General features: G+C 35.4%; 3 protein-coding genes, 1 long non-coding RNA gene and 1 pseudogene across 8 annotated transcripts; 2 read left to right on the top strand and 3 right to left on the bottom strand.

The window, feature by feature from the left end:
* Positions 1-23,814: 23,814 nt before the first annotated feature.
* Positions 23,815-35,724, bottom strand: LOC121250429 (ankyrin repeat and protein kinase domain-containing protein 1-like). Of its 3 annotated transcripts, XR_005937788.1 has the most exons (5): positions 35,571-35,698; positions 30,080-30,115; positions 25,731-26,467; positions 24,903-25,422; positions 23,815-24,474 (listed from the first exon to the last, which is right to left on the bottom strand). XR_005937788.1 is itself a non-coding variant. In XM_041149564.1 (2 exons), exons 1-2 carry the CDS (start codon positions 26,014-26,016, stop codon positions 25,316-25,318), a joined length of 393 nt encoding a protein of 130 aa, XP_041005498.1. In that variant the 5' UTR covers positions 26,017-26,909; the 3' UTR covers positions 24,959-25,315. The 3 variants fall into 3 exon arrangements, 1 of the variants encoding a protein (XP_041005498.1); XR_005937786.1 differs by lacking the exon at positions 30,080-30,115 and having other exon boundaries at positions 35,571-35,724; XM_041149564.1 differs by lacking the exons at positions 23,815-24,474; positions 30,080-30,115; positions 35,571-35,698 and having other exon boundaries at positions 24,959-25,422; positions 25,731-26,909.
* Positions 35,725-70,624: 34,900 nt separating this feature from the next.
* On the bottom strand, positions 70,625-74,887 carry LOC121250413 (annotated as a pseudogene).
* Positions 74,888-111,039: 36,152 nt separating this feature from the next.
* Positions 111,040-113,086, bottom strand: LOC121250408. Its single transcript, XR_005937779.1, has 3 exons — positions 113,029-113,086; positions 111,980-112,026; positions 111,040-111,229 (listed from the first exon to the last, which is right to left on the bottom strand). It is a non-coding gene; the product is annotated as an uncharacterized LOC121250408 (long non-coding RNA).
* Positions 113,087-114,286: 1,200 nt separating this feature from the next.
* Positions 114,287-118,390, top strand: LOC121250392 (caffeic acid 3-O-methyltransferase-like). 2 transcript variants are annotated; one of them, XM_041149529.1, is made up of 4 exons: positions 114,287-114,822; positions 116,568-116,785; positions 117,419-117,483; positions 117,928-118,390. In XM_041149529.1, exons 1-4 carry the CDS (start codon positions 114,395-114,397, stop codon positions 118,222-118,224), a joined length of 1,008 nt encoding a protein of 335 aa, XP_041005463.1. In that variant the 5' UTR covers positions 114,287-114,394; the 3' UTR covers positions 118,225-118,390. The 2 variants fall into 2 exon arrangements, with proteins under 2 accessions (XP_041005463.1, XP_041005458.1); XM_041149524.1 differs by having other exon boundaries at positions 116,475-116,785.
* Positions 118,391-120,607: 2,217 nt separating this feature from the next.
* Positions 120,608-129,396, top strand: LOC121250379 (ankyrin-2-like). 2 transcript variants are annotated; one of them, XM_041149513.1, is made up of 6 exons: positions 120,608-120,674; positions 121,511-121,649; positions 122,331-122,859; positions 123,081-123,604; positions 125,268-125,888; positions 128,877-129,396. In XM_041149513.1, exons 2-5 carry the CDS (start codon positions 121,533-121,535, stop codon positions 125,850-125,852), a joined length of 1,755 nt encoding a protein of 584 aa, XP_041005447.1. In that variant the 5' UTR covers positions 120,608-120,674; positions 121,511-121,532; the 3' UTR covers positions 125,853-125,888; positions 128,877-129,396. The 2 variants fall into 2 exon arrangements, with proteins under 2 accessions (XP_041005447.1, XP_041005439.1); XM_041149505.1 differs by lacking the exon at positions 120,608-120,674 and having other exon boundaries at positions 121,460-121,649.
* Positions 129,397-144,179: the final 14,783 nt, after the last annotated feature.

Here is a 144,179-nt window from a genome sequence, read left to right as displayed (position 1 = left end):
CATCGTATTATCTAGCAGTATCATCAACTCATGTCAACAAGGAATATTATGCATTGTACATCTGAGGTTGAAATATATTTTATGGAAGTTGTCGAGGCACCTAGTGATGTGTTTCAGCTATTAACTTGGTGGAAAGTTAATTCCACCGAGTATCCAATCTTTTCTTGTGTAGCCCGAGAAGTGCTAGTCATTCCTGTCACTACGGTTGCCTCAGAGTCGACATTTAGTACTGGAGGTCACGTGTTGGATGCTTATCGAAGTTTATTGTCACCGTCAACCGTGGAGGCCCTCGTTTGCACACAGAATTGGATAAGTGAAACACACATTGGACTAAATACCGTTGGCGTTGATGCCGAGAGCTATAGGTTTGAGTCGGGTAAGTTTATATGCTTTTAAATGATTATTTAATTATTTTTAATATTTCTAACTTGTACTTTTTATGATTTTATAGATCTCATTATGAACCATAACATAATTACCGATGATTGAGAGTCTGAGACGGACACCCCTTGAGAGTTGGGATGGAGTTGAGAGAACCCCATTTCTTGGTAAGAATGAAATTCTACTTTTACCGTGTTCAGTTTTTTTTTTATTTATTCATTGCTACTTTCTATCTTCATTTCAGGCATGATCAATGAACCATTGAGATTTTATTGAAATGAGCATTTAATATTTATGTAGTTAACTTCCAAGGATAAGTCAATGTTGTTATTACATTATAAATGGGACTGTTATAACTTATGGCTACATCGTATTATTTAGTTTTTAAACTATTGTATTTAAGCTTTTTTTTTTTTTTTTTTTTTTTATCTTTTTAGTATTTTTTTTTTTTTTACAGGTTTGGACTTGGGCTTTGATGCTCATATTTAATAATTTATGTAGTTACATTACATTATGCTCGATCCGAGCAAAAACTGAAACAAGGACCCACCACATGGTACATGATACTCTTATTAGTCTTAATGTCTTATATTTATTTTTAGATTAAGTCGTAGACACACCTACCTCTGTTAATAGTGCTATGTCATGTAATGGATCAAATTTATTTTTGCATATAATTTATTTAACAAAATAAATTGACCACATTATTTATTTAAGTACTATTATTATTTTTATTTTTTTAGCCCAATAGACGGTCGGAGCTCCGATCGAGTTCGGAGCTTCGACCTCTGATCGAAGTCGGACTCTGATTCCATTCGGAGTCTGAGCAAAAATTTCGCTTCGACTCCTATCGGAGTCGGAGCTCAACGGCTACTTCGACTCCGTCAGAGTAGGAGCTTAGACCTAGTTTGGGATATGATATTAGTATGGTGCCATGTGTCTTTGCAATTGCTTATCGCGTTGCTTAGATTATCCGACCTTTACTATTTTTCCGCTGCTACATTATTGCATACTACTAGTGTACTTAGGTGCATAGCATATTATTTGTTATGTACGAGAGGTGTGTAGCCTTGTGTTACTTGTCTCGATGCCTTAATTACCGTCCAATCCCAAGCAGGGGTTGGAGGCATCACATTTGGTCATATGTATTTTACATTGATATTACATAATTCAATGAAAGCCTTATTTTGACATATTCCTAGTTATTTTACATAAAATTGCAAAATAGAGAAGGCATTGAGAGTGCCCCAAGTTTAAGAATAAGTTATTTTATGTAACACAAGGACCAGAATGAAACTCGACTGTAAAACAATTTTCTTAATGAAGCATTAGGTATACAAGATCCCATTTCATTAGATAAAATGCACTTTATGAAAAACAAAAAGAGAGTTTGTGGAAGCTCTTATTAAAAGTTTCCTCAAATCTTATTCTATTAAAATTATAAACGAAACATATGTACATGATCTAGGCATCTGTCTCTTCTCTCTAAGCTAAGTCCCTTCTGTGGCTTCAAACCTTGATTTAAGCATTTCTTTGGATAACCACTCATTGAAATAAAAATAAGTCGAATACTCAACAAATACTACTTCATACAGTAAACATATAAAAACATAGGTTTTCGCAAGAACTTTCAAAGTCACATTCAATCACATTAATTGATATGCATACATCCCCTAGATTTTTCAAGGCCTCAATCATATAATTCAATTGTGTAGTCACATCAATCTCATTTATGCTGTAACATTCTTTCCTCTTTTAACCTCATGGTCAATACATAATATTAAGTCCCATGTTTTAGGTTAGCGATCCTTGCGGTCATGTTCTTCCATAGCTAGGGGATAAGAACCTAGTTTCGAGAATAGGCATAACTAGGTGCATCGCTAGTCTTTCTTTTCGACGTTGCAATCGACCCCTTAGCATCATGGTACCATCTATACTATCATGACACTTTATATGCATTTTCTTCGAACAGACAAATATGTAGTTCAATCCATTTCCTGTCATTTTTCATTTAGTCTTTCATTTCCTTATCTTATCATTAATTTATTCATTTAATATATGGAGGTACTACATATAACAATTAGAAATATGCAATCCATTTCATTTCACACATCACATATAATAATAAAAGGGTATATAAAAAGAGGCTATCAATGAATAGTCTATACACATACATGTCACACTACGACAGCCTTAGCCCCCCCTTAGGATTTGACGGTGACTGAATGCGTCGAGACATGTAACACAAGGCTACAAACTCCTCGTAAATGACAATTAAGATGCAATGCACCTAACATCTAGCAGCATGCAATAAAAATTGCAGTGGAAAAATTCTTTTCTATCTTACTTAAGCATGGTGGCAAAATAAATAAGACATATGGTAGCAATAAGTGCAAATATCCCAAGCTTTCATATAGCATAAGCACTTTAAAATGAGAGTTGTGTTTTCCAAAAGACTTCCAAAATAAGATAGTGTATTTTAAACCATTCCCAAAACTCGGGATCCATAAAAATTATCATTCCTCAAGAAGCAATTTCCATGTTAAGGGAAATGGGTCCCAACTTCATCTTCTCTTCTTTTTTCTTTTTTTTCCAAAAGGGTTCGGGCTTCACTCTTTTATCTAAGTTTCGATCAGTATCCCGGTTATGGCGTCATTTAAACTCTTCAATATGTTGAAGTATCTTAGTGATCACTTGGTCAATCGTCTCCAGGCACTCCAAGCTGGAGGGCTAGGGTGAGCTCATAACCATCTTAGGCACAATCCTCTTCAGAGGAGGTGTTGTTCTTTTCTGCTTCGTCATTGAGATTTTCTATACTTGTTACAACTTCTACCATTTGGGATGGGGAATGGTAGTGGAAACTACTAGAGTGAGATTTCGAGAAATCTCAGCAAATAAACAAACAACATACCACACATATCATAAGCATATAAAAGCAAACACAAACAAATGCATGGACATGTACGTATTACATAGAACTTTGACGTATGCATCATAGACCTTTCTTTTAAAAATGACATTTTTCCTTCTTGTATCATATCAATTTGTATCATGTCATAACATATCATACTGAGAACGAGTCTCATCATTCCCTATCATTTCTTTCATATCTTAGCATATCATGACATAACATATCATGTCATATCATATCATGGCATATCATGTCATATCATATCATAGAACTCAAATGCCTTGTTTATATCATATCATTCACATATATGGATATCTCACGGCCCCTAAGCATTCTCAACCGTCATAAAAAATGGAACGTTTGAACGTCTTACCAAACGGAACACCTCCAACTGTACTAAAAATTTTTTTGTGACGGTTGAACAGTAAACTGTCACCAATTGTTTTCTGTGATGCACTTTAGGTGATGGTCGTGGTGACGGTTTCAAACCGTCACCAAATATCTTTAGTGACGGTTTGCCATTTTTTTGTGACAGTTTTTTTTGTCACAAAAGACACATTCTGTTGTAGTGAATTGACAATAAAGTATATAAACTTTTTATTTTGAACTTTACAATTTTTCTTTGAGATACCAAACATGACCCTCTTATATATATATATAATATCTTGTATATATCATGTCTCTGTGAGAGATGCATGGAAAATGATATTTTACCGTTTATCTTCTTCTGAATTGAGTAATGTTTCTTTCGCCTTGCTAAATGCGATCGAGGAGCCATGCAAGAAAGCCAAGATTAATAACAATTTCTATTAACATTTTACACACTTTAATAATACATGAAATAAATAAAAAGGATTAGTAAAAATCACGTGGTCATAAGATACTTCGGCATAACGAAGTTGATCTCTTTTCAGAATGCAATGCACTCCTCTCCAACCTATATATGTTCATATATATATAAATATATAAACAATATATTTTATATGATTTTATTTTTTAAAAAATATTTATATATAATCGAGTCATACAAATTAAGTAGCTGTCAATCCGTCAAGAAATTAAACTGTCCATGGGTCAATTTGGATTTATATGACCTGATTATATATAATATTATTGTATCAGGCTTGATTTGATCCGAATTAATCCGATTGTGAAGAAATCAAATGGATAATATTTTCAAAAGACAAAAGGATGTATAATAAAAACTTGAATTCTTCCAAAATAAAAATTATAGTAAAAATTAGGAACTTTGGGATAAATTAATCCCATCAAGACCAAAAGTACTAAAACATAAATGACTGTTCCGAAATGATCAAAATCTCTTATTACACAAATATTAATAAAGCATACCCATATAGTCAATCAGTAATAAGACGATCATCTCAGATACAAAACTAAAACATAAAAAATCATTTGTATTAAGACAAATTCATCACCACAACTACCGCGTATACGTACAAGACGTTCATCAGTACTGATGAACTTTTTAGAGAGCACAAGTACTTATAAAGAACCTTACTTCCAAGTATAAGTAAGGGAACCAGCTCCATTAAATATTTCGCTGAAATAAGCTTTCGGTCTCAACAGTAAACTCTACAATATCAATGACGAAATGGGAGAGAGAAAGAAAAGGAGGGTTAAAGGGGGTGGGTGGTGGAGCTACAAGCTTGGAGTTGGCATATATACCATGTGGAGGAAGAAGACCTTATATATCCTTGAAACTGGAGGGATTGAGGTGAGATATTTATGCAGAGGTCTTGGAATATTGATCATTAGGCTTCATTGTAAACGTAGTCATTAGGCGTCATGGCGGTAAAAGATGAAGACCTCGGTCTCCGTACCAATGTTTTCCGGTTATGATTCCGGTTGAAGCACTCGACAGAATATTTCATTATTGTTGCGCATGCGTTTCGATATATCATTTTGGGATTAAATTTAACTACATATATAAGCTCATGATAACTAATAGAATAATATATATAGGTAAGTGTGCATGATCATATACACACATATATATATATATATATATATATAGAAGAATTGACGATTTATAAAATGAATATACAACAAAAATATTAAAAAATGATAGATATTAGTGTCAAAAAATAATATTAAAAAAATAACAAACTGGAGTTGAGACAAAAAAACAATAAAAGAGCAGAGAATTATTGAAATAAAGGTATTAAAAAAAAAAAAAAGAATGAGAAGACATTTAAAGTTATAAAAATTAAAATTGTGTAAAGACCTTTTAGATTTTAGAATTAATTAAATACCATCTGCATTTAAAATTTACAAAAGTACCATCCAAATTCAAGAAAATTACAAAACTACCACTAAAACTGTCCAAAACAAAATAGGGGCCAGAACAGACCAAAATTTAGAATGAAACTAAACGAAGAGCCGGTGTAGTATACTGGATACTATATGGGAAAAAATAACCGAACAACCATTTTCTGAGAAAGACAATAAAATCCCCATACAGATTTATGAAAAAGAAGGTGGAAATCTTCCGAGATAGGGCACTATGAGGAAAGTTTCGAATTCGGATCTAGTGATCATTTTGGTTTAAATATTTAGAAATAAACTATTTTAGATATGTACTAGTATATTATTTTGAGATATTCACTGCAAATGTGCTGAAATTACCAAAGGCATAGAGAGTTTCGACGCGTGAATATAGTGACTTTTAAAATGAAAACAAAGTATGATAAATATTGTGAGATTTTCAAAAGATAAAGATGTTATTTATTGTTGTCATCCTTAATCATCAGTAAAGTTGTTACTCAAGCATATTGGTTCAATAAAAAATAGGCAATAAGTGGAGTGAGGAATTTCTTGAAATCTTCAAGAGGGATATTGACAGTATTTTATGTTTGGTGGTGGGTGTGCAAGTAGGTCTAAATCAACTATGTATCACAGTAGTAATGAGAGTAGTACATCAATGGAGAGTAGCTATACTATTGATCCCTTGGCCTTTTTGAGAAAATTCTGTAAAGAGCGAAAATCAACAACCTTGATGGATTGCATGTTGGAACTTGAACAGTTTCGACATTTTAATTTGGTGGAGAGTTAACTCCACCAAATGTCCGGTTCTTACTCTAATGGCAAGATATATCTTGGCCATTTCGATCATCACTGTAGCATCTGAGTCAGCATTTAGCATAAGAGGCAGTATCTTGGATACGTTCCGGAGTTCTTTGGTTCCTAGTCTATAGAGGCTCTTGTGTGTGTGCCAAACTGGTTGAAGTTCATTCCTATATACCTGAGTCAAAATTATATAGATACAATTGATGATGTAGATAACTAAAAGTAAGACTAAGGTACTATATTTAGAGATTTGTTTTTAGTTTTTGTTATATATCTATTTTTTCATTTTGTGATATTATTTCCTATATTTTAACATCTTAACATATAATTAACCACCAATATGACGAGTATACTATATGAAGATGGTTGAAGTTTAAGGTGCATTTGTGACATTGTGCAAGTGTTATTTGTTCAATTTTGTTTCATTATTTCTATAAATTTATATGGAGCTATCATATTTCCTTACTAAGTTTGTCCTCTTTTCTTCTTACACAACTTGGAATGGCACCCAATATTTGGTTCTCTTTTGTTGTTGGAAATAGAAATGGGAACATTTAAGTCGTGTTAGTTAGAAAATGTTGGTTGTTGTTGTACTTTGGAACAAATAATAATATTTGGTGGTGGTTGTGTTTCAGCAGTTTGTTATTGGATGATCGATGATGAATTGATTGTGATTCAGCAGTGAAGTATTGAGTGGCTGGCTTGTATTTGGTAATTGTAAATTATTTGGAGGCTAGCTGTGTTTCAACACAACTTGGAAGGAGAACAAACACCCGAAATTTGGTTTTGTTTTGTTGTTTGAATAGGAACAAATAATTAATTTTAATTTATGTTTTTGGTTATTGTAGTTGGAAACAAATGACAACATTTGGTGGCCGGTTGTTTTTCAGCAATTTTGATTTTTTTTTTTTTTTTAATAGTGGTTATGGTTTTTCAATGCTAGTAATGGTATTTTCAACTTTGTGCCCTAGCTTGATGACATATGGCTAACAACTGATATGGCATACAAAGCAGTAACTGAATTTTAAATCTGTGATTTTTTACTTTGTTGTTGGGCTCCTATTATATTTACTGTTAATCTTTTTGTAGTTAAATATATACTATAAATATTGACACATTGCTTACTATTTTATTCCTTAGAAAGAGATAATATCATTGCATCATGCCAAATGACTTGGGAAACAAATTCTAGAAAAGAGTCCGACCAAATCACTAGATCATCTATATGCCATGAATGTCTTGCCAAACAATGGGCAACTGCATTAGCCATATGGCTTATATGCTAAATTGTAACTTTTGGAAATCTTAGGGACATTCTCCTTATCTCATGGATCAAGTTCCCCCGAATAGACATAGACTCCTGCTCTTTAGTAAGCTCTTGGACCACCAAAAGTGAATCACACTCCACTTGAAGCTCACTGATTCCCAATGGCAAGCAAAACTGGAGACCCCTCAACATAGCCAAGAGTTCAATTTCTATAGGGTCAACAATCTCATGTTCTGGTTTACTGGCTGTGAAGATCACTCTTCCACTCTCATCTTGAAGAACCATGCTAGCACTTGATCTGCAATGGTCTTGAAATATAGCCCCATCAGTATTCAATTTTAGTACACCCGAAGGTGGAGGCTTCCAACCACAGTGAGGCTTATAACCCTTTTTTTTGCTCCTCTGCTGCATAATTGAACTCATTGTAACTTGGTAATGCATGATCTAAGGCTTGTTATGGAGATAACCACTTATTCTCATATAGCAGCAGATTTCTTCTATACCACAATCCCCAAGCACATAAAAATAGCTTCTCAAATTCACCTATTTTATTTCTTCTCGACAATTGAGCGAAAACCCGTAGAAAGTCTATTTGAACTTGATTCTCTTATAGGAAACAAAGTTGTGCCTGAAGTACATCTTTGAAGCTTGAACAATATAGAAGAGCATGGTTAATGTCCTCGTCCTCCACCTTGCACCATCTGCATTTTGCTTCAACCACCACCTTTTTTGCTTGTAGATTTTTCAAAGTTGGTAAGCCATTCTTGCACACCCTCCAAGCAAATATCTTCACTCTGTTAGGGACTTGCATCTTCCATATTTTCCTCCACAATTTCTTCTGCTCCTCCCCATATGAAACCTCACCAACCTGCCTTTCCTCGCCAAAGGACATAAACAATCTGTAGGCATTCTTAACACTAAACTGTCCACTATACTCATGCTCCCAAACCATGCTATAAGGTCTACTCTTAGAGGGTATCATCTATTCAGTACCTCGTAAGCTTCACTTTGAGGTAATAGTCTTCTTACCTTCTCCATGTCCCACCATCTTGTATGTCCCCCAATCAGATCAATAACTGTCCAGTTCAATTGGGTTTGAGTATTAGAATCTAAAAATGGAACTAATTTATGATTAGGCAACCAATAATCTGACCATATGTTAATGGCCTTTCCATCTCTTACCCTCCATCTACACCCTTTTAACAGCAAACTCTTAGCCTCCTAAATACCCCTCCAAACATAAGAAGGTGTTGCTCCTAGTTTGGAATCTTTGAAATTAGAAGAAGGAAAATACTTAGCTTTGAAGATCCTGTATAACAACGATTCCTCCTCTTTAAGAATTTTTCATCTCTGCTTTGCTAGAAGTGCCATATTAAAATTTTTTAAATCTTGAAAGCCCATTCCTCTATTGGCCTTCGATTCACATAATTTCTTCCATCTAAACCACCTTATCTTGTTTTCCTCATTATTTTGTCCCCACCAAAATTTTGCAATCAAGCTTTCCAACTCAGTCCACAGAGAAATAGGAAGTTTGAAGGAACGAAGACTTAGAGCGTCGGGACATGCAACACAAGGTTACATACTCCCATTCGTGACAATTAATATGCAATGCATCCTAGTATGCAACTAGCAGTATGCAATAATAGTAGCAGATAGAAGGGTGAAAACATAACTTATGCCAAAATAACTAAAACATCCAAATTTCATTAGAAATATCAAGTTCAAAATACCAAAATAGCATAGACATAGGTACAAAGCTAAATCATTCTCTTCATGCGATCTAAGGCATGAAGGGCTAGGGCTACAAACATGATAATCAAATCTAGTCTCTTCTTAAGGTCAGGCTCCTCCTCAATCAGTTGGATCAAGTGCTCCATCTAGCCTGTCCTCCTCATATTCTAACACAACTTCTATCATTCCGATAATGGGTCCACAAGGGGTGAGATTTTCATGAAATCTCAGTAAGTTAACAACCAACTTGCACAAAGATAAATTATGCATGAAGGATGATAAATATGAAGTGTATGAAATGTAGAAAAATGTGCATGTGTCTCCCATCCAGATTTCTCAACATCTTTAGAGAAACTTGATGCACTTTCACTTTTAGAGAAGATTTTCACTTTCTCATTCCAAGAACATGACATTTTGAAAGAGAACATTTCATAATTCATTGCTTTCAAAAATCATAACATTTCATCGTTTCTTAAAGCCATCATTAACATACGTTTGGTAGCAACATGGTTCCCCATATGCAAGATGAGCACCTGCCGGTGACCGTAACACAACTCATGTTCGCACTATGTCATTGTCTCCAGACATCGTTCTTAATGTATTCGTAATATAACATAATATCATAATGTATACAACCACCAGCATTAGGTGTCATAACATATGACTTCACTCCGACGTTTGTCATCCTAGGGGTCATCACTCCATTTTTACTCACTCCATAGTGGACAGAGTCGTTCCACTATAATAATTCCCCATCCTAGCCTTTGGGATAATGACAAAAATTATTTTCATGCTAAGTTAGAAAAATGTGTTCCATGACATGTGCATATATAGTAAGCTTTTTTATGTGAAATGAAATTTGTAGATACAACATGATAAAATGGTAGAAATATCACATGTCATGTAAATATACACTCAATATATCGTATAACATGATATTTTATACTCAAAGTAATAATTGAAACATGAATGAGGCATTTGTCAATAAATCATAAATAATCTGTCAATGTGTAAGTTAGAGGCCAACTTACAAACTTCCGGAGTAATTGAAAATAATGTTGTAGCTGCGTAAATCAAGTGTATACTAAGTTAGGATTAATACTTCTATGGGTGAGGTCCAAAATCAAAAATACGAAAATACCCCCTAGACCCTTGAATATTGTCATTAAGGCTCTAAATTCTCACTAATTGCAAACGAACTCCAAATTTGATAAAAATTCATTGACTTCATATTTTTGGCGTTATTTTTGGCATTATAAAACCATCTATGTCCTTGGATTTTCAAAAATCAAAGTGAAACTTGCCTAAAGAGTCCCAACTCGTGGCATGTACTTTAGTTGATGCCTAAGTGTATTCTCAACTATTGGTCCTTATGGTTACATGCATATGAGTTTTTATTTAACCACAAATGATCACTACCATCTTTGATGACGTAGTAAAGACTAATTCTTGGATAGTAGAGTTCATCCCAGCACTTAGTCATGGCTAAGATATCCTTAATCTCTACTACATTCAAAATCCATTCATACTAGATGATCAAAACAAGATAGATTCAAGACTTACCATGGCATGCTCTAACCAAATTTAAACCTTCATAATTCTGCTAGACAATAATAAATCATATCAAATCATGCTTACAACATGCCAGAGCTAAATTTTTACTTAAAATTATTTAATTATCCAAACCATCCCTTAATAGACTCGGTTTTGATTTAAGCATGATAACCTTCTCAAAACTCACCCAAATTTCATACCAACACATGGAAACAAAGCTTGACATGCTAACTGAGATCAAAAGAAATAAAACTTATAAATTCATTGGCCTTCTAAGCAATCTAGACAGCCTTACACATGAACACTCACGAACTCACAAAGAACTCACTCGGTTTCACTCTTTTGATCTTTAAGGCTCAAGAGAAAGCTTGGAGCTGAGGTGTGGAGGAAATGAGAGAGTGAGGGGGCCTTTTATAGGTGGCCAAGGGGAAGGGGACGTTGGCTTTGGTCAAGGGAAATGATGGAAGATGGTGTATGAATCTGAAATTTCTAGATTTGCACTCCATCACCTATGTCATCTTGTGTAGGTCAAAACAATGCCCTAAACCACCATGATCTCACTCCTATCATTGCTACATTACTCCTATGGGGGCTGGCCAAGTCTTGGGGTAGAGGAGAGAGGGAGGAAAAATCATCAAAACCACCTGAGGGGGATAACATGTTCAACTGGTTTTTTTGTCTTGGCAGATTTTGATTATTGCCTTGTCTAATCCCTTTGAACCATCATGAAGGTGCAACCAGAAATAAGGTAATGGGATGGAGGTGTCCTGCTAAAATCCCAGACTGCCTTCTATAGTTTACGTCCTTTTGAGCAGGAAAATAATGGCCCAAAACCACCATGATTTATTCCCTACTATGGCTACAATGGTCTTCCAGTGGTGGCCAGGTCGTGGGGTGATAAGTGTATTTTATGTGATTTTCGTCCTGATCAATGAGAGGTAGCAAGAACTGAAGAGAGTCGACGAGATTTAGGGTGAGAAGCCTTGTCTTGTGGCAACAAGGAGATTTCTCTCCCTCAAAGGTTAAAAGGCTTACCTCTCGGTAGGCAAGGAGACTTGCGACTAGAGGGTGAAGACCTGGGCATGAAGTCTTGGTGACAAGGTTTTGGGCGAGAAGACTTGGGCAACTAGTCCAACCGACAAACTTAAAAGAAACCAATCTAAACGACATTGTGGGCAACAACTAGAAAATGAGAGAGGAGTCTTTCATCTTGGTCGAGAGTCTCTCCAATTGGTTGGCGAGAGGAGGCTCTCATCTTGGTCGGGAGTCTCTCCACTCGGTAGGCGAAAGGAGCTTTCATCTCGATCGGGAGCCTCTCCATTCGGTAGGTGAGGAGAGGACCGTGTGGTCTTCACGACTTCCACGCCCGTTCAAGGCATCTACCAGGTGCGATAATTCATCCCGACTAGGATCAATCTGCTGGGGACCAAAACCTCCGAGCTTCACAAATCGAGCTGCTTATCACTTCCATTTAGATAATCCCGTTTAATTAAGCGGGGTGTTACAATAGACATGGCTATAACCTTGATGAGAACCTATTTGCCCCCTTGTGATAGAAGTTTCTCCTTCCACCCTTGTAGTTTTTGCTATACTTTATTTTTAAGCTGAAAAAAAGCCTAGTATTTCCCTCTACCCACCATAGGAGGGAGTCCCAAATACTTATCATAATTTTGGCATTGCAAAACTCCTCACAACTGCATGATCTCTGCTTGTTGACTAGGTATAAATTTTTGCTGAATACCATGGAAGCTTTTTCCTTATTCACCTTGTGTCCTGAGGCCTTTTCATAGACATCCAGTAGGTGCATTATATTCAAGTAGGTCTGTAAAGTAGCAAAACAAGACACTATCATCTGCAAATATAAGGTGATTAACTTTTGGAGCACCTCTACACACACGAGTCCTCTCCACTACCCCATTCATTTCAACTTGTTGAAGAAGAGAAATGAGTCCTTCCGTGCATAAAAGGAATAAGTAAGGGGAAATGGGATCTCCTTGCCTTAAACCTATAGTAGGATAGCGTGGACATTTAGGCTCCACCATTTACAAGTATTGAAAGAGAAACAGATTGCACACAATGTATAATCAATCTGACCCAGTTAGCTCCAAACTCCATTTTCTGCATAACTGTTTCAAGGAACTTCCACTCTTTACGATCATAATCCTTACTCATGTCCAGCTTGATGGACATAAAACCCTTTTCTCCTTGCCTCTTCCTTTGAATAAAATTGACTAGCTCATAAGCAATAAGCACATTATCAGAAATTAGCCTTCCTGGTACAAAAGCACACTGTGACTTTAAAATCAGACTAGGTAATACACTCTTTAGCCTGTTTGCAAGCACCTTTGACACCAACTTATACATGACATTACAAAGGCTAATAGGCCTAAAGTCAGACACTAACTCAACCTTTTGCTTTTTAGGAATCAAGGTAACAAAAGTATGGTTCAACTTGGAAGGGAAGCTACTAGTATTCAAGGCATGTAGAACAGCATGAGTAACATCTCTTCCAACAATAGACTAGTATTTTTGGTAAAATAAAGGGGCATACCATTAGGTCGAGGAGCGTTTGAAGGGTTCATTTCATTTAGAGCCACGTCCACTTCTACTGCATCAATGTTCACCTCTAGCTGCTGCTTCATATCTTCAGTCACTCTTCCAGGCAAATTGTCCAAGAAGTCCACATTGCCCCTCACTATAGAGGTTGTAAAGAGGTTTTGAAAGTAATTGAGGATCACTACATCTCTTACTTCATCCACTTGCCAATGCTCATTTGAATCCCTTATGCCCTTAATGATGTTTTTAGCTTTTCTCTGTGAGGCCTTATGATGGAAGAATTTGGTGTTTTTATCCCCTTCAGTTAGCCATAGAGCCCTCAACCATTGTCTCCACATGATCTCACCCTTTTCCAGGCATTTATGAACCTCAGATCTAGCATTATTAACTTCCTCTCGATTATGCCCTTTAGGATTTGTATCTTGTAACAGTTTGAGCTTCAGTTTTGCCTGTTTTAAATTTCTCACACATGACCAAAGTTGTTTTTATTCCACCTTTCTAGCTTTTCACCACTACTACTAATCTGTCTCATCACCCCCTCCATTGTTCTATCTCTCGAATAGCCCACCCACGCATTCTCAATAACCCATTGACAACTCTTATCCTCCACCCACATTGCTTCAAAACGAAATAGCCTATTCCCTCTACTCTGGTACCTGTCATTCTGAAGCTATAACTTGAGTGGCACATAATCAGAATATGCCACATTTCCATGGATTACATTAGCCATGGGATACGAAGCTTTCCATTCTAGATTAGCCAAACATCTGTCTAATCTCTCGCCGATGCATTGGTCAGCTTCTCTTTTGTTACACCAAGTAAATAGAACACCCTGAAAGCCCAAGTCCAATAACTCATAATCATTAACTACTGCTCAAAAGTCTTGCATCTACTTGTCTGTTCTATCTCTCCGTCCACTTTTCTCATGCCTGCTCAACACCTCATTAAAATAATCCATCAAAAGCCAACCTTGATTTCTTGGCATCTTTAAGGATCTGATAAGATTTCAAATTTCACGTCTCCTATGAGCTTCAGGTTGCCCATATACCCCAGTAATAAACCAAGGTTCACTTGTGTCATTAGTATCATGGATAAAGGCATGAATATGACTCTTTGAGTAATTCTTAATAACCACATTAATTTCCTTTTTCCAGTAGAGGGCAATTCCACCATTCCTCCCCACACTACTTACTGCTAAACAATTCTCAAAACCCAACCTATATTTTAGTTTCTCTGCAATTTGCTCATGTAGCCTTGTCTCTTGTAAAAATATGACCTGGGGACCTTCCCCTCTGACTAAATCAGAGAGAACTTGAACACCTCATGGGCTCCCAAGCCCACAGGAGTTCCAACTAAGAGGGTTTGGTAGGGCTGTTCAACAGCCTCTACCATCATTAGTCTAACATTATCAATGCCTTGACACATGCTCACTGGATTATTCCCTAAATCCCCTTAATCCGGTCCCTACCCCCCTCCCCCCAAACATCAACTTACTCCTCTTACTCCCTTCATATATTTGAGAAGCACTACTTTCTCCTTCTGGTGGACGTTTCTTGCATAAACTCATATCTTGATTAACAGGACTCTTACCTGGGTTTCGAGTAGCATGTTTTTTTCCAATTAGTTCGAGAGGATCTCCTTTGTGGCTGCATAGAAACTTAATAAACTCACATTCAGGAAAGTTTCGTTAGGCTAAAGAAGAACACACATTCACCAAGCCCACTAAAATAGTCTCTGCCTCTACTTTCTGAAAAGTTTCGTTTGAGCCACCATCCTCTATGTGCACAGCAGGACCACCATGTGCACAACTTTCCCTTGATACCGGGTTCTTGTCTTTAAGACCTGACTCTTGAATATCCCCTTTTGACTTTAGATGAATATCCTCCTACTCCCCTCCCTTAACATTGCCTAAAATCTGGCTTTCTTTTCCTACAAAGTCAGAAGTCTTGCCCGTAACATTTCAGTTTTGTGCCACCTGATCTCCACTCTCCACCACCGTATGCTTTCCCGTCCCCACTGAGTTACTCTTTCTCGTCAAGTTGTTGTTCGTCTGAGAAGAAACAAGAAACTTGCGTCCACCTGAGTCCGCACGAAGCCAACTTCCAAACTGCTTGTTGTCAGTCTCCATAGCATATGTTATTAGGCAGCCTACTCCCTCATGGATAATTCTTCCACAGTGCATAAAAAAATGCGGCAACTTCTCATACTTGATTGGTACCCAGGTTTTTACCCCTTGCAACGTGACTGTGTGACCCCTAGCCAGAGGATTTTTCAAGTCCAATGAGATTTTTACTCAAAGGGACATCCCTTACCCCACATCATCCGTATCTACCTCCACCTCCGCCACCACACTTAATGAACTCCCCAGTTTTGACCCACACTCCTTAGACATCCCTACCAAAGGCAGAATATAGAATTGGACCCACAATGTTGCTGTATCGAAGGTCATCTTACTAAGAGGAATGAAACCATCAAATGCATTCATCACAAACATGTGACCATCGAAGAGCCATGGCCTGCAAAGCTGTTCATCTGGGCCGATTTTTTTTCCGGGCCAGTCTGGAACTCGGATAACTGGATTCTGGGTATAGGTTCAGGCCCGGGACATACCCAAGTCGGTGCCTGCATGATTAAAACCGGTTAATCTGGCCCGGGTACTGGATTTTAAATCTGGAACTCGGATCTAAACCTGGTACCCGGTTTTGTTTTTAAAACCTACGTACCAAAACAAATATCACTCTTTCAGATCGATCTCTCTCTATCTCTACAACTTGCGCTGATGTCCTCTCTCACTCTCATGCTGAAACCCTAGCCTCCTCTGCCTTCATCCGTTGCTTCGTCGCCTCTCTCTCTCTCTCTCTCATCGTTGTCTTCATCGCCTCCGTCGCTTCGTCGTCTCCATCTCTCTCTCTCTCTCTCTCTCTCTCTTTCGCATCGTCATCAAGGTGCCATTCTGTGACCAGGTGAAGGAATTTTCAGTATTTTCTGTGATGGGTTTGAGTTTTGGACTGTTAAGTGCCGAAACCCTAGCCTTCCTCTGCCGAGTGCTGAAACCCTAATACTCTTAGATCTAAGACATGGCTTTGAGTTGTGTTTTGCTTTTTTGTTCTAGATCTACTATTAGATCTGATCCTATAATTTGCATTCTATTTTCTATTTATTTGTAGATCTTAGAATCCTTGATGTGCTCTGATACATGGGTTGTTTTTTTATTTTGGGTTGTTTTTTGACTCGTGGAGATCTGGTATATGAATTTGATATTCTTGGAAAATCAGTTTCTTGCATTATTTCGTGGAGATCTGCTTTTCAAACAAAAAACATAGTTTAAGAACATAATAATATGGGTTTTTTTAGGGTTTTCAGTGCTAGCATTTTTCTGGTTGAATAAAGTATCTCCTTCACATGGGTGCTTGTTCTATTTTTTGACTTTACAAGTGTTGGATAGATATTTAGATCTTATGCTGGATTTGCCACACTTCTGGTTGTGGATTGCACATCATATGTTTGATAAAATGGTAGTCTTTATGTAACTAAAATAAATCATTTGAGATTAAGTAGACAATAATGCTTGTAAATAGATATATAAGGATATTATCAGACAATGTATATCTAATGTGTTCCCTTTACCAACTAAGTATAGCAAGAAAGAAGGGTGAGGAGTGCCATGTGTTGGGGCTTCTCATACTTGACTTTCTTGCATTGTTATTTGGGTTAATTTGTTATGATGTTTATGGAGTGCTACTATCAAACTCTATAATGACCAGTGCTTAACATACTTCTTCTAATATGATCTTATTCTATCCTCAAGTTAGCTTATACTGGAAATCTTAGATTACTTATCCCAAAAAAAAAAAAAAAAAGTGATAGTGTAATTCTGGTGCTGTTGCTAATATAAAAATAACTGGTAACATGCCTAGAATCAATATCACTTCTACTAACTGAAAACCAATTGGTTGTCATGAAGCTCCCAATTAAATGTCACCATGCATTGAGCAGGTGATTTTTGAGGTATGCATGCATGTCTACGTCTAGGTTGATTGATTTGCTACAAATAGGGGTCTATTTGGTTCTATCCCTCCACGAGTCATTAATTAGTTGATTGCTAGCTGCATTCTAGAAGGATTAATTATACATCATCCCTAATTTCTCGCATACACAGTAATATTGTGGAATATTATGAGTAATTTTGGACTATATATTTTTTCTCTAACATAAATTTATGAACAAGTCAACAACAAAGCTGACTATGAGATAGCATATTTTTGTTTGTGCTTTTTATTTTTTTGCTCAAAGGTAAACACATGAAGGCAGAAGATTTCATATTGCTTATGCCTTTTGCTTTGTTTTTCTCTTTGGGAGCCTTTTCAGGGTGGATTGAGATGGAGTTTGTGGGATGTTGTGGGGTTACAAGCTATTTATCTAACTGATTTCCATGTCTTTTGCTTTAGATATATATATATTAATGTGCAAGGGGATGCCGTGGTATGCCTCTGGTTTCTAGAAGCTCGACATGTTTTGGAATTGTAATAGAAGCTCTACTAGCAAGGGGAGCAGTGAAGTAGATCTGGCACCAAGTATTCCAGAAGGTCTTCCTGATTAAACTGATGATGATCAATCATGGCTTGTAATTTTACGTTTTGTAATATAATGTATAAAATATCAAATAATGTAATATGTAGTAGTGAGTTGCATTATATGTTGCATGCATTTTATATAATAAATATTGAATTTCTTTTTTTTTGGATGCAGTTAGTTAAAAAGATAATTAGTTTTACATGTAAAAAATATGTTTTTCAAAATTTTTTCCTGAAAAAATTGTAATAGAATATAGACTTCTAGATTAAAAAAAAAAAAAAAAAAAACTTTTCAGCATTATCCTTTTCATTAAAAAAATAAATAAAACTACTCGGGTACAACTCGGAAATTCGAACCTGAATTTCCGAGTTGTAAAAACCAGGATGCATCCGGGTTCCAGCCCGGGTCATAACACTGTTATACCTGGTCCAGAACCCGGCCTGGGTTTGAAGTCTAGGTTTCGGGCCAGGCAGACCCAAATACCCAGTCTGAAACCCAGATGAACAGTCCTAGCCGCCTTGTGGCATACCCTTCCTCCCTTGGCCGAAACTTCCCTCTTTCCCTCTTCATCATTGCCTTCCTTTGGGAAAACCAAAAGACCCTCTAGCATGCATGACAAATGGCATGACCTTGCTCTAATCTGAAACCCTAAATGCCCCTTGGTGTGTTCCTCAAGTGGTCTAGGTTCAATGAACCTTCAAGGGTGTGTAGGTCTTTATGGCCGAAACTCTAACGTGTCTCCTCAATGCTAGAGCCACTCTTGCTCCTAGGAGTGTGCATGGTTGCCATTTGGCATAGGCATGTGTGTGTGTGTTTGCCCTAGCTTCCCTTTCTCTTATCCTCCTCCCACAAAGATTCCTCTAGAAACCTTGAGAAATGTGTGTGCCTCTTCCATAAACCTCTCTTCATCTTCGTCATGATTGCCTTCTTTTAGAAACTTCCATACCATGTGCATGAAAGACAAGTGATGGAAATGAGGATTTGATCTTCATGGTAGGCGTGTAAGCCCTTAAACGAAACCCTAGAGGCTTGTGTCTTCAGATTTTCTATTCCCCCATGCGCCTCTTTCAATTCCCTATGTAATAATGCTTAGTAGGTGGCATGTGGCCCTTAGGAAACTGAAACCCTATTCTCTCTCTCTTCCCTTCTTCCATCTTCAAGTCTAGGTTCATTGAACCTTAAAGGCATGCTTGCATGTTGGCCATGTGGCGTGTTGGTGAGGGAGATGGGCATGTACCCTAACTGTGTTGAGCCCTTATCTTCCTTTCATTATCCCTTGCTTCCTATCGAAGCTTCCTTGCATGACATGCCAAACCAAGATGTCCCATCCCAGGTCACAATGATTGAGCTTAGGTGTGATACCCCGTATTTGTGTGTTTTTTGACTTGGCAAATTATTGCATTTATTAAGATTATGGGCTTTCTTGTTTTAAATTTTAGATGATTTATGTTATATTATTTTAAGATTTTTAACTGTTAATTTAATATGCTTTCTTGTTATTAATTATTGTTCATTATTTAAATTTCTCTTTATTTTAAATTAGTTTATTGTTGGATTTAATTATTTTATTTTTATTTAGTCACTACGTTTAAATTATTTTATTTAACTCGTTGTTTTGAAATTATTTTCGTTGGATCATTTGTGTGACCCGAGATGTGAGGATTGTATCTCATTTCTTTTCCTCACTTTTTCCTTTTCCTTTTTCTTTTCCTCTTTTTCTTTTCTTCTTCTTTTCTTTTCCTCCTCATTTTCTTTTTCTCCTCTCTCTCTGTTCTCCCCCGCACTCGAAGTCCCTCTCTCCCCCGTCTGTTGCGTCGTCCTCCACCCAGTGCCTTCTTGGTCTTCACCGACCCTCCCAACCTCTTCGCCTCTAGCCGGCGACCAACCCCCTTCGTTCCCAGCCCCTCTCGCGCCACCAATCTCCTCCACGAAAGGCTTCAAGCCACGGCCACCTTTCGTTCCAGTGCCGTCGTCGAACCACCATTGGCACCCATCTTTTCACCACACCATCATCAACCTCCCAGCTACCTAACCCACCCATCCTCGGCTCCGATCCGCCACCGATGAAGTCCATCCAACTCCATTTCATTTTTAGCTTTTCGGACTTCAACCGCCTCTACGCTGCCACCCACGGCCAACAATCACCACCATTAGCTTCACCAACATCCCTAAGCCCTTCCCTAATAATCTCAAGTTTTCGTTTGTCCCTATTCAAAATCTTCCATTTTGAGACCCACGGCCATAGTGCATTTTGCACTGTTACGTTACTGTGCCGCCACTTCTAGCACCTCCGTGATCCTTCAAAAATTATATTATTGCACTGTAAGTATTTTTTCAAAGAACTTTTAAGATTTAAATGTATTTTTGCACTAACCCTTATTTACTATGAATTGGTTGGTTATGTCGGAATGAGTCCAAGGAGTAAGGAGGTCGGTTAGATTGGAGGATGAAGTTGTTCTGTGATTTGATTATGTTGTGATTTGCTAGTTGTTGAATATTTGTGTTGTGTCATATACAATGCATTTATACGCATGTTCATGTTTGTAACTAAAAACTGAGTTTTCCCATAATTGCATACATGTTCATGTGTATACTTGAAATACTGGGTTTTCATGTGACAAATGATTTTGAGTATGTTTGAAATGATTGGATTGTCTAGTTTGAGAGAAAGGAAAAGAGACTATAGGGCTAATAGTAAGTAGGGATGGTGGTATAGTTCCACCTATGATTCCCGCCTATTGTGCATGTAGTAAGGATGGTGGTAAGCAGGGATGGTGGTAGAGTCCCACCTGTGATTCCCACCTACAGTGCTCTGATAAGTACCTCTTGTGTGAAAAGGAACTATAGGGATGGTGGTATAGTCCCGCCTGTGATTCCCACCTACGGGGCACGCAATAGGGATGGTGGTATAGTCCCGCTTGTGATTCCCGCCTACGGTGCATGCGATAGGGATGGTGGTAAAGTCCTGCCTGTGATTCCCACCTACAGTGTCCGATAAATGATCATGTTGTCGGTTTATGATTTAATGGTTACGAGCATATTTTCTGGAAAAATGATGGATATTATTCATGGCATGTTTTTGGTCAAATGGGGTTTTTGGCGTGCGTTGGATAATAATTATTTTCAGGGAAAATGAGGTTTTGAGTCACATTTGTGTTCCGTCATGTACTCATGTTTGTTGGTTGCATTAATGTATTTTTATCTCTTGGGTTGCTTGGTTGATTATTTGCTGAGATTCATAATCTCACGATATTCGATACCCTGCGGTACCGTTTTATAGTAATCTGCAGATGAGGACGAAAAGCCTGAGGATTCGGCTCCCCCGTCGAAGTGATTTGGGCTCACTTGCTCGTGTATTGGGAATTGTCTCCCACTTTTTGGCTATGTATTTGGTTTGTATCATATTTATATTAGATAACTGTATAACTTTTTAAAGGCAATTTTTTTTGGATATCTGTATTTAAATTTCTGGTACTTAGTTGGCTAACTTTTATTTAACCATTGTGACGTTTGTTGTGCACTTGTTGCATATTGCACACTCTTGAGCACTTTTTGTTGGGATGCGTGACCCGTGTTGTCATCATCCCGACGTCACGATTCTCGAGTTTCCATACGTGAGAGTCAGGGCATCACATTAGGGAATGTCAATGGTACTACCTCCTTCTAGGCACCTCCCTCCATCCTCAAAACCCTAATTAGTGTTTCTAAACCCTAGGTCTTCTAGTGGCCGAATATCACTTGGTCCTTTGGGCCTCTCATGTGGGATTGGGCGCCTCATGTACAAAGGATGAGATGAGCCCCATGTCCCTCTCTAAATCCTTATTTCATTAATCCTATTGGGCCAAGTTTCTAATCGGGCTAAGGCTAAAGGCATTGAAAATAATAGGCAAGGACTTGGCTAAGTCCGGGTCGTCACAACATATAAGGTAAAGTGCTTCTGTACATTTAACATATTCATCTTTGTATCATTCTTTACTATTTTTTTACTTTTCCCAATCTTTTTTTATATATATTTCTTTCATTTACACTTTTATTTGTAAAAACATGCAAATGTCACAATTTAAATTGAATATTTTATCTTAATAAAAAGAAAAATACTCGTATTACCATTTGTGCAAGACATGATAAAAAGGATAAAAAGATCAGAAAAATAGAATGAATGGGGGTTTTTTCATTTATTTTTATTTTAATTTTTTATTGAGCGATTGATATCATTTTATCAACAGAAAGATATTGTGTTCATATTAATATATGAAAAACATTGAAAAGATATGAAAATATTACAAATTTAATTGTAGGTATAAAATTATTTAAAAAGAATAAAAAAAGAAAAAATTAAGAATATTTAAATGATATATAAAAAAAAAATAGATAAACTGATGCATAGTATATTGTTAAAGTCGTTAGATAAAATAGAAAAAGTGAGTTTTAATTGGTAATTTCATATGAAAATTTAGATAAGCCATTAGGAATGCTCAAAGTGGGACAGAGTGTTGCATGCCATGCGGCAAAAAAATTGTCCCAATGGAAGTTGCAAATTGTAAAAGCTTGCAATTGCATATATAAATTTTACAATTTGAGTAACCGAGGTGGCATTTTGGAAATCGGCAAAAACTAAGTTACAAAATTTTGCAGCCTTAGTATCCTCCTTTCCTAAACTGGCAGAATCCCTGTCACCACCTTTTGGATTTGCCTACTGCCACCTCTGTTGGTGGTTGTGACCAGGTGCACCACCATATTTTCGAGCATAAAAATGTTGGTGTTCACTGGTTGTGCTCGAATCCAAGAGCCAAACTGCTGAGACTTCAAACATTCCCTTGGTGCTCAAACCTCTGCCCAAAACAACCCCTCCCTTTATGAAATAAAGTACCACGTTGAAAGCAAGAATTCTACAGCCTCTCATATTTAAAAGAAATTCAATACTGTTGCTCCTCAAACTTCAGCCACCTTCCTCTCAGTAAAAGCTTATGAAGGTCCAGTGCAACCCTCACTCGAAGACATCTCCCCCATGTCAAATCATTAGACTCAACATCAACTCTAATGACATGACCAATTGAGAATCCAAACGGTTCCCCCACCTCTTATGTCATAACTGCCTTATGAAGTTAAACCCAAAAGGGTTCAAAGTTAAACTGCAACACATTGATGGACACAATCTTATCCACTTCTAGCAGGGTTAAGAGGTTCCTATCAAAAAACCATAGACAACCACTAAGCACCTTTTATTTATCAGTCAACTTCTGAAACTCAATCAAGAAACTCTGATCACCCAATTCCTTAAACCCATCCCTCCAACCTCCAAATTTGGGACAGGGTCACCCAATTACTATTTTTTTACTTTTCCCAATCTTTTATATATATATATATATATATTTCTCACATTTACACTTTTATTTGTAAAAACATGCAAATGTCACAATATTACTAGAATATTTTATCTATAATAAAAAGAAAAATATTCATATTACCAGTTGTGCAAGGCATGATAAAAAGGATAAAAAGATGAGAAAAAATAGAATGAATGAGGTCCATTTATTTTCTTTTTAATTTTTTTATTGAGCGATTGATATTATTTTATCAACAGTGAGATATTTCGTTCATATTAATATATGAAAAATATAAAAAATATCTACAAATTTAATCATAGGCATAAAATATTTAAAATAAATAAAAAAATAGAAAATCAAGAATATTTAAATAATATTAAAATATATATATAAACCGATGTAGTGTATTGTAAAAGTCATTAGCTAAAAAAAAAGTTCCGTACTCCTAATATTTTTATTGATCAAATCAGCAATATCCTTGCATTGCGCTTACATCCATAGGTACAACCGTAGTTTTAGAAATATAAAAACAAGGATGGTAAGGAAGCAAATAATACAAGTGGGAATTGCAATATTTGAATGCTCCAACACAGCGTATGTTCCTGTGACAAATGCCAAAACCATTGGTGCCATGGAGGAAATAAGGAACCAAAAGGCCGTTTGAAGAAAACTTAAGCGATATCTGAAGAAGGATTTAGAAAGGATAAGCGGAATAAAGAGGTGGATAAAGACAGCAGAACTAGTAGCATCAATGCTAGGGCGTTTGTAATGATGAATGCTTTAAAAGCAGTACTTTTTTCCAAAACTGCAGAGCCTGGATGGTAATCATCTCCACCAATGAAGCCCCCTGGCATGGTAATGCCTGCTGCAAAGGTCACGGTTGTAATGAGTGCAGCAACTACCACATGGGCTTGAGCCGCTTTATCCATCTCTTCATTCTTTTTCTCCTCTTCCCCATCTGGCTGTTTCTCCTTCTCAATTTCATCATACCCAGTTTCTAATACTCTTCCATTAAAAAGGAACCAATGATTGTTTTGGCCTTTACAAAATTCGTCCCGCTTCCTCTGTAAAGCGGAATATTGTACCTAGCTTGCATAATATTTGTTTGATAAACAAGGCGGCTCAGTATAAAATAATAACTAAAATCAGAATATGTAAAGACAGTTAACTTCATTATAAAGAAGATATATAAAATCAAATATGTTTTGAAACGAAACAGGTTTTGTATAAATCAAATATGTTTTGTAAAAAGTTATTTTGATAAAAAAATGAAACGTAGTCTCTTTTTTTCCTTCAATGCCTTGTAGAAATATCTGATTTATCTATTATGTGATGTGATACATGCATAAATCAGTTTAATTTTAAAATAAAATAAAATCCAATTTGATTAATTATGATTCTAAGAATTCCTTTGGTTTCGGTAGTCCTTAGCATATATTATTGAAAAGAACTAAATATTCAAATATTAAGAATATAATTTTATTTTTTGAAGAAAGATAAAAGATTATGTTACCTCATCACCATCGGTTGGAAAGCGTTTACTTCTTAAGATTTGAAAAGCAATCTGGAGTTGAAGACCATTTCGTCAACTCTTGGAGAATTCATGACACCCTTCGTGTAACCAACTGAATTGTAATAGTGATGGAGAGGTGCATTCCCGTCGTTGTCCTCCTGATTCAAAAGATTCCGTAAAGACGGATTATTTTGGATGATTAGCGCTGCAGTTGGCCAGCGGCTGTGCATGGCGAGATGGAGTGCATTGCGGCCTTCATTGTCAACCACTTCGCAACAATCCGGACACATTGATACAATCTCTTTTGTTACTCCTTCTTGGTTGCGATGAGCTGTAATGTGAAGAGCTGTCCTACCCTCTGCGTCTTTCATATATGCTACCTCTCTACCATATTGCAGCAATAGTTTTGTTGGCTAAATGCAATCCAAGTATGCAGCCAAGTGAAACGGAGTCCAACCTTTTTGGTCTGATTGTTTACATAGATCGCAACCATATCTTTCCAAAATGTTTTCGGTCATTCCTAAAAGAATTTAAACATGCTAATTAATGTAATAATTTTCTGATGGACAAAAAGGAAGACGTAGGTTAGGAGACAGAAAAAAGACTATTCAGGTGGTCATTTAATGTGGTAAAATGCAGGACAAGGCAGACATGATCAAATATTTCAAGCTTTAAGCTAAGCACGAAATTAATCTAAAACCAGCTCTGTGCATATCAAACATCTTTATATTTCATGAATTTGATGTCCTGTCATATTTGATACCACCACATAAACATTTTTTTTAAGCAAATCATATTCTACAATGCGGAAAAGATAACATACAATACCTGCATCATTTGAAAATGTTGCAGCATGCAAAGCCGTTCTACCCAAGGGGCCATCATAAGCTGGTGATTGGAATGTGTTCAAAATTTCAGATACCAAATCTGGAAAGTGTCTCTCGGCAGCCAAGTAAAGTGGGGTCTCACCAGCACCATTAGCACCAAACGAAAATTCTCGATCTACCTCCCTTAGTAACTGTTTTACCACTTCAATGTGATTGTGACGTACAGCATCATGTATGGTCGTGTCTCCCTTTTTGTTCAGCATTCCAATCATCTCCCTAGTAATCATCTCCTTAATAGCAACGACACTTTCGAGATCTTGATGTTGGGATTTTTTACAATCAATCAGAACTTTAACGATCGAAGCATGCCCATACCTTGCCGCAACATGTAACGGAGTATCGTCTTCAGCGTTGGCTTTCAATAAAAGTGACGGACACTTGGACAGTACATCTTCCACAAATTTTACCGCTGAGGTAGGGTCAGTTCCTCCAGTGGCGGGAAACTTTTCTTTGACCCTCAGTGAAATGCAAATATGTAGGATTGTATTTTTATTAACGGTTAAAAACTCATCAAGTAGATGGGAGATATCATATTTTTTTCTAAGGCCCTCAGGTTGCCTTGTTCCGCCGCTTTATAGATAATAGGATCCATTCCAATGATGGCCTCTGTATGCTGCACAGTCATCATTACTAGCTGCGGAGGCCTCAATGCAAAGCAAGAGAGTACTCAAGAAAATCCTATATATGTTAGCCACAATTGTTGATGTCACATTCAACTTTTTTCTAGTAGCGCGTAAATCCAATGTATATAGATTACAGAGTATATAGATCATTGGTCTTGAAACACGACTAAATGATCAACGTTGTCAACAAAACAGAAGTTTTCTTATTAAAAGAGGCCGAAAACGTTCAAAACAAAAGTTCCATTAATTATTCCAAAAAATAAATTGAATAAACTCGGGAAAAAACATTGAAGCGCCACAAGAAAACACTCTAAAATGAAATTACTTCCTATCAAAGTAATCTTTAATAGACATATATACATTAATAAGACTGTTCACCCGGATACAGGAACTACCAGGTCAATGAACCAGAACATAGCAATGGGAATGGACCACAAGAGGAAGGCTACAACTTCTAAAGTATGAAACTGGATTGGACCTGACTTAACTCTATAAAATCTTTGCTTTTTCTAAAAATATTTTGGAACCCAAAAGTCCCAATTTTTTTTTCCAAACTCCACCCAAAAACACAACTACTTTTTTTAAAAAAGAAATCTAGAAAAATCAAAGATACAACATCCTAAAAACCATTTCTTCCAAATAATAACAAATCTTCATTTTACACACACACACATATATATATATATGTTTTCGGATATAACAGATCTAAACAAATCTTCCAAATAATAATAACCCACGGCTCTAGCATTTTGCAGCTAAACAGATCTAAATAGATAGTACTCCTCAAACATTCAAACATTCAAACATTTAAACAGATCTAACCCATAAAAATACTCCTCAAACATTCAAACATTTAAACAGATCTAACCCATAAATATACTCCTCAAACATTCAAACATTCTCATAAAAAAAAAAAATCCAAAATCAACAAAGAGAACAAAACAGAGGGAAGAAAGAAAACATATCCAAACAGAAATACGTTCTAATCTCTTGGATCCCAAGCTCAAGCCCTTCCACAAAAATGGACATGCTTTTGCGGCAAACTTCATGGACATGTACGTACATTTTTACATTCTGAAAAGGAAACTATGAACTCATTCATGGTTTGCCACAAAAGCATGTCCATTTTTGTTTATGCTTATGGGAATAGGAGCAATTACCTCAAGAGTTATTGGTAGGTATTAGTATTACCCAGTAGAACATTTCGTGGAAAAAACTTCTTCCGGCAAAAAAAATAGTATTTGCCGCGAGATGCTAAAAGAATTCAGGAAAAAAAAAATTAAAAGCAAAAAAAGATGAGACTAAGCCAAAAATAACCACACAAAATTGTCTAATATAACCTAAAAATAATCATACAAAATAATCATCAAGACAACAGGGTTAATATCCAATAGTTATTTATGCTATAAAAATATAAATGAAAACAACTCCAATTCCCAAAAGGGGTTGTGTTTATATAAATTAAAATGCAGCTGGACTAAATATCAGGGTGTTCATAAAGAGTCAATGACCACTTTCCAAAACCATGTAACTCAAAAGTTAGTTACATCAAGAGAATACTGAATAAGCAAATGACACGAAAAAGTTAGCCAAAAATTGTTGGTTTGTAAATATCAACGCTAACAACACATCAACATAGTGAACTTCAGTTATTGGCACCAAATTAGCTTTTGTAGGAAGCCATATATATAGCAGTGAATAAAAACGACTCCAGTTAATAACAGCATTTTATCGCTCTTGATCAAGAGCGATAAAATGATTTTATTACATCATATTGACTACTTGACTACTTAGCACCAAAGTCACAAATTCCTCTACACATTTCTATATACATAATTCAATTAATAAAAAATAACACATGCTTGCTGTCCATGTAATTTAATTTAGCAAAATTACACATACTCCATCCATCTAGCACTTGAGTTCAACACAAACCCATTACACAACAATATAACCATATAACTAATTATACAAACCCAAACCAAAATAACATTGATACACCAATCACAATTGATACACACCAATCACAATTGAAATCATAAAGCTTTATAGCTTCTTACACACCCAATCACTAATTATACAAACCCAAACCAAAATAAAACTCCACACAGTACGCCAAAACTACATGGCTCATCCCGACACTTCACATGACATCCAACCACATTACAAGTACACAATGATCCACACTTACACATCCACACTTACTCCTCAATCACAGCCACACCTCACTTCTTCTAAGTCTACCACAATCAAACACAGTCAATACATATAGAAAATCTATCCAATTCAACACAACACCATTTCAGCTTCACAACATAACATTTTCTAAATGTAAAGGGATAAAAATATACCATAAATCGAAGGCATTCACAAACTAAAAAATCCCCAAAGGCATTCATAAACTAAAAAATCCGCCAAGGCATTCCCAAACTGAAAAATCCATGTAAGCACACAAGAATCCTCAACAACATTTTCCCAAGAAAAGAATAACAATACAAGAATGTTTGCAACACTAGAAGATATTAACTTTCACAAAGTGTTTGGGCAGCATATTGCAAACCATATAAACAAGATAGCTAGTTTAGTTAAGATAACTAGTCTAGCTGTGACTAAAAGCACAGAAAGCTTCATTGACATTAAGAGATTTACAGTTTTAAGCGGGAATTACGCACAACACATTGGGTTTGAAACACTCACAATAATATTTATAGCCTCAAGCATAATTTTAGATATATCAAGAATGAGAGAGAAAACACATGTTAGATATAGTAAATCCATCAAATCATATGAAGCAACAAAACTACATGTATAAGAAAATACTTTTCTTTTAGAAGTAAGAAAAGGAAAACTACTTGTATCACTGACAGAGTAAAAAAGAAAAACAATTGTACATAGAGACTGTAGAATAATATTTAATTCGAGTTGGCCTTCAACCGTGAATAATTTTCAGCTGGAATCAAAATATATGGCCATAATTACGCCTCCCTTTGGTAGTGCTGCTTCATGAAAGTGGGTTAAATTAATTCTCAAAACTGATGTGGTGATTAGAATGTGTTTTAATAAGATGGTTAACCGTGGAAAAGTCAACAAGGTGTATGATCTAGAACTTTTTTTTTTTTTTTTTTTTGTTATCGTGAGAATAAGTATGGCCAAGTAATTCTTGTACTTGTTTTGACAAAAAAAGCAAGAAAGGAATATAATGAGAAAAGGCCATGCATGAGAGCTGCCCTAAGTACAATCTGCATAGCTGATAGCTCTGCCATTTACTTCATAGATCCGTTATTTTTTCCAAAAAAAAAGCTCACGAGAAGCACATAAAGATACGGATAATTGCATGCCTCCAAGAATATACACCGTTGCTACAGTCCCCTCAACACAGCAAATCCATTCCAAGAACCAAGAAACTAATATATTTGCATTGCAGTTCACAAGTCTTGAAATTGCACATCCATTCTACCAAGCAAGAACGTTTTTAGTTCCTATTTCAAATTCCTCATTTTAGGTTAATTTTTCGTTTCCACATAATTCCAAGATAAACTTCACACGAGAGAGAGAGAGAGAGAGAGAGAGAGTAATATATGACGAAATCAAGTCCTCAAAAACATCTTCTACAAGATCTTTACAAATATAAAGCACTATATTTTTATTGGCATAATCATCCAGATACCTTCTCTCCAACGTTCTCTTGTTGTTCCTTCACTTTCTATGTTATGTGCCTAGGGTTTACCCGTGTGATGTCTGGTTGCCGTGTGTTTCGAAGTAAAGTTTTTGTTGTTGTCTTAATTGTTTTTTGTTAAAGCTGTGTCGTTTAAGTGTTTGTGGACCTGGTCTTCGTCTTGGGCCATTTATTGTACGAGGTTAATTAGTGGGTCAGTTATTTTACGTGGTGCATGGGTCAGTTGGCACTTAAGGCCATTATTTGTTTCCTGTATTTATTCAGCAGTTATGAAAGGAAAATAAGCAATTTCTATTTCAAATACAGAGAGTATTCAAAGGCCTTGGCAACCTCGAATTTGCTAGAAAGAATTCTTCTAAATTTTCATTACAAATTTGTAGATTCCTAATAGTGGTATCAGAGACAGGTTCCTGCAACATGGCGGAGGGCACTCGACCGGCTCAACTAGTAGAGGCAGTGGCAGCTTTGAAGGGAGAAAGCATATGTCTGCAAGAGGAACAAGAGAAGCAAAAAACAACATTAGATGCGGTCTTGCAACAAATTAACAATTTGGCTACTAGTTATGAGCAGTTGGCAATCATGGCGGCAAAACAAAATTCTGGAGAAGGTTCTTCCAACCAGAATAGCAAGGTTAGTAACAATCCACTTTTTTAAGGGAATGAGGGAATTCGGGCCAAAACACTTAGGCTAGACTTTCCTAAGTTTGATGGCACAGATCCTAATGAATGGGTTCAAAAAGCACAACAATTCTTGAGTATTATAATACTCCTAATGAGCAAAGGCTACTATTAGCTTTCTTTCACATGGAGGGCAAGGCTCTATCATGGTATAGTTGGTTAAAAGAATCCAGTCCGGTGCATTCTTGGGATGATTTTGTATTAGCCTTAGAAGTAAGGTTCGGGCCCTCTGCATTTGAGGATCCAGTTGGGGAATTCACTAAACTAAGACAAAATGGGACAATAGAAGAATATCAAACCCAATTTAAAATTTTGTCAAATAAGATAAGTGGTCTCACAGAAGAGTTTAGAATCAGCACCTTTTTCAGTGGCCTAAAAGATGATTTGAGAATCATGGTAATAATGTTTAAGCCCTCTACTCTTTCAGCTGCCTTTGGCATGGCAAGATTGCAAGAAGAAGAAGTAATAAGACGTGTAAGAGGGGGTCCAAACAAATTCTCCACCTACCAAAACACCTATCCAAATAACCAGCCTAAATTACCTGCCCCAGCCCCTATATTAAGACTTCCAGCCCCACCAAATAGACCAAACCCGAGACCTGCACCCTTCAATCCACCCAGAAAAAATAGTTTCCCCATTAAAAGAATATCTCCAACACAAATGCAAGAAAGGAAAGAAAAATGACCGTGCTATTTCTGTGATGAAAAATTCCACCCAGGCCATAAATGTAACAAGCCAAGAATTTATTTGTTAGAAGGAATGGAGTGGGAAGAAGATGAAGAATAAGAGAATAAGGAAACAGATCTTGAGGAAGGTTCCCTAGCCGTAATAATGAATAATGAAGAAGAAGTGGGAAAATTGTTGGGAATATCTTTACATGCCATAGCTGGATCTTTAGCCCCTAAAACTATGAGGCTATTAGCTGAAATTAATCATCAAAAGGTGTTGATTTTAATTGATACATGGAGTACTCATAGTTTCATTGATCCATATGTAGCAGCCAATGGGGCCACTCTCCCTTGCCATGGTTACTGTAAGGCAGTTTCATTATTGTTACAAAATTTTACTTTTAAGGCCAATTTATATGTGTTAACTCTCGGAGGTTGTGATGTTGTGTTGGAAGTTGATTGGCTAAGTGGGTTGGGTTCAGTTTTGTGGAATTTTGCTGAGCTAACTATGAAGTTTCAGTTGGGACAACAGTCTATAACTTTGCAGGGGATTCAAAGACCAGTTCACAGTGTTTCTGAAGAAGACCACATTGAAGATCTCAAGCAAGGAGCTGCAAAAGGGATATGGTTGCAGGTTATGGATGGCAACAGTAGGGCATGCAGTACCAAAAGTCCAGCAGAAATACAGCAAGTGGTGGACAGTTTTAAGAATGTATTTGAGGAACCAAAGGGGTTGCCTCCTCCCAGAAAATTCGACCATCAGATAAAGTTGCAGGATGGGGTCAAGCCGACTTGTGTTAGGCCTTACCAATATCCTTATTATCAAAAGGAGGAAATAGAAAAGCTGGTTGGGGAATTACTTAAAATGGAAGCATAAGAAGTAGTCAAAGCCCATATTCTTCTCCTGTTTTGCTAGTGAGGAAAGCTGATGGAAGTTGGAGGATGTGTGTGGACTACCGTGCTCTTAACAAAGACACCATTAAAGATAAGTACCCTATACCAAACATAGATGAATTAGGGGGGGCTGAAATCTTTTCTAAATTGGATTTAAGGTCGGGATATCATCAAATAAGGATGAATCCTGATGACATCCCTAAAACTGCCTTTAGAACACACGAAGGCCATTACGAGTTCCTAGTTATGCCTTTTGGGCTTACTAATGCACCATCAACTTTTCAAGGGGTGATGAATGAAATGTTTAGGCCTTATTTGAGGAAGTTTGTTTTGGTCTTTTTTTATGAAATTTTGGTATACAGTAAGTGTATGCAGGATCATGTTAAGCATATCACTCGGGTACTGGAAATACTACAAGCTGAACAGTTTTATGCCAAGTTGTCAAAATGTGTGTTTGGTTGTGAAGAGGTGGAATATTTGGGGCATATCATCTCTAAAGAGGGAGTCAAGGTTGATCCACAAAAGCTGAATGCTATGCAAGAATGGCCAACCCCTAAGAACCTTAAAGCATTAAAAGGTTTTTTGGGACTTACTGGGTACTACAGAAAATTTGTAAAGGGATATGGAGCCATAACAGCTCCTCTCACAGCACTTTTAAGAAAAAACTCTTTCATTTGGAGTGAGAAGGCACAAGAAGCATTTGAGATGCTCAAGGAAGCCATGGTAAGACCTCCTGTTCTTCGATTACCTAATTTTACTAAACTTTTTGTGGTGGAGTGTGATGCTTCAGGAGAAGCTTTGGGAGTCGTGCTTATGCAAGAAGGACAGCCTATATCCTATATTAGTCAAGCTTTAAAAGGAAGAAATCTCAGCCTCTCAACCTATGAAAAGGAGTTGCTGGCTCTAGTGTTGGCAGTGAGGAAATGGAGGCACTACCTATTGGGACAGTCCTTCATAGTACGTACTAATTAACAGGCACTTAAATACCTGCTGGAACAAAGAATAGGCACTCCTTCGTAGCAAAAATGGGTGGCCAAACTGTTGGGATATGACTTCACTGTGGAGTACAGAAGTGGGAAGAGTAATGTTCTGGCAGATGCACTATCTCGGGTTAGATATCCAGAAAACTCAAGCCTAAACTGTGACCAAACCCAAGCCCCAAACACAAAACCAACAGATCCAATCACCAAACTTCCATCCATCTCAGAACCAGCCACCATAAAACCCGAAACTAACAGCCAGATCCTTCAAACCCAAGCAATCAGTGTCATACAAGCTTAGTGGAGCTAGAGTTTAAGAAAGCTTACCAACAAGACCCCTTGTTGCAGCAGCTACTAAGCCACTACCATCAAGGAGCCCTGGACCTTTCTCATTACCAATTATGAAATGAACTCCTCTTTTACAAAGGGAGACTCCATCTTGGATCATTGGTGGCCTTCCAGCGGCAGATTCTGTATCATTATCACAGTAGCCCATTAGGTGGTCACATGGGGTTGCATAAAACTCAGTAAAGAATAAAAAAGGAATTTTACCGGCCTGGTTTAAAAAAAGATGTAAGGGAATATGTCAGAGAGTGTGATGTATGCAAGAGGAGCAAGGTCGAAACCCTCCACCTAGCAGGGTTGCTTCAACCGTTGCCCATACTTGTTAAGAATTAGGAAGATGTTAGCATGGATTTCATTGAAAGGTTACCTCCCTCAGGAGGAAAAACTATGATTCTAGTGGTAGTGGATAGGCTGAGCAAATATTCACATTTTATGGCCATCACTCATCCATACACAGCATTAACAGTTGCTAGAGTGTTCATGGATAATATCTTTAAATTACATGGTATGCCACAAACCATTGTAAGTGATCGAGACCTAGTTTTTACTAGCAATTTCTGGAAAGAACTATTTAGAATCTGTGGAACCGAGTTGTTACTTAGCATAGCATATCACCCACAAACAGATGGCCAAATAGAGGCCATGAAAAAGATTCTCGAATGTTACCTCCGATGCTTTTCAAGTGATCGACCCAGAGACTGGGTAAAGTGGTTACCTTTGGCTGAGTATTCCTACAATACCTCGGTGCACACATCCACGAAAGTGTCACCCTTCGAAGCAGTATATGGCCAAGCCCCTCCTCGGATGTTGCCTTTTGAGTATGGGTCTACAAAGGTCCAAGCTGTAGAAGATTCGAGATTTCATTTCCCAACTCATCCAAGAAAACCTGCAAGAAGCCCAAAACAAGATGAAGTATTTTGCTGATTTAAAGAGAATGGACAAAGAGCTGAAGGAAGGGGATTATGTTTACCTAAGACTTCGCCCCTATCGACAGATGACAGTAGCTATGCGTCAAAATTTGAAAATCGCACCCCGTTACTATGGACCTTTTAGGGTTCTTCGTCAGATTGGGAAGGTGGCATATGAACTTGATTTACCTCCAGAGGCACGAATTTATCCAATATTCCACATATCATGCCCCAAAAAGAAGCTGGGAGAAGGGATTAGGCCATTCACGAATTTACCCATCTTGACCCCGGAAGGAGCTCTCGCACCCGAGCCAGAAAAAATCTTACAGAGAAGACTTAAGAAGAGAGGACATACCACAGGAGTCGAGCTACTGGTACAGTGGACAGGCATGGAGGAGGATGATGCGACATGGGAGGACCTCTACTCACTCAGGCGGCGCTATCCCAACCTTGAGGGCAAGGTTTTCTAAAGAAGGGGAATTTGTTATGTGCCTAGGGTTTACCCGTGTGATGTCTGATTGCCGTGTGTTTTGAAGTCGAGTTTTTGTTGTTGTCTTAATTGTTATTTGTTAAAGCTGTGTCGTTTAAGTATTTGTGGACCTGGTTTTCATCTTGGGCCATTTATTGTACGTGGGTTAATTAGTGGGTCAGTTATTTTACGTGGTGTATGGGTTAGTTGGCACTTAAGGCCATTCTTTGTTTCCTGTATTTATTCAGCAGTTATGGAAGGAAAAGCAAGCAATTTGTATTTCAAATATAGAGAGTATTCGGAGGCCTTGGCAACCTCGAATTTGCCAGAAAGAATTCTTCTAAATTTTCATTACAAATTTGTAGATTCCTAACATTCTAACGATTAATCAAAACATTAGTCATATAAAAAATAAATCAGAGCATAGAAAGAGTAATAGGATTAAAAACTACAGCGACGAAACCGAGAGAGATGATTAGGGCAAAATTGAGAGTGGGAGAAACGGACGAACGAATAGGAAATAGAGAGGAAAAGAGCTTACTTCAATGGAGACCGAGCGGAGAAGATGGAGGCTGATCTTGGGCTTCAGCAGCGCTGGGAAGTTTGGGAAGGGGTAGCAGAGACGCAAGAGAATGAGGGTGTATCGATCGAGCTAGGAAGAAAGAAAGGGGGAAAAACTTAAAAGCGTGTTTTAGTGATTTAAAATTTAAATGGCGGACGGCACAAAAAGATGGTTTATTGACGCGTGAAGTTTAGAAGAACATCTTGTCGGCAAAAAAGCTAACCTAAAAGTTGATATGTTTATTTGCAGCGATATAAACTCGCCACAAAGATCCGAACACCCTGTCGCAAAAACTATAACTCACGAGAACACCATTATTTTTGGCAATACTATTTGTGATGTTACAAAGTTGCTGTAAAAAGATCTTTTTTCCGACGCAAAAACATTTTTCTTCCACAAAGTTGTACTTGTGGATGATATCTCTCAGTAAAAGGCCATTTTTTTTTCCCACGAACAGTTTTCGTGACAACATTAGCCAATTATTAATTTGCCACGAGTGTATATCTTAAAAAAAAAAAATTGGTGATAAAAGGCCATATTTCTTATCCAAGATTGCATCCCTCTCCATGTCCAAGATTGCATCCCTCGTGTCCATGAGTGTAATCAGTAATAAAGCAATATCTCAGATCCAAAACTAAAAAATAAAAAATAAACACTCAACAAGTAAATTACTTATAATTAAGACAAATTCATCAGTACCACAACTACCAACGAGGCATTTCACCATTCATGAACTATTTATAGAGAGGACAAATGTAAACGAACCAGCTTACTAATTCCAAGTCAGTAAGTAATGACAGGAATGTATACTCATATTTGTTATTATATAGTTTGTAATATTGGTTTTATTATATGTTAAAATTTAAAAAATATTAATATATATTTTTTAAGATATTGTGGTTATTAATAAATATAGATTTTAACTTTTATGTAAAAGTATATTTATCAAGTTAAAGGAGTTATGCATTTTAATTCAACCCATAAAATGAAACAAATTGGTTTAAATTAGTCGTGTCGTATTAACATATTTATAATTAATTATTAAATAGATCAAAATAAATGACACGACATAATCCTTTATTTAAATAGATTAGATTAAGATTTAAAAATTTGACAAGTTTAATTTAACGAATGGGATTCAAATTAATCTATTTAATCTAATATTTATAACTTAACAGGAGACGAACACCAACAGGATTTGCCATTCCAGTAGAGTGGGGGTTCGAACTGGTTTTCTGGTGTGAGACCAGGCACCAAATTATTGAAGTAGGTAAACTGTGCCCATAAAAAGTAACAGTACATGCATGTCCACCCAAAAAAAAAAAAAAAAAGACTATTGATAAGGATTGGTTTGGAAAGTGACATGAAATGAAAATTTTTTGAATAATAATAAAATAATTTGTAATTAATAGTGAGACGTTTAAAAAATGAGAGAGAAAATTTTAAATAAAAAATATTATAAAATTAAATTATTATTATAATATAATTTTATAATATAATTTTTATTTAAAAATTTGAAAAAATTTAATTGTTTCTTATTTTATGTTTGAAAATTTGGAAAAATTATAATGATTAATTTAAAAATATTGTAATGATTAATTTGAAAATATTTATATTTAAATTATATTTAAAAATGAGATAAGATAAGATAAGATAAGATAAGAGAAAATTTTTGAAATCGATATATTTCCAAAATAAAGGCTATTGTACGGTTTGGTGAACCCTTTTCTTTACACGGTAGTATTTGGTAGTCAATCAGCAATCTCTATGACTTGTTTAATATAAATAAATGGTTTAAAATAGAAAAGATAATATATATATATATATATATATATAATTCGATAACGTGGACCCAATATAAATGTAGAGGGTTACATGACCTGTGATGGAACCCAACTGACCTTATTAACCATTTGTTTGGTTACGCAGTTTAGATAAGATAATATGATAAATTTAAATAAAATGTTATTATAATATTAATTTTATTCTATAATTTAAAAAAATTGAATTGTTTATTATATTTTATATAAAAATTTAAAAAAATTATAATGATTATATGAGATGAAATAAAATAAAATAATTTAGTTTTGCGTAACCAAACCATCTCTAAGATTATTGTGCTACGATAACATTGATTCTAATCAAACATAATGGAAGATTGATATTTTTTTACCCCACTTTGGTTAGTTTTGACCAAACATAGTTCTATTTCTATAATATGTTTATTAAGGTCTAGTTTAGGTATTGAGAATATCTAATAAAATATCTCATTATTAGTCATTATTTTATTACTATTTTCACTTACTTTTCATTACTATTTACTATTTTATCATTATTTTTTTTTATTATTTACAAAATACCTAAAAATACCTCATTACCTAAACCCACCTAATTCACCATTTATGTAATCGGTATTAATTGCATGCATCTCTTTGATTTTAAAAAATGCGTTTATTTTTCTTTGCATTATGTTGAGCAGTTTGTCTGAAGAAGTTGGAGCTTTTTTGGATCATCATAGTACAATAAGCAGTGGACATAGGAAGGTAAAAGTGGAGTACCCGTTACGTCCACCGAGCGAAAGTGCATTTTGCACTCTCTTTTCTTTAAAGTATTTTTTAAATCTTTTTTAAATATTTTTTAAAAAGAATTACAAACTCATTCAAAATACTTATTTAAACATTAAATAAAAGAATAAGCCAAAAAATTGGACCAAACTGAAACTGAAAAAAGAGAAAGTTTCGATTTCAATAACAAATCGATTTGTATTAGTTCTTAAATTTTTAAAACTAATATATATCGGTTCGGTTTTAAAACTTACCCAAAACCGAATCGAACCAGACCAATTATACCACTAAAAAGCACATGCTAATTAAGGTGCTCTTAAAAGGGTCAAAACAGATGACACGACACGATTCATTATTTAAATATGTTAGGTTAGGGTTTAAAAGTTTGATACGTTTAACTTAACGAGCCGAGTTCAGGTTGACCTATATAGTTAAATGTTCATACTTGGCACGATTCAAAAACATGATTTGCCACCTCTAATTTTCGCTAAAGTTGGGAGGACAAGAAGCTCTCTTATCTAATCTCGTTTTGCAAAATGAAATTATTTTAACTTAGCTCATTTCATCTTATTTAATCATTATAATTTTTTAAACTTTCAAATAAAATATAAAAAATAAATTCAACTTTTTTAAATTTTAAAATAAAAATAATATTTTATTTAACTTTTATTTTATTTCATTCAACTCAACTATTTCAGGATAAAAATCGAGTTCTTCTACGGATCAGCAACTGTTCACGGCTAATCAGTAGCACACCTTAGAGCATCCAGATTGGCTTAGCCAAATGGGAAAATTAACTAAAATTTACATAATTGATGTAAAAAACACCCCACATTGGATTGGTCAAATCTAAAATAAGATGGACTTCTGCTACAGTGGTTAGTCAAAGATGGAGTACTACAAGTGATTAACCGAACATTAAAATACTAATTTCTCACTTCAAGCAAATATTAAAATATTAATTTCTCACTCCAAACAAAAATACTATTTGGTTTTTAATTAAAAAATTTAGATAGAATTTTATATGAATTTAATCAAATATTTTTTGTTATTAGCATTAAATGACTTTTGAAAATATAACTTTTTAATATTAATTTAATTAGAATATAATTATTATTAATATTAAATTGTTATAATTATAAAATAGGATACAAATAAATTAAAAAAAATTATTAATTTAATAATATTTTATTATTATATATAGAGAGAATGGCTAATCCAATATGAAGATTAAATTTAAATAGAATAGGAAAATATAAAAAAATATAATATTTACTAAATTTTGAAGACGCATTTGGCCAAACCAATAAATATGCTCTTACTGTCATTTTTTTTTTAGATGCAAAATATGTGTTTTGCACGGTAGTGTTTTTACTTCCCAATTCGAATTTAGCCCCCACGTCGAATCGAGCCCGAGTCAAATCTCCTCCCCGCCCGCATCGAACCTCCTCTGCCCACCGCCACCGAAAAATGTGCATTTTCCTTCCTAATAGAAAGACTCGTTTTACCCAAACCCAAATAGTCAGTGCATTTCGAATTCTTGGTTCATCCCTCGTCTGCAGCACCCACGTCGCCTACCCGCAACGGCCATTCTCTATCTGCCCAGCGCCGCCACTCCCCAAGAGCTTATTGAATGAGGCAAACCAAGTTGCATCCCGTGAAGACCCCCTCCTCTCTCGCCCAGCAACTCACGTCGCCATCCCTCTACCCAGTGCCACCCCACGACGCCGTCCATCTGTTCAACACCACCTCGCGACTCACATCCAACTGCCTAGCACCGCCCTTCCCCACGAACTGATTTAACGAACAACAACACATCTCTAGTCGAGCTTTGTTTTGCCGCCGCCCCTGCCCAGCTTCGTAGGTAATTGATTAACCATTTTTCCTTCCATATTGTGAACCTCAGTTCAGATGCTGAATCAAATGGTACTGATTTTAGTTTCGGTTGGTGGTATGTGCATAAGCATTTCCCTTGGAATACTAATTTTAGTTTTGAATAGGACATTTTTCCTTTTGTTTGCTGGATAAAGTGAAGATGCTTGATAACTTTTTTTGGATGTAGGGATACTGATTTTGACAATTCAAAACTTTGTGGATATAAAGAAGTATTAAACAAATAACTATAGGCCGTAAAGATAAGCATTTTTCAACCAATTCCGCCTAATAGTTTTTTTTTTTTTTTTTTCCAAGTGGTGGGTCTTTGCAGATTTTAATAAAATTATGTTGTTTAATCAGCAATAGTATTGAAAATAGTTAGGCCTAGTTATGAAAAGTTTCCCCTTTTTTTTTTATTGTTTTCTTTGTATCTGTCCCTTTGGCATATGTATTTCTCTGGTTGTCCCTCCACATTCTGTTATGATCATCAACTTTGTTGGTGCATATAACCTTTCTTTGATTTGCTTGCTTGATTGGGATTAACTTGGATAAATTCGACTCTTTGCTAGCACTATATCATGCAGAGGGTTACTCTATGGACAACAAATTTGAATATTCAATCATTCATTTAGGTCTTGTTGAAGATATGTCAAGCTTTTAAGTTTGTATTTCATTAATGGCATTTTTTGTAAATAGATTAATGGCAAACTTGTAATATTTGAGTGATGGCAAACTTGTAATATTAAGTGATGGCAAAGTTGTAATTTTTATAGTTTACATATAAAAGACTATTGCCTACGGGACGTGGGACGAAGCAGAAGAAAGAAACAACTTTACCTTTTTCATTTCAATGCCGCACGCAATTGGAGAGAAACGAAGGGGTTTTTCAAACCCTATATTTATCGAGATCAAATTGGAACTTGAGGAGATGGTCAAGTGTATCTTATGGTATGGTTTCGTTAGAGGTTAATATGATGAAGCCAATCCATATTTTGTGAGGTGATCAATGGTTATAAGTGATTGAAAATTCAAGTTCTTTAATGCATTCTTCAATAATAAAGACTCCTAGACTGTTCCTGCCGTGGATGTAGACCATTAGGGTCGAACCACGTAATTTCTTGTGTTGATTTCGCATTTCTTTTATTATTCTTGTTTTTATTTTGATCTTGCATGAGTATATATTGTGATTTCGGGTTTTCTATTTAATTTAAATAGAAAACTAAACTGATCACATTAATCATATATTTTCTTGGATTTGGTTGTCTCATATTCAATATTAAATTGCATATTACAACCACTCGTTAATCTTGTTTTTGTTTGAGTATTTGTTTGTGAGAGGCTGAAAATATAACAGGTCTTTTTCTAAATCAATAGTTGTTGAGAGAGTGATATCGATCAGTCCTTGAACATGAAGATTGGGACTTTGTAGGCTAAACGAAGTTGATGAGGCCAAGTTGTAAACTATAATGCGGGTTTATGTAGAAACAAAGGAAATAGCATTTGGGTTTGTAACACCCGGATCCAATCAAGCTCAATTTTTTTTTATATATTTTGTTTTATTCTATTCTATTTTATTTTAATCTATTTTATTTCTTTTTCACACGTTAACTTTCGCACGTTTTATTCTTTCCGTCTATTTTCTTTTTCCCCCCCTAGGTCTTCCTCTTGTCCACAACATGCATGCACACACACGACTCAGCCTTTCATCTGCACACACGTCTCTCTTATCTCTAGGGTTTTCGCATCATATTTATTCGCACACAACAGCCATGCGTACAGAACTCCTTTGTTACGTTCACTGCCACTGCTAACCCACTTCCACCGTAAACGACCATCACCCAGGGCCCAAAGCCTCACCATAGCCACTTCTTTTCCTCATTGTGAGACCTTCTCCTCAGCGCAGCCGTGCAACACCCAATCACTGGCCAAGCCCGTAGCGCAACACGGGTTGATTCTCTGTGACGCCGCTGCCCTGCCACACGAACTCACAGACAGCAATTCCTTTGTGCAACAACGCACCACCCCCCCAGCCGTCCTCACCACCACGGAAAGCCGACCACCGTCGCCCAGCTGTTGAAGGAGGAACACACGGCATACTCTGTTTTAGCTCTCGAAAACAGAGCATCAATAGCTTAGTGTGATTTCTTGTCTGGAGCCACCACGCGTCGCCACCATACAGCCCTCTCTTCTTCTCGGTATTATCTTCATCCTCATGTTGTGATCACTCTCTCTCCGCTCCCCCATCACTTTCTCTTTTGCTTATCACTCTCTCATTCTCTCTCAGCACTCTCCCACTCCCTTTCGGTTGCTCTCTCTCTTTCTTTCTCTCGTGCTCAGCCCAACTCGACGGCATCTCCGCCTCACTCTTGCTCCTCAGCCGCGCCACCACTATCCCTCCAGCCAGCCAGCCCCGTCACGCCTCACTCCTCGACGCGTGCCTCGGTTTTCCTTGGGTAAGTTCCTGCTGCCGCATATGTGTTAATCCCGTGTGTTTATTTGTCTAGTTTATGCTTATAAGTTATATATATGTACTTTATATATATATATATTATATATGGAAAGTTTTAACCTAGGTTGGGTACTTGCTAGTTTTAACCTAATATATGTATATATATATATATATTTATTTATATGGAAGGTTTAACCTAATGTTTTCGGGTGAGAAGTTTTTTTTTTTTTTTTGGGTTTATGTTTAAATGAGTTTTGCTTTAAGTTTCAATAAATATTATATTTGTATTTTAATAATATTGTTAATTAAAGGAAGTAAACCTATTTTTTAAGAGAGGAGTTTTTCGTGAGTTATTTTATGGAAATTTTAGTAACCAATGTATTCTTTTTATTTATAAAATGTTGCTGGTATTTTAGATATTTTGAATATTAATTTTTATTGAGTTTTATATTTATTTTAATACTTGCTCGATTAAATTCTTATTCGGTACGAATTCGATTAAGTGGATATTGATAGTTTTGGGGAAATGAGGATATTTTAGGAATTATGAAAATTTTAGGTTTTGAGGAATAATAAAATAGGTCATTTTAGCATCTTAGGCTTAAATATTGAAAATGTATTCGATTGGAAATTTATGAAAATTGCGTTATTATGTAATAGGTGGCGATTAATTATTGTTCGATATTTTTTAGGAAACTTCTGAAAAGGCTAAGAAGTCCAGGTAAGCGGGGTTCCTATGCTAGATTTTGCATTAAAATAAAATGAGCTGAGGTTATTTTTAGAAAATATACATATTTGATTTTGAAAAGAAATTTGAACTACCTCAATTATTTGTTCTGCATTACTCTTGAGATTCTGTTTAAGAAGAAATTATTTTCTATCATGACTGGTGTAAATATGAGTTTATTTTTGATATTCTGTTTCTGAACTTTAAAAAGAGAGCGAATATGAAATTTTGTGCATAAATTATGTTGTGATATGATTTTGTTCTGTTCTGAAGATTTACTGTACTCTTATATGATCTGATGTGATTTCTGAAAACCTCTGGCATAACATTCTATTTCTATTTCTGTTCTGTTCTGACCCTATCATGGATGTAAAACTGTAGCCTCTATTCGGGTTGGTACCAACTTTTCTGTTTCTAGTGCACCCACTTTGGAAACAAAATGGTTTTTCTGCGTGGTCTTTTCTATGTGCACACTCGGGGCTCCGAGAATGAATAAGGGGAAAATTCACATTCTGTTTCTGCTCGGTTAGCTACCGGGCTTTGCACAACCCTACCACGGGGGTTAAATATGGTATTTGTTCTGATATGATAAAATAAGATGTGATGTTTCAGTTTATGCTATGCCAAAGTGATTTTGATTATGAATATTTTCGAACTTTCGCTCTGATATTTTTTATAACATGTTTTGATGCTACTTTATGAAAATATTATTTTGATTCTGCATTCTGAAGGATAATATTTTGTTTCTGCATGCTGAATTCTGTAAATGATCATGTTTACACACTGGTATATGTTCTCTGCTTACTGAGTTGTTGATAACTCATCCCTTATCTCTAAACATTTTTCAGATAATCTTGATAGTTTTGCTGGAGAGTAAGAGTAGGCAGTATTAGAGAGATTTGATATTCGCAGAGGAATAAGTACCTGAGGGTACAAGTATTTATTTGAGAGTCTTAGTTAGTAATTTGGTTATTTTCAGTTATTTTGATTTGATGAGTTAAGAATATTATCGAGTCTTTTGGAGAGTTTCAATTTATTTTATTATGAATTTATGTATTGTCCTTATGAAGTAACATAGATATTTGGTTTCAGTAAATGGATTAACATTTTATGGAGTTTTTTAGATTTTATAGTTGTGTTATTAAAGTTGATATTAATATTAAGAGCGAACTCTTCGGACCTTCGGGATCAGGGCGTTACAGGGTTTGTGGTAGAATAGAAGAGAAGGGAGGGAGAGAGAGAGAGAGAGAGAGAGAGAGAGAGAGATCGGTGAGTCCTTGAACTTGAAGATGGGAAGCACTATAGGTTCCCAATATAGGAGGGGACTGAAAATAGTTACTCGGATCAGAGGCTGTATTGATTGAAATAATGATGGAAGCAAGATTCTAAGGTGTTATCCATGGTTGTGAGTACTATTTGTTGAACTGTAATTTTGTGTTCTTTAGGCTGCTACCCAAATTTTGGCTCCTACCTCAATGTTGCGTCACATATCTTCAAGAATGCCTTCTCTGAGGTGTTGTCCAGGTTTGTGAGTACTATCAGTAAAAAAATGACATAATCATAAGCCTTACTGTCATGCAAAATATTCGGATTAGGTCCATTAAATTGAGAACTTGTTTTTGTTTTAGGATGCAGATTTTGGGATTGTAGATTTTTGTATTACACTGTGTTGGGGGAGAGAGGTTTTGTGAATTGTACTTTAGAAAAGGGTGTTTTTGTAAACAATTATATATATATATTTGATGTAATGATGTATTTTACAATATTAGTTAATGCATTCTATTAATTAAGAGATAAACTGCCAATATATGTGGTGTGCAAGCCTATTTAACAACTTTCATTTATCTTTAGCTTCTCAATTTACATTGCCCATTTGTCTTTAGCTTCTGACACCCAGGAGCTTCCACCAGATTTTCTAAAGCTTGCAAAAGAATCATATACTTAACTCACAGGTAAAGTTTATGTTTACTCTGTAGAGACTGGCTCTGTATGTAATCAGAACCCTCAATAATTTCTGTCTAGGTTCTTAATGATGTTATATCTGGTCATGTTGAGCTGGCCATGCATATTATTTGCATTCACTTTACATCTGAAAACGATGCCTTCAGTACTAAACCAATGTTGGAATGCAGGTCTGGGCTTAAAATGGTAACAAACACTAATAAATCATATGCTATGGTGCTTATTAACTAAGAACTTGTATATTCAACAATGGCTTCCAGTTTATTCAACAAGAACTCGGATGACCTGTTCGTTTACTGTGAATTTGTAAAATGGTTATATCCTTATCAATCCTTGTAACGATTTGTTAATGGTGATGAAAAGACAAATGACACAGGCAATGATTTATTAGAACATATATATATATATATATATAATGATCGTATCACCAAAACGGATGACATTGTATTAATTATGTTCACTTTCAAGTACCAGAAAATATTAACCATCGATCATCTCTACTTGGGATGATGATCATTATCATGATCTATTTCACAATATTGAGGATGTTATATATGTTTCAGTTGTGTGATTAATGCTTGTAAATGCACATATAGTTTGTACATAAAAATGGCAATGCATGCCACTAGTATCTTGCATATTTGTACATAATTATGAATTATTATCTGAATGATAATAAAGCACGCATTTATCACCATTCTCCTGTCATGGCTTAACTGCATAATCTTGAGTTTCACAAATTCAATGAGAAGGAAAACAAAATTTTCATGTGAGAGTGCTGGGGGCACGTATATCCACCTGAATATATAGATTTATATATATATATAATAACATGAAGTTTTCTGTTGTATTTAGTCTAAATATTGCCGGAATTAGTAGAAATGCTCAACATATTAACTAAGGAGTACATATCTCTATGAATTTCTAATGTTAAGGGTGCAGTTTTCCTTATCTTACAAAATGGAAGCTTCAAACCCATTTGAAGGGAGCTTGAGTTCTTAGGCCAGTCTTTTGCTCTAGTGTTGCTTTGACTTGGAAATCCTTCCAGTTATCAGCCATCTCGAGTGTTAAGGCAGCACTGTAGGGATTGTAATGTAATTGTTAAGGCAGCACTCCAAAATGTGGTTGTGGAGTAGTTTGTAGAATGTGTTATTTGTAATTTGAAGCTTGAAGAATGTTGAAATTTGTAGTTTTTATCAAATTGTGGTTGTAAATTCGTACTTTGTAGTTTGAAGAATGTTGTATCTAAGAGTCAAGATCTCCAAATTATACTCGGAACATTTCATCTTGAAACTATGAATACAGCTAGCTAGCTGAATTGTGACAATTTTAGCATGAAAATATTGCCCATCGATAGCCATGATATTGTTTTACTTTTACAAGCTCTTTTCTTCTTTCTCTTGTTGGATTTTGTTTTTTAAACTGTTGATTGTGGCATCCATTTCCATTTTGGCTTGATGACTTGGATGAAGTTGGTGAATATTATTCCTACATTTCACAAATCTTTAGTTCTCTTTATGTGAGGATGGCCTGATGAACAAGAGGAAGGCACACAGTTATGCTGGCTGATTTTTCAGCTAAATAGGAACCATTTATTTCGATGGAAAAGTATTAATATCTTGTGCAAGCTAAATTTAGGCAGAAACTCACATCAAGACCAAAGGCTTTCTCAATACAAATGTTAAAGTGATTTTGACACAATGCATCCGTCTGTTGATCCGAACTAACTAGAAAAATTACATATTTGATTTTGACACTATGCTTCCAGCTATTTACATATTTTATCCAAACCAACTAGAAAAATTACAATAGATACAACCCAATACAAAAACAACCATATTCGTGTACACAACCCTCCGCTTTTCAAATTCGACCTCAACCTTGTGAACATTTGTCTCTTACTTTATCTTCTTTTTCCGAGTTTCATACTCGTTCAACAATACATTATCCTTCCTCTTCCAATCTTGGTTCTCTCTTGTCCGAAAGTTCTCGTCTATTACTTTGTACAAAACAAAATTTCATTAAAACATGCTTAACTCACTATCTACAACACATTGAATCATGAAAGTCCAAGGCTTGCCTTATCATACACATACAAATTTACATCATTATGATCTATAACAAAAGCACCATCACCTCCAAGTACCCATGCAAGACTAGTGCAAAAACGGTTGAAAAGAGACAAGTTTAATCAAACCAAAAATTTAGACTACTTGAATAAAAATAGTAACAATAAAAATACTTGAAAACAGATTCTACTATGACGGAGTAGCAGCAAACAATTGGAAGTGGAAGTCAAAAGCAATACAAACGAGAGCAAAGATGGAAAAAACATACCCCAGTACCTTATAGCTTGCATACCAGAAATAATTTAACAAAAGTAAAGACAGAAATAATTTTTTTTGTTTTTTGTTTTTTTTGGCTATGAGAAAGGATAAAAATAGTTACTCTAGGCTTGAGAAGAAACTCTCTAAGAAACCGTAGGTGGCGAGATTGGCAATGAAGAATGTGAATAAGGAAATTATTCTGGTCATCAACCAAGAACGCATGAACCAATATTGAAAGTGGTGAGATATGCATCACCCATAACTAAATTCCATTAATTTATAGAACCAAATCCAGAACCAAATTCCATCACCCCAAACCAAAACCCTAGTTAATTTACAGCTAATATACCTAAACCCTAGACGTAAAAACAGAGGAGCAAACACACTGGTAAAAAACAAATGTATTCCAAAACCCTAGCAGTGCAGAGAAACAAAGAGTAAGAAGGGGTCGGTTTGAACAAGATTACCTCTCTCACAGACTTCTGGACGCGGTTTTGTAGTGTCTGGACTCGCACCGTCGCGAGACTGTGATGAAAGGTCGCGAGATTGAGATGGGGCAAATCACAACGGGGGGGAAATCACAATTTAAGTGAATGAAGGTAGGAGAATGTTAGGGACAATGATATTCAGAAATGGATTTGTAAATGTAACAAGTAAATGGCTTTCAAGGAGCCACTGCCTCCACCAGAATACTGATTGAAATTGATCTGATACCTTTCATTGAATTGTAAATGAACTTAAATAAGGACTGGAAATAGCCCACGACACTACAATAATTAACTGCCCACTACGCGGCCTATTTGACCCATGATTACAATTCCTAAAGACTCGGTCCACAAGACCAGACTCAACTAAAATAAAGCCTAATTGCAAACATAACCTTGCTAAATTTAATAAAGACACAATTGACTTTTGAACCCTAATATAAAAGCATCATAATCTGTTAGCTGCCCGATTCTCTCTTCTGCCGTCTTCTATGCATCCCTGTCTACCAACCCTAGTAATAGCAAACGCTAACAATATCCACTGCATCAAAGGATCTTGTCCACATGATCTGGAAATCATCTCTTCAAAGTCTCGAGGTCTTCCCATGTCGCATATTCTACCATCGTTCCCTTCCAGTGAGTAAGAACCTTAACACCGGCACGGCTCCCTTTTCTCTTTAGTCGTCTCTCTAAAATGGTTTCTGGTTCTGGTGTTAGAGCACCTTGTGACGTTACTTGAGGCAGCTATGTGTTGGCTTGTACGTGTGCCCCTAGTTTCAATTTTAAAGTGGGATGAATCTGGGCTCCTTGAGGTAGATCTAGGTGATATGCAACCCTGCCGATATGGTGGAGGATGCGATATGGCCCAAAACACCTTGGTGAGAGCTTGAGGTTCCTTCGCATGGCCATTATCATTTTTCTGTATGGCCTCAATCGTAAGTATACCCAGTCGCCTTCTTGGAATTCCTGGTCTGTTCTCTTTTTGCTTTTTCATTCGATTCTTAGCTTTATGAAGATTTTCTTTTACCAATTTACTGATCAAATCACGATCTTTAATTTTTTTCTTCCAATGCATGTACTTTAGTAGCCCCTAGTTCATATGGGAGAAGTTTGGGCGTGGGAGATCCGTATACTGTTTCAAAAGGGGATATTTGGGAAGAGCTGTGAGTTGAGGTGTTATAGACGTACTCAGTGAGGGCTAGCCATTTATTCCAATCCTTGGGTTTGTCACTACTAAAGCATCTGAGATAACACTCTAAGCTTTTGTTGACCACTTCGGTTTGACCATCCGTTTGTGGATGGTATGCTGAACTTAGCAATAGGTTAGTCCCACATATTTTGAACAACTCAGTCTAGAATTGAGTGGTAAACACTGGATACTTGTCACTTACTATCGTCTGCGGGAACCCATGCAATTTTAACACATTCTCCATAAAAGCCCTAGCCACTTTCAGAGCAGTGTAAGGGTGATGCAATGGTATAAAATGAGCATATTTGCTCAGTGTATCCACTACCACCATTACTATTGTGTGCCCCTCTGAGGGTGGCAAACCTTCCACAAAATCCAAACTAATGTCCACCCAGTTCCTCTCGGGTATTGGTAGGGGCTGAAGCAATCCTGCTAGATGAAGGGTTTCCACTTTGTTCATTTGGCAAGTATCACATTCCCTGACGAAGACTCTGACATCTTTTCTCAATCTAGGCTAGTAAAACTCCTTTTTTTTTTTTTTTTTTTTTTTTTTTTTTTTTTTTTTTTTTTATCCTTGAGTATGTTTTATATACCCCTATGTGGCCCCCTAATGGATTACTATGATACTGTTGCAGGATCTGCTGCTGGAAGGGTACCAGTGTTCCTAGATGAAGTCTCATCTTGTAAAAGAGGAGGTCATTTCGGAGCTGGTAATGAGAAGGGTCCAAGCTCCCCTAATGGTAGTTGCTCAATAGCTCTTGCAACTAGGGATCTTGGGGGTAGGTTTTCTTTAACTCCTCTATCCATTTGGCTTGTATCATGCTGATTGCTTGTATGGCTAGTTCAGGGGATTGGTGGGTTGGGTTGGAATTATTTGGTTGTAGTTTGCTGTTTGGTGGGTTGAAGTGTTGGGTTCATTTGTGGGTGGTAGTCTAGATAGGGCATCTGCAACAGTATTGGTTTTACAACTCTTATACTCCACCATGAAATCAAAGCCCAGTAACTTAGAAACCCACTTCTACTGAGCAGGGGTTTCAATCCTTTGTTCCAACAAATGTTTTAAGGCCTGCTGATCAATGCAAACCTTAAATGACTGCCCCAATAAATAATGCCTCCACTTTCTTACAACCATCACCGCAGCAAGTAATTCCTTCTCATAAGTAGATAAAGCTAAGCTTTTACCTTTTAAAGCTTGACTCAGATATGCTATGGGTTGTCCCTCCTGCATAAGTATAGCACCTAGCCCTTCCCTCGATGCATCACACTCCACTACAAATTGTTTTGAAAAATCTAGAACTCGAAGAACTGGTGGGTTGATCATTGCCTGCTTCAGTTGAGTGAATGCCTGTAATGCCTTCTCTGTCCACAAGAATGAGTTCTTCCTTAGAAGTGCCATAAGTGGTGCTGCAATCATGCCATAACCCTGCACAAATTTACGATAATACCCTGTGAGGCCCAGAAAACCTCTTAGGGCTTTTAGATTAGTAGGTATAGGCAATCCTTGCATGGCAGCTATCTTTTGTGGATATGCCTTGACTCCTTCTTTAGAAATGAGATGCCCCAAGTACTCCACGTCCTTGCTTCCAAATATGCATTTAGAAGCCTTGGTATAAAATTGGTGGAACTTCAGAATCTCCAAAACAATGCTTAGATGCTGCAAATGATCCTGCAGTGTCTTACTATAAATTAGAATGTCATCTAAAAACACCAAAACAAATTTCCTTAGGTAGGGCCTGAATACTTCATTCATTAACCCACGGAAGGTTGAGAGAGCATTGGTGAGGCCGAAAGGCATCACCAAAAACTCATAGTGACCTTCATGGGTCCGGAAAGCAGTTTTGTGAATGTCTCCTGGATGCATTCTGATTTGATGATACCCCAAACGCAAATCCAACTCAGAGAAAATTTCTACCCCACAGAGTTCATCCAATAGTTCATCTATATTTAGAATAGGGTATTTTTCTTTGATAGTATCCTTGCTCAGTGCTCTGTAATCTACACACATCCTCCAACTACCATCTGCCTTCCTTACTAACAACACTAGAGAGGAATACGGACTTTGGCTACTCCTTATCACTTCACTTTTGAGCATTTCAGAAATTAGTTTCTCAATTTCTGCTTCTTTATAGTGAGGACACCTGTAGGGATGCAGACATTCTGGTTTGGCTTCATCTTGTAACTAAATCTTGTGGTCATGACTCTGAAGAAGAGGCAAGCCATTGGGTTCAGAAAAAACTTACTCATAATCTTGTAGCACTTGCTGTAACTCTGGTTCCACATCCTTTACTACCATGTTCGAGTCTATACCAAGCATTTGGACCCATAGTCCCTTGACTGTGCCCTTCTTCAACTTAAGGGTGTGATCCTCCTCTTCCAACACTTCTTGAGAAAGCTGAATCTCCTGCAACTTGGAGGTCTCTCCATTAAGAGTAAACTGCATAATGAGATCAGAAAAATTCCACAAAATTGGACCCAATTTCCTTAACCAATCTACTCCCAACACTACATCACACCCTCCCAAGGTTAACAGATAAAGTTGAGTCATAAAATGTAAATGTTGTACTAGGAGGGGCATGGCCCTACAGTAAACTTGGCAAGGAAGGCTATCACCATTAGCCACCCTTACTGCCAGCTAGCCTTCTCCCACTGGTAGTTTTGACTTCCTTTCTACATATGGATCCACAAAACTATGTGTACTTCCCATATCAATTAAGATTAGCACTTTTGTTAATTAAAACTTCCTTCCACCCACATAGATTTAGGAGAAAGTGACCCTACTAATGCATGTAAAGAGATTTCCAACAGCTCCCCCGTGATACCCCATATTTAAATGTATTTTGACTAAGTAATTATTGCATTTATTAAGATTATGGACATTCTCGTTTTAAATTTTAGATGATTTACGTGATATTATTTTAAGATTTTTAATTGTTAATTCAATATGTTTTCTTGTTATTAATTATTGTTCATTATATAAATTGCTCTTTATTTTAAATTAGTTCATTGTTGGATTTAATTATTTTATTTTTATTTAATCACTACGTTTATTTTATTTTATTTAACTTGCTGTTTTGAAATCCTTTTCGTTTGATTATTTTTGTAGCCCAAGATGTGAGGATTGGACTTCATTTATTTCTCTCACTTTTCTTTTTTCCTCTTTTTCTTTTATTCTTCTCTTCTTTTTCTTTTTTCCTTCATTTTCTTTTTCTCCTCTCTCTCTCTTCCCGTGCAACACCCTCCCTCTCTCCCCCCCCCTTGCGGTCAGTGCGTCATCCTCCATAGCGCCGCCATACTCCACCAATTTCCGTCACCGCTCCTCCCAACCGTTTCCCTACCGGTCGGCAACCACACCCCTCCGTTTCCAGCCCCTCTTGCGCCGCCATTAGCCCCCAGGCACGGCTTCAAGCCGCGACACCAATTGATCTCACATGCCGTCGTCGAGCAAACATTGGCCACCTCCTCCTCACTACATCACCGGTGACCCCCCAGCTACCTAACCCACTCATCCTCTGCCCCGATCTGACACCAGTGAAACCCATCCATTTCTATTTCCGATTTGAGCCTTTTGGACTTCAACCGCCACCCACGGCCAACCACCACCACCATTAGCTTCACCAACATCCCTAAATCCTTTCCAAGTAATCTCAAGTCTTCGTTTGTCCCCGTTCAAAAGTTGAGATTTTGAGACCCACGGCCTTTGTCCATTTTTCACTGTTACATTGTTGTGTCGCCACTTCTCGCACCTCCGTGATTTTTTGAAAATTATATTATAGCACTGTAAGTATTTTTCTCAAAGAACTTTTGAGATTTAAATGTATTTTTACACTAACTCATATTTACTGTGAACTGATTGATTGTGCCGGACTAAGTCTAAAGAGTAAGGGGTCTGTTGGATTAGAGGATAGAGTTGTTATGTGATTGGATTATGCAGGGTTTTGTTGGCTGTTGAATATTTGTATCGTGTCATGTACATTACATATTTGCACACATGTTCATGTTTGTAAATGAAAATTTGGTTTTCACATAATTGCATACATGTTCATGTGTATATTTGAAAAACTGGGTTTTCATGCGAGAGATGATTTTGAGTATGTTTGAAATGATTGGATTGATCGGTTTGAGAGAAAGGAAAAGAGACTCTAGGGATGGTGGTATAGTCACGCCTGTGATTCTCGCCTACGGTGCACGCGGTAGGGATGGTGGTAAGTAGGGATGATAGTATAGTCTCGCCTGTGATTCTCACCTATGCTGCATGTGGTAGGGATGGTGGTAAGCAGGGATGGTGGTAGAGTCCTGCCTGTGATTCCCACCTATAGTGCTCTGATAGGTACCTCTTGTGTGAAAAAGAACTGTAGGGATGGTGGTAAACAGAGTTGGTGGTATAGTCCTACCTGTGATTCCCGCCTACGGTGCACATGGTAGGGATGGTGGTATAGTCCCGCCTGTGATTCCCGCCTACGATGCATGTAATAGGGATGGTGGTAGAGTCCTGCCTGTGATTCCCACCTATAGTGCTCTGATAGGTACCTCTTGTGTGAAAAAGAACTGTAGGGATGGTGGTAAACAGAGTTGGTGGTATAGTCCTACCTGTGATTCCCGCCTACGGTGCACATGGTAGGGATGGTGGTATAATCCTGCCTGTGATTCCCGCCTACGATGTATGTAATAGGGATGGTGGTAGAGTCCCGCCTGTGATTCCTGCCTACAGTGTCCAATAAATGATTATGTTGGGTCATTTTCTGGGAAAATGTCAGATTTTATTCATTGCATGTTTTGGGTCAAATGGGTTTTTTGGCCTGCGTTGGAAAATAATCATTTTTCAGGGAAAATGATGTTTTTGAGTCTAATGCATATTTCATCATATGCATGCATAATTGTTGGTTACATTAATGCATTTTTATCTCGTGGGTTGTTTGGATTATTACTTACCTGCGGTACTGTTTTATAGTATCGCAGATTTTGATGCAGATGATGCTTATGTTGAGCTTGAGGATTCGACTCTGCCGAGGGAGTGATTTGGGATCACTTGTTTATGTGTTCGGTCTCTGTATTATATTTTTCAGGATAATTGTATAACTCTTTTTAAACGTTTTATTTAAGTGATTTGTATTAAACAATTCTGATACTTAGTCGATGTATTTAAATTATTTGTTGCATTTTTGTTGTACACTTTCTGTATGTACACACACTTGGCACTTATCGTTGGGATGCGTGACCCATGTTGTCATCATCCTGACGTCACGATTCCCGTGTTTCCGTACGTGGGAGTCGGGGGCGTCACAGGTGGTATGATAGCAGTTTGATTCTGGGTAAAATCACATGTCCTGTAGTTGCAGTACCAGAAAATTTAAAAGTTGTGATTTGAAATTATTTTGTTGGAAGTATGTTATTTTAATTGTTTTATTTATTTTATTGTACGTTACTTTGTTTTTTTATTTATTTTATTGTATGTTATTTATTTTATGTAGTTATTTTATTTTATGATAGGTTATTTTATTTGTTTTAATTATTTTATTGTGTACTGCTTCATTTGTTTTATTCATTTTGTCATATGATATTTTATTTTGTTGATTTTATTCTATTTTATTTTATGTTATATTGTTGTATTTTAATTTATTTTCTATAATTATATTTTAATTTGTTTTGAGTTGAAAGTGGGGTTAAGGGTTACGCTATGGTAGGAAGATGGTACGACTGAGAATGTCATTGGTAGGTATAAATATTTAGTGTAGGAGGCTTGAACTTTTATCGACTTAGTTTGCTTTTATAATCTCGAAGTTTGAAAGGAATGGCACGGTCTAAGTGATCTCTTTGGGGAGTAGGATAATTGAGGTATTAGAATTTGTGGGGATATGACATAAGGCTTTAGAATAGGAGGTTGTAAGTTCAACAAACTTTAAGGATAGATTTACGAGAATTTCATCAAAGGTTTAAGGTTTTGCAGACTTTATGAAATGATTTTTTATCATTTAATGTTTTAGATTTTGAAAGTTTCGGGAGTTGATTGTTTTATTATTGGATATAAGTTCATCGATCTTACAGATTCCGAAAAAATGATTCTTATATAATTTAAGGTTTTAGAATTGTAGATTTGAAGGATTGATTTGTAATAAGATTCGAGTTTTTAATTCTGCAGGCTTTGTGCTAGCTTGATTTATTTTGGAGATTGGTACTACTATGATCAATAGGATTGATCAGAGTTGAGTTATTGATATAGGGATTTTCAAGGGGATTATTTCTTTGGGGAATGATCGTATTGATCCAGTTTGGATAATGCTTGTTATTAGTTCGAGGTTTTAGTGGTAGGTTTTGAGATTTGATCCATATCAAATTTAAGGATAATAGTTGGTGCAAATTTAGGAAGGAATTCTTGATGATATTGAGGAAAGTGTGTAATAATTCATGGTTTTGGGAGATCAAGAATTTTCTACCAAAATGTGGTAAGAGTTTTCTGGTTAGTAGGTGTTGGGCTACCTTGTACTCAATGGTGTTATTTTGTGATATAATTAAGGATTCAAACCTTGTGTTGATCTTAAGGAATTAGTGGTGACTTGAAAGTTTGAGATGATACTTGCAACTAGAGATTAACCATTTGGTGGTGCAAATTATGCTTCCTGATGGATAACTTTGGAAGTGGCTAATAGGTAACCAACTTGTAGAATACAATGAAGGTTTGTAAGTTTTAACATAGGAGTCGATTAAGGTTAGCATAGTTCATGTTACGAAAATAATAATCATTGGAATTTGCTGAGTGATGTATTAATGTTTTTGTGGAAATGGAGATTTTGGATTACATGGCTGCCTTAGGAGTACTAGACGTGAGGTGTCAATGGGAGACTAATGCCAGCATGTTGGAATCACCTTTGGGAGTAGACTTGAGAGAACTGTACCCATAGTTGTTTGGGAGTTAGTGGTGGTATGTTTGTCTCAAGCATGTTCTGGGATGTATCTTGTAACTGCCTTAGCGTTAATGTTTGACCTTACAAATCTCGAGTACGAAATTTTATTTTGAGGGGGGAGGATGTGATACCTCATATTTACGTGTATTTTGACTAAATAATTATTGCATTTATAAAGATTACGAGCTTTCTTGTTTTAAATTTTAGATGATTTACTTGATATTATTTTAAGATTTTTTAATTGTTAATTTAATATGTTTTCTTGTTATTAATTATTGTTCATTATATAAATTGCTCTTTATTTTAAATTAGTTTATTATTGGATTTAATTATTTTATTTTTATTTAATCACTACGTTTATTTTATTTTATTTAACTTTCTGTTTTGAAATCATTTTCGTTGGATCATTTTTGTGACCCAAGATGTGAGGATTGAACCTCATTTCTTTCATTCACTTTTTCTTTTTTCTCTTTTTCTTTTCTTCTTCTCTTTTTTTTTTCCCTTCATTTTCTTTTTCTCCTCTCTCTCTCTCCCCCCTGTCCGCGTGTCATCCTCCACAGCACCGCCGTGCGCCACCCATTTCCATCACTACCCCTCCCAACTGTTTCCCCACTGGCTGGCGACCTCACCTCTCCGTTTCCAGCCCCTCTTACGCCGCCGTCAGCCCCCACGCACAACTTCAAGCCGCGGCACCCATTGATCTCGCGCTCTGCCATTGGCCACCACCTATTCACCATATCACCGGTGACCCCCCAGCTACCTAACCCATCCATCCTCAGCCCTGATCCACCACCGGTGAAGCCCATTCATCTCCATTTCCGATTTGAGCATTTTGGACTCCAACCGCTGCCCACGCGGCCACCTATGACCAACCACTACCACCATTAGCTTCACCAACATCCCTAAGCCCTTCCTTAATAATCTCAAATCTTTGTTTGTCCTCGTTCAAAAGTTGAGTTTTTGAGACCCGCGACCTTTGTCCATTTTTCATTGTTACATTGCTGTGTCGCCACTTCTAGCACCTCCGTGATCCTTCGAAACTTATATTATAGCATTGTAAGTATTTTTCCAAAGAACTTTTGAGATTTAAATTTATTTTTTCACTAACTCAAATTTAATGTGAACTGGTTGATTGTGCCGAACTGAGTCTGAGGAGTAAGGGGGTCGGTTGGATTGGATGATGGAGTTGTTGTGTGATTGGATTATGCGGGGTTTTGTTGGCTGTTGAATATTTGTGTCGTGTCATGTACATTGCATATTTGCACGCATGTTCATGTTTGTAAATGAAAACTGGCTTTTCACATAATTGGATACATGTTCATATGTATATTTGAAAAACAGGGTTTTCATGCGAGAGATGATTTTGAGTACGTTTGAAATGATTGGATTGATCAGTTTGAGAGAAAGGAAAAGAGACTGTAAGGATGGTGGTATAGTCCCGCCTGTGATTCTCGCCTAAAGTGCATGTGGTAGGGATGGTGGTAGAGTTCCGCCTGTGATTCCCGCTTACAATGCTCTGATAGGTACCTCTTGTGTGAAAGGGAACTGTAGGGATGGTGGTAAGCAGGGTTAGTGGTATAGTCCCACCTGTGATTCCCACCTACGGTGCATGTAGTAGTGATGGTGGTAAGCAGGGATGGTGGTAGAGTCCCGTCTGTGATTCCCGCCTACATTGTCAGATAAATGATTATGTTGGGTCGTTTTCTGTGAAAATGGCGAATTTTATTCATGGCGTGTTTTGGGTCAAATGAGATTTTTGGCTTGCATTGGAAAATAATCATTTTTAGGGAAAATGATATTTTTGGGTCTATTTCATCATATGCATGCATAATTGTTGGTTGTATTAATGCATTTTTATCTCGTGGGTTGTTTGGATTATTACTTGTTTGCGGTATTATTTTATGGTATCACAGATTTTGATGCAGATGATGCTGATGTCGAGCCTGAGGATTCGACTCTGTCGGGGGAGTGATTTGGGATCACTCGTTTATGTGTTCGGTCTCTTTATTATATTTTTCGGGATAATTGTATAACTCTTTTTAAACGTTTTATTTAAGTAATTTGTATTAAACAATTCTGGTACTTAGTCGACGTATTTAAATTATCCGTTGCATTTTTGTTGTACACTTTCTGTATGTACACACACTTGACACTTATCGTTCGGATGCTTGACTCTTGTTGTCATTATTCTGACGTCACGATTCTCGTGTTTCCGTGCCTGGGAGTCGGGGGTATCACATCCCCTACCTTCGTTTCTTCCATTATTGTGGCCTTAGTTTGTATAACTGCTTGACTACCCTCATCATTCCCCTTTTCTTCATCCTCATTTTCTAACCCTTCCAAAAAAAACAGCTTTGGCCTACTGCATCTGTGTCCCACATGAAACTTCTCATCACAATAATAACATAGTCCCTTACTCCTCCTATCCTCCATTTGGGCTGGGCTAATTCTTTTAAAGGGAAAAGTGTTTCAGCGTGGTGGATAATTGGGGTTAGGTGGAGGCCTTGGTTCTGGTCTGGGAAGTGGTGCAGGTAATCTGTGTATAGGGGATGAGCTAATAGGTTTAGGGTTGTATATGAGGTTAGGCAGAATACTTCTAGTGGTAGTACCCTGACTTCTTCTATTCACTTCTTCTTCTTGCAATTTAGCTAACCCGAAAGTAGCTGAGAGAGATGAAGGTTTAAATATTGTCATCATAATTCTCAAGTCATCTCTAAGACCACTAATGAAAGTGTTGATTCTAAATTCTTTAGTAGGACCCTTTATTCTATTAGATAAAGCTTTGAATTGGGTTTGGTATTCTTCCACTGTCCCTGTTTGTCTTAACTTGGTAAATGCCCCAATAGGATCATCATAACTAGTGGGCCCAAACCTGACTTTTAAAACAGTCACAAAATCCTCCCAATTATTGACTGTCCCCGACTCCATCAACCAATAATACCATGCCAAAGCTTTTCCCTTCACGTGGAAAAAAGTAATCTGTAATTTTTGGTCTTATAGGGTACTAAAATAGGCAAAACATTGTTGGGCTTTAAAGACTCATTCCATAGGTTCAGTGCCATCAAACTTAGGAAATTCAAGCCTAATAGATCTAGCATGAATACCCCCTCCACCTTCAAATAAAGGATTGTTACTGACCTTATTATTAGAGAATACTTCTCCAGAGTTGTGATTTCCAGCCAATATAGCCAACTGATCATAACTGGCTGCAAGGTTGTTGAGCTGTTGTAAAACTGCTTCTAGCATGTGTTTCTGTTTGTCTTGCTGTTCTCACAAGTACACTGTTTCTCCCTTCAAACTGGACACGACTTCTGCAAGCTGGGCATGATTGGTACCATTGGCCATTGCGCATGAACACGGCTATGAGACCATTGTTAGGGACAGTGATACTCAGAAATGGATTTGTAAATGTAACAAGTAAATGGCTTTCAAGGAGCCACTGCCTCCACAAGAATACTGATTGAAATTGATATGATACCTTTCATTGAATTGTAAATGAACTTAAATAAGGACTGGACATAGCCCATGACACTACAATAATAAACTGCCCACTACGCGACCCACATGACAGTTCCTAAAGACTCGGTCCACAAGACCAGACTCAATTGAAATAAAGCCTAATTACAAACATAACCTTGCTAAATTTAATAATGACACAAATGACCTTTGAACCCTAATATAAAAGCATCATAATCAGTTAGCTCCCCGATTCTCTCTTCCGTCGTCTTCTACGCTCCCTGTCTGCCAACCCTAGCAATAGCAAACTCTAATAGAGAAATCACAAAGATGGTGAGGGGATTGGGTGAATCAAAGAGAAGAATAAGAACTGCATCTCGAAATCGAGAAGAGCTGCATCTATAGAAATCGAGGGTTTTTGCTCTAGCGACACTTACAAAGGGGAAGAAGAAGGGTTGGGTTTTGTGAGGGGACTGAGGCCTTCATAGTGAAGAAGAAGAAATGTCACGACGTGAGGGGAATTGAGGCATTCATGGGATTTTCGTTGAAGAGGATTTCAAATTCGAGAGGGAGGCTTCAGGACAAGGGGCTGAGGTCAAAACTGGTTCGTTGTTAATAAATCCAGTATGATACGTAAGGAGTGTAACGACTGATGTGTGAACAGGGTCTGCTGTCCAGGTTTTTCCAAAACAAAGTCATCTCTCTCAAAAGTGAAATCCCTTCACCAAACCTTAAAATAATAATAATAATAATAATAAAAAAACCATTTATTATTGCTCTCTTTTAAATTTCGTGTAGAAGTCAAGTGACTTGTTTTAGGTCACATCTCGTGAGCTGTATCCTTTACCATCACTGCAATATTCTGTCCCTCTTTCTCGAGACGTTTTGTCACTTTCTCTTTTTGTTCTTTTCAATTTTTCCTTCCATCCTACAGGTGGGCTTTTAATTCAAGTGTACCTCTACGGGAATTGAAGGGTGCATGGATAATGTGTGCTTGTTATTTATTTTTTTATTTTTAATATTTAAAAAAACACACACAAAATGCATAGTAGTGCACATTATCTGTGGACCCTTTGGATGCACTTGGCATTTCCCTTGATACAAAATGGATCCTTAAATGTCCTTGCATAGTTTATATCCAACACGACCCAACTAAAAAAATAACTCTCATGATTGATGCAAGAAATATTTATAGTGGATGCAATTATAGAAAAATTCTCAAAATAAATCACATATACATTTAAATGATTTTCCAAAAAACTACGGGATGCAATTGCACTCACTCACATACATGTGGGCTCGGCCACTTCACGTATTAATGATTATATTCAATAAAGATTCAAGTAACATGTTTAGTATTAGGATATGATTCATACTCTCTCTTAAAATGTGTAGAATATTCTCTTTCTAAATGTAGAATAATACTATAATAAATGGTAAGAAAGATTCTACAAATCGCACTCTCATTTCATTTGCATCTCATTTTCATCCCATTGTGATAAGGTGACACTGCCCATCAATCTTTGAATTTTTTCTTTAAAAAAATAAAAGGATCATTCAAAAGTAGTAAAAGTGCCACATTTTACCTGTGAGATAAAAGTGAGATAAGTATTTATAGCATTTCTCAAATAATAAATATGAATTTAATTTGGTTTAGACGAGTTTATAAGAGTCTAGTAGAGTTTATGCAAATTGTATCATTTAATAATCAATCATAATTTTAGGTACTATTAGCTCGTTAAATTAACGAGTCGAGTGAAACTCAAATTTGATTGAGTCTATCAAGATTATTTGATGAAATGTGAAAGGGGTATCTAGTTGGATACCAAGATACAACTGTTAATAATGGAATTGGGAAGCTTGACAGCTCTAACCTGGGAGAGATTTAAGCAGAACTTAGAAAATAGGTTTTTTCTCGAATTGGTTATGTAGCAACCCTACCGCAATATTCGTAGAGTCAAAATATGGATAATTTTATTATGCCTAAATTATGTTTAATGGGCTATTTTGGATAGAGTCGTGCTAGTCTACCACCCAGTTTTGACCGTTTGGCGTGCTGTGTTGCCTAGCACAAATTTGCCATTTTCTTTTTTTCTTTTTTTTTTCTTTTCATATTTTTTTTAACATATTGAAATATTTTAAAAAATACATCAATACACTAAAAGTTACTTCCTTAATCATTATATAAAAAAATAAAAATAAAATACATAATCTGTCAAAATGAGGGAGTAAACTCAAACGGTATACTAGCATTTTCATTTTGGATAAGCTTATGAGAAATAGTTTATTGAGTTTGGCTATGATTTTTTAATTAGGCCTTAGACTCAAAAGTTTATTTTTAAGGCCCATTGAGGTTTAGACAAGGATTTTGGATGGAATTAATGGGCAGTATTTTTTGGAAAATTCAATTAATATTTTTTAGAGAATTTTAAATAAGCTACAAACTCAACATTTATATAATAGATTAATGATTTTTATTGAGCAAATGGACTCATATTTAATTGATATTAGGCCCAATGAATTATTTTAAAAGATCAAAAATATTTATTGGACGAATTGGTTCATTTTGAAATTTAATTTCAGTACATTGGACTTGTTAAGTGACTTGGCCCATAAAATTATAGACAACCCTCGTAATATTGTAACGACAGTGAGAAAACAAAAACAAAATTGGGTAATAGTGACAAAAAATTTGAAAAAACTTTTAAAGGCTTTAAGAAATCAAATTAGACAAAAAGAAAAGTGAATGAGATTTAATTAGAATATCTAGAATTTAATAAAAACAATAATTGTAATAATAATAATAATGAGTTAACAAAACTTAAAAAAATTATAAAGGCACCAAACATTAAAAAATTAATGATTTAAACAAAATAATTTTTATTGAGCACATGGGTCCATATTTAATTGATATTAGGCCTGATGAATTATTTTAAAAATTTAAAAATATTTATCAGACAAGTTCGACTCATTTTGAAATTTAAAATCAGCCTATTAGACTTGTTAAGTGACTTGGCCCACGAAATTATAGGCAAGACTCATATTATTCTGACGGCCAAGAGAAAACGGAAACAAAATGGAATAAGCCTATTTCAAATCATAATTAAAACTTTTAAAGGCTTTAAGAAATCAAATTAGACAAAAAGAAAAGTGAATGAATTTAATTAGAATATCTAGAATTTAATAATAATAATATGTTGTAAATACATAAATGTAGTAAAATATATTCCATATATTAGATAGATGACCATTAGAATTCTTATACATCCATGTATTCTTATTTCTCATGTTCATATATCACTTTGATTCATTTATTTTCATTGTCTAAGTTCATATATTTATTTAATATCATGTATCATCTCATGCCTATAAAAGGGAGTATTGATCAGCATTTGTTGTAAACACACAACAAGGAAGTTGAGAAAACAACAATATTGAGTTCCTGAAAAACTAGTTTCATATATTGTAATCTTTAAATTCTCTTATTACTTCTCTTTAGCTTTACAATATGTTTTCAATATGAGACTCTAGCCAATTGTAGTGTTCTTTGATCTTTGATATTGAAAGCTATATGTTAGATTTTCTCTGACCAATGTGGGATACTTGAGAAATGAGATGAGATGAGAATTTTGAGAATAATGGTAAGATGGTTTGTGAATAGTAGTGAAATAGTTTGAGTTAAGTATTTATTAGGTTTTGGAAAAATGAGAGAGAAAAAGTTGAATAAAAAATATTATAAAGTTAAAATATTATTAGAATATACTTTTTAATATTATTTTTATTTTGAAATTTGAAAATATTGAAATATTTTTTTATTTTTTATTCGAAAGTTTAAGAAATAATGATTAGTTTGAAAGTATTTGTATTTAAATGATGTTTAGAAATGAAATAAAATAGGATGAGATGTGATAAGATAAGATACGATGAGATGGAAATATTTTACAAACATCCCCTAAGTCTCTCTACAATTTTATAATGTCCCGTTCTAGTCATTATGTCAGCATCATGTGTTTATAAATATTGACATCTATTGTGAATTATGTTATAACGTTTGTTCTATGCTCTTTGAAGCAAAATATTATAGAATTCAAATGACTTCATAGAGTTTATGAGTTTTGTAAATTATTTTCTTAATTTCATAATATCTATTTATTTTATTTTTAATATATTTGTTATAGATAATGTCAAATCTTACAAAATTAGAATTTGTTGCTCTTGATGTTTCTAGCAACAATTACTTATCTTAGATCTTGGATGATGAGATCTATCTTGATGCAATGAATCTTAAAAATGCTATCCAATAAGAGAATGAAACGTTCCTGTAAAATCGCACCAAAGTAATGATTTTTCTCCATCATCATTTATATGAAAAATTGAAAACTGAGTAGCTCAATATAAAAAAATCCCTTGATTCTATGGAATAGTCTGTGAGAGAGATATGAGCACCATAAGACCGTAATCTTGCCAAAAGCTCACTATAATCGGATGCACTTGAGGTTGCAAGATTTTAAAACAAAGAAATAAGCTCACAGTTTGTGGCGCCCCCATTCTCCCTTATAAAAAAAACACGGGGATCGAGATGCCGGGATGATGACAACACGATCACGCATCCCAACGAAGTGCCAAGTGTTTGTACATGCAATAGTGTACAATAAAAACGCAGCGGATAATTAAGTCTACTAAGTACCAGAATTTAAAATACAATCTAAATATCAGAAGAGGTTTAAAAGCATTTATACAGTCATCCCAAAATAAAGTTTAACACATGTCCCAAATACAAATGAGTAAAATAAAATAACAAAGCCAGTGATCCCATATCACTCCTCGGGCGGAGCCGTCTCCTCAGGCTCGCCCTCCTCCTCCTCATCTGCATCAAAATCTGCGTTACCACATAATGGTACTGCAGGTAAGTATAACCCAAATAATCCTCAGGAAATAAAATGCATTTAATGCAACCAACATGCATGCATATGATGAAATATACATTTTCCTCAAAACATCATTTTCCCCGAAAATGATAATTTCTCCAACACACGCCAAAATCCCATTTGGCCCAAAAATAATCCGTAAAACATTTTCCCAGAAAATGATTTACACAAAATCCAACACACACTATTTTCCCAGAAAATAGCCAATTAATCCGTTATTACCCTATGCACCATGGCCTCCCCTATGGACCATCCGCACGTCCTAGCTTCGTAGCGGTGCTCAGTTCCACGTCCGGCGTGTACATGGCCAAGCACCCACACTACGCAACGAGCGATGCCCAGTTCCGCGCCCAGCGCGTACGTAGCCAGACATCCTCTAGTCCCCGCTAGCAGAAGGACCACGGAGTCGGCACGAATCTCTCGTCCGATCCCATTGTCGCCCGGCGACAATCCAGGGGACGTTACTCAGTATATTCCGCTCCCGAGTAACCAGAGGAGCTCCACCGAGATAATGCCACATCTCGGCTTGGGGTCGTGATACGCACGCACTCAAATTCCATACTCACATGAAAACCCAATTTTCATAAACACATGAACATGAATGCAATACACGAAAACCCAGTTTTCCTTTACAAACATGATCATGCGTGCCAAATGCAATGTACATGAACCAACACAATATCCAAACCAACAATTACCAATCCAATCAAATCCAACTAAACAACTCCAATCACCAATCCATCCGACCCCCGTACTCATCGGACTCAGTCCGGCAAAACCAATCAACAGTTCAAATACAGTGAAATGTGTTAGTGCAAAAAATACATTAAATTCACAAGAATTCTTTGAAGAAATACTTACAGCACTATAAAACAATTTCCGAAGGATCACGAAGCTGCAAGAAGTGGAAAAAACAGCTACAGAACAGTGTAAAATACACTGTGGCCGTGGGTCACAGATACCCACTTTTCAACGGAGACAAACGAAGACCCAAAAATGATAGGGTAGGGCCTAGGGAGGTCAGTGAAGCTAGTGGTGGTGAAGGTTGGCCGTGGGTGGCGGCGCAATGGGCGGTAGAAGACCAAAATACCCAAATCGGAAAAGTGGATGGTGGAGCTTCACCGATGACGGATCATAGGTAGGGTTGGGTTCAATGGGTTGCCAAGAGGTCGAGGATGAAGCGGTGTGAAGATGGTGGCCAATGGTGGTGCGACGGCGGTGCAGCGGAGGAAAGAATGCCGCGGCTTCAGTGGGCTCATGGTGGCTAACAGCAGCGCGAATAGAGTTGAGATCGGAGGGGTAGCGTCGCCGGTGGTTGGGGAAGCTAGGGAGCCGGGCGGTGTCGACCACTGCCGGCGCACGGCGGCGGGCTGGGGAGGAGAAGAACGGACGGAGAGAGAGGGAGGGAGCTGGATGCGCGCGGGAAGGGAAGAACCAGGAAAAGAAAAAGAAAAGAGAGAAGAAAAAGAAAAAGGAAGAAAAAGAAAAGAGGTAAGAGAAAATGCAGAGAAAGAAATGAGGTCTAATCCTCACATCTTGAGTTACAAAAATGATTCAACGGAAAAGATTTTAAAACAGCAAGTTAAATAAAATAATTTAAACGTAATGGTAAAGTCAAATTGAAATAATTAAATCCCACAGTAATTAATTAAATATGAAAAACAATTTAAATGCACAACAATAAATATTAAGAAAGCACATAAAAATTAATTTTCACCAATTAAAATCATAAAAATAAACTCACTAAAAATCCAACCGATTTTAAAATACGAGAATAAATTTTTAAATAAACAAAAATAATCCTTTAGTAAAAATACACTAAAATGCGGGGTATTACACAGTTGAAATTATGTAAAGAGCAAATTACTTATGAGAATACGTTAGAAAATACATATACCACATTTCATGCCTCAAATGTACTCCTGCAGCAGCAATATCGAGAGTGCAAATTCATAAAATATTATGAACTAATATCCTGTTTGTTAGTTGCTGAATTGAATAATGAGCTTTTAATGAAAATTCATCAGTCTCATCTAACCAGTTCTACTTCATTCCTTGAAGTGAATGAAACCTCATTTTATAATCATAAAGGAAATCATGGACGTGGACATGGTAAGAAAAACTATAAAAATTAAGGATATCGTACTAAACATTATTCAAAGAGGAACTTAGTATACCATCGGAAGAGGAACCCACAGAGACAAAAAATTATGAAAATAAAAGCTTATAGAATAAGCCTGCTAAAAACTATGAGGATAAATGTTATAGATATGGTATGAACGTACATTGGTCATGTATCTACTGTACATCAAAATATTTGGTAGACCTATATCAGGCTTATGTCAAAGAAAAGGAAAAAGGGAGTCGAAATGAATTTTGCTGATCACAAAAATCCAATAGATCCCACTTATGCCCCAAATGGAATGGATCTCACCCACCTGGATGTTTCTTATTTCTTTGTGAACCCCAACAAAAATATTTTTTTTTTTATTGGTGATGATTATGGTTATAACAAATAATTTTCCTTCTTTTTGTTGTAATCACATTATATTTCAGTTATTATCTTTAAATATATTTTGTAATTTTCCTTTAAATTAATGAAGTTTTATATATGTTTTTCTTCTACAAGGAAGCATGAATTTTATTGATGAATTAATCAATTTGAAGAAAATTGGTGGAAACGTATATCTCGCAGACAATTGTACCACACATATAATTCTTAAAGATAAAAAATATTTTCAATGTTTAAGATTGAATAAAACTAATGTCAATACTATATCTAGTTCTTCGAACCTAATTAAAGGCTCTAGAAGAGCAAATATAGTGTTACCAAATTGAACAAAATTTTGTATTGACGATACTTTGTATTCTTCAAAATCTAGAAGAAATTTACTTAGTTTTAAATATATACATCGTAATGGTTATCATGTTGAAACAGCAATGAAGGCAATAATGAACATCTTTATATTATTTCTATGATTTTGGGTTAGAAACTCATGTTAGAAAAATTGTCAGCTTTCTTTTCGGTGTTATATTAAACAATTTTGAATACAGTTGAATCAAATATTGTAATGCATCGGAAGTGCTCTGATCCAAAGATCTTTATGCTTTGGCATGATTGCCTTAGACAATCGAGATCAATTATGATGCATCGAATAATTAAGAATTCACATGGATATCAAAAAAGGGGAAAGTTCTTTTACCATGTGATTATTCATGTGCATCATGTTATCAAGGTAAACTAATTATCAGACCAACCCCTTCTAAGATAGTAATTGAATCCCTGTTATTTCTAAAAGGAATTCATTAGGACATATGTTGGCCAATACATCTACCATGTGAACCATTTACCATTTAGATATTTTACGATCTTAATAGATGCATCAACTAGGTGGTCACATATTTGTCTATCTTTATTTGTAATGTTGCATTTGCTAGACTTCTTGCACAAATAATTAGATTATGAGCACAATTTATTGATTATTCAATCAAGTCTATCAGATTAAATAATGCAGAAGAATTTACATCCTAAGTCTTTGATGATTATTGCATGTTAATAGGAATTCATGTTGAACATTTAGTTGTCCATGTACATACTCAGAATGGTTTGACGGAATCGTATATTAAATGACTACAATTAATTGCTAGACCTTTACTTATGAGAACAAAACTACCCATTTTTGCTTGGGGACATGCAATTCTATATGCTATATCATTAGTTCGGATTAGACCAACTTTCCATATAAAATACTCCTTGTTATAACTTGCTTTTGGTCAATTATCACATATTTCATCTTCGTATTTTTTGTTGTGCTTTCTATTTTCTGATTGCAGCTCCCAAACGTACTAAGATGGGCCCTCAATGAAGACTTGAAATTTATATTGGTTTTGATTCTCCTTCTATTGTTATATACCTTGAACGCTTAACTAATGATATTTTTAAAGTACGTTTCAAAGATTTTCATTTTATTGAAATAATTTTCCCACCATTACGAAAAGAAAATGTGCCTGAAGCGCAAAGAGAAATAACATGGAATGATTCGATATTATCTCATCTTGATCCTCATACAAATTAATGTGATTTGGAAGTTCAGATGATTATTCAATTGCAAGGTATTATGAATCATTTACCAAATGCATTTACTGATAGTAAGAAAATAATAAAATTTTATATTTCAGCTATTAATATCTCTGCGATGATTGAAGTCCCTATATGACAATTAAGAAATCTAGCAGCAAACGAATCAAAGATATGCCAAAAGAAAAAGAAATTGGTGTTCATGAAGAAGCCATACCCACAAAACATGCAATAAAATCAATTGATCCATCCAAACTTTCAATACCAAATTTTTCTAAAAAAGAATCCCCTAAAGAGGAATAAGAGGAACAACTACTTGAAAATAATGAGATCTAGATATATTATGCAAGTACAGGAAAATTATGGGATAGAAATAAAATTGATGTCGACAACCTATTTTCCTTTAAAGTTTCCCTAGACATTACAAGAAGCAACGATGAAATTGAACTACAAATAGCCACAAAATGCAGACATAGAAATGATTGGTCAAAATGAAAAAATATAATTCATGCAAAATTGAATTCACTTGCAAAACGTGAAGTATTTGTACCTGCGAAACACCTAAAGGTGTAACGCATATTGAATATAAGTGAGCATTTGTACCTAAATATAATGAGAAAAATGAAGTCGTGAGATATAAAGCATGACTTGTTGCTCAAGGTTTCTCGCATAAACCTGATATTGATTATCAAGAAACATATTCTCCATTTATATTCATATTTTTTACTAATTTGGTAGTCATAGAAAGTTTAGATATGCATTAATGGATATGGTTACTGCATATTCATATGGATCACTAGATAATAATATATACATGAAAATCTTTGAATGATATAAATGCTCGAAGCAGATAATTTATAAGTTAAAATCCGATAATATTTATTCTATCAAGTTACAAAAATCATTATATGGTCTAAAGCAATTCGGATGCATGCGATACAATCGTCTTAGTCAATATCTATAAAAAAATGATTTGAGAATAATCCAATTTTATATGTGTTTTCATTAAGAAGTCAGAATCTAGATTCGCAATTATTGCAGTATATTTAGTATCTACTATTATCCAAACAACATGTGGTACAATCCGATAGAATTGGTGGGATGCCTATGATGAGCAAACTTCAGGCCAAGGACTTACCCTTTTGGCCGGGGAAGGGCCATGGTTTGTTCTCAAATAGGGAGAGAGTACCATGATCGAGAATCAGGTTAAATAATGAGTTATCGTCCTTGGATGATAGAGACTCTAGAATACTAGGGCAATATGTGTGGTCATGGCTTGTATAAAGTAAAGTATAAAAGAAAAAGAAAATGAATGAAAGTATTTATTGTTTATGAAATGAATGTTTATTGATAAAGTTATGATGAGCAATCAATAGAATTGAGTGTGATGAGCGAACCACGGGCCAAGGACTTAGCCTTTTGAATGGGGAAGGGCTTCTTAAACGGGGAGAGTACCCACGATCGAGAACCAGGTTAAATAATGAGTTATCGTCCTTAGATGGTAGAGATGCCAGAACACTGGGACAGTATAAGGGATCATGGCTTTTGTATGAAGTAAAGTATAAAAGAACAAAAAATTGAATGAAAGTATTTATTGTTTACAAAATGAATGTCTATTGTTAAGGCTTATGGAATTAATGTTTTATTGACAAGTTATATAATAAAGTAAAGAGTTGGAATTAATTCCGAATTAAAGATTGGTTATGTTTATTGCTTTTATGATTAATTATGTAATGAATCGTGCTTCTTAATATAATGTTTATTCATTCTTTATATATATATATATATACACATATATATATGCATTAAAATCAATTGGAAATTAATACAAAAAATCCATAGCAATCACAAGTCTAATTTATAGTCTAATCCATAGCAAAAACTTTTGGGAGCAAGTGCGAATTTTAACAAGGTACTGGGGAGGGGTCAAGGTCGGTAATATACTCAAAAAAAAAAAAAACTGATTCTAAATGGATTCAAAATGTACTCATCAGGTCAACGCCACATGCAAACATACAGCTGCTGCATGCCATCCCATTGACGCTATAAAAACACATATATGTATAGCAATTTGGTGCAGGAAGAATAGCAATAGATCATATGCGAGTTTCAAGCACCATCCAAGGGAAGTGTAGTTTGTATGTTAGAAGGCATCAGGATGTTAAAACCATCTGCTGCGGTAGATACGACCATTCCTGGAATCTGAGAATGCCAATGTATTTCTTTCAAGTCTTTCTGACCCTGTTTAAAGTCAAAGCATTGCTGAGTTAACACATTGAATCAATAGAGAAATTTCTAAATCCATCATTTCACTAAGAGGCAAGTTCGGATAAAAGAGGAGGGGAGTGGGTTACCTGATGAACAAACAGAAGTTGAGGAGGTAGATCTTCAGGGGCATTTACTTGCTCTTTTGTTTTAGCTCTAAACTCTGCCTCCTCTTCGTCATCCTTTTCTAAGGAAAGGTCCCATATTCTACGCAATGAAGCCAAGCGATCAAAAAAAAAAAAAAAACAAAACTCAGAAAATTTAACATAAGAACTTCTATCCAAAGAAGAATAATAAAACTACAAACATATATCGTGCGTATTACTTACGTTAGCTGATTGTCTGATGATGAAACAGCCAATGTAGAGGCTTCATGTGGACTCCACTCAATGGACGTGATAGGGTGTTTATGGTATTCAAAATGTGCCACTACAGAATCTCCTTCCTGCCCACAGAAAAGTCGCATTTAACATCAACATTATCAACATCAAGAAACCAATTTCATAACCTACAATCCTTCTTTGCTAGCATAAGAAAAAGAAAGAGAGGGAGAGAGAGAGGGAGATCAACCATTTCTCTAACTCCAAAAAATATATACCAGTATTTGTAGGAACATAATGCACATACATACATGCACATATAAAACAAGGCCTTCACCCCTCCTAAAAGAAATGGGGGAAAAACACAGAGTGCCTTATCCCCCATTTTTAGCAGTCTCAAGTATCATACAGCATACTAAAGAGGCAAAGCACTTTCTTTTTTCTTTTTTGGATGTTGGGGAACCTCTCCAAGGCAGGGCCCTTTGTACTCACCCCTGCAAAATAAACCTCAGTCCCGTGCACAGCACCCTAAAAAGTTTCTCTACACGAAATTGGTTAAATTGCTAACTTTGCACCTGGGGGTGTGCTTCCAAAGGATTGTTTGTACCCATGAGATATTGAACCTTGGACCTTGAAGAGAGTGATACCCCAAGACCAAGGCCTTCACACTTGGGGCAACCCCTTGGGGTTAAAGAGGCAAAGCACTTTCTTTAAAGAATGCAGCTGGTTCCACCTTTCTTTTGTTAGTTAACCAACTTTTTTTAAACAGGGATTGTAGTAATTGTGTGACCAATCTGAATACATGCAAGTCACAATATAAGTTATACAATCAATGCAGAAGAATGAAAGCAATAAGATTGAAGACATACTATTACAACAATGGCCCTTAACCTGATAATTTATTATAGATCATATATTTTTTTAGAAAATATGTTGGAATATCCATACTGGACCATACCTTAAGCAATCTGAGGTCACGAATAGAAAATGTCCCGTCATCACTGCCAGATGCCAACATACAGCTAGCCAGCCTAATCAGAATCAAGGAAGTGCCAAGAGTGATCACCACATAAATATGTATATGGACCTAAGGATTTTCTAACAGAGCAACAACCAGAACTATTAGCAACCTGTTCCACGATATGACATTCACATCTGCATTATGAGCCTTGAAAGATGCTGCTGCTGACTTCCCTAAACGGGCATCCCATATTGCAATAGTCCCATCCACAGAACAAGAGGCAAACACATGAGGTTCTGTAGGGCTCCACTACAGGAGAAGAGATGGAACAAGAATGGTTACAAGTTTGGAAAAATAAAGGAAAACAGTTCTGCTCAAAGAATAAGATTCAACTGCATATAGGGAAAATCCAAACAACTATAGATTCATGGGTTAACTATATACTTGTAGATCCTCGACACTCGCAGCATGACCAATAAATGGTTGGGTATCCACATTCCATGTCGCATCAGGTGTAGGCTCCCACAGATAAATACAATTGTTGCAGTCCCCTTCACGCATGAAGAACATTATCAAAGCGTTAGACCATGTTAAATGCGTTAAACAACTAGTAATTAAGGTTCCAGTCTAACAGTACCAGATACAAGCCTTCCCGGAACAATCGGATTCCAGTCTATAGCATAGCCTTCATCTTTGTGTTTAAACTTAACTAATGGGGCCTGATTGAAATCTGACGAAGCCCCCTGGGCACCTTGTGTTTCTGATTCTGCTAAAGCATTCAGATGAGAGCTGAAGTCCCATACCTACAGAGCATTATCATTTTTATTGTAATCGTGCCATAATTGTTTTTGATAAGTAAAATGCCATAATAATTTCTAAGACAAGTGTTAAATCTCAATTATCTATTTTACCTTATCCTAAATACTCTGTCGTAAAATGGATGTTTTGGTTTGAAATGGAACAATTATTGAAGAAATGTAAAAATAGGAAAGTAATCTTCATAAAATGTTCTTCATTTTATGTTACAAATGGCAAGATTTGTAATGAGAACCTTTAGTTTATTAGAAAACTGTGAGGACAATACAGTAAGTGAAGCAAAAATTTCGAGTACTAGATAGAAGATCTTTTCCGGTTTCTGCCACCGAAAAACTACCCCCAAAACCACCGAAAAATTCCTGAAACTGAAGACATATTATCACATTCCATAACGTCATATGCTTACATGAAAATCATGAAAAACCACCCCACAATATAACGACATGAATTCTAACCTGCACATGACCATTATCTGCCCAAGATGCGCATATATGGGGATTTTGTGCCATGGCACGTATACGGTTTATACATCCTTCATGAGCTACCTTGCGCAACTGGAAAAGCAAACAAGATAAATGAAAAGTTTAAATAGATAATGGGAGGAACAAGCAATGTGGATCTCTGTTTTTGTGAAATTAGCAAAATGTGAAAAGAAACAAGATGTTGCCTGCAAATTCGGACTCCCAGAACCACCAAGCTCCATATCCTCATCATCCTTGTCACTATCACTACTGTCACTCTCCATATGAGAGTTTCCAGCTGCAGGTTTGGAAGGCACTAGCTCACGTCTTTTCCCTGTGATGTTGGATATTTTAAATATTCCAATAGAGTTCGAAGAAGCTTTCTTTTCTTCACAAGTAGAGTTCCAAGAAGCTTTCTCTGCCTGCAGAAGAACCATGATGTAGAGATACAATGTACAAAATGTGATGAGAAAAGGACAAAGGACTATAAAAAAAGAGGAAAAAAAAACCTAAGCATTCCTCTTCCTAATATTCAGATAGATCTGTATTATAATTTTTCTTTCTCTGTAAACAAAAGGTTGTGCCTAAGTTGATACTATGGTAATCCTTGGGAAATCTGTATTGCACACTGGAGTAACATAATCCTTACGTCTATTAGGGAAACTTATTTGAATCCTGATCCCGATGCAACTGCACTTTGTAGAGATCAATAACGACTTTACACATTAAGAAGGTTATACTGAATATATGGTTCCATAGCCATACATAAAAAGCAATATGAAACAAACCTCACCTGTGTACCGGCGACGAAATACATAGTTTGTGGGAACTCCGTCCGGACCAACCCCAGTGTATCGCATACAATATCGAAGCTGTAAAAGTGAACCACCTAGTTACAAATTAGGAACTAAAAAGGCATACAAGGAAATCATGGCATATGGCTAATACGAATTAGTTCACCAATGAATTGAAGAAAAAGCATACAGAATTAGCGGTACCTAAGACAGGGCCAGCCAATATGGAAGGCGTGAAGGGAATTATAGGCCGAGGGGTCACACTGAAAATCCTCGCCTTCCTCCAATTTGTCCACACCTGGTTGCCACACCTTTGCCGGCATCGAGGGTATCGAAGATGACGAAGACGAAGACCCATCTCCTTTGTCCGAGCCCTGCACGAGATAGAATGGTTGTGTGAAAAGGTCGCCCAAAAGGCAATTAAAACTAAACGATTGATTTAAGGCATCGAGAAAGAAAGATAGTTGAACCTTGCTCTTTCTCTTGATTTTCTTCGCGCTTTTGATGCCGCGAACCATTTTTGTACAGGTTGATGCAAAGCGGCACAATGGGAAGAGGCTTTCTGTTGAGTCGAGTCGAGTTTAGCTAGGATTTTACTCCCTTTTCCGACACGGTTCTTTGCGCCAGTTTAGCAAACGGAACGAGAAGGTCCGGCATACAGCACCTTCTGGGACTAACCGAGAGAGAGTGAGAGCTATGCAGGGAGAGAATTACCTAGAGAGAGCGACTAACCGAGAGAGAACTAGCGGCGGCGGCGCCGGGGGGGGGGGGCAGAGCCAGGCAGTGTGCAATTGGTTGGTGGTCAGTGGAGGGAAACGGTGCAAGGTGGCTGGGCAAGTTGGGGCACGGCGGTGAGCGCAATAAAACCGACGGTATGGCTTGGTGATAGGCAGCGTTCAGTTGCTGGATCCTTCTTGGTTTCGGGTGTGGTTTCAGGCCCCTCCTTGCGGTGTAAGAGAGGCTCACAGTTGCGGTGGAGGAACCCAGTGGCGGGACAACCGTGCGGTGCAGTGTGGGAGGATCACGGTGGCAGTGGACACCTATTGACTGCACTGGTTTCAACGTTGCAAAACAGGGGCTGTTGGGTTCACAGCTTCGTGGCTTACAATGGAGGTCACGGGGAGGCGTTGGGCGGTGGTAGGGCAGTTTCCAATCGGTGGAGGATGACCTTGTAGCGCCCTCTGTGGTGGCTTCGGGTCGCAACAGAGAAAGTGGAAATGAGAGAGTTTCTAGCACGGCGGAGAGGAAACCAAGGCGGCAGTGATGTTCCCTGCGGCTGTCCAATGCAGCGGAAAGAGACAGTGATGGAGGGGCTACGGTTGAACGTGGGGCAGAGATTGTTGCGGCTAGGAGGGAGATACCATGACGGCTGAGGCTACCGTGGGTTATACACGCTGGGACTTGGTGTTTCGCGGGTGTGATCTTACTGGGTTGGTGATATGGTTCAGCTGGTACACGGCAGAGCAGAACGCAGGAGGCTCACGGTGAAGGTGATGGTGATGGTGTAGCTAGTGCAGGGGGAGGCTGCATGCGGCAACAAAACCCTAGATGAAGATGGGTGTTCCACGCAACGCATTGGCCGGTCTAAATTATTTATAATATTTTATTTATAAATTTATCGTTTAATATATAAAATAATAATAAGAAAATCAGTTCTTCTGGGTAGAGTCTCCAAATGGTAACCGCGAAGGAGTCGGCTCAACGGTTATATTAAAAAAAAAAAAAACAACAACTGATGGCGTTGGTGCTCTCTCTTCAATGGTCTTCTTCTCTTTGGCTTCATGGTCTTCTTCTCGAGCTTATCTTCGGCTTTGTGGTCTTCAAGTAGATCTGTGCTCTCTCTTCAAGTGGATAAGTCCGTAAGGACTAAGGAGCCACTGAATTGGATCTTCAAGTGGTCTTCTTCTTCGTGGATGGGTCGTCGTCTTGGTCATATCTACTGGGTCATCAAGTGGTCTTCTTCGTGGTCTACTGGGTCATCTTCGTGTGGGTCATTGCTACTGGGTGATTTCTATGACATTCATGGTAAAGCAGTTTTCTTTTTACTTGCTTCTGTTTCATGATGTCTTGATTAAGTGATTTTATACTTCACTGTTTATTGTCTGCGGTGGGGGAAGATGATGCCCATGGCCAATTGCACCGAGTGGTGGAGTAGTGATTCTTGCTGATTTTTTTGCAATTTTCTGGTCCTTTTAATACACTGAAGCTGCATGAACTTGTTTAAGAACCAACGGAAATGACTCGATCAACTATAGCGCCAACGACAGTAATAATAAGATTCATTATACAGGGTTTCAAACTAGAAAGAAACTACCTTTTAGAAATTGTACAAGTTCTCCATTCATTTTTTTGCCAAGCCTAATATTCTGAAAAACCAAAAGATTATTTGAAAGAATATGAGTTTTTAGGTTTTTCATATTCAATTACAACAAATTTCCAACGTAACAATAGTCATAACAGGCATTTCAATACAATTACAATAATATTCAACAAAATTTTGATTTAGCAAGGTAGAGGCAGATCCGTGAACTTGGTGGTCAACAAAAGGAGGGGTAGAGTTCAAAGGAAGGGAGGGAGAGAGTTCAAAGCAATGTTTTGAATACCGTACCGGACACCGTACCGGTCAAGGCACTGGAACGAAATATTTCGGTACCGGTACCGTTTCGGGATAGCGTTTCGGGATAACGTTTCGGGATAGTCGATCTATAAATAAATTATATATATAAATATATATAAAAATTATATTCTAAAATAATAGTCTATATATAAATAAATTATATACAAATACATATATATATAAATTATAAATAGTCTAGTCTGAATTGAGGGTTAAAAAATAAGCTTGTAGTTTGAAAAAACGAAAAAAAAAAAAAAAAAAAAAAACACAGGCCGAAATATAGGCCCGTACAGGCCGAAATTTAGGCCGGTATGACCGGTACCGGCCGGTACGACCGGTATTTTGGCCGGTACGGAACAGGTATAGTACCTGTACCGGCCGGTACGGTACGAAATTTAAAACTTTGGTTCAAAGACCAAAACAGCAGCGTTTTCTTTTGGCACCGGTTTTGCTGCGATTACGCATGCCGACTGCCTTTAACTTTTTTCTAAGAAAATAATGATAAATAAAGAAAAAAAAAATTTACAATCGTGAATTATGCCATCACCGCGTAATCGTTTTAAAAAAGTAAATAAAATATATGACTCACATAAAAAAAATTAATTTTTTAATAGTATATCACACTCTTTTTCAAAACGATTATGCGGCGTTTACATACTTCGCAGTTGTATATAAAATTATTCATAAATAAATGTTAGTATAGTGGTAGTCGGGTCTAGGGCTTGGATCTCGCGGGTCATGGAGTTTAAAAACAAACCGGTTATTGGGTCATACAAATGGGTCAGACTCATTTTCATGGCCTAAACCCGTGGGTGTTAAGCTTTTTCTTTGGGTCCTAGTAACTAGTAAGAGCATTTATCTTTGGGTCTTAGTAAGAGCATTTAAAGATGTTCTTGGGCTTTGAAGGGGTCGAAATTATTCTGCTTGCCCATTCATTCATGGGCTACGTATTTAATAAATTCCAATAGGTTGGATCTTGAATAAAAAATAAGTGCAATTTGTCCAATAAATATTTTTTGAACTTGTAATTATTTCTCGAGCCCATTATCTAATAAAATGGGTAAACTTGCCCAATAAAATTAAGTGTATGTTTGGGATTACGGTGAGAAATATATTTTTAATTTTAGAGTTTATAACTTTAGGACTTAAATAATAAGTTCTATTATTAAAAAATTATTTACTGTTTAGTAACTATATGTTTAAGACAAAACAAATTAAAAAAAATACTTTTTGATGTAGAAAAGAGAATCATTTGATTTTTTAAAGATTATGACCATATCTTTGAAAGTTTTAAAGTTTTACAATCCCGTTGAATAACTTTTATGAATTTTGTTGTATAGGTATTTTCGCATATTGATAATCTTTTTAAAATTAGAATTATGTTCTACATTATTTGAAGAACCATGTTTGAGGAATATGTTTTTCTTCAAACTTACATTTTAGCTTATTTGAGATTAAAAAGTAGTACTTTAACATATAACACTCAAACAATCTAATTGTGTCGTTAAAGACTTTTTAATGCTATTTAAACACTTTTTAGAATTCCTAATGTAACTCCATACATGCCTTAAATGGAATTTAACCAGCTTATTGGACTCCATAAAATCCATTGTCAACGGCAAATGACTTTTCAGCCCCACGGCTTAGCCAATATTGTCCAAAAATCTCAACTGGGCATCAAACAAAATTCATGGGTCCAAAGTACCATTCAGTTTAAAATGTAAACTTTAAATAATGGGTCTTGATTAAAATCGGTTTCTCCCAAGTTTTTACCTTAAAAATCCACCTAAAATAATAATAAGTATAACAGTCCATATAAAATAATAATCTCAAATAATTAGTAAAATATAACTTTCCAAAGTTCGAGGTGTTACACTAGTGTACAAGATGAGAATCCTGAGGTACTCGGTGTTGCTGCTACACGTTTCTTTAAGATAATAGCCAATGGTCAGATGGTGGAAGATAGAGTCCCATAAGTTAGATGCACATTAAAATAGTTCACTCGTCAGCATACACCCATGTTTGATGGTAGATTTAGAGCAGCGGATGCACTGATGAACAAAAGGTGGAGTATGGCACCTACAATCTGATGGACATGGCTGAACAACGGTTGTAGAGAGACTAGGAGACTACTCTAGCAATAATAGGGAGAAGGGGTTCCCATTCCTTTGGAGTGTTTTAAGAAGGTATTCTTGGGGCACTTCTTCCCTCAAACCCTCATAGAGACAAGAGCAAGACAGTTTGTAGACCTTACTCAAGGCACTATGACTATTGATGAGTACACCATGAAACTCTCGGATCTACCCGTTTTTCCAAATATTTGATCCCTAATGAGGGTAGAAAGCAAAAATGTTTGAGCGATTGCTCAACCATAATTTTTATGACCTAGTCAAGAGAGCCATTGGTCTAGAGGAAGACATTCAGAAGATTATGAAATAGAGTGAACAAATGAAACGTTCCCAGTAGCATGCTGAGCAAGGACAAGCTAATAGGTCCTTTCGAGCTAATGAAAAGAGGCCCCAATATGGTGAGTCAGGATGACATTCTATATGTGAGAAGTGTGGTAAAAGGCATGCAAGGAAAAGTTGGGACTGGCGCATGCTTCAAGTGTCGAAAAGGACGTCATATTCGAGACTACAATACCTATTTTGATAAATGATGAGCTTTCATGAGATAAGCTTACCAAATACCAACTATTGGAAAATAGTATAATTTTCCATTTTCTTACATTCCTCTAACTAGGGGGGACTGGAAAGTGGGGGTCAGATGAAGACGCCCGCATGCACCTAGACATTGGGGGACGGGGTTTTGTTTTAAAATGTCACTTCCCCTCTTGCATCTCTCTCTCTCTCTCTCTCTCTCTCTCTCTCTCTCTCTCTCTCCATATATATATATATTTAAAATCCTCGTCATCGTCGTCCCAGACAGTTGCTGTCATAGTCTCTCTCTTCCCCTCCCCATCGCCCCTAGCCGGTATTTCTCTCTCTCTCTCTCTCTTTATGTTGGTTTTGGTTTTTCGTAGTAGGTGGAAGGTGGGCGGGGCTAAGCGGACCATCGTGAGGGCCAATCTGGATGGGCTTGGGGCCCAAACTACCCCCTCCCCTCCCTGCCCATGCAGGCGTGGTGGATGGGGCAGGGGCAACCCCCATTTGGGGGGTGCATGTAATAGCCCTACCTTTGACTTTTTAACATATTATCCATCAACTAGAGTTGATTGAATTTTTGACTGGGCTATGATGTGCAGATCTCAATCTAGAGACAATATAGGGAGTTTGGATCAAATTCTCCAAAAAAAATATATAATATTTGTATTTCTCATTTTCATTTTTTATGTCTGTATGTCTTTGTCTCATATGTTGTAACAACCTGACCCAAATATTATTAGGGATAGAATGTGAATAATTTTATGTTTTATTATCTTTATAAACATTCTATTATTGTTATTATTACTATTATATTTTTATCAAATTTTATATCATTAATAAGTTGTTCAGATTGTTGTTTATTATTATTATTATTATTATTATTATTATTATCATTATTATTATTATTATTATTAAAAATTAAGTTAAATGGTTTATACTTTTGTCACTCTTCCACTTCTCTTAGATGATTCTTCGGTGAGTGAGCCGTTACAACTTATATTAGCCGTAATTGAAGGAATTGGAACGTGTTAAGCACTTTTAAAACTCTCCCTCTCCTGCAGAAATCTTCCCAAAAAATCGCAGCAGTTTATTGTTATCTTCCCAACAAGTACTCCTCGGCACCTTAAGACAATTCTCTGTTAATACCCACTACTAGTAGAGAACCCAACGCAACCATGGCCCCTATACCTCCACAAACTACTGTAAACAAATCAAAGCACCAAGAGATCATTATGCATGGCAGTGCAGTTGCCTTTTAGCCCGTGCACGGCAACCCAGCCCGTACCTGTCACTCTTTGTTTGGCGACACCAAGAACAGAGCATGTTGCCATCGCTCAACCACCAAGAGAGGAAGCTAGCTCTAACCGACACCGTCTTACACCATCATGACTCCTTCCCTTCCCATGACAAGCCACTGCCAAAGCCTCCACAACCTACTGTTGCAACAAGACAAACCATTAAATCATGATAGCCACCATGAGCCATCAAACACAGAAAGAACCCATGCGTGTGAACCCAAGGTAGCCACCCTCGTATCATCATAAACCACCCAAATAGCCCTCAGATCCGCCGCACACAACTTTCCCCAGGGGAGTCTCCTTTGCAAACCATTATCTCATTTTCCCATCGCTTTTCTTCCCTAATGGCACATAAACTATCTTTGTCTAAGAAGTTCCGCCACAGTCAACCCAGCCACACTACCGTCGATCTTCATCCAGACCTGCCACTGCAAGTTGCTCTCAGTGAGTCCGTGGCATGACCCTTCTCTACCCCAGTGGTTTTGTTTTAAAAATGACTTATTTTTTACAGTTTTGCTATGTACAAGCAAGTTTGCGTACCAATCTGCGTACTAATATTGTTGCCTTTATATTTTAAATTCAAATTAGCACTATTTTTAATAAAATCTACTTTCTGACCAATCATATTGAATTGGTGCGCGTATTAGTGCGCAGAATCACTTACAATTAGATTTTTTCTATTTCTTAAGTCTCCCTTAAAGCATGTTAGGATGAGCTTTGAATAGATATTACATTTATGCCTTAATACTCCAGGTGGGCTTGGACTCACAAGTCACATGGGTTTTGTTTACGTAATGAGCTTGGTTTTAATTGGAGTTAGGTTATGTTAAATGATTATTAAGTGAACATGTATGTTATTGAGTTGGGGGTTATATTTATTTACACAAAACCACTTTATAATGTTTTATATAGGCTCGATTTTAATCGAATAAATATGTTAGTACAAAAACTTAACCAAAATTCAAAGACACATCATCATGGAGAAAACTGACGTAATGAATGGGATCAACTCCAGCTCAACATATGTACTCCACCAAAGGACTCATAAGGAATCAAATCTTCTTCGGAAAAAAGTGGAGGTTGTCATGAAAGTAGTTATAAATCTAGCAGTTCGTCGAAATAGTTCTAAGATTATAGATAGTACTAGCGTCATCGAAATGACTTCATCCAGTCGAACAAGAAGGTAGACTCTCCAAAAGATAAGTAAATAAAGCAAGTAGATGAAACAGAGTGTATATTTATCTATCTATCTATCTACTTATTACTTAGGTTTCGTCAGATGTACCTATCTAACCAGAAGCTCACACATCTTATCTAAAACAGGTACTGCTCTCTAGCAGTTCCAAAACCATCTTGATTAGCCTACAATGAGCGTCTATAATCTTCCATCCCATAAAATTTTGCTAAAACTCTTTGCCTTAATTCCAACTAGCATAAAAGCTTGTAGTAACCCATGTCAATTTCAGAGATGATCGAAACTTACCAAGACCATAACTGAATCCAACTCGTAATTTGGGCAAGCTAGTCAATTGTACTCCCAAGTAAGCTTGATTGTATCCCACATCATCAAATAAAGATATCATCTCCAAAGGCTTGTTGTCTCTATATCCTTAAGTAATGCCCTTCAGCTTGCACAATGTATAACCTCAAGTTCTGATATAAATTGTTCTCCAAATCGAACACATACTATAACCTTATATGCAATCATTATTGAGGGTTAAGTCAAGTTGATACCTTTAAATCTTATAAAGATAACCCACCTCTTAAAGTCTCAAAATTCATAACTTAGATTCAGCCAAGCTTATGTCCTCATGGTGGTAGATTTCCTTAGCTTCAGATGTAGTGGGACTTCCCAACTAGGACTGTCAAACCTAAAACCACAAATCTTACTAGAAATCATAGCTTAAAGTTGAGAGTCTAAAACCCTCAACCGGTGATCTAAGAATATTACCTTCCTCAATTTGCAACTTCTGCATATGTTCCATGATTCTGGATGACTAAACCATGTCGTCCCCATTCTATGATGGACATTCTCATACTTTCTAGCTTGTGTACATCAATTTCCATCAAGCTTTAATACCTCATGTATAAGCCTACAACTTAATAATTCAAGCCTAAACCTTCCAATAATTCAAACCTATATTATGGTATAGTTTCCTAGTGACATGTGGGTTTATCCAGAGATGTAATTGCTCTGATATCACTTCTACGACTCCCCCAGCCCCCACTTGGGATTTGATGGTGACTGAAGCGTTGGGACATGCAACACAAGGCTAGGCTACATACCCCTCGTACATGACAATTAAGATGCAATGAACCTATTATATTCTAGCAGTATGCAATAAATTGCAGCGGAATATGTCATCTCATAAAACTTTGTACCAAAATAAAACTAATATCCCAACTTCATCATAGCTTTAAAACGCACTTCATAGTAATGGAGTATCAAACTCATTTTTACACTTTAGCATAAGCAGTTTTGTCAAAAAAGGCCTTAGCAAAGAAAACATTAATACATCTTTCTAATCTTTGCTATCTCCGAGTAGGTCATGACTAAATCGGCTCTTTCTTCGATTTGAGCACATCCTTAGCTTTCATCATCATCTTGAATCACTATTCCTGGTCCTGTCACAGCTTCTACCATTTTGGGTGGGAAATGATAGTGAAAAAAACCACAATGAGATTTCGAGAAATCCTAGCAAGTAGACATTCAATATACAGTAGTTAACATAAGCATACAATGGCAAATCATGAAATGAATGCATGAACATGTACTTGACATAAAACTTGACTTATGCAACTCGACCTTTCCATAAAACAACTTTTCATCTTTTAAACTTTTAGCACGTGTTCATATCATTTGAGCTCGGGTTCTTGTTCTTGTCATATCACACCATGCCATATCATATCATATCATCTCTTCATATCATGTCATATCATATCATTTCATATCATGACATGTCGTATCGTATTGTATCATATCATGTCATATAATGACATGTCATATGTTATCATTGGCATGTCATATCATATCATATCATGGACCACAAATGCCTTATTCATATTATATAATTCACATGTTTGGATACCTCACAGCTCCCCGCTAGTTACTGCATCAACCATCGATCCACTTGATCGAGGTGACTACGTCATACACATAAACATATTCTTTACGGTAGTTCACTTATTTCGCCTTCATCGTATTGCATCCACTAGTTTTATGTGCAACCTCACTCCGATATCCTTCCATAGGAACCATTCAAGACCCATCGACTGTACTTTGTCGATCTAAGGGTTTCCACTCGACTTAAAACACTCCAGAGTGGATAGAGAGTTCCACTAGGATATTCCCTCGTCCTAGCATTTGGGGTCGGAATAAAACATGTACTGACTGTTCTTTTGAAAACATCATTTATCCAAATGCATATGACATGGGACTTGTGACATATGAGACACCATGTATGCATTAGAACTAGCATAGCACATTTTGGTACATGACTTGATAACATTAGAACTTTCATATGCATAACATATTACGTAGGTAAATACTCAAAACATATCATGAATAGAACAACAATGATCAATCGGAGCATATTCACATATACATATTACAAGGTTCACAAAGCATGTAAAAATCATCTTTTGACATGAGCAAATCTGAATCATTCATAGACCATAGATCATAGCAAGACATCATATAAAACCGAAACGCTTTACACACTTGATCATGACAAATCATCATTATATAAACTGAAACATCAAATATATTTAAACATGGAATGACAAATATATACAATAGTAACCAAGATGCAAAGTTTACACAATCATAAACAAATATTAACCGAGGTAGGTTGAGGGTCTACTTACAGACTTTTCCTTACTTACAAAGAGTATAATCTTCATGGGATGAAATAGAAGTGTACTAACATTAGAGAGATCCTTAATTGAAACATAAACTTGTAAAACTCTAAACTTATATAGGAAAAGTTTCATTTTAACCCCCCTTGACTCTAAAACATTGAACATTAAGTTCTAAACCATCAACATCGCCTTCAAATACTGAATTTCTCCAAGCTTAACAACTTCATTTAGTATCCATCCTAGACCTATTTTCAACCTCAAAATATGTTTCCTCAATCATTTTACCATTGAAAATACGTCATTAGAAAAAACCTAAAATCATTCATTGCACTAGGCCTAATTTCATAGTTGAAATCACCTTATCCAAAATTAAGTACTCGATTTAGCTCTAGGACAAAACTCCAAAGTGTGCTCATTCTTTTGATTCACTTGACATCGGACAAAATCTAAGAGAGATCACCATCCAAAACATGTTTGGTCATCAAACCTTAAGAACTGAGACTTTATTTAAGTTATCTTGCTTCCTTTGCACTTTTGACCCTTAGAACATCAAAGCATCAAATATTTCTAAACATGGTTATGATCAAGATCACATCCTAGCATATAGACTTCACATAAACCAACATGCATTTTGATAGTTTTGAACTTGTAAAATTCTTACACCCATTTCCTCATAGATCAAAACCAAGAAAATCATTTCCAAGCTTATTTCAAGTCCTCAAGTATCATGTTATCTATAAAAATCTAATCATTAATAGGTCGATCTTAAATCCATATTTAATCATCAAGATACTTGCCATGACATATATTATTGACTATAAATGCCATTATAAACCCTAATATCTCAAATTTCATACAAGAACCTCATCCAACCAACAACATTATTTCAAGCTTATACAAGATCTATATACACCATGGAAATGATAAAAAATCCAACCTTTTGTCAAGCTTAAACTCGTCTAACAACACCAAATGCCTTTTTGTCATTTGAAACCCATGGCCATGAAAGATACCATAAGTCGACTTCTTTCTTTTTAGAGAAAGTTTCTACTAGAACACTAACACAACCTTCCAACATGTATTAAGAAAATATACGGAGGAAGATTACTTACCAAGTTGAAAATCTTGAAGAGGAGGCACGATTTGAACTGTTCTAACTAGCAGCTCTCAGTTTTCACCATTGTAGTGTGTTAAGCTCTTTATTCGAATGTGGTGTAGCTAGAGCTTTGGGTGTGTACGTGAATAGAGAGGAAAGAAGATAAGAGTGAGTGATTTTCATGTAAACCCTTAAATCAAAAGATAAAGGGGGTGTTTTTATACTAAAAATAACCCAAACTTTTTTTTCTTCTTGCTTCAGCTTTATTGCCAAGTGGATGGCCTTATATTTTGACTATTTCATGTTGTACAAGTGGCATATGGCAGGTCTGCATGTTGGACAAGTGGTGTAGCTCCTCAAAAACTGAAACCCTATCTCTCACTTTTACCCCAACGAAACACAGAAACATAATCCGCCTAAATAAAAAAATTTAAGTACATTCTAAAACTTTTATTTGAAATTCCAAAAGCGCTTTTCATACAGAAAAACACAAGAAAATTTTAGAAAGCGGGTTGGGTTCTGGACCTAGGTGTTATAAAACTAGAGACCCACAAGACGAAAATAGAAGAAAAAGGCCCATGGAATTCGGTCTTTGTTGCAACAAAAATCAAGAGAAATAGCCTATGGATGTTTCGGCCATTGTGAATTTTTCATAGTTGTGTTTTGTTTAAATTTTTCTAAGTTGATATTTGAGTTTAGGACAATATATACATAATGAATTAAAATTTTTGGTATTTTTAGAGTTAGGATGTAAAAGCCTCAAGTTTGGGGTAAAATGGTCATTTTTCAATATGTAAAGGGTAAAATAGTAATTTTACTTTTAAGTTTTTTTTTTTTGCCAGATTTTTAATTGTTAGTGATTAAATTTCTAACTTTTAGAATAATTATTCTCAGTTCCTCATAATCACGATTAAATTCTCATTGAACGCAACGATCGAGGTAAGTTAGCTTTTAACTTACTATTATTTTACTGTGTATGTGTGATGGGTAAGAGTACAACAATTATGTATGTATGTTATCATATATTTCATGTCATACCACGTCATTACATGTTTGTCTATTACAAATGATTTATTCTATCATAAAAACTTATCTGTTACAAAATCTATTCTGTTGTATATTGCTATATGTTGCAAGTGTGTCTTGTTACACAATGCCATATGTTACATGTATGCCATGTCACGTAATATTCATTGTTACATGTATGCCATGTCACTAAATATTCACTGTTACCTGTTATGTCACGTTATAAAATCTTGTCTGTTACATGTTATGTCATGCTATAAAATATATTTTGTCAAGTACGTCATGTTTTTTTACTTACGTTAATGTATGTCCTCATACAATTAAGTTATTGTTCAGTTCATGGTTATTGTAAAATCATGGTGATCCCATGAGATAAGATTACTCAATTATGGTAACTCCATGAGATTAGAATACGCTATCATGGTAACCACATGGGATATAAATACTCAATCATGGTAATCCCATGAGATAAGACTGTGCAATCATGGTAACCTAATAAGATAAAATTATGTAATCATGATAATCTCATGAGATAAGACTACTCTATCATGGTGACCCCTGAGACAAGAATACGTTTTAAGTTCATGTCAAATTAAGTTTCAGTTCAAGTTCAAGTTCATGTAAAGTTAAGTTTCAGTTCAAATTCTAGTTCATGTCAAGTTAAGTTTCAGTTCAAGTTCAATTTCATGTAAAGTTAAATTTCAGTTCATGTAAAGTTAAGTTTCAGTTCAAGTTGAAGTTCATGTCAAGTTAAGTTTCAGTTCAAGTCCAAGTTAATCTTAAGTAAAGTTTTAGACCAAGTTTATGTCAAGTCAAATCTCAATTTAAGTACAGTTCAGCTTAAGCAAGTCAAGTTCAGTTCACATTTCAGTTTAAGTTATGTCAGTTATGCTATGTTGTAGGTCAAGTTATGCTTTGATTACTTATGACTTTGATTATACATTCATATTTTTACAGTCATGCATGCATTTTTAACCTGTGTGGAGGTTTTCTGTTAACTTACTGAGATTTGTAATCAAATCTCATTGTGGTAGTCCTAACTACCATTCCCCTACCCCGAATGGTAGATCTTGTTACAGGATCTGAAGGAGAGCCGGGAATCGACCAACTGGAAACGGTCGACTAAGTGACGGTGCAACGTCAATGTTAATATAGTAGTTAACTTAAATTACTACTTGTACTATGGAGCTGCATCTGCAGTACTCTTCTGATCATGGTCATTTTGGACTAGCGTTATGATCTTAGTTGTTTAGTATGTCCTTTTGTATGAAGTATGTTTTAAGTATTTGGGGTATTTTCAGTTTGGTGCATTGTATTGCTAAAGAAAAAAAAATTTATCCACTGCGAATATTGCATAATGCTAGTTGCATGTTAGGAACATTGCATCATATATGTCATGAACAAAGGCAGGTAACCTTGTGTTGCATGTTCCGATGCTTTTGATGTCCGTCCAATCCTAAGCGAAAATCTGGGGGCATCACACCCTATCTACTTTGGAGTGTCTAAAGTCGAGTGGAAATCCCTGGGTTGACGAAGTACAGTTGATGGACCTCGAATGGATTTTATGAAAGGACACTGGAGTGAGGTTGCACCTAAAGTTAGTAGGTGCATATTACGGTGAAGGTGAAATATGTGAATTGTCATAAAGAATGTGTTTATGATATGAAGTAGTCACCTTGACTAAATGGATCGTTGGTTGATGCAGTAACTTGTGGCACTGTCACAGAAAGTCACGTTCGGACGTCAAATTAAATGTTCGAACAGTAACCCGACCGATTGGCGTTCGAATGAGAGAAGTTGACGTTCGTTGAATATAGTTCGAATGTATCATATTTACGTTCAAACATTTATGTGTCCGAACGTTAATTAGAATAAACGTTCAAAATTTCATTCGGACGTAAACGGACTAATGTTTAAACGTAAGCGTTTAACGTTCGGACGTTATTTCAAATGTAAACGAAGGAGCGTTCGAATGCAAGTGGTACGTTCAGAGGTTTGTTGGAACGTTAATCGCTTACTCATTCGAACGTTTTGTTCGTTTGAGGGTCAGCACGTTCGAACATAGAGGCCTACGTTCGAATGTTACGATACACAATATGTATTCACGTTCGAATGTTGGTTCAAATGTGAACAACGTTCGAACGTTTTTACTTTACATTCAAACGTATAGATCAGAAATACCAATTTCATAAAATTTAAAAACATATTACTTGTTTCATCATATTACATACCATCAATTGAAAACTAACAATGTCTTATAAAATTTTAAAATTAGATATTAAAACTAGCCACCATTAGAAAAGACAAATTTATTTCTTTTTTTTTCCTTGCCCACTGCAATTCTGTTGCAACCACATAACACGCTCCATTTGCACCATCATCTCCCGTTGCACTTGCTCTTGCACTTCACTGCGTCTTCTTTCCTCCTGGTCTCTCTGTTGGTCTTGCAAACGCGTCTCTAAATGAGACTGTCGTTCTAAGAGAGACTCTAACTCTTGCTGTCTCGACCTCATATACTCATTCTCACGCCGTGCAGCTTCTAAACCTGCCGTAAATAATTAATTTGTGAAGTCGATGAGGTTGAGGAGGATGAACATCTATGCTTGATAGATCGTCCCAAACCTCTTGCCATACTAGACTGCGGCCCGAGCACTTGCTTGACTATGTCTATGTCACGAGAGGATTCCCCTGAAATCGACTGCATCTCCATCATTTTTTCCTGTAATTTGAAAGGTAATGATCGTAAATAATTAGTAACGTATTAAAAGAAATAGAAATAAAAAATAATTTATTTAAATATTACATAAATAATTTATTTAACAAAATTAACACTGCTTACATAATTATCTGCAGCGACAGGATCCATCCACTCATTATGCTCATTAGTGTAAGCAGCAGCATAGACATGAATGAGGGAAAAGTTTTCAAGATCATCACGTTTCTAGCAAAGCGATATTAGCAATTTTAAAAATATAATGTTAATACTTAAATAAAAGAATATCAAGAAAATAAATGAAATCTAAAATTTTTTTAATTACCATTTTTTCAGCAAGACGGTGGAATGACCTTGAACCGGCATGATGGTGGACAGTCAGAGCGGATCTATTCTGTGCATTTGTAGAACTCAAGTGCTACAAAATATATTAAGAATGTTAATTGTAATATGTATACATATAATATATAGAATGAATATGAATGTAAATAATTAAAAGATATAAATGTAAAATACCTGATAATCTGGAGATGCGAAAAGATCACAACACTTTCTCCAATCATCTAACTTCATCTGCTGAAAACGAGACTACGCAGCCTCTTCTAACGTCTCAAACTTTTTGAAGTGGTCATGACATCGTCCTTTGTGACGTCGGAATAGTGTAGCTATCAACTCATTCACGGTTCTTAAATCCTCGCTACGGCCAAAGTCGAGGCCGAATTCATCCTAGCAAGGGAATCATGTAAAAAATATGATATACTAATCTAAGTGAAAAAAAATGTACTTTCAAAGTAAACTCACCAGCACACGACTTCGAATGTGCTCCTTAATCTCATTCGGAACATCTTGCCATGAGCACACATAAAATGGAGCATAAGCTCGATCTACTGTGTCAATATAGGAGGAAAGCGATGCTGCACTATCATCCACTCCTCCAGTGGAATTATCAGGAATTGTGATCTTTAGTTTTTCGTGCCTTCTATTTTTTTCAAGAGAGATGCCACGTGTATAGCCACGACCGCGACGTGCAGATGCGTCAACTACATAATAATAGATAGTATAATTATAAATTATATAGTTATTGAGACAAAAGTATTAACTATATAATTAATTATCAACGACAATATTTCCTTACTGGTAGGTGTCGACTGGCTGTTGTTCTCTTCTGTGTTAACTTGATCTTCAGGAACGGATTCCTCGAGTGGGAAGTCCTCAATGGGTTCAGGACTTAGACTTGGTGGAGGCACATTTCGTCGTTGTCGTTTTGGCAGCATTCTTGAAAATAATTAATTAGAAGAAATTATGAAAATTCAAGATATTTTATAGTCACCTATATGAATTAAATATTTAGCACTTTTATTCTTCATCTTCAGATGAATTTTCCATGCTTGTTTCAGAATCTCCATCAATAACATCTTCATCATCATCATGCACCTCTTCTTCATTGTCCTTATCCACCTCCTATTCTGATTCTGATTCATCTTCATCTTTATCTTTTGACTCTTCTTCTTATTCTTCTTCATCCTCACTTACTTGAATTGAATGATCATTTAATACAGACGGGTCGAGATGGACGAGTGGGACATCATCTCTACACAAAGGGGGCAACTCGAGTGCACCGAGGTCAACAAGCAAGTTAATACCCTCTCCATCTTCCTAGTATGCCTCTACAATCGGAGTGTCATGATCTTCATCTCTACTATTCTCGTAATCTGCACTCGTTCCTGCTTCATATATATTTCGAGGGACAAATTTTTGTATGACTCGCCAAGTTATCTCTCTACTATCTTCATCAGCACTTTTCATTGGATCAATCAAGTAATAGACTTGGGTAGCTTGACAAGCCAAAACAAATGGATCATCTTCATACCATTTAGATGCAGTATTGACACTCGAAAAGTGATTATCCCTATGTATCGAAACCCGACCACCGCCTAGATCCCACCAATCACATTTAAAGACATATGTTACAGACCCACCCAGATATTTCAATCCGATAATATCACGTATGACACCATAATAGTCAATATCATCTGTTCCATGACTCCCCTCGACCAACACACCATAGTTTTGAGTTTTTCTATTACGTTCACGGTCCAGAGTATGGAATCTATAACCTCGAACCGTGCATCCAGTGTATCGAAGTGCTCTATTTGAGGGACCACGGGCCAATGCATACAATTCATAAGAAAGTGATCCGGGATCACGAGTACGTTGTTCCAAAATCTAAAAATTGAAATAGTATATATTTATTATTTCATTATCTAGAGTTAAAAATTTCAAAATATAACATATATTTAATTTTAGTTCATACACGTTCTTCAAAACATCCAGAAAATTCTTCCTCGTGTCTTGCCTCTATATTTTCTACGCCTTCCGTCCTAAGTTTGTCAATGTGCTTACTGTTATAACATGTTGCAAAAGAAGTATATTTTGAGCACAACAATTATAGTTAATTTTAAGAAAACTATAATTATTCAAAACATGGAATGACATTCCTGAGATAATCATCAATCTCCTGGCAATTATTTAGCACATACCACCGAATTTTACCCAACTTTCCATTAATTAAATCGTAACCCGTTTGTGCACCCAAGGGTCGTACATTCTGGAAAAGCACTGATAGCTTACGAGGAAGCGGAGTAGCAAGATCAGCATTTCGCTCTTTATGATTATTACCTTCTCAACACACCACGAAGATATAGAGAGCAAAATGTTAACCATTCATCGTGTATATAGGCCTCTGCTATTGAACCCTCAACACTAGCTTTATTCCCAACAGTGCGCTTCAGTCGACTCAAATATCTCTCAACTGGATATATCCAACGGAATTGCACTGGTCCACCCAAAAGTACCTCTCGCGGTAAATGTATTGCTAAATGGACCATGACATCAAAAAATGATGGTGGAAAGATCTGCTCGAATTTACATAGTATAGTAGCAATGTCTTCTTCCAATTTCGACAACACATCTCGATTTACTATCCGAGCGCACAAATCCTTAAAAAACATACAGAGTTCAGATATGGCGACACGTACATTAGATGTCATCTTTCCACGAATTCCCACGGGTAATAACTTCTGCAAAAATATGTGACAGTCATGACTTTTCAATCCACTAATTTTCCAGTCATCAGGATTCACGCATCTACCAATATTTGAAGCATAACCATCTGGCAACTTCACACCTTGCAACCATTTGTAGAAATCCATCCTCTCCTCCCTGGTCATTGTAAAACATGCATGTGGCATGATCACCCTATTGCCTTCCACACGCAAATGTAGATTATGTTTAATTCCCATTCTCTCAAGATCTTTTCTCGTCTTGATCGTGTCTTTTGTCTTTTTGTTAATACTCATCAAGGTACCAAGTATATTATCACAAATATTCTACTCTATATGCATTACATCCAAACTATGTCGCAACATGCAGGACGACCAATACGGCAAGTAAAAAAAATACTACGCTTTGTCCAATTCAATTCTGCTGTACCTCGTTTTCTCTTGTTCTTTCCCCAACCTTTGCCAAAATTGTTCACTTTTACATGTTGCAATTGTTCCGCTATATCTTCCCTAGACAACTCTTTTGGTGCAATTCTATCCTCTACTCTCCCATCAAACTTAGCACATTCTCTTCTCCATGCATGATTTGCTGGTAGATAACGTCGATGACCTATGAAACACAACTTCTGAGAATATTTTAGCCACTCATTAGCAGTTTGTTTATTACACGTCGGACACACTAACTTCCCTTTCGTACTCCAGTCGGAAAGATTCCCATATGCTGGAAAATCATTTATGGTCCACATTACCGCAGCATGCATCTGAAAAGATGTCGACGTGGATGCATCATAAGTTCTAACATCTGTTTCCCATAACTCTTTCAGCTCTTCAATCAACGGCTGCATGAATACGTCAATGTCATTCCCAGGTGATCTCGGGCCAGGGATGAGTAAAGTTAACAAAAACTTTGACCCCTTTATGCACCTCTATGGTGGAAGATTGTACAGAATCAATACTACGGGCCAAGTGCTATAACTTGTACTCATATTCCCAAAAGGATTGAATCTATCTGTTGTGAGTCCCAGGCGTACGTTCCGAGCTTCTATCCCAAACTCTGGATATTGATTATCGAAAAACTGCCACGCAAGTGAATTAGCTAGGTGCCTCATATATGCGTCATTCTTAACTCTTTTCTCCTCGTGCCACCATATCATGAGCTGTTTTTTTACACATATATAGTCTTTGCAACCTAGGTTTCAAGGGAAAATACCGCAACACCTTAACCGGCACGTTTTTCTTACCCTTCCACCTCGACTCTCCGCATACAAGACATGCTTGTTTCTTCTTGTTCTCCTTCCAGAACAGAACACAATCATTCTTGCATGCATGTATGGACTTGTACTCAAATCCTAATCCCTTTCTCAGCTGTTTTGCTTCATAAAAGTTCTTGGGCAATGCAGACCCTTTGGGAAGCGCCTCGTTAAATAAGTCCAATACCATGTTTATTGCATTCGTCGACATCCCACACAATGACTTAATGTGAAACAACCGTACAATAAACGATATTTTGGAATGTTTTGTACAACCTGGATAAAGCTCGCGCTTTGCATCTTCTCACATTGAAGCAAAACTTTCACAATCAGTCCCTCCACCACTTGAGGCATTGTCGTTAACCTCATCCATAAACATCCCCGCTCCAATGTCATCCAACATCTCCTCTATCTCATCCAGCTCATATTCATCATCCATGTGCTGCAAATAATTGTGATGATCGACCAATACATCTGCTGACTGTTCATACGGCTCACAATGCAGTACCCATCGGGTATACCCCAGATCCATACCGTTCACAAATATATGACTTTCTACTTCATCCAATCCTATCGCACACAAATTTTTACACCCTCGACATGGACACTTAATGTAACCACGACTATCAGCAGAGGCTCGTGCAAAATCAATAAAGGTTCTTACTCCATGTGCATAGGGTACGTAATCCTTTCTAAGTCTATCGCCTAGACGCATCCAATTTTTGTCCATTTCTAAAAACATCTATCTATTAATAACACGTACATTGAAAAATCACATGCATCTCATGCTCCAATTCTCATTGCTTTTTTGATAAGGTAGTTGGTCATATCCCATTCGAGATTATATTCTCTATATTGCATAAATCTCGTCACTCTACTACTTTCCACATGAGTAGAAATTTCGGCAGCACCTCCCCATAGGTCTCCAAATATACATGTTCAAATAAAGGGATTGTGACCCTACGAACAGTATACCTGAAGAACAGTAGATGAAGATGCCGAAACCTCATATTAAACGTGGAAAGTAAGGAGTAACAAAAATGTGCAATATAGATAATATAATCACAAGCTGTCCACACTGGACAGTTCAGGAATTAGTAGACAAATAAATGTACACTAATTCCCAAACGGGTCTAAGGTTATTTATGCAATAACCCACCATATCTATCAAAAAACACTACAAACAATATCCTCATGTTCTGTGTCTAGATTGTCAAACAAATAGTATTGCATGTTATATTGTTAAACTAGAGAGAGATAGAAGAATATATTCACAAGTTTCCTATTATGAATAGATAACGAGGGAGAATAATCTTGAAAAAATATCTAAATTTTAGACTAATTGCTTAACTGTCATAGACTCTCTAGTCCTGACAACTCTCAATTAGTAATTGTCAAGACCGGAGGAGAGTAGTCAAGGCCGGAGAGACAATGACAGTCAAGCAAATTGATAGACATTTCTTCAAGATCATTCTGTATCGTTGTTATTATATAATTGTTATTATAATTGTTATATATAATTTTAAAGGTTATTATATAATTTTAATTATTATCATTCCACAATTATAATCTTAATTGTTATACTTAATTGAGTAAGTTATTTATTTACATAGACAATAAGTATATAATTTTTATATAAGAATTTATTTGATCCTTATTTACTTACTCTTTAGTTTATAATAAATAAGTATATTTATTCCAACTCTACTTATTTGGTAGGTACAAGATTTTTTTATTGAAGAGTATTTTAAAGATTATAATATAATTTTAATTATTATCATTCTTAAAGTATAATTTTAATTGTTATACTTAATTTCAAATGTTATAATATAATATTAATTATTATAATTCTTAAAGAGTTATTTTAATTGTTATACTTAATTCCAAATGTTATTATATAATATTAATTATTATAATTCTTAAAGAGTTATTTTAATTGTTATACTTAATTCCAAATATTATTATAACATTTTAATTATTATCATTCTTAAACTATCATTTTAATTGTTATACTTAATTTCAAATGTTATTAATTATTGTATGTATATATATATATATATTTTATATATAGTTAAGTTATATACTTTTTTTTTCTTTTTTCTAAAAGCAAGTTTTATACTATAGTTATAATTAGAATAATAATCATATTCTAACTAAATTAGTATGAATATATTATATATACTTATTAAATGTTAGATATTAAATCTCATATTAAATGTATATTAAATGTTTTTAATCTTTACTTAAATTAAAATCCTAAATTTATAATTTTCTTGTCAAAGAACAAATTCAAAAAACACAAAAAAAAATTATTATATAAAAAATTCACATAATACGAAAAACTAAACACAATATATTTCTAACTATATAAACATATATTCACACAAAATTCACAAATAATAATCACAATTATTTCAAGAGTAAGCATAAAATGATAACAATATGTATTAACATATTCCTAAACTTGAGTAAGCAATAACCATGTATTAACAAAACCTAAAGACAATATATTTCTAAACATGTTAACATATTTAAACAAAATTCACAAACAATAATCATAATATTTCAAATCCATATCACAACATATTCACAATAACTCGCAAACTATTCAAAAACTATACAAACAATAATCACAATATTTCAAGAGTAATCATAAAATGTATAAACATATTGTTAAAGTTTAGAAATATACCTAGCACTCACAATATCCTCTTACAAATCCAAAGCTTCCAACTTGCCAAAACAACCAATCCTTCAAAAAAATACAACACTAATTTATTATTTTGTATTATATAACAAAAACACAATACAAATATCATAAAATTAAAAAAAAAAAGGACAAAAACTCAATATTTTTTTCTTACCAAAACTCAACATGACTCTCACTCTAACTCTCGCTCTCCCTAACCCACGTCCCTCTCTCACTCAACTCTCACTCAACTCTCTCTCACTCAACCCTCTCTCTCTTTCCTGCAGGAGACTCTCTCTCAACTCTCTCTCTGTTGCGCGCACAGGAGAAGCAGAAATGAGCCGCTTCCTCCCGTGCATGTATTCATTAAGTTCTAAAATTATTAGACCAAACGTTCGAACGTTTAAGTTGTACGTTCAAACGTTATATTATCCCGCCCAATTTTAAGATGACGTTCGAACGTAATAAAATAGGAAATTTTTTTTTGCGATTCACGTTCGGACGTTTTATATAAACATTCGAACGTACCCTTCGTACGATAAAGCATGAAATCTAGCGGGAAATTTCCCGCACTTTTATTTTCATGTTCCAACGTTAAGGAATTTGTCGTTCGAACATTCATAGATTTTCACTGACTAATGTTCGAACGTACAACTTGCACGCCGAACGTTCATATCATCAAAGAGTTACTATAATCGAGCGGGAAATTTCTTGCACTAATTTCCTAACGTTCGGACATTCAGAAATTTGGCGTTCAAACGTTATAATTTTCTAGTGATTTTTCAGTCACTAACATTCGAACGTACAGTATAAACGTTCGAACGTTTAGATCATCACATAGATACCTTAATCGAGCGGGAAATTTCCCGCACTTTTAGTTTAATGTTCGAACGTTATAATTGAAACGTTCGAACATACCCTTCCTAACAGATATAAAAAATTCAGCGGGAATACATTATTAAAGTTCAAACGTTAAAAAATCGTGGTCGGGTGTAAATTTTTATTCAATAGTTAGTATTCCTTAATATAATAGTTATATATACGTATTTTTTTTCTAGATACTCACAATATTTCTCTTCATTATAATTTTTTTTTTTTAAAGTTGGAAAAAATACCAACTTCTTCCCACTATTTTCTTATTTCATACAACCTAGTTGTTCGAGATATTCTTTGTTACTCCATAAATTCTGCATTATATACTATATTATAGTGTAGTATATATACTATATTATATATATATACATATAGTATGATAGCATAATACTTTAGATGAAAACATAATAATATAGTATATATATTATACCATATATATAAATCAATAATATATAATTCGTTGTTACTTATTAAATTCTGCATTATATACTATATTATAGTGTTGTATATATACTATATTTTATATATATATATATATATATATGATAGCATAATACTTTAGATGAAAACATAATTAATATAGTCTATATATTATACAATATATATAAATCAATAATATATAATTAATAAAACGAACAACAAAACTTATATATATATCTATATAATGCACTATATAAATACTATATAGTAATGATTTTTTTGAATCACATTATCGGAGAGTCATAATTTGTATGACTTTCAACTTCATCCAACCCAGTTCCATACCGTTCATAAATATTCCCGACTTTCAACGACTATCAGCTGTTGTAGTACGGCTGGGGCTACCACTTAATGGACACCTATCTCGATGTTTGAAGATACGTACGACCCACTTCATAGCCACAAACGCAACAAATGAAGGTACGCAACTATAACGTGATCACCAAGCTAGCTAACTAGTCGGTCCTCTATATATTTATTACTTGTAACATGCATAATTATGGAGGATGTTTGAACGTTACTTTGAAAACAAAATGGATCGATCCTCCAAAAAAAAATGCACATTGCTATTTACTGATCCAATGGTCAGCCTCATCTTTGATCTCCTTCTATATGAAAAAACTATTATACTTTATATATAGTTAAGTTATATACTTTTATTTTTATTTCTTTTAAGACATAATTTACACTATACTTATGAATAATAATCATATTCTAACTAAATTAGTATGAGTATATTATATATACTTACTCCATGTTAAATATTAAACTTCATATTATCTGTATATTAAATGTTTTTAATCTTTACTTAAATTAAGATCATAAACTTATAATTTTCTTGTTAAACATATTCAATAAAAATTCAAAAACAATAATCACAATATTTTAAATCCATATCACAACATATTCACAATATTCTCATAACAATATTTATACACATATTAATTCATCAATGAACACCATAAACTTACAAACTATTCACAAAATTCACAAATAATAATCACAATTATTTCAAGAGTAAGCATAAATTCACAATAACATATATAAACATATTGCTAAACTTTAGAAATATAACTAGCACTCACAAATTCAAAAAAATCAATTAATCTAATTGTCATTCATTAAGAAGAGTAATTTGATTCCAATCAATATATTTAGGAATTTGCACACTAGAATTTTGGGTACTAGATTGTAATAATAAAGTATATTATTTTAAACAAGTAATAAGAGCATGTGGTTCTAATGTTGATTTCATTAGTTTATAATATATCATATATATATAATATATTATATATTATATTATATAATATTAGATATATACTGTACTATATATATAATAGTATATCTAATATACTATATATATTATAGTATAATATTATATATTATAATGCTATATATAATATTATAATATATAATATATAACATATATTAATAATATAATATATTATAGTTAATATTTTAGAAAATAAATCGAAAAACATTCAAACGTACTAAGAATTACGTTCAAACGTTTTGTGTATATAAGGTGGAAACAGAATGGCGAAACATCATTTTCACCGTTATCATCATCATTCTATTGCACGCCGCTTCTCCTCCATCGCCGCCGTCGTCAAACTCCGCCACAACCATCACTAAAAGGTAAGCATTCATCTTTTAATCAAATAATATATATTTTATTTGAGATTTAGATTGAGTTTTGTTTAAAAAGGGATAAGTGGTGGCTAGATTTTCAACTCTATTTTTCGGCCACCACGGCTTGCCATTAGCCAAATAGTCACTGTAGAAATGTTTCTTGAAGTGTATACTTCATTTCTACGGTGGCATTTCGGCATTTAGAACGTTGTAGATTAATTTTTGAGATTTCAATAATGGCTGAGTCGACTCAGCCATTCTGTCTCGTAACATTCGAACGTTTCACCAAGACGTTCGAATAGATGACGTTTCAATTACATAGCCGTTAAGGCTTATACGTTTGAACGTTCATTTTTTACATTCGGGCGTTATTTTTCATAAATTTTACGTCCAACGTTTAATGAATACGTCCGAACGTACTACTTTTTAAACTTTATTTAGCTTCAACGTTCAAACATAAATCCTTTACGTTCGCACGTAAAACAATACCATGAACGTATAAGATACACGTTCGAACGTATGTCGTTTAAATTTATTTGCTATTTACGTTCGAACGTTTCACCAAAATGTTTGAACATACGACGTTACAATTATATAATCGTTAAGGCTTATACGTTCGAACGTGTATTGTTTTACATTCGGACACTATTTTCGTAAAAGTTACGTCCAAACATTTAATTATAATGTCCGAACGTACTACTTTTCTACTTTATTTACGCTTCAACGTTCGGACGTTCATATTTACATTCACACGTAAAACACATACGTTCGAACGTATAACATAAACGTCCGAACGTACGTCAGCCAATGTTTATTTACTGCTTATGTTCGAACGTGTATGTTATACGTTCGCACGCACGTGTTTGCTTATGAACGTAAAGGAAATACGTCCGAACGTTTTATCTTAACGTTCGAACGTATCTTTTACTATGTTCGAACGTTAATGCAGAGCAGCTTAAAATTAACACAAAAAATGCATCAATGTAAATAATTTTTTTTTCTTTTTCTATTTTCAGGATATGGCTCATCCTCTGCATACTAGGAAACAAGGGAGGGAAGGAGCCACTCAGGACACTGCTCGTATCGGGGCTGGTACTGTTATGGTAGAGCGAGAGGTCCTGATTAATGAGTTCGACGAACTCATTTGGGAGCAGACGAACCTGAGAGATGTTTTCCTCAGTAGAGGCTGGGGAAATATTTGCACATTGAGGGAGAAGGTGTATCCCTCAATGGTTCAGGAGTTCTATATGGGATGTGTATCATGCCTCAGGACACATCCTCTCACACCGTGACTGTACGCGGTGTTTCCATTGAGATTTCACCAGATGTCATCACCGAGCACCTCGGGATTATCGAGGAGTTGAGACATCTACACCTGCTACATCCCGTGAGGATGTAGCCACTTCTACATCATCTACTAGCTGCCCATTTGAGCCAGCATCAGCCAGAGATGCAGACCGATCAGAGGCCAAGGATACTGGCCTAGAGGCTCGAGCTGATGATCGAGACGAGGATTTCTACATCCTCACCGGGAGGGACCGCATGCACCCATAGATTTGCCACTTCACATCTTTGAGAGGATCCGTTATGAGGCTAGCATCGTCTCCATGGATAATCTCCCATTCGGTGTCCTGATCAGCTGACTATTACTTGCACGAGGAGTGCCAACTCAGCCAGAGGAGCGGGTGAAAGATCAAATGAGCCATCTCAACATGACAACGCATCGACGTAGCATTGGACAGGCTAGGAGACGTCAGCCACCCCTGTAGAGGATCTAGTTCCTCTGACGCAGCCTGAGCTAGGTCATGTGGGGAGTAGTAGTCAGCAGCCGCCGAGTACATCTGCGGGAGATGCACGGCCTGCTTAGGTTGATGCGATGATCTCATAGTTGACTGCGTATATCAATCATAAGATCGATCGATCGCTCGCGGCTATAGAGGGGTCTGTATCTGAGATCGCCCATCGTGTAGGTATCCTCAATGACAAGGTTGATAACTTGACTGAGGAGGTACGGAGTTCGAATTTCGTGAACAACGCTATCATCTAAGTGTTGTTTAAGAAATTCGATCATATTTTGTATTTTACTTTTATTATTTATAAAGAAAAATATTATTTAATATTTCTATGGTTTTTCACCATTCAATTCTCAATCTTCTTTAATGTTATATTTTCCAACTTTAATACTAAATCGCTGCACTTCAAATATATATAAACATAAATATATATTTATATATTTCAAATTGTGTATATATAAATATATACAAGTCAATTTTTTAGACTTGTTCACAAATTATGCACTATAAAAACTACATAATTTTTAAATTAGAGTAATTTAATTTAAATTTACAATCAAAGTTCGAACGTTATTAATTAACGGTCGAACGTTGGCGCAAAATATTTCACGTTCGAATGTTAATTAATAACGTTCGAACGTTGGCGCCAAAACATTTCACGTTCACATGTAAGTTGTCAGAATGTTCGAATGTACATTTGACGTTCGAACGTAAATTTCCAATACGTTCGAACGTTAAAAAAACCTCATCTGTCTTCAGTGACGGTTTCCAAAAACCATCACAAAAAAGGCCTTTTAGTGACTGTTTGGGGACTGTCATAATTTCCCAACCGTCACTAAAGACCAATTGTGTTGTAGTGATTTTAACAGTTTATTATTATTATTATTTTGATAATAAACATAACTTCCATTAATAAGTGTTAATTATATAGAAAGTAGAAGATCTTGGATCATTGTATAGTAACAACTTGAAAAGTAAGTGAAAACCATCATGTTTCCAAATAGATTCATTAAAAAATGTAGACATGGGGTATGAGGTCTATTAAAGATTGCTTTGACACGAATCGATTGACATAAACTTAAATGCAAGGCTCATTTAATATGAGAATGTTTTCTTGTGGTGTTTCAATTTTTTTTTCCATCGGTTTCCTGATCTGATTCAAAAGACTCTGGAAAGACGAATTATGTTGGATGATTAGCGCTGCAATGCATTTGGCCAGCGGCCATGCACGGCGAGATGGAGTGCATTGCGGCCTTCATTGTCAACAATAGGAATAATTTTCTAGTGTTCTTATTATAATTCTAACTAAATTGCATGTATTATTTAATATTCATTTAATAAAAATAGACTTGGAGGGTTGTCTGACTTTATAGGAATAAATGATCAACATATTAACAGCACACAAAAAAAGTTTAATTTCTTATTAAAAGACGAAAGCCTTGTAAATAAAATTAGTTCCAATATTAACTATTCCAAAAAATAATAGGACAACGACGGGAATACACCTCTCCATCACTATTGCAATTTGTTGTGGTTCGAGTTCCGCAAGGATGTCCTGAATTCTAGTAGAGTTGACAAAATAGTCTTCAACAAAAAGAACCGGACTGCTAGTCAAATCTTAACATGTACAAACTTTCCTACTGATCATGGCTTTGTTAAGGTAACGTAATCTTTTATCAATTTCTTCAAAAAAGAAACTTATATACTTAATGTTTAAATATTTAGTTCTTTTTTACAAGACATGCTAAGGAACGCATAAACTAGAGGATTCATAGAATCATGATGTGGTTGATATTGACGCGGGACAAAATTAAGATTAATTATGGCAGCTGGTTCTAATTGATAATTGAAACAGAGAAGACAAGATATTTGCTTAAAACATAGAGAAAACTTTGAATAATATTGATTAATAGTAAAATTTGAAATTATTTTATGAAGCGGCCTAGAAGACGGACGTAAATAGCTGCAAAATTTGAAATTATGATATTTTTTCAGAAATAGAAAAATCTAAATTATTGTATTAGAAATAAATACATAAATAAACAAGAATCCTACCAAAACTTTGGCAAAAATTGAAACCTAAATCACTTCCAAAACTGAAAACCAAATATTTACTAATAAGGCACAACAAGAAATTTGATCTTTAGAGACGAAATTTTTTAGGGGCGAATTAAAACTCCTCCCTAAAAGTATTTATTTGGGATGAAAATTAAATTTCGTCTCAAACTAGACTTTCTGGAATGAAATATAGCATCTAAATAAAACCGTTCGAACGTTCACAAACACGTTCAAACAGTATTCTAATTCACGTTTGAATGGTTACATAACTGTTCGAATAAGTGAAGTGTTGGGATTGTGAAGGTTGGGAAAGATTGTAAAGTGTGATGATTGTATGGGTTTGAGTTGAAGGTTAGTGCCAAGTGTATGAAGCTTATTTATACAACCAGGCGTTTTAGTGGATTATATGTTGATCTTTGGTGATAAAAAGGGGTAGGAAACATGTATAATTTTGTTGGATGCATGTGACAGACAGATTTACCACGTGTACTTTGGTTGGACGCTTATTTATACAACCTAAGTTACGAGGTTTAAGCCTCAAAATTGATTTAAAGTTGTGTATTATGCATGGTTAAGATTACGGTGAAGAATTGGTTAGATTATGCATGAATGGAGGAAGAGATGTATTTATTGGCTAAGGTTGAGATGTATAACTTGGTTGGTTCAAGTTATGCATCAAGATTGATGGTTTGGAAGGTAAAGAGTTTTATGAAGGTTATAGCGTGTCTTAACCCTTAAAGTGAATGGGGTTCACTTTAAAGGATAAAAACTTTAAGTAGAATGCTATGTGTTGGAAATGTGACCTCAAGTGGGACCCCAACTATGGGTTTGAGAATTTGGAAAAGTGATAAAGGAAAACATAGAAGATGGACTTGGATAGAAGAATATGTCTAAGTGAAGAAAGTCCAAGTCAAGAGTAGTTTATGCATTTTCTAAGTCTTAGTTGCTTATGCACTTGAGAAAAGATAATGATGTTAATGTTATGTATGCTTGTAGGTTGCCATCTGACGCACACATGAATTGACTGCATGAAATGTAAATAGCATGGAATCTAGGTAAGTATTATGTTCATACTCTTTTAGAGTTTTCTAATGATATGAAAATGAAAAAGAAATATTTTTCTTTATAATGTTTTATGAAATGAAATGAAATGACGTTTTATGAAAGTATGCTAAGTATTAAAGTTTAAAAGGTATATGTATGTAAAGGCTTTCTTTAGCAGCCCCTATTTATGCACTCAAAGTAATAGTTATATGCATATGAATGGATGTTATATGTAGTATCTATTATCTTTATTTTTCATGAAATGAAATGTTGAGGTTTATGCTTGATACTTTTAAATAATGTTTAAATGATGTGATGAAAGTGTATTTAAATGAGGCTATGAAGTGAATTTTAAAGGATGCTATGAAAGGATGTTTAAAAAATGCTATGAAATGATGTTTACTGATGATATTTATGCCTATGTTTTTAAATGAAGTTTATGAAACAAAATGGACTGATGACTGCATGAATGAAAAGGAAATGATTGAAATGAATGAATAAAAGGAAAGGAATGAATGTTTTGGTATATGAAAATATGTAACGGCCATGACTGAATGAATGAATGATGGTATCAATGGACTAGGCAGATTGCAATGTGAGGTAAGTAATACTGGTAGTACACCCAATGCTGCCCGCTAACTGAAAGGGATTCCCAACTTGTGGCCACAGGCGGAATCCGAGTCCAAAAGACCACTAACCCGAACACACGGGGCGTAACAGTGTGTACCGACCAGAGGAAAAGTGATAACAGCTAAATTGAATGTTGTGTAATCATTTTGCTCTTTATGAATGATATACAAGGTGTGATGAATGTTTTATGAGAAAAGAAAACATTTTTAAAGAAAACCTCACCTTGTAATGTTTTCAAAGAAAGTAAATGTTTTATGTAAAGTAGGTAGATGAATGCCAAATGCATGAAAAAAAATCTATATTGGTATACTTTTACAGTATGAAGTAATAATTGCTGAGTATTCGACTCAATTTAATTTTTATGTATATCCCTCCCCCTCCTAGGGACAAAATGAGGAAGAAGCGTCAGGATAGACGTGGCCTAAGGGAAATGTGACAGAAGCCTAGGCAAGTTTTATGTAACGTATGAAAGAGTATTTTTATAAAAGGACTTTTACTTTTAATTTAATGATTTTCACTACAAAACTCTCTCTTAAATTTATAGAGTAGATTTTAGTTTTAAACTTAGAATATTTTATATCCTAGAAATGAAAAGAAAAAGTTTTAAAATGGTCAGTAATTCTCGTCTCATTTTAAAAATCTATTTTCTAAAGTCCTACATAAGGACATGCATTGATAAATGTGATTTTTATTACTCTTTTATTTATGAAAAGTGTCAGTTCTCCTTTAATATTATTGATTTTATTTTATTTCTATATATTTTTTTTTTGTTTTCTTGGATTTGAAGGAATGAGAAAATTTAGTGCGAAAGGAAAGGATTTTGGTACAAAAAAAGAGACTACGTATATAGACAAATGAGAGGTAGCGAGATCAGAAGAGAGCCAAGGAGACTCAATGGCAACCAGAATTGGTAACAAGAATTCAGCGATGACCGATATATTTTACCTTCTGGGCGAGAAGACTTGGCGACAAGGCTCCGGGTGGTTAGATTGGGCGACCGGTTTAACCGACCAACTTAAAAGACCAACATAAATGATATCGTGTGCAACAACTAGCAAAGGGCTTGAAAGCAATTTTGATCAAGAAAAAAAAAAAGAAATCACAGAAGAAATCCCCAAGAAATCCAATTTCGGAATACACTAGGAGACAGCTTGGACATGCTTGATTGTTTTGATTATAACTTTCTACTCACATATCCGATTGATACGATTATGATTGGAAATTTACCTTAAAGGTTTACAATTTTGTATCTAATAAGGATTTCTAAATTTAGACTCCTGGAGTGCATACAAGACTACCAAAATTAGTCCTAAAAGTTAGGTAATTTTTTAGGCGAAAATCGTGAGAACATTAGGGCTTATTTTCTACCATTTATAAGCATAGCATTAACAAGAAATTAAGAGGAGAGAGTTTGAGTTTTAGATTTCAATAGTCCAGAGTTTATTATTTAAGTTTCTTTCAAGAAGATAGATTTGGGGAGCAGAGGCAAGAGCTGCATGCTTCATCAACTTGCTCCAACGAAGAATACTAGTTTTATTCTTATTCTTTTCAATCTCATTATGAACTAATTTAATTTTCTAGAGTTTTGATGTAGTCTAATATTGAACACACAATTTATATTCTAAATTATTTTATTTTCAATATTTTTATGATTGAGTGTTTATTCATTGTTCTTAATACTTGCAATTTTCTAACTAATTATTGTTCGATTTATTGAATCGTAATGAAACCGAGAGGTGATTTATGATTAGAGTTCCAGGATTAAGCACCATTAGTTGAGCGAAAGTAGAGATACTTTACCGCGATTAGTGTGATTTTGAAGAAAAATCCAAAGAACTTAATGAGTCTCTAATTAGTTAAATGAACATAGAGATATGGAGTTATTAATTGAAGATATTTTTAGTATTGTTCGAGAGAAAATATTGAATAGTTAAGGAATTTTTATCATCAATTTGGAAAAATTGAAATTCTATAATAAGGAAGAATAAATTGTGTGAGATTGCTAGGTGAAATCAAAAGTTTTAGATCTATTCTTATTATCTTTAAAAATCTAAATTTTAATGTTCTTTTCTTCAGTTTAATTCAGATAATCTATTTTTCAAATTTTGGTTTTTTAGATAATAATTAATTTAGTAAATTTCAGTACTCAATAGCATAATTATACCCTGTTGGTTTGACATCTGTTTTCTTTAAAACCTGACTTTACTACTTGTTACGATTCTGTGCACTTACAGATATTTTTATGCGAACAGGCGTTACAGACATGGTGGTACAAGAAAAACTTATCTTTGAAAACTGTTGATTTTTCAATTAATATTGTTCAGAAGGGAAAATAGTATTATAGTTGTGTCATAAATTCAGTTTTTGTTTTATGTAATAATTTCGTTTTGGTTTCCCTATTTGCTTGGTTGTTATATTTCAGTATTTCGTTTTTTGTTATATGAAAAAGATAACTTGGCTAGATTTGGTTGCCACTGAAAGCATCCAAAGTTTATGAAAATGATGGAATGTGTATATAGATAAATTACACTACTTTTACTCTCTTTTATTTATATTCAGTGAAAATTTAAAAAGTACTCTTAAAACTATTTTAAAACTATTTATAGATTTTAAAAGTGTAGTTTTGTGTTTGTGTAGAATTGTATTTTTTAATTAAATTCGGTGAGTGACTTCTGTTATAATTTTTTTTTTTGGAATCCCCTATTGGTGAGAAATATTTTGGTTGAGATTGTTTGAAATTGATGTGAAATGCATTCCTGTGCAGATTCTTATAATAGTGTGGTTTCCATAAAGATAGGTTGAATAAAAACATTATCTTGGGTGTGTACACAATGCTTTGTTTGTTTATTAAGTACACAAACGAAAAAGGAAGTTATGTTTCAACAATTGTAACACTCCGTATTTTAGTATATTTTTATTGAAGGATTATTTTAATAATTCAAAAATTTATTCTCTTGTTTTAAAATTATCTGATATTTTAAATGATTTATTTTATGATCTTTAGATTGTGAAAATTAAATTGTTATGTTTTCTTAATATTTATTTATTGTTGTACATTTAAATTGTTCTTCTTTTTAAATTAATTGATTGTGAGATTTAATTATTTTATTTTCATTGCATCATTACGTTTAATTTATTTTAATGGATTTGCTGTTTTAAAATCATTTTCGTTGAATATTTTCTGTGACCCAAGATGTGAGGATTGGACCTCATTTCTTTCCCTTCATTTTTCTTTTTCCCTTTTTTCTTTTCTTCCTTTCTTTTTTTTCTTTTTCTTTCCCCTAGCTCCCCCCCCCCCCCGCGCGACAAGCTTCCCCTTCCCCTTCCCCGTGCGTTCGTCGCCTCACCCAACCCACCGTCGTCGCGCCGTCGTGCGGGACACCGCCCGTCCCATTCGCTCCCCCTCCGGCCGGCGACCCATCCCCGTAAATCCCAGCCTCAATCTCGCCGCCGATAGCCCTCATTCCCAACTCCAAGCCGCGGCGCATCTTGAGCTCCAGCGCCGCCGTCGCGCCACTTCCGGCCACTATTTCTTCACCACTTCATCCTCGACCTCCTAGCAACCCTATATACCCAACCCCAGCTCCGATCTGTCACCGGTGAAGCACATCTAATCCCATTTCCGATTTGGGTATTTTTTACCTAAAACCACCATTTGCACCGCCACCCACGGCAAACCACCACCACCATTGGCTTCACCGACCTCTCTAATCTCTACCCTATCAATTTCGGGTCTTAGTTTGTTCCCATTCAAAAGTGGGTATTTGAGACCCACGGCCACAGTGTATTTTACACTGTTTCGTTACTGAGCCGCCACTTCTTGTACCTCCGTGATCCTTCGAAAATCATATTATAGCACTGTAAGTATTTTTCCAAATAACTATCGTGATTTAAATGTATTTTTGCACTAATCCATATTATTGTGATCTGGTTGGACATGCCGGACTAAGTCCGAGGAGTTTGGGGGTCGGATTGATTGTGGATGAAGTTGTGTATTTGGTTGGTATTGTGAAATGTTTGTTGTTGGTATGGTGTTGTTCATGTACATGACATATTGCACTCATGATCATGTTTGTAAAGGAAACTGGATTTTCGTGTACATGCATTCATGTTCATGTGTTTCATGAAAACTGGCTTTTCATGTGTTAAAGGATTTTGGGTGTATGTGTATCACGACCCCAGGCCGAGATGGGGCATTATCTCGGTCGAGCTCCTCCGGTCACTCGGGAGTGGAATATACTGAGTGACGTCCCCTGGGTTGTCGCTGGGCAACAACGGGATCTGACGAGATGGTCTCGTGCCGACTCTGTGGCCCCTCTGCTGGTGGAGGCTAGAGGATGCTTGGCCATGAACGCGCTGGGCGCGGAACTGGGCATCGCTCGTTGCGTAGTGGGTGCTTGGCCACGAACGCGCTGGACGCGGAACTGAGCATCGCTATGAAACCAGGACGTGCGGATGATCCCTAGGGGAGATCATGGTGCATTGGTTAATTGAATAATGAGCTGTTTTCTGGGAAAATAGCGTGTGTTGATTAAAAGGATTTTATGTGATTCATTTTCTGGGAAAATGAGGTTTTATTGATTTTGGTCATTTTCTGGAAAAATGACGGAGTATTCTTTTTGGGCCAAAATGGGATTTTGGCGTGTGTTGGAAAATATCTATTTTCAGGAAAAATAGTATTTTTGAGAATAATGCATATTTCATCATATGCATGCATGTTGGTCGCATTAATGTATTTTTATCTCATAGTTGTTTGGTTTATACTTACCTGGGTACTATTTTGTGGTAACGCAGATTTCGATGCAGATGAGGCTGAGGGTGAGCCTGAGGATTCGGCTCCACCCGAGGAGTGATCTGGGATCACTCGTTTTGGTTTGAGACTTGTAAATATTTATTTTGGATGACTGTATAATTTTTAAACATTTTTACTGACTGTTTAAATTGTATTAACAATTCTGGTACTTAGTTGTATTAATTATCCGCTGCGTTGTTTTTGTACACTATTGCATGTACACACACAATTGGCACTAACGTTGGGATGTGTGACCCTGTTGTCATCATCCTGACATCTCGATTCCCATGTCTCCTTATATGGGGGTCGTGGGCGCCACAATAATGATTAAATTGTTTTAGATTGATGGTTTTGCTTTTCTGTGAAGGTTATGGTTTTAATGATATTTTGGTTTTCAATACCGTTAAATAGGAAAATGCACGTTTTGTCTTTCACCGTGCAAGAGAGTATGCATTTAATGTCTTCATTCCTATAGAGATTTTAGAAGTGTATGGTTGCAATATTGGAGTGCTAGATTGGTTATGAAATTGAGAGTAAGCCAATCTATGTGAGTTGTTCCCATTGATTGTGGATAATTGAGCACAATCTGTTTGATGAAATAACTCAATTAAATGTCTTCCAAAATGTTTGCATGTTTCTTGATATAGAATTTACCAAGAAGATATAACAACCAGTGAGTTACCAGAATGAGGTTTGAGGAAAATTAATCCTGGGTTATAGATTGCAATATTAAATTTGGTTTATTTCATTTTCAAGTTTGACAATAATGGAGTTTCTACATGATTTGGACGGAATTTTGACAAACACAAATTACTGTTTATAAACGGATAAATGCTTTTTTTTAATAGTTGTAGATAACTATTGAAATGTTATAAAGTAGTTTATGTATAGTAAAACAGTTTTCACTCACGTACTTTCTTTTTCACTCAAAGGTTTAAATAAAATATATGCATGCTTCATTTTAAATAGACATACATTTTTTTTTTAACATTTTTCGCATATTTCGGATTATAACCGGATTTAATCCGGGTTATAACTGGATAAATCCAGTTTTAATTTTTTATTTTTTTTAAAAAAGACTTTAAAACTTAAAAAATGTTTTTATAGCACTTGTCTTTTTTTAAAAAAAAAATTCTGATATGCTTAAATTGCCCAGATTTTTTTAAAAAAATAATTTAAACACTTTTTAAAAGATTTTTATAAAAAAAAATAAAATAACAAACTAAATAAATAAAAATGTAAAATAAATAATATTGTTATTACATCACAATGCAAAACATAAATTTAGAAAAAATAAAATAAATAATAATACATCACAACTAATTAACTAAAACATAAACTTACAGAGAACAAAAGAAATAATAATACATCACAACTAATTAAAATAAAACATAAATTTACAAAGATCAAAATACATTAGTCTTTACATCTTGAATTTGGAATGGGGGGAAACATTGATTTCTTTCACCTTGATCTGGTGATGCCATTTTGGAAAATTTTCTACTGGACTGAGTCTCCATAAGCTGCCAACAACATCAATTACAACAGATAAATGAAAACTATAATGATTAGAAACAATAAGTAAAAAAGAACAAGAGAATAAAATAATATGTAGCCATGTTTGTTTCAATTTCTAAAATGAGTGTCTATAACTTCAACCAGCAGGACTATTTTTACTACTAAATCATACAGATCGCAACCCTACACATTTTGGGTGAATCGATCTGTCTGAATTAAATGTTCAGAGTTCTGCTTTATTATATGCTATACCAGCATTAACTATTACAATTATTCATGCAACACAATCCCAACATCACCTAATAATCACCTTTGGAGTATTCTATTCCTGGAATCTTTTTCATTGAGCTACTTACTTTGTCCATCAACTTATGTTGAACATACTCCTTCTCTGGCCCCTCCCTTGAAAATGCAACAATCAACTCTGAAAATGCAACAATTAATATGACTAATATGACTTTTGTTTAGGACATTAATTTCTCCTTCCACATTATATATATATATATATATCATTATGACCAAATTGCAGATCAGGTTAACTCTAGAAGGATTACAATGAGCAAGGTCTTAATTATTTTCTATTATTTTATCGTTCTCTTTTCATTTGTATTGTTCTTCCATATCTGCAAAACTGTTTGCTTGTGTGGATTCTAGTACCCAACTTAGACTGTGGAGGCCACAGCTTATAATATTATGAACAAGGGCAAAGCAAAAATAGTGGTCACTATAGCCAAACTTTTGTCATGATAACATACCTGATGAACATTTTTAAGCACATATTTACCAAGTGTGTTAGCAATAGCTGCAACAAACCAAAACACACAAATATTAATACAAAGAACTAAGAAACTCATGATCTGGTTAAATTAAATATGGCATGGTTCCAATAACTTACTGCAAATTATACTATCTTATCCAAGAAGAAAATACCATTCCATAAATACCATTCTAAGTGAATAATACTATCTTATCCAAGAAGACCCCTTTAATGACAATCTCAAAACAAATTATAGAAAAAATTAGTCACTCAAGGATTTTAATTTGTTTCGTTTGGTGGATGCAAAACTTGGGCAAGCTCTCAATTCTTACAAAGATCCAATAGCGACGCCATGATTCTTAGTTCATAAGAACAATTTAAGAATTAGCAAAAGACTTCACATCTGCAATTAACTGATTTACAATATTATTACATTCGATCGCATGATCAGAAGCTAAAAAGGAAAACAAATTAAACAAACAAACACAAACCCAAGACTTTATTTAAGAGAGAGTAGATAGAAAACATTTTTACCAATATCATTTGCAACCGCGTGTGTAGGTAACACACTTTTGTTGTGGCTTACTACCGGTTTTACCGGGAAGACAGCTTTTAGACAGAACAACTACCAAGAAAGCCCCAAGTCAAGAAAATGGATTTTGTCAAGGGGTCTAATTTAATTCTAGTTTAATTGTGCCTTAATGAACCCCATTTTAGTTTAATCCAAATCGAGGAATCTCAAGAAACCACCAAATCTGGAGCTTCTAGGGATCATGGGTCCATGTTTAATTTCCCAATTATCATCTTAATTTCATGAAAGTTCTGATATTTTCACTGCAAATCAAGACAAAGCAAACTACCAAGGATTTAGTAATTTTATATTGTTAGTCTTTGATGTCAAACTGATCCCATGTGAAAAAAGAGCAAAGGAAAAATAATATAAACCAAACAAACGGAGTATTACATAAAACAGTGATTAAAACTAAATCCCATGGAAAAACAGAACAAAGGAAAAAATCCACTAATAAGGTATCAAAATAAGCTTACAGAGCAACGGAAAATACCTTAAAAGCTTAGAGAGAGAGAGAATATGGATGGTAACCTCTGCGTGTCTCACCCAGATGCGCAAGGCACTTCAAAGTTTCTGTTTCAGTGTTTCGGTGAGGTCAAAAGACATGAGAGAGGACAGAGCCTTGAGAGAGAAGGCGAGAATGCGAATTCGAGAAGACGTCGAGACGAGAAAGCTGCTAAGTGGCAAGTGCAAACCCTAATTGATGCGAGAAGACGATAAACTCAGGGGCGGATTTTTTCATTTTAAAGGACCTGGTTACAGATAACCAAGTCACATAAACAGATCCGTAACCGAATCTGGAATATTATTAACCGCTCGGGTGTAATCAGGAAGGATAACCGCCCGAATGCACCCTGGTTTTCGGGTTTCGGACCGGACCGGAAAAAAAAACCGATCCGAATGCACACCCCTATTGAGGATTATGAGTTGCTTCAAAAATAATTGAAGGGCATGTATTAGCTTTTAAACTATGTAGCTTTTAAATTTGCAAATGCATATTTTGTGAACAAATCTAACAAATTGTAATATATATTTATATATACACAATTTATAAAATATAAATATATATGTTTATATATTATATATATATATGTAAGTAGGGGAAATGCGGGGCAGGATTGGACCCTCTTTGCCATCCACCCCACTAGGGACCCTAGATGCGGGGCGAGCGGCGCCACCCCCACATGGGCGAAGCAGGGTTGGCCGCCCCGCCATGCAAAGGTGGGATGAACAAGAGTGGGGCAGCAGGGTGCGAGGCTCTGCTCCCCACCCCTACTTCGCAATAAGTAAATATTTTATTTTAATAAAGTTTGGAGGTGTTGTCCTCTTTCACTGTAAAATAAAAAAATTGCTTGACCAGTATTCGAATTAAACTTAAACGGATAAAGTTTAACTACAATCATCGCACTTGCCACTGCTAAATATTAAACCTATTTGCAATATTAAACTTCGGTATGTTTTCTTTTCCATGCAATATATATAAATATCTTTGGGAAGTTGTGTAGTGTTGGATATAAAATATGCAAAGACATTTAAGGACCCTTGTTATTTTAAGGGAAATGCTAAGTGTATCGAAAGGGTGCACCGATAATGTGGACTATTATTATCATTTTGTTTGTGATTTCGATGCACCCTTTTAGTTCCCTCGGAGGCACCTTGTCTTTTTAAAAGACCACCTGTCAGGATGGTTATAAAATTACCTTCTTCAATAATTTAGCGCCTGTTTGAACACCACTCTTTTTGTAAATAATAATAATAATAATAATTAACTCTTATAAGTCTACCACTGATCTAATAAATTTCCAATTTGTGAGCAAAACAGAGTTCAGTTCAGATTCTATAATGGCATCTCATACGGCACTCCACCCAAGCAATCTTGATGGTGACCAAAAAGAAGAAGATGAGAGCTTCGTCTACGCGGGCCAACTGGCAAACTCACTTGTGCTGCCCATGGCCCTGCAAACGGCCATTGAGCTCGGCGTTTTCGAAATCCTGGCCAAATCAGGTCCTGGAGCTAAGCTCTCCTCCTTACAGATTTCAACAGAGATGCCCACCACAAATCCTGAGGCACCCAAGATGCTGGACCGCATCCTTAGGATGCTAACTAGCCATTCTGTGCTGAGTTGCTCTGCGGGTGCTGATGATGCTGGGTCTTTTCAGAGGCTCTACTCTCTTTCACCTGTGTCTAAACACTTCGTTCCTGACCAAGACGGAGTCTCCTTCCGCCCTATGATGGCCCTCCTTCAAGACAAGGTCTTCTTAGCTAGCTGGTCTGTACCTATTTTCCCTTCGTTTTTTTATTTATTTCTTCTACTTCTATTTATATATGCATGGTTTAGTTAGCTTTGTCTTGATCCATAATGTATACTTAAAAATAAGTGAAATGGATTGGTTACAAAAAATGTCGTAAAATATAATTTGTAAATTAACTGTAAAATTATTTTTATTATAAAATAAATCTAACCTTATATTAATCTAGATATTTATTTTTATAAAATTCTTTACGGTAATAACACTCTGAAATACAAGAATATCAAGCAAGATAAAATCGCCCCAGCTTCTGAATTGTAGCGGGCCACGTGCTCCCAAATCTAGAATCACCCATATCCAAGAGCTTTTCTGAATTGCCAATAATTAATAATAAAAAATAATAGCTTTTCTTAACATATATATGATATATCTAGTGAAACTACCCCCTATCTTTAGCATCTCTAACAAAATCCGAGGATTGAATGCCATTCTCATTGCCTAGGAAAAACTCATAAAGGCCTACTATTGAACAGACCTCTCTGGACTGGTCATACATTTCGGGCCCAACACGGGCCAATTGCAGAAGGAATAAGTTGGGTTTAAATGTGAACTGAATTGAATAGAATACTTTATAAATAGTAATGAATTAAAATGATAGAATAAATTTTATAGGATATACCTAAGATGAGTTTGGCATAGCGGAAAACAACAACGAAAAAAAAATAGGAAATTTATGTTTCCTACGAACGAAAGAATCCAAATAAATTGAAAAAAATACCACGATAATACTTTTTCTTTAAATCAATAATAATCTCCAATTACAATACTCGGTCCTCATATAAAAGAAACTAGAACAATTAAGGAAATTTTATTCAAATGGAAATAAAATCTGCAGAAAATAAAGACTGGGCTATCTTGATCTTGTTTGGAAAGTTGCTGCAACCTTCCACTATTCATGGTTGAATTTTCTGGTCCTTCCCTTATATCTCGCGTGCTGCATCAAAGTTTAAATGTATTTGAACGTTAAGATGAGTTTAGTTATATTTATGAAAAGTTAAAAAATATTATGAGTCTCACGTGTAAAGAAGTGTTTAATTCAAAAAGTTTGTGGATCTCACGTGTAAAGAGGTTTTGAATTAAGATGAGTTTAGTAATTTGAGAGTTGGATATTTAGATATTAGATTTAACTTAAAATTAGACTGAATTGAGTTGAACATAGATGAGTTTAACAAAAATAAATAAATAAAAAGCACAAGTATTTACTAAAAGGCACGTGCCCAGTTCCCATGCATTGGATCACATCAATTCGAATTAAAAATAAAAGATAAAAATCTAGCCTAAAATGTAATGTCATTTAATTAAGCGACTAATATAAATTATCGACTTTCTTTCACTTTGGTTTTTAATTTTACATTGTTTGAGCCAAACATAACATCAACATAAAGTCATGAAGCATTATTTGTCGGGGCCTAGGTACAATCCTAGCTCTGTCTCCCACCCTCCACATTTATTTCATCTCATCTCAACATCTAAACGAGACATATTCTCTCACCATTTGCCAAGTTCTGCAATTTTTTTTTTTTTTTTTTTTTTTTTTTTTTTTGTGCGTGTCCCTGATATAAAATTAATATGGTTAGATGGATCATGGTATTAAATCCTAATATATTCATAGGTCCCAGCTAAAGGATGCAATTCTTGAGGGAGGAGTTCCATTCGATAGGGTTCATGGCACGAGTGCCTTTGAGTATATTGGCATGGAGCCCAGGTTTAATAAGGTTTTTAACACAGCTATGCTCAATCACACTACAATGCTTTTTAAGAAGATCCTTGAGTCCTACAAGGGCTTCGAGCCACTCAAGCAATTGGTCGATGTTGGTGGTGGTCTAGGCGGCGCGCTTCACTCAATTACTTCAAAGTATCCCCACATCAAGGGCATTAATTTCGACTTGCCTCATGTCGTACAACAAGCCCCATCTTATCCAGGTATGATTTCAATTCAAAAATGATCTCCACCTAATTTCCAATGTTGTCTACCTATATATCTTCTTATTTTACCAAGTTAAAATTTGATTAAAACAATTAGGAGCTAAGTGCAATTAAATCAATCTTTTTTATAAATATATTAATATAATATAATTGAATTGGATCAAGCTTTTGTAACTTGGAATCATATTATATATATAATATATATATATATGTATCAATTAATTACGATCATTTACACCTATATTCATAGTAAAACAAATAAAAATTCATGAGAATAATTAAGAATATAATCCAAAAATGTTACTGAAAATCTAATTAAATTCATTAAATCAGTATAATACACAAACAAATTAACACGTAGCAATAATAGGGTTTAATTTAAAGTTTTAAGGTTAAGATTTGTATAACAATATAATTTTAACTTAAACAGCTATTCAGTTAATTAATTAATTGCAAGTTTAAGGGTTGGGGTGCAATTAATTAACTTTTTATTACTCACGCCTAATTAAATCTGTACCGATTGTAGAATAATAATTCTGGATCTTAAGTTTAAAAGCGCGATAACATTATGGTTTGGAAAAATAAGAGCTATGTAGATAAAAGGCGCTTATTAACAAGCTCAAGTTGCAGGTGTGGAACATGTAGGAGGAGATATGTTCAAAAGCGTTCCTAATGGAGATGCAATCTTCATGAAGGTGAGTGAAATATTTAACTTGCAGGGATTCTATCTTGTATGACCCGTACGTATTGACTTTAGCCATCCAAATACATTGCAAATTTATTGCCAACGGCACAATCCATCGGTACAAAACACTGATCATGTTACTACAACTATATATAGCATTATTTTGAAAATTAAGGGCACTGCAGACATCTCTTTCAAATTTTTGGAGATCATACTGTCGTTTGGCATAAAACTTTCACAAAAATGCATGACGGAGTTCAAGGTGTGAAATGTTATTCTTCAAGATATAGATTTTATCATCCATCTTCACTTGATGAAGTGGTTGGCTTATGAAACAACTTGAAAGACGGTCAAATCAGTGAGTATGACTGAGATTGATAAATACATGATGAATATAACATTCCAGCTTTGTTCAAGAAGATATCTGTGATCCCATCTATGAATAATTTTATAGGGGATACTTCATGATTGGGGTGATGAACAGTGCTTGAAGCTTCTGAAAAACTGCTATACAGCCATTCCAAATGATGGGAAAGTAATCGTTGTGGAGATATTTCTTCCAATGATGCCCGAGGTTAGCACTTATATGAAGCGCAACTCTCAACTTGATGTGCTTATGATGGCTCAACACCCAGGAGGGAAGGAAAGGACGCGGCAAGAACTTGAGGCCTTGGCAACCAAAGCTGGATTTAAAGGCATCAAATACGAATGCCTTGTTTATAGTTTCCAGGTCATGGAATTTTTTAAATAGATTGCTTGCTTGTAAACTTTATACTGTATCTGTTGTGGACATGTTTTGTACTCATGCTAATGGTCTATGATGACCTGTATCAAGCAAATAAGAGCGGCTCGGTATGGTATAGGACACCTCAGACGCCTATAAGTTAGAATAAAGCATTCTGAGTATTTCAATTTTCAGATTGTTTAGAAGTTACATTTGGCGTGTGTTTTGACCCCCATTTATATAGATTGAGTGTTTAATTGGTACAACTTGCTAACGGCTTGATCCTCTCCAATCATGGTTAGAGTACGGGTTGTTAGTACTTTTCTCCGCTATCGTGTAGAGCAGGATTGATATCTTGGATGAGTATTTTGGGCGATTATCATGTTTGAGATCGTTCATTCCATTCCTTGTCGATACATCATTAAATAGCTATTAATGATGGCTAGACCTGTATCAGTGCATTTGGGAGTCATGACCTTGGTTTTTTGTTAGGTGGGCATGTGATTTTGGATTCATGAGCCTTTATGGTGTGGGGTTTGATCCACTTCACAAGAAGAGAATATTAGCTCCTCCAGTATCTATGAACCCTAAAATGAAAATGTTCACAATATAATTAGGCTTGATTAGAAATTGTAAATAAGCAGACCAAAATGGTTGGACTTTGCTTCACATTGCTACATAAATGGAAAACATTGAGCCAACAAAACTATTGCTAGAATTTGATAGAGAGGTAGCATATATGAAAGACGTAGAGGGTAGGACAGCTCTTCCCATTGCGGCTCATATATGAAAAAATCTCAATAGCTTTGAAATGGACTTTTACTTTGGCCCCATGTTAAGATTTTTTATTGGGCCTTTCTTTGGCCTCGATAGTTCACTAAGTTCGATCTTAGTCTTGGGTCTTACTAAGTTAGGCCCAATAATCCTGTGTCTACAAATTTGGGCCTAGAGTCTTGATTCTATCAAGTTGGGCATATAGTCTTATGCCTATCCTGAACCTTCTTATCTTAATAAGTTAGAGTCCTTATTTAACCAACCATTGGGTTTTCTCCAAATCTATCTAGTATTTTAACCAAGTTACTTAGCCCACAAGGGTGGCAAGTCTCTAATATATCACTTGTCATTCTACCATTGGCCTCTTGGCTCATTTTCTCAAAATTAATATAGCACTAGAATTTTCTAAAAATACTAACTAAACCTAAGGAGTAAGTTTCTTTGCCAACTCAAACTCCAATTTTTTTTTCTTATAATTAGAATGATGATATGTTACTCGATCGTCCTAGCGTCTCTCACAGTAAGAGCTACTTCATGCTATTAACATATAAGAATATAGATTCTCAGTCATGCAATGATATAAAAATCAAAATTATCAAATAATATGCAAATCAAAATAAATCTACATATAAAAAAGGCAAAGAAAGAAAAATAGTAAAGAAAGAGAGGAGGTAGAATAAATTAATGAAGAAGATTAGGTGTCGTTTGGATTCGAAGATGAGTTGAGATTGATTGTGAATAGTAGTGAGATGAGTTGTGAATAGTAGTAAGATTTGTGAGTTAAAGTTGATGAATAGTAATGAATAGTAGTGAAATGAGTTGAGATGAGTTAAAATGAGTTGAGATGAGTTGAGATCGGTTGCGAATACAAACCTCTCCTTATGATGAAAAGGAATTGAAGGCACGTGGGAAGAGAGAGAGAAAAAAAAGAAAAAGAAAAAAAAAAAGAGGAAAAAAAGGAAAGAAAAGATAGAAGAAAGAGCAGAGGACGATTGTGTGAGGAGGAATTAAAGAACAAATAAAGATGATTGCAAAAACCCAGCTTTTAGCAATTTAAATCCTTAGGCCTATAATTTTTTGTAATTAAGCCCCTCTCTTTATAACAAAGATCCAGAATTATTTTTAAAAAGACGGAAACATTAAAACAAACAAAAATATAAAGCAAATAAATTTTGTTACCTAATCCAAGAAAAATTAATTATTTAATTCCATAAACGCTTTTTAAATAAAAATATTTATTAATTAATTCCAAAAAACTAGAAATTTTTTTTAAAAAATCAATGTTACAAATCTTTAAAATATGAATAAAATATTTTCCCTCCCATTCCACCAGATCTTGTAGCATTTCTGTCTACTTTAATAAAAGAACTAATCTTTAGATTTCAAAACCTAAAGAATTTTAATATATATATTAATAAAATAAAAAATACAGACTTTAAAATTAATCTAAACAATATTATTGCTAGCTGTTCGCCCGCGCGAAACAGCTAATGTGGCAGCAAAGAAGCATTACCAGTACTTTAGTTCTGTAAAAAGTAAAAGCTTAAAGTGATGCCCTACAACATGACGACACGTAATCACGGTTACGTCTAATGCCAAGTGCCTAATGAGTAGTAAGCCTTCCCTATAAATATCACAAACCACATTTGAGGTGGAGGAGTTAAATTAAGGAGCTGGAGGTTGCTTTGCTTACTAAATCGGAAGTAAGATTATTGTCCATTTCAGTTATTGATACTAACATAGGCCTTCTGCTTTTTTGATTAAAAAAAAAAAAAAAATTCAGGTATAACCCGGAATCTAGATTTTCTAGTTGTAAAATCTGGATTTATCCGAGTTTCGGCCCAGGTCGTAACCCGGATATATCCGGTCCGAAACCGGGTTCGGATTTGAAATTAGAATTTCGGGCTGAGTATACTTAGATACCCGGTCTGAAACCCTCGTAAAACGCACCCGAATGAAAGAGTACTAATATGAAAGCAAGAACATTGCCACTTTAGTTTTGTAAAAACTAAAAGCTTAAAGTGATGCCCTATAACATGAAGACACGTAATCATGGTTACGTCTAACGCCTAATGAGTAGTAAGCCTTCCCTATAAATATGACAACCGATCCAACTCTCCAGTCCCATGCTATCCCAAACCACATTTGAGTTATATTCGCTATAAATTAAAGAGATGGAGGTTGCATTGCTTACTAACTCGGAAAGTAAGATTATTGTCCATTTCAGTTATTGATACTAAAATATTTGGTAGTTGCTGCCGTCCGTAGTAATTGTGTTTTTATATGATCTCTTAACATATATAACTTCTGTTTGATCTTAGATGACCGTTTTAATATTTCTAATTGATTGTATGGGTATATATGCTTTACTTTTCATGAGTTAATTAGATTTTGATTTTCATTAAATTAATATATGTACTTAAACTTTGTCTTCAAGTGCATCTATTTCAGTTTAGTCAATTCCAAGTACGGATGGACGAGGAACATCAACTATAATGCCTGTGTCTAACATAGGATTTTCTGTAGTACTCTCTTGCAGCATACAAACGCGCCTCACTGCAATGGATCCTATAATCTATAAAGCGGCGGCACAAGGCAACCTGGAGGCCATACAACAATATGATATCTCCCATCCACTTGATGGATTTTTGACCGTTAATCAAAATACAATTCTACATATTTGCTGTTGGGAATAAGTGTAGCTAAGACTAACACGAAGTATAATAGCGGAACTAAACGAAAGAAATTGATGACAATCACACAGAAAGAACACCAAGAATTAAGTGGTTCGACTCAAAAGAAGAGCCTACGTCCACTGGTGGGGTCGGTATCGAAGATTTCACTATCAACAGAGATGGAGTACAAATCAATACAACAAAACTTCACAAGGAAGTTATCTCTCAAACTCACTCAAGACTTCTCTCTCAAGAAAACACTAAACAAGAGCAAAATGTGAATTCTGAAGTCCTTTGAAGAGAAGAGGCGCCGTTTGATATTTATAGCAAAAGTGAGAATTCACTTTTGTGAACATTGGCTCGAGCGAACGTCGAGCGAGTGTCGAGCGAACGTAGATATTCTGCACTTCGCTCAAGCCAACAGTTGTGCGAGAGTCGAACGAAGCTCTCTGCCTGAACTCGCTCGAGCTGGGTGTCGAGCGAGGGTCGAGCGAAGCTCTCTGACTTGGATAATGCTCGAGCGATACTTGAGCGAAACTCTCTGTCTGAATTCGCTCGAGCTGAATGTCGAGCGAACGTCGAGCGAAGCTCTCTGCCTGAACTTCGCTAGAGCTGAGTGAACCTCCGCTCGAGCGAACATACGACACTTGCACTGTTCAATCAGAATTCAAGCCACCTCATAACATTTGCATTTCAAGTATCCTCGTTGAAGAAAAGTATCCTGCCACTGGAGGAATTGACCAAGCCTCAGCGGCAAAATTTGTGAAAGTTGTACTGGACAAGTGTCGGCCACTTTTATTGAAAGCCAACGTAGAAGACGATACTCTATTACATGTGGCGGCAAGGTATGGGCATGCTTCCATAGTCGAAGTCCTGATTGAACATAAAAAATCCCAACATCAAGATCTCGAAAGTGGAGAACAAGTTGAAGCTACTACGGAGATGATTGGGAAGCAGAACAAAAAGGGAGACACGGCCTTACATGAGGCTCTACGTGAGAATCACATTGAAGTGGTAAAACAGTTACTAATGGAGGTAGGTCCAGGATTTTCTTTTGGTGCTAATGCTGCTGGTGAGACCCCACTTTACTTGGCTGCCGAGAGACACTTACCAGATTTGGTGTCAGAAATTTTAAACAATTTGAACTCACCAGCTTATGATGGACCCTTCGGTAGAACGGCTTTGCATGCTGCAGCACTTTGGGATGATGAAGGTATTGCATGCCTATTTTATATTTTCCGCATTGTAGAATATGATTTGGTTAGGAAAATATTTATGTGGTGGTATCAAATATGATATGACATCGAATTCATGAAATTTTATCCTGCATTTGCCTTTTGTAAATACAAATTTTATTTCATGAAATTACTAAATTTTATCCTTCATTTTTGCGTTTTTCTTTCTCCTAACATCTTTCCATTTAACTTCTTTTAGGAATGAGTAATAAGATTTTGGAAAGATACGGACGCGATCTATGTAAACAAGCAGACCAAAATGGTTGGACTCCGCTTCACATGGCTGCATACACGGGTAGCATTGAGCCAGCAAAACTATTGCTGGAATCGGATAGAGAGGTAGCATATATGAAAGACGTAGAGGGTAGGACAGCTCTTCACATTGCAGCTCTACGCAACAACAGCTTGGTGACGGAAGTGATTATATCAATGTGTCCGGATTGTTGCGAAGTGGTTGACAATGAAGGCCGCAATGCACTCCATCTCGCCGTGATGACCAAATTGCGGCCAGATGTAGCGCTAATCATCCAAAATAATTCGTCTCTCCAGAATCTTTTGAATCAGAAGGACAACGAGGGGAATACACCTCTCCATCTCTATTGCAATTCTGATGGTTACCACGAGCGTGTCCTGACTTCTCCAAGAGTTGACAAAATGGTCTTCAACAAAAAGAACCAGACTGCTTATCAAATCTTAAGAAGAAAAGACGGTGGAGATGATGAGGTAACGTAATCTTTTATCTTTCTTCAAAAAATAAAATTATATAATTAATATTTGAATATTTAGTTCTTTTCAATAAGATATGCTAAGGAAATATTTGAAAATATTCAAATCTATAATACTTTTTCTAATAGATTAATCTATTAGAAAAAGGTCCCTTGACCCTTGAGTCTTTTGACCCTTGAGATAGCATATTCATTTTGTGTTGATTATTTGCCACTGAAACTCGGCTAGCTTAGCTTAGCTTAGCTTCGCTTTCCAACCCATGGCTTAGATTTACTCTTACAACCTTTGAAGAATTTATAAACTTAACAAAATGCCGTTCTGTAATTTTATTTCTGTAAAAAATTATTTTGATAAATGCTTTGTAGAAAGAAAATAAATACTTTGCCCTTTGTAATAAATTTTAATGTAAATTTCTTTGAAAAAAAAAACTTCTCTCTTTTTTTAAACTACGATCGATCGGTTTATAATTAAAATAAAAGATTTTGAATTTCCTATACATCGAAAATAAATAGATCATAATTAGAATAATATTCTAATTTATAATTAAAATAAAAAAAATTCGAATTTCCTATATATAAAAAAATAAATAAGTCATAATTAGAATAATATATTTTAAATGAAATTTTTTTATTTTTTGGGATTATAGAGTAAATTTGGCCAACAACTTCAAAATATATTTTGGGATTTAGATTTATTTTTACTTTATTTTTTAATTACTCATAAATCCTACTATTTATTTCATAACTATTACTCAATAATTATGAAATGATTTTCACTCATTGGTGGGACCTATCCTTTTATCAAATCCCAAAAAGTTAAAACTATCTCATTTCATCATACTATCAAAATATATAAATTTTTACAAAATATCTCATCTCATTTTAACTCAAAACATCTCATTACTATTCAAAACATCTCATCTCATCTAAATTGTGTAACCAAACGAGGTTTTATAAGATTGCATTTAGATGTTGAGATGAATTTTGTTGAGTTGAGTTCAACAACCAAACACAACCTTAAAATTTATAGTGTTCAATTTTGCTTTCTATTGTGTGGGTGGTACTTGTTTGGGGTTATAGGGCGTGGGTCCAATTCCAATAGAAACCGGATCGCGTGGGTCCAATTCCAATAGAAACCGGATCCGGTCCAGTTCCATCCAAGCCAAATCCTTTTAAGTTATGACTTCAATTTGAAGATGATGTGACAGAGAGACCACAGCCTTTCCTTTGATGTAAACTTCATTGTTTTCTGAATATCATGTGAACTAGTACTGTATCGTTATGACACAAACAATATTTATAAACCCCTAGCTAACAATTTTCAAGAACATGTTCCCATAATTCTGGCATTATATATTACCTGTTTCAAAATATTTTTGATTTGATATATATCTTAAAGAATGAAATGAGTAACATGCATCTTGGGAATGATATATAATATTTTTCTATTCATTTTATAAGTGCTAAATGTTTTTTTATAAGATACATTTAAATATGAAGTTAACTGTCTTTATATATTCTGATTTTAGGCCTTATTTTATACCGAGCTACCTTGCTTTCTCAAACAAATATTGTTTGCATTTGTTTTCTTTTCTCACTTTCTTTCGATCTATAAAGAAATACAGAATACTCACAATTCAATCCAATAAATATTTTTACAGAAAAAGTGGAGAGTTATTATTGAAGTCCAGGAAAATTATAGTTTCCATGTCAATGGGCGAGTATTAGAAGTTGGGCATGAGGAAATTGAGAAAAAATATCCGAAGGAGGAGAGTGAGGCGGAGTGGAAGAAGAAGATGATAGAGGAGGACGATAAAGCGGCTCAAGCCCATGTGGTAGTTGCTGCACTCATTACAACCGTGACCTTTGCAGCAGGCATTACCATGCCTGGGGGCTTTGTTGGTGGAGATGATCATCCACATCCAGGCTCTGCAATTTTGAGGAATAGTGCTGCTTTCAAGGATTTCATCATTACAAATGCCCTATCGTTGATGCTATCTAGTTCTGCTATATTTATCCACCTATTTATTCCGCTTATGCCTTCTGAAGACTTCTTTGGAAAGCGCGTAAGTTTTCTTCGAATAGCCTTTCAGTTCCTTCTTTTTTCCATGGCACCAATGGTTTTGGCATTCGTCACAGGAACATATGCTGTGTTAGCGCATTCAAATATTGCCATTCCCACTTGTATTATTTGCTTATCCTTCTTTCCTATCCTTGTTTATATATATAGAAAATTAAGGTACTAAGCGCTATGATTTAGCCGCTATGCAAAGAGGTTTCTGATCTAATCAATAAAAATATTATGTGTACAATAACTTTTTTAAGATAAATATTATGTGTAAAATTTTTGCCTCATGGCATGTAACACTCTGTTCCTTTTGAGCATTTCTTCCCAATGGCTTATCGAAATTTTCATATGAAACAACTAACTAAAACTCACTTTTTTCTATTTTACCTAACTACTTTTACAATACACCATATATTAGTTTGCCAATTCTTTCTATATATCATTTAAATATCCTTGATTTTTTCCTTTTTTTATTCATTTTAAATATTTTAGATAACAGAGGGACCGTAATGAAACTCAACTTTAAAAGAATTTTCTTAATGAAGCATCGGGTATACTAGATCCCCTTTATTAATATTAAACAGACTTTATGAAAAATGAAAGGGAGTTTGCAGAAGCTCTTGTTAAAAAAATTCTCAAATCTTATTCTATTAAAATCATAAATGAAAAAAATATATATACACGATCTAGGCATCTGCCTCTTCTCCATGAGCTAAGTCCCGTCTTGTGGCTCAAACCTCTCTTTAAGCATTTATTCGGACTACCATTCATTGAAACAAAAATAAGTCGAATACTCATCAAGAACTAGTTCATACAGTAAACATATAAAAATATAGGTTTTCCCAAGAACTTTCAAAGTCACATTCATCACATTAAGTCACATTAATCGGTACGCATACATCCCCTTGATTTCTCATGGCCTCAATCATACAATTCAGTTGTGCAGCCACATCAATCTCATTTATGTTGTAATAGTCTTTCCTCTTTTAACATCATGGTCAGTACATACTATTAAGTCCCGTGTGTTAGGCCGTTAGTGATCCTTGCAGTCATGTTCTTCCATAGCTAGTGGATAAGAACCTAGCTTCGAGAATAGGCATCACTAGGTCCACCCGTTAGCATTATGGTACCATCCTCATTGTCATGGCACTTTATATGATTTTTTCTTTGAACAGACAAGCATGCAGTTTTGTCCATTTCATGTCATTTTTCATTTAGTCTTTCATTTCCTTATCTTATCTTTGATTTATTCCATTAATATATGGAGATACTATATATAACAGTCAGAAATATGTAATCCATTCACATACAATAATAAAAGGGTATATAAAAAGAGACTATCGATGAATAGTCTATACACACAAAGATATATATATATATATATATATATCGTTAAAACATATACACATAATATAGCTTGCAAAAATGACACTTTTGTTTACAATAAAATAGTAAGAAGGGTATGAACATAGTCATTTACCTCAAGCTTATGCAAAATCACCTCCCTTCAATCAAATCTCATTCACGTTAGTGCCATGCCATTTTAAGAATATATTAATAAAAAGACTTAGAACTCTAGTTAATGAGGCTATCCTTGACCTTAGACCCATAATACTTCCTTCAAGAATTCCCACTAGACCTTGTAATTACTCAAATATCCAACTGGTGACGCAATGACAAATACTTGATCATCGTTTTCTATTGTAATCCATCGTAAGGCCGTAATCAGGCTTGTTCATCTGGGCTGGATTTTTTCTTGGCCCAGTTTGGAACCCTAATAATCGGGTTCCAGCCAAGAACAAACCCGGGCCAGTACTCACATCCGGGTAGCGGGTTTTAAACTCGGAATCCAATTTATTTTAATTATTTTTATTTTTTGCTTTTTTTCCCTCTTGGTTTGAATGTTTTGATGTTCCCTTTTTCTTTTTCTTGTTCCTTTCTAGCAATTAAATGGACAGAAACTCAAGGAAAAAGTTGTGTGTCTCGATAACAGGTCTCGATTGTTTTTTTCTTTTTACTTATTGATTAAATAAATATTTTTTAATGATATTGTGAACTTTTTTTAAAATGTTTAAATGAGTTAGAAAAATGCGTGAAAAAAAACACTCAAATAGCCTTGTCGGTGTAGCAATGTTCAACTCAAAATATTCTTTGTGAAGTTTGTTTTCAATAGAAGCATGGACACGACAAAGTCCGTAGAAAAAATAGATGACAAATACATGCATACATATATATATATATATATATATACACACACACATGAAAGACAAATAATATACCAAAGAAAAATTCTTCTTGTAACAGCCTGAATTCAATGGTGGAATTTCTATAGGCTTTAGGAACTTCATGAAACATTGTAAGTTTTCATGATTCGATCAATCGCATAGGTTTTAGTATGTCAGCATAGTTAAAGCTATCACTCACTATTGTGTCAGAAGCGCAATTTTATTTATTTGAGGTAGTTAGAAGTGTCAGTTCAAAATCTGATCTGCGCAATTAGACTCAGTTGATTATTTAAGATTTTACTCCGCAATAAGCCCATTTTCAATTTTCAGATGATATGCTTGTTCGAAAACGCATTTTGCTTGTTTCGAGGCATTTCGGTGTAGAATTTCAATAAACAAATTGCAGAGTTAGGTTTGTATGAATATGTAGGATTTTATAATGCAAAGTTTATTTTTCACTTTCCCAGAATGAATAGTTACCTGAATAATAACATCCAGTGCAGTGTTTTCAAAATCATAATGTGAAATGTCCAAATTAGGTTAGAGAAGTTTTATTTGGATATTTGGTAAGATCTTAGCCACACTTGATGGACACTTGGCAACATGAGGAACCATTAGATGGATTTGTGAAGGAAATCAAGGTGTGAGATCATGCCATGTAATCAAAACCCTATTTTCTATCTAATCAACCAAATTGAGCCGAACCAAAGAGGGTTTCAACCTAGTGAAACCCTAAAAATTTGGAATCCATTTGAAACCCCAAAATCTTGGTTGAAACTAAAACCCTAAATGGTTTCCCCAAACCTTAAAGTTGGCCGCCTCCAAATACTTTTTTATCCGAATCTAGCATTGTATTTAATCACTTGATTAAATCACTTCCACATACTATTAATTCATCAAATTCTTGTTATGACATCATTATCTAACCTTTTAAACCTTGGTATTTAATTGGACCAAGAAAAATTAGATTTGAGCTTGTTAGCATCACGAACCCTAACCAAACATTTTTTAAACTCCAAATTGAAGCCCAATTGGTTAAGGCCCACGAATTTTGGCCACCTTGGCAAATCTTCTTGAGGAAGTTTCCTCCCCTACATGGCAGGCCGTCCTCTGCCCTTGGTAGCATCCAAATAGTGCCTTGATGTGAGAGAAAAGTTCACCTCACCACCCTTCATACCTCACGGCAGCAGCAGCAACCGTTCTCCCTCTCTATTCTTCACTTTTTGTGACATAGGCACCTCCAATCAAAGGGTCATCCAAGCCCATACCTCCCCCCCTCCAGAATTCTAAAGTCGTGCAAGACACCCTTTATTTCATTTCATGACTTCTCCGCCCCGTTCTTAGAGAGAAACTCAAAAGAGCTCCCTCGCATAGATTCCTGAGTCGTTTTGCAGGGTGATTTTGGACCGCTTGTAAGTATTTTCTCGCGATGAATCTTTCATGAAAGCTGTTATTTTTTTGAGTTTAGTTTCCGTGGATATCTTATTCGTTTCATTTAGTGTCATTTGATCGGTCAAAAGTTATTTTAACTATGGAAAGGTCATTCTGGGCGTTAAACTGGAGAGTGTGTTATATTTTCGAATTTTTATCCAAGCTAATGGGCATACCTTGATCCAAAATTTTTATGGAGCATTTTCAACATGTGTATATGAATGTTCATTGAGAATTTGTTGCATGACTAAAACTTTTGATGAAAGATTTTCTTAGATCTAGAAACTTAAAAACTGGAAGAAGAAAATTTTGTGGTTTAATCTTACTCCAATGACTTTGATATTTTTATTTGATGATCCTAAGCCTCTTATATACATGTTAGGATGTTATTTTGATGAGTTTTAGTACTAATTTCAAAGATATGATTTTTTTATTATGCAAGAGTATATTCGGTTAGGCAAAAGGATTGATTTTTTTTTCTAGATCCAAGTTTTGGGTTTGTTTTAGCCATGTGATTTTAAGTTTAATGGTTGTATCTTCTTTAGGACACATTTCTAAACCATGTCCTGTTTTGGTTTGAAGATCTCATTTTTTTAAGCCATGGATCAAGTGATTGATCAAAACTAGTTAAGAAAAAGTTTTTGTTTAGGGACTAAGTGTGGAGCCGAATACTCCAAGTGTTGTTTTGTGATTTTTAGTGACTTTTGTTAGAGGATTCAAAGCATGATTGTTCTTAGGATGATGTTATGTATATGTTAGATGTAAGATTTATTTTTTTGAAATTCTTGGAGATGTTTTGAATAAGGTCAAAACTTGTGATTCAATGGTTTGTTTTTAGTTAAAAAGTTTGGATCTTTTTACTAAAAAGATTGGTGGTGATGATTAGAATTTTTCTAATGGATGTTTTAAATATGTTTTTAAACTTAGGACAGAAATATCTTTGTTGCAAAATTTCTGTTTAATCCTGCATTTTGAAGTTAGAAGAATTGCAGCAAAAATTAAGAGAAATAGCCTACGGATGTTTCGGTCATAGTAAGTTTTCCATAGTAGTGTTTTGTTTTAAATTTTTCTAAATTGATATTTGAGTTTAGGAAAACATTTTGGTGATTTTTGAAGTTATTTTCGAAATCCTTAAGTTAGAGGTAAAATGGTTATTTTCCCACATATAGAGGGTAAATTGGTAATTTTACTCTAAGTTAACTTTTTCTATATTTCTAATTGTTAGTGATTAAATTTCTAACTTTTAAAATCATTTTCAAAGTTCCTCGTAAAAGTGCTTGAATTCTTCTAAAACGCGACAAATGAGGTAAGTTAGTTCTTAACCTACTATCTATTTACTGTGTATGTGTGATGGGTAAGGGAAGTACAATTTATGTGTTTATGTTATTATATATGCCATATCATGCTATGTCATTACATGTTTATCTGTTACACATGATTTATGCTGTCACAAAATACTTATCTTTTACACAATCTATTCTATCACATATTACTATCTGTTGCAAGTATGTCATATTATATTATGCCATCTGTTACATGTATGTTATGTTACCTAATATTTTTTGTTACATGTTATGCCATGTTATGAAATATTATCTGTTACATGTTATGTCATGCTACGAAATGTTGTCTATCTCGTGTACGTCATGTCTTTCAAAGTACGTTCATGACATGTTATGCTACGTCAGGACTTCTGTGCTTTCATTTCATGTCATGTTCCATCTCAAGTACAGTTTGTTTATCTCAAGAAAAGCCTTTCAAGTCATGCCAAGTTCACATTCATGTACACCCTCGTGCAATTAAGTTATTGTTCAGTTCATTGTTGTTAAGCTATCATTGTAACCCTATGAGATAAGAGTACTCTATCATTGTAACCCCATGAGATAAGACTACTCTATCATGGTGACCCCTTGAGTCAAGAATACGTTTCAAGCTCATGTCCATGTTATGCTCCAATTTCATGTATTTCACATTCACATCATGTTTCAGTTCACGTTCATGTCTAAGTCAGTTAACGTTCAGTTTACGTTCAATTTCACATTCAATCATGTTTCAAGTTCACGTTCATGTTCAAGTTAGTTCACGTTCAATTTCACGCTCAGTCATGTTTCAAGTTCACATTCATGTCCAAGTCAGTTCATGTTCATGTCACGTCAAGTCAAGTCTCAGTCTCAACTTCATGTCATGTCAAGTTTCCAGTTCAGTTCACATTTTAGTTCAAGTTATGTCAGTTCATATCATGTTATGTTTATTATTGACCTTGATTATGCATTCATGCATTTATTGTCATGAATGCATCATTAACTTGTGTGGAAGTTTCCTGTTAACTTACTGAGATTTGTAATCAAATCTCACAGTGATAGTCCCAACTACTATTTCACCCGAATGTTAGGCAATGTGTCAAGAGCAAAGCAAGGAGTGGACACTGGCAGACTAAAGGAGGTTGATTAGACGCCTTAGATGCGATGCGGAGCTTACAAACTCCATAGTTAGGTTTTTGGACAATATTTTGGCATCGTTAGTGGAGTTACGCGTGTTACTCGATGAACTAGCCCAATAGTATATTTTGGTGATGTAATTATGCAGCCCGATCTCCCATATTTTGAGATTACAGTCAGTTGGGACCCGTCTCCCACAAATATCCATAATTACAGTACGAGTCTCATAACCAAAATTTTGCAACAAAGATCTTCATATCCTAAGTTTAAAAACATGCTTAAAACATCCATTAGAAAAATACTAATCATCACCACCAAACTTTTTAGTAAAAAGATCCAAACTTTTTAAATAAAAACAAACCCTTGAATCATAATTTTTGACCTTATTCAAAACTTCTCCAAGAATTTCAAAAAAACAAATCTTTCTTCTAACATATTCTTAACATCATCCTAAGAACAATCATGCTTTGAATCATCTAACAAAAGTCACCAAAAATCATAAAACAACACTTAGAGTATTCGGCTCCACACTTGATCCATGGTTTAAAAAGATGATATCTTCAAACCAAAATATCACAGGGTTTGCAAATGTGTCCTAAAGAAGATCTAACCATTAAACTTAAAATCATATGGCTAAAAACAACTCAAAACTTGGATCTAGCTAAAACCATCAATCCTTTGGCCTAACCGAATATCCTCTTGCATAAAACAAAAACTCATATCTTTGAAACTAAAACTAAGACTCTTCAAATTAAAATCCTAACATGCATATAAGAGGCTTATGATCATCAAATAAAAACAACAAAGCCATTGGAGTAAGATTAGACCACAAAATATTCAAGCTTTCCCAAAACAGAAACTGTTTTTCTTCTTCCAATTTCTAAGTTTGTAGATCTAAGAAAATCTTTCATCAAAAGCTTTAGCCATGCATCAAGTCCTCAATTAAAATCCAAAAGCACTTGTTGACAACACCCTATAAAAATTTTGGATCAAGATATGTCCATTAGCTTGGTCAAAAACTCCAAAGTATAACATACTCTTGAGTTTAACTCCTAGAACGACCTTTCCATGGTTAAAATAAATTTTGACCAATCAAAAGAGATAAAATTAAATGAATAAGATATCCACGACAATTAAACTAAAAAAAACAACTTTCATGAAAGCATCGTTGCAAGAAAATACTTACAATGGGTCAAAAGTACCACGCAAAATAACTCAGAAATCTGCTCGATAGAGCTCTTTGGGATTTCTCTCTAAGAACGGGGTGGAAAAGTGATGAAATGAATGAAGGGTTTCTTGCACAACTCTAGAATTCTAGAGGGGGGAGGTATGAGCTTTAATGACCCTTTGATTGGAGGTGCCTATGTCACAAAAAGTGAAGAATATTGAGGGAGAATGACTATTGCTACTGTGGTGAGGTATGGCGGATGGTGAGGTGGACTTCCCTCTCACATCAAGGTATTATTTGGGTGCTGCCAAGGATATAGGATGGTCTGCCCTATGGGGGAGGAAGCTTCCTTAAAAAGTTTTGCCAAGATGACCAAAATCCGTGGGTCTTAACCAAGTAAGCTTTAATTTGGGATTTAAATGGAGTTTGGTTAGGTTTTAGGATGCTAATAAGCTCAAATCCAATTTTTATTGGCCCAATCAAATACCAAGGTCTAAAAGGATGTATAATGATGTCATAACAAGCATTTGATGAATTAATAGTACGTGAAAGTGATTTAATCAAGTGATTATAGACAATGCTAGAAATAAGAGAAAAAAGGGCCAACTTTAGGGTTTGGAGAAACCATTTAGGATTTTGGTTTTGTAATAGCCCGCTAAAAATTCACAAGTGAAATTTCTAATTGACTTTAGGAACCTCGTGAAAATCCTATAAGCTTTTACGAATCGACCAATCACATAGATTTTAGTCCGTCAACATAGTCAGTGTTATCACTCACTATGGTGCTAGAAATATGAGTTTAATTATTTGAGATAGTTAGAAATGTCAAAATATGTTTTGGTCTAGGCCATTAGACTCAGTTGATTATTTAGGATTTTATAGTGTAATAGTCCATTTTCATAATTTCGAATGAAACACCTGTTCGAAATTATGAAATTATTTTTTATGGGCACTTCGGGGTTGAATTTCAGTAAACGATTTTCATTATAGGTTAATACGAATATTTAGGATTTTTTAGTATTAAGTTTATTATGCATTTCTTCGGAGTGAATAGTAACCTCAATAAGCTCACCCAGTGCAATGTTTTCAAAATCACAGTGTGAAATGTCCAAATTAGGTTAGAAAAGTTTTATTTGGACATTTGACAAGATTTTAGCTACACATAGTGAATAATATTAGACACTTGGCATCATAAGGAACCATTAGATAGATCTGTGAAGGAAATCAAGGTGTGTGATCATACCACCTAAGCAAAACTTTGTTTCATCTGATCAACCAAATTATGCTAGACCAAAGAGGGTTTCAATCCTAACGAAATCCTAAATGGTTGGAATCCAATTGAAACCCCAAAAGCTTAGTTGAAACCGAAACCCTAAATGGTTTCTCAAACCCTAAAGTTGGCCTTCAAACCCTTTTTAATCTGATTTCTGGCAATGTATTTAATCACTTGATTAAATCACTTCTACATGCTATTAATTAATCAAACTCTTATTATGAAATTATTATCCAACCTTTTAAACCTTGAAAATTTGATTGGGTCAAGAAAAATTAGATTTGGACTTGATAGCATCTCAAACCCTAACCAAACCCCCTTTAAATCTCAAATTGAAGCCTCCCACTTGGTTGACACCCATCAAGGCCCACGAATTTGGCCACCTTGGCAAAACTTCTTGAAAAAGTTTCCTCCCTCACATGGCAGATCATTCACTATCATTGGTTGCACCCAATAGTGCCTTGATGTGAAGGAGAAATCCACCCCATCAACCTCCATATCTCACAGCTGCTGCTGGCAGTCATTGCTCCTTTCTATTCTCCACTTTATGTCACATAGTCACCTCCAATCAAGGGTCATTCAAGCCCATAACTTCCCCACCAGAATTCTAAAGTCGTACAAGACACATTTCACTCTATTTTATCACTTATTCACCCCGTTCTTAAAGAGAAATTCAAAAGAGCTCTCTCAACCAAACTTTTGAGTCTTTTTACGAGGAGATTTTTGATCCATTTTAAGTATTTTCGCAAGATGATTGCTTCATAAAAGCTGTTCTTCTTTGAGTATAGTTTTCATGAATATCTTATTAGTCTCATTCCATGCTCATTTGGTTGGTCAAAATTATTTTTAACCATGGAAAGGTCATTATGGACATGAAACTGAAGAGTATGTTATGTTTTGTAATTTTTGACCAACCTAATGGACATATCTTGGTCCGAAAAGTTTTTGGAGTGTTGTTAGCATGTCTTTATGACTGTTCATTGAGGTTTTGTTGCATGAATAAAGTTTTTGATGATAGATTTCCTTAGATCTAGAAACTAGAAAATTGGAAATGGAAAAACAGTTTTTGTTCAATATTTCGTGGTTTAATCTTATTCCAAAGGTTTTGATATTTTTATGTGATGATCCTATGCCTCTCCTAAGCATCTTATATACATGTTAGGATGTTATTTTGAATATATTTAGTTTTTTTTTAAAGATATGATTTTTCTATGCAAGAGGATTTTGGTTAGGCCTAAGATTTGATGTTATTGGGTTAGATCCATACTTTATTGAGTTTTAGCCATGTGATTTTAAGATTGATGGTTGGATCTTCTTAAGGACACATTTTTAAACCATGTGACGAGGTAATTTGAAGATCACCTGTCTTTAACCCATGGATCAAGAGATTGATCAAAGTTAGTTGAGAGAAAATGTTCTGTTTTTGAACTTAGTATAAAACCAAAAACTCTAAGTGTTGTTTTGTGATTTTTGGTGACTTTTGTTTGATGATTTAAAATATGGTTGATCTTAGAATGATATTATGAATATGTTAGAAGTAATATTTGATTTTTTGAAATTCTTGGATATGTTTCTATTAAGGCCAAAACTTGTGAGTTAATGGTTTATTTTTTGTTAAAAAGTTTGGGTGTTCTTACAAAAAGTTTGGTGTTGATGATTAGTTTTTTCTTAATGGATATTTTAAGTGTGTTTTTAAACTTAGGATATGAAGATTTTTGTTACAAAATTTTGGTTTAAACATGAGTTTTGAATATGGAAGAAATTGCAACCAAAATCAAGAAAAATTACCTACGCATGTTTCAGCCATAGTGAGTTTTCCGTAGTTGTGAATGGTTTTAAATTTTTCTGAGTTGATATTTGAGTTTAAGACAAAATTTACATGAGAAATGTAAATTTTGGTAATTTTCAGAGTTAGGATGTGAAATCCGTAAGTTATGGGTAAAATGGTCATTTTTCCACATGTAGAGGGTAAAATGATAATTTTACTCTAAGTTGTCTCTTTTCACATTTCTAATTGTTAGTAATTAAATTTTTAACTTTTAGAATACCATCTTACAGTTCCTCGTGTTTCGCTTTATTCTCATAGAACGCAACAGTCGAGGTAACTTAACTCGTAACTTACTATCTGTTTACTGTGTATGTGTATGTGTGATAGATAAGGAAACTATAGTTTATGTTCGTATGTTGTTATATATGTCATGTCATCACATGTTTATCTATTACACGAATTATTCTATCCCGAAATACATATCTATTACACAATATATTATGTCTCATGTTACTATCTGTTGCAAGTATGTCACATTACGTATACTATCTCTTACATGTATGTCGTGTCACGTAATATTCACTGTCACATGTTATGCCATGTTACAAAATATTGTCTGTTAAATGTTATGTCATGTTACAAAATATTGTATGTTACATATACGCCATCCTATGAAATGTTATTTGTTATATTTTTGTGTCAAAGTATGTCATGTCTGTCATCTTACGTTTATGTCACGTTACGCTACGTCGGGATTTCTATCTTTTCATATTCATGACATCCCATCTCGAATATAGTTTGTGTATTTCATGAGCAATCTTGTTATGTTATTTATGTTAATCACGATCCTAAGTGCTAGGATAGGATAATATCCTCGTGGAACTCTTTTGTTCATGCTAGAGTATCTAAATAGGTAGGAAATTATCTAGGTTGACGAAGTATGGTCAACAGGTTGCAAATGAGGCCTAACTAGCTGGTCGCCGAAACGCGCCAGACACTAATACCGATGGAGCCATACTTTATTTTTGTGTGTCCATAGCAAGTGTGGCACAAACATTTCATGGTGCCACAACAACTGTGGAACATACACTACGTAGGACACGGCAATTGTGACACGTTGAATATGTGGGGCCACAGCAACTGCGGAGTATGGATTAACGCACTCACAGCAGGTATCGACACCTGTGTTGTGATGCAATAATCGGCAGGGACACACAACTCAAGGGGACCCATGTAGCATCCGTATGGTCACTTTATTAATTAAGTCTATTGAATAAGATTCTAAGTCCATGTCTTTCACATTCAAGTCATGTTTCACGTTATATTATGTTCAAGTTTACGTTCCTGTCAAGTTTCAAGTTTATGTCACGTCAAGCTAAGTTTCAATTTCAGTTCAAGTTATGTCAGCTCATACCATATTATGCTTATTATTTCATGCCATGTTATGTTATGTTATGTTATGTTATGTTTACTATTGACTTTGATTGTGTATTCATGCTTTTATTGCCATGCATGCATCATTAATCTGTGTGAAGGTTTTCTGTTAACTTGCTGAGATTTGTAATCAAATCTCATTGTGATAGTCCCAACTACCATTCTCCCGGAATGGTAGATCTTATTATAGGATCAAAAGGGGAATCGGGAATCGATCAGCTGGAAACGGTCGACTAAACGACGCTACAACGTACATGTAGTTACCTAGATTACTACTTGTATTTGTGGAGTTCAATATTCAGCACTCTTTTGTTCACAACCATTTTGGACTAGTATTGTGATCTCAATTGTTTAGTACGTCTTTATATATGAAGTATGTTTTAAGTATTTGAGATATTATAAATTTGGTGCATAGTATTGCTCAAAAAAAAATTATCCACTGCGAATATTGTATAATTCTATATGCATGTTAGGAATATTGCATTTTATATGTCATGAACGGGGACAGGTAACCGTGTTGCATATCCTAAAACTTCAGAAGTCCATCCGATCCCAAGCGGAATCTATAAGCGTCACAACTTTCAACAAAGCTTTTGGGGTTTCAAATGGATTCCAAATGCTTAGGGTTTCACTAGGGTTTAAACCCTCTTTAGTTTGGCACAATTTGGTTAATTAGATGGAAAATAAGATTTTGCTTAAGTGGCATGATCTCACACTTGATTTCCTTCACAAATCCATCTAAAGGTTCTAATACTATTTACCAAGTGTGGCTAAAATCTTGCTAAGTGTCCAAATAAAACTTCTCCAACCAAATTTGGATATTCCACGCTGTGATTTTGAAAACACTGCACTAGACACTATTATTGAGGTTACTATTCACTCTAGGAAAGTGAAAAATAAATTTGCACTGTAAAATCCTAAATATTCATACAAACCTAACTTTGCAATTCATTTATTGAAATTCTACCCCAAAGTGTCTCGAAATAAGTAAAATGCATTTTCAAACAAGCGTATCACCTGAAAACTGAAAAAGGAATCATCGTGCCGTAAAATACAAAATAATCAACTAAGTCTAATGGCGTATACCATATTTCAAACTGACACATCTAAGTTCCTCAAATAAATAACATCGCGTTTCTAGCACCATAGTGAGTGATAGCCCTAATTATGTTGACAAACTAAAACCTACACGATTGATCGAATTGTGAAAACTTACAGAGTTTTCACAAGATTCCTAAAGCCTATAGAAATTCTACCATTGAATTTTTAGCATGTTGTTACATCCTCCCCTCCTAAAAAAAGATTTTGTCTTTGAAATCCACTCAAGTAATAAGCAACAAGTTAAGGAGAAAATGTTGCTCACCAAACCTAATGTCCATCACTGGACAAATCGTCACTGGTCAGCTCCGATAAAGATGCATCGATGTCCATCGACAGGGTGTGTTGGGGTAAGTAGTAGTACACATCGTCATCTGAATCATATGCCACTTTGCCGAAATGACCTAGGTCGAGGTGCTGCACGACCCCTTCATTGTCGTTATCTGGCTCCTGACCCTCTACCAGCAAACGTTCGCAGTGAGTTGATGGCATAAATGATCCTGAAGCTACAGGCTCTGTGTTGGTGGCTACGGTACACCCTTATACTACTCTGCTGGACTCAGCACCATCTCGTGCCATCCTCGCTTTGAAGCTCTCCTAATCTAACGATGTAGTCGAGTGTTGAGGTAAGTACATTCTTCATGAGGTAACGCCATCCTCTCGTAGCCCACACTATTCTTATCTTTATCTTTCACTTGGTAACAAAAAAAAAAAAGTATCACCATATAAGAGAAAGTATAACACTCGTGAATTTCAACCTGCAGACGCATAGTTTCAGCTAATCCTCCATCCATGGGGGATTCAAATTCTCCTAATTCGTGGCTCCCTCAAGGTTCTGAGGTATCCAAGCACAAGTCATGTGTCACTTCCTGAAACACACGAGTACACATATTACAACCACGTACTATCTATGATACTTGAAGAAATTCTAGCCTATTGAAGACTAAAATTTTAAGTCTAATATTGCTTTGATATCATCCTGTGACGCCCCCAGATTCAGCTTGGGATCGGACGGACATCTGAAGCTTCAGGACATGTAGCACAAGGTTACCTACCCTCGTTCATAACATATAAGATGCAATATTCCTACCATGCATCTAGCATTATGCAATATTTGCAATGGATAATATTTTTTTCCTGAGCAATACTATGCACTAAATTAATAATATCTCAAATAATTAAAACATAATCCATGCATACTTTACAAAATAAACATCTATGATTACAGTATGGGTCTGAGAAGACTGTAATCTCAAAACATAGGAAACCGGACTCCATAACTACATCACCATAATATACTATTGGGCTAGTTCGTCTAGTAACTCGCATAACTTGACTAATGATACTAAAATAATGTCCAAAAATCTAACTATGGAGGTCGTAAGCTCTGTGTCGTGTCTGTGGAGTCTAATTAACCTCTTCCAATCTGCCAGTGCCCTCTCCCTGTTTTGGTCTTGACACATCGCCTACCATTCGAGAGAAATGGTAGTTAGGACTATCATGATCAGATTTAATTACGAATCTCAGCAAGTTAACAAGAAACTTCCACACAGGTTAATGATGCATGCATAATAGTAAAGACATGAATGAGTAATCAAGGTCAATAATAAGCATGACATAACTTGACATAACATGGTATGATCTAACATAACTTGAACTGAAACGTGACCTAAACTAGAAACTTGACATGACATGAACTTGAAACTGAGACTTGACTTGACGTGACATGAACGTGAACTGACTTGGATATGAATGTGAACTTGAAACATGACAGAGTGTGAAATTGAACGTGGACTAACTTGGGCATGAACATGAACTTGAAACATGACTGAACGTGATGTTGAACGTGAATTGAATGTTCACTGGCTTAGACATGAATGTGAACTGAAACATGACGTGAACGTGAAATACATGAACTTGGAATATAACATGAACGTGAACTTGAAACGTATTCTTGACTTATGGGGTCACCATGATAGAGTAGTCTTAACTTATGGGCTTACCATGATAGCATAGTCTTATCTCATGGGGTTACAACGATAGCGTAACAACAATGAACTGAATAACTTAACTGCATGAGGGTGTACATGAATGCGAACTTGACATAACTTGAAAGAATGTTCCCGAGGTACACAGACTATACTCAAGATGGAACGTGACAAGAAAGGAAAGCACAGAAATCCTGATGTTACCATGGCATGAACGTACTTTGAAAGACATGATGTACTTCAGACAGACAACATTTCATAACTTGACATAACATATAACAAACAACATTTCATAACATGGCATAACATGTAACAAAAAATATTACATGACATAACTTACATGTAACATATGATAGAATAAATTATATAAAAGATAAGTATTTCATAACAGCATAAATCATGTGTAACAAATAAATATGTAAAGACATAGCATGGCATGACATATGTGATAACATACATATAAACTGTAGTTCCCTTACCTATCACATATACACAGAAAATTGATAGTAAGTTAAGAGCTAACTTACCTCGATCATCGTGTTCTACAAGAATTCAAGCGTGATTACAAGGAATTGTGAAAATTGTTCTAAAAGTTAAAAATTTATTTACTATTAATTAGAAACATGGAAAAAGTTAACTTAAAGTAAAATTACTATTTGACCCTCTACGTGTGAAAAAATGACCATTTTATCCCTAACTTGAAGATTTTGCATCCAAACTTAAAAAATCATCAAAATTTACATTCCCATGACCAAAACACAACTATGGAAGACTCACTATGGCCGAAACATCCATAGGTCATTTCTCTTGATTTTTGTTGCAATTCTTTTATCTTCAAAACTCATGATTAAACCGAAATTTCACAACAAAGACCTTCCTATCCTAAATTTAAAAACATACTTAAAAAATTCATTAGAAAAATGCTAATCATCTCCACCAAACTTTTTAGTAAAAATATCCAAACTTTTTAACTAAAAAATAACCCTTGAATCATAAGTTTTGACCTTATTCAAAACATATCCAAAAATCTCAAAAAAACAAATCTTACTTCTAACTTATTCATAACATCATCTTAAGAACAATCATGTTTTGAATCATCTAACAAAAGTCACAAAAACTAATAAAACAACACTTGGAGTATTCGGCTCCACTTAGTCCCAAAACAAAAACTTATTCTTAACTAATTTTGATCAATCAATTAGTCCATAGCTTAAAACGATTAGATCTTCAAACCAAAACATCACATGGTTTAAAAATGTGTCTTAAAGAAGATCCAACCATTAAACTTAAAATCTCATGGGTAAAAATAACCCAAAACTAAGATCTAGCTAAAAACATCAATCCTTTACCCTAACCAAATATCCTCTTGCAAAGAACAAAAAATCATATCTTTGAAACTAATACTAAAACTCTTCAAACCAACCTCCTCACATACATATAAAAGATTTAGGATCATCAAATAAAAATATCAAAGCCATCGGAATAACATCAGACAATGAAATATTCAAACTTTCTCAAAATAGAAACTGTTTTTCTTTTTACAGTTTCTAAGTTTCTAGATCTATGAAAATATTTCATCAAAAACTTTAGTTATGCAACAAATTCTTAATAAGCATTCATAAACAAATGTTGAAAACACTCCATAAACATTTTGGATCAAGATATATCCATTAACTTGGTCAAAAACTCCAAAATATAACACACTCTTCAGTTTAATGTCCAGAAAGACCAATCCATGGTCAAAATAAATTTTGATCGATCAAATGACCATGAAATGAAACGAATAAGATATCCACGGAAATTGGACTTAAAACCAAACAACTTTCATTGAAGTGTCATTGCGAAAAAATACTTACAAGGGGTCGAAAAGCACCATGCAAGACGACTAAGGAATCTACACAAGAGATCTCTTTTGGATTTCTCTCTAGGAAAGGGGTGGAAAAGTGATGATATGAAATGATGGTGTCTTGCAAGACTCTAGACTTATGGAGGCGGAGGTATGGGCTTGAATGACCCTTTGATTAGAGGTTCCTATATCACAAAAAGTGAATAATAGTTAGGGAGAAAGACTGTTGCTGCTACCGTGAGGTATGGAGGGTTGTGAGGTGGACATCCCCATAACATCAAGGCACTATTTGGGTTCTGCCAAGGGCAAAGGTTGGCTTGCCATGTGGGGGAGGAAACTTCCTCAAGAAACTTTGCCAATGTGGCCAAAATTCATGGGCCATAACCAAGTAGGCTTCAATTAATAGCATGTGGAATTGATTTAATTAAGTGATTAAACACAATTCTAGAAATCGGGTCAAAAAGAGTTTGGAGGCCAACTTTAGGGTTTGGGAAACTGTTTAGTGTTTCACTTTAAACCAAGCTTTTGGGGTGTCATATGGATTCCAAATATTTAGGGTTTCATTAGGTTTGAAACCCTATTTGGTTCAGCAGAATTTGGTTGATCAGATGGAAAATATGGTATTGCTAGGGTGACATGATCCCACACCTTGATTTCTTTCGCAAATCCACCTAATGGTTCCTCATGTTACCAAGGTTCTAATACTATTCACCAAGTGTGCCTAAGATGTTGCCAAGTGTTCAAATAAAACTTCTCTAACCAAATTAAGACATTTTACAGTGTGATTTTGAAAACTCTGCACTGGAAGCTATTATTGAGGTTACTATTCACTCTGAAAAAGTGAAAATTAAACTTCGCACTATAAAATCCTAATTATTCATACAAACCTAACTTTGCAATTTGTTTATTGAAATTCTACCTCGAAGTGCCTTGAAATAAGCAAAATGCATTTTCGAACAAGCGTAACGTCCGAAAACTAAAAAAGAGATTATTGAGCCGTAAAATCCTAAATAATCAACCGAGTCTAATGGCGCAGACCATATTTCAATTTGACACTTCTAACTACCTTAAATAAATAAAATTACACTTCTGGCACCATAATGAGTGATAGCTCTTACTATGATGACAGACTAAAACCAACGCGATTGAACGAATCTTGAAAACTTACGATATTTTCGCGAGGTTTCTAAAACCTTTAGAAATTCCACCATTGAATATCTAGCGGGTTGTTACATCCTCCCCTCCTAAAAAAAGATTTCGTCCTCGAAATCGACGCAAGTAACAAACAACAAATTAAGGAGAAGATGTTGCTCACCAAACCTACTGTCCATCACTAGACGAGTCGTCACTGGATGGCTCCGGTGGAGGTGCATCGATGTCCATCGACATGGCATGTTGGAGTAAGCAATAGTACATGTCGTCCTCTGAATCATATGCCACGTTGTCGAAATGACCTGGGTCGAGGTGCTGCATGACCTCTTCATTGCCGCTATTTGGCTCTTGATCCTCTACCAGCAAACGTTCGTATTGAGTTGATGGCATAGATGATCCTGACACTACGAGCTCAGTGTTGGCAGTTAAGGCATGCCCTTCTGCTGCTCTGTTGGACTCAGCTCCATCCTGTGTAGTCCTCACTTGGAAGCTATCCCGGTCTAACCACATAGTCGAGTTTAAAGGTAGGTAATGTTCTTCATGAGGTAATGCCTTCCTCTCGTAGCTCACACTATTCTTATCTATAACTATTACATGGTTACAAAATAAAAATAAAATAAAACTACCACCATATAAGAGAAAAGTATAACACTTATGAAGGTCACTACCTAAACTTAATGGCTT

This window comes from Juglans microcarpa x Juglans regia, chromosome 1D (genome assembly GCF_004785595.1).
Source record: "Juglans microcarpa x Juglans regia isolate MS1-56 chromosome 1D, Jm3101_v1.0, whole genome shotgun sequence".
In the NCBI taxonomy this organism is placed as follows: domain Eukaryota; kingdom Viridiplantae; phylum Streptophyta; class Magnoliopsida; order Fagales; family Juglandaceae; genus Juglans; species Juglans microcarpa x Juglans regia.
This window is presented reverse-complemented; position numbering and strand designations above follow the sequence as displayed.

Coding starts and splice junctions, on each gene's coding strand:
- LOC121250429 (XM_041149564.1), bottom strand. CDS start 26,016: ATGATTACTAGGGAGATGATTGGAATGCTGAACAAAAAGGGAGACACG. Junction 25,423..25,730: donor AACATTTTCAAATGATGCAG/GTATTGTATGTT, acceptor AAATTCTTTTAG/GAATGACCGAAAACATTTTG.
- LOC121250392 (XM_041149524.1), top strand. CDS start 114,395: ATGGCATCTCATACGGCACTCCACCCAAGCAATCTTGATGGTGACCAA. Junction 114,823..116,474: donor AAGGTCTTCTTAGCTAGCTG/GTCTGTACCTAT, acceptor ATATATTCATAG/GTCCCAGCTAAAGGATGCAA. Junction 116,786..117,418: donor ACAAGCCCCATCTTATCCAG/GTATGATTTCAA, acceptor CTCAAGTTGCAG/GTGTGGAACATGTAGGAGGA.
- LOC121250379 (XM_041149505.1), top strand. CDS start 121,467: ATGCCTGTGTCTAACATAGGATTTTCTGTAGTACTCTCTTGCAGCATA. Junction 121,650..122,330: donor ATCAAAATACAATTCTACAT/ATTTGCTGTTGG, acceptor CCACCTCATAAC/ATTTGCATTTCAAGTATCCT. Junction 123,605..125,267: donor AAGACGGTGGAGATGATGAG/GTAACGTAATCT, acceptor ATATTTTTACAG/AAAAAGTGGAGAGTTATTAT.